We start from the raw sequence: 141,389 nt of genomic DNA, 5'->3' as shown, positions 1-141,389 counted from the left end.
CAAACGCGGGCGTTACCCTCTCTCTCCTCCTCCTCGCGGGCTCCGATTGGGCACGCTGGCTTCGGCACGCGCTGAACTCGCCAGACCGCTCTGTCAGTCAACGTTACGGAGTAATGTCATTGGTTGAGCCTTTCTTTCCTTAGGGTTAGGGTTAACCCTGACCTTAACCCTAACAACCCCAACCCCAACCCGTGGTGTTTGGTATTCCAAATTCCAGCACACGTGCTGGTTTTAATAAGGAATAATGCGGTGTCCATCCCCTGTCTGATTTCCTCTGTTATTGCATATTTGTCTCACTGAATGTTTTCAGGTTTTTTAGACAAAATGTAATGTTAGACAAGGGGAACCTGAGTAAACACAAAACTCATTTTAAAATTATTATTTCATTTATTTAATGAAAAAATATCAGTCACGGTGCTGTAACTTTATTTCAAGAGTGCTTTTCTCACATGGTGCACAAAGTACTTTACAGGATAAAAGTATAGATATAAACGTGCGTAGATATGTTTACAGATATCAAAGGACGGAATAAAGACAGCAGACGTTGAACAAAATGTCAATGCAGTTGAAAACAGCCGCGGAAGGGCCGATTTTTCAAATTTATTTATTTATTTATTTTTTTTTAAAAAGGGGTCTTTAAACTAGATTTTGAAAAAGACAGAAAGTACACCAGAGGCCTTGACAAAAAATCTGGCGGATAATTCCAGAAGATTGGAGCCCTGGCCGCGAATGCCTTGTCCACTCGTTTTTAAGATTTATGGTCCGGGACGATGAGGAGGTCTTTTTCTTACAGGTTCCCGGGGGGGGGGTGGGGGGTGGGGCGCAGCAGGGGCTTTTTAAGAGATTGGCGCTGACCGAAGCTTCGCCTCGAAAAGCGATTAATGTCATTTTAAAATGAATCTCTGAATGCAAGCCTTTTGGGTTTTTTCGAGCGTGGCGGCGAACGCTGTTGATTTCGCTCCGGGTCGGGGGGTTGCTGTTCGAACCTCCCCCGTGGGGCTCGAGAGGCCGTTAGGGGCTGTGTGTCAGAGCTCGGGCCTCTAGCCTGTGATTGGTGGACACGCTCTGCTATGGGAGGGGCCGAAGGCTCGCGGCCAATGGGAGTTTGCCACAGAAAACAAACGCGGTTATACAACTCGTAGGTTTAGCGCTCACCAGAGCTGAAATCAAAGGTGTGTTTGTTTTGGTGCACAACTCAAAAGTGCTGAGCTTCTGAAAGGCACACGCACATTAGGTGCTAAAATGAACAGGAAAACAAGTGAGAGAAGCACTTACCATAGGCTTGGAAAACTACAGTTCCACGGTGTCGTTTAATGTATATAGCACGTACTTGCGCGTCACTTTCTCTTTCATCTTGGTCACAAGTTTCCCGACCTTTTTCCTTCCGCGGCACACTTTTTAAATTTTATTTTTGGTGCAAATCCAAAGCTGCAGGAGTGCGTATCTCTTCCGATTTTAAGAGGACTTTTAAGGGGACTTGTGAGGACGTTTGATATCACATGGGGAGAGCTTGCTCACCGGCTCATCTTCTGAGCACCAGGTGGAACTGTGTGTGAAGCTTTGACCATTGCGTAATTCGGAGAAGGGGGGAGAAGTGGGGGGGGGGGGCAGGGGGGTTGGGGAGGCGTGGGGGGAGTTTGATTGACACAGTCTGAGTCACACAGTTAGAGCCGGTGCCTTGTTAACACGACTTTTATCGGGGGATAACATCTCGGGTTCAGCAGAAAGAAATATGGCCCACCCTGTTAATTTAAAGATTGTGTCCCAACAGAACTCGCATCGCGTAAGTGTCAGTCAGAAACGCACGAACGCGTGCGTTCACGCCTGACTTCAGAGCACTTCGCTACGAACCGACAGCCAGTTAAGCATGCGGAGAGCAGAGGGTTTTCCCGGTAAAAACCCTCGTCAAACGTTTCTGACGTAAATTTGTTTCCAACACGGCTGCCCCGCAAAAAAAAAAACAAAAAACAAAAAAAAACAGATGAGGAGCCGCACGATTGGGCAGAATCCTTTTTTTTCCCGCCCTGCAGTCAGGGTGCCCCCCGCTTCCTGCCACATCTGTGACGGCAGCTGTCGCTAGGAGACCGAGAGGCCGCTTCCTAGAAAGCGAAAAAAGTTGGACTTCCACCGCGCGTGGCGGGCGCTTCCCGCTCGCCGCTGTCGCTCCCTGCCCTCTGCGCGGGCGGCGGGGGACGGACGCAGATTTCGGCGGGGAACCCGAGCGCTCGGAGCCGCTCTCGTTAGGAGACGGGCGCGGACGCTGTCTTCACTCCGCCCGTCGGTACGGATCACCCCGATCGCGCGGCTCTCGTTCGCGGCACGCCTCCTTACCTTCAACCTTCCTCTGGAGAGACTCCCTCTTGGATGGGAACACTTACGGCATTTAGCAGACGCTCTTATCCAGAGCGACTTACACAACTTTTACATAGCATTTACATCGCATTCATTTATACAGCTGGATATATATACTGAAGCAATGCAGGTTAAGTACCTTGCTCAAGGGTACAACGGCAGTGTCCTACCCGGGAATCGAACCTGTGATCTTTAGTGGTCTGTTTCTGTAGAATCATGACCCAAGTTTCAGAGGACATTTTTGGTTTGGGCCTCTCTTTCAAGTCAAAGTCTTTTTTTGCTTTTGCCGTAAAGCGCTTTGGGGCACTAGGGGGCGCACACACACACACACACCCTGCCTCTCCACCCTTAACGGGACGCTTTTATCGAGCCCCAAAAAAACCCCGCGCCGCAAGACGAGGGACTGCGCGGTTTCAACAACGTCCCCAGCCGCCCCCGCACCCCCCCTTGATAAATGCTCATGTTACTGCTGCCGTAACATTAGAGGTGCAGGAAATTAGCCGAGGCTTAAATCGCTAACCGAAGTACCGAGACACAAAACTTGGCATCGCCCCCCAATCCCCCCCCCCCCCCCCAACAGTAAGCTCTATTATTTACTCGTATTTATCAAGGGTGTGAATACTTTTTGAGGGTTTGGAAAGTCTTTTGACAGCACCACGTACAGGTATTCTGATACTCTGAGATACTTGATACGTCTGACACCGGAGCGCTACGACGTGTCCAGTCTGGCGCCGCGGCCCCGGCGATGGAGGAGCGCGGCGATGCGCGTTTCCCGCGCTGCGGTCGCGGGTCCAGCTGCCGAGAGCGAGGGGCGAGGGTGCGGGCTGCCGCCGGCCCCCTCCCTCACCGCTTCCCCCCAGTGGGCCTGTGGGGTTAGCCGAGGGTCACCCAAATTCTATATTTACTTTGGTTTTTTTAGATAAACCCTTTTTAAGTCTGATTTTAAAGAAACGGGTTTTCTGAATACACACGCAGGCGCTGGGAATCCTTCCTCTGAATGGAATGTGTTGACAGCAGATCGTCCAGGCTGGCTCGTTCGTCGCATTTTTTTTCCCGTGAATTTTTCTCACCCCCCCCCCTCCCTACCCCCTTTCTCCTCCTCCTCCTCCCCTCCTCCTCCCCCTCCTCCTCCTCCTCCTCTCAGAGTACACCTGTTCTTCTGGTTTTCGGGGCTTGGAGACGTCGCAGCGTGGCTTCCAGGCTTCTCCGTTGCGTAACCGCCTCACCTTTCGTGACTCCCGCGAACGTGCGGGCGCTCTCCGGTCGCTGGAGGGGCTGGTTGGCACAGGGGTTGTTGGCACAGGGGCTGGTTGGCACAGGGGCTGGTTGGCACAGGGGCTGGTTGGGACAGGGGCTGGTTGGGACAGGGGCTGGTTGGCACAGGGGCTGGTTGGCACAGGGGCTGGTTGGGACAGGGGCTGGTTGGCACAGGGGCTGGTTGGCACAGGGGCTGGTTGGCACAGGGGCTGGTTGGGACAGGGGCTGGTTGACTCAGGGGCTGGTTGGCACAGGGGTTCGTTGGGACAGGGGCTGGTTGGCACAGGGGCTGGTTGGGACAGGGGTTCGTTGGGACAGTGGCTGCTTGGCACAGGGGCTGGTTGGGACAGTGGCTGCTTGGCACAGGGGCTGCTTGGGACAGGGCCTGGTTGGCACAGGGCCTGGTTGGCACAGGGGCTGGTTGGCACAGGGGCTGGTTGGGACAGGGGTTGGTTGGCACAGGGGCTGGTTGGGACAGGGGCTGGTTGGCATGCAGCTATTTTCTTGTCCTTAGTAGGTCACAGACACAAAAATGTAAAATCAAAATGTTTGTTTTCTTGAACTGCAGCCACGTATCCTGTTAAAACATCTGAAAAATGACAAAAGTTTCTGTTTTGTAGTATGAAAAGTAAAAAATGGTCTTACTAGAAACTTCAGGCACACTTGCATTTCAACCCCACTGTTTTTTTTAAACTTAATAACCACAGATATGCCAGCGTAATAAAGGATTTAAAAAATATTTTCTTTCACTCAAGTGTGCCTGAAATTTGTAATAAGTTGTATTTTTCATATCTTTTGGGGCGATTCCTCCTGCGACTCCTGTAAGTACCCTGCCTTCGGTTCAAGACCGCCTTGGTTCGCGCTTCTGTTGAAGGCGCTAACCGCGACATTTATTACGGCCCGCGCGCCGCCGCGAATACCTCAGCCTCGTTTTAAAGCGGTACGGGCGCGTAGGTGCGACCGCGGGGTTTCAGGGGACGCGTGAAACGGGCCGTCCCGCACCGCTGCAGAAGGCCCCGGCGGCGCCCGTCCAGTCCGACACGGTTCTCACGGCCCCGTCCGGCCAACGAAACCAAATCAGAAAGCCCGACCCCGGAGATCAAGATGGCCAACCTCCAAAGCCTTGAGCATTCCTTGATTATTTTTCCCCCTTTTTCCATTACGCTACGTCGCTTTTATTTGGCGGACGCTTTCGTCCGAAGCGACGTGAGGAGGGACACGTTTTTTTGTTTTTTTTCTGAGCTTATCGCCGCGTTATAAATATCTTTTTTTTCTCGCACGGTTCGACATTTCCCAGACCTTGGGTGGGGAGGGGGGGGGGGTGGGATGGGCTGCTGGCACCGAATCGGAGGCGCGCTCCCCAAAGACGCGGGAGAGGCGCTGGACGCAGCCTCGCGCCCTGGGAACGGCCTCGGGCTCCGCTACACCCTGAGACGCGCCGTCTGGTTCTCGCGGGGTTACCGCCAAAATTCTGACCATCACCGGGGCCTGGGTGGTGCAGTAACCCCCCCCCCCCTTCCCCGCTTTGCATAGCAGGGATGTTTGCCATATATAAAATACCAGCTCATTTAGAGATGGTGAGTTGATTCGGGAGCCAGAGTTTGAATTTTAATGGCAGTGAAACGAGATTCACTTGACCTGAATGCAAATGCATTTTCATCTCTCTATTCCGGTGCCATATTTTTGGGATTCGCCTTTTTTCAGATGCCAGATCTGCTTATTTACCTGACTGCCAGGACCGCGGCCTTCTCCAAGTTCGCGTTTAGAAAGCAGATTATGGAAAGCAGGAACCAATCGGCTGGAATCTTTTCGGCGAACATCACAGGTTCCAGAACAGGGGGGTCGGCAATTATCGCTGTCGCGGCTGAAACTAAGATGAGGTAATGAGGGAAATATCACGCGAACGGTTCGAGATTCGAGCATCACGCGTTTGGGCAGCTGGAAAACCTCCGGGGCGCGACCGCTGTGCCCCCCTTGGCGCATTTCGCGGGTCGTCTCTTTCTCCCCCTCGAACCCGAGTCGTGTGAGAGATTCCATTTTTTTGAGATTTTGATTGACGTCCGCCCCCCAACTCTTTGAAATCACGCCCGCTGTATCGATTGAAAAAAACGGTTCGAACAAACCATCGTGTGCTGCCTTTTCTGTAGGAAAAGTTAGAGAACAGAAAAACATTCGGGGAAGCGCCAATAACGCCTCGGGGGGGGTTGCGGGGACACATCCCAGATGGGGCCCTCTGTTTCATCTCTGCGGAAGGCACTCAGCGTGAAGGTCTTCTGTAAAAAAATATCCAGTTGCCTCGTACGTCAGGCCTGTCCAACTCCATTCCTGGAAATCTGGCGTCCTGCAGGTTGGCCATTTCAACCCTGATTTGGCACAGCTGACTCTACTAATTAGCAGCTCAACAAGATCTCTGGCCGTCGAGTGAGGTGTGTGCTTTGTTAGGGGTTGGGAGCTAGGAGAAGCTCCAGGACGGTCAAGATCTCTCAACTGACAACAGGGTTGGGCAGTAGCTCGGCTGTGGCGTAAGTCTATGTTACCCAAAATGGCAGGTCTATTGAGCACCTGCTGCTTGTCAGTGGTAATCAGAGCCACTCCACCAATCCTCATGTGACCCCAATGTGATTCCATTCTGCCATATCGGAAGCAAGGAATAACCACCTGCTCTAGAATTACAGTTTTGTATAATTTCAGTTCCCTAAAAGTAAAATTCTAGCTCAATATTTTTAAAAAAAATTATACTTCACTTTTTCGAAGAGTAGAAATGCATTTTGACACTGAGTTGGAGCTTCGCCAAGTTCCGTCGGCCACACAGTAATACGTCTAGTGTTAATTCAACTCTAACAGTGTAAATTCAACTTTTAACCGGTGACATTTGGTCCTACAATCCAGACTGGGACCAAACGTTATCTGTTACGAGTTCAATAAACACCTTTAGAGTTGAATTAATTAACACCGTTAGAGTTGAATTGAACACTGGACGAGAGAGAGAGACAGGAAGACAGAGAGAGAGAGACAATAAGAGAGAGAGCAAGACAAATCAAATCAAAGTTCTTGTTTTGTTTTCCTGTGCGGTGACTGTTCATTTGTTTCTGGTCTTTAATAGTGTTTTCTTCAATGTCGGTTTTTTTTTCAATACTGTACGCTTTGGCAATACAAAAGTAGTGCTTTGTCATGCCAATAAAACAAATGGAATTGAATTGAAAGAGACAGAGAGGGAGAGAAAGAGAGAGAGAGAGAGTGAGTGAGGGAGAGGGAGAGCGAGAGTGAGGGAGAGAGAGACTGAGGGAGAGAGAGGGAGAGAGAGGAGAGGGAGAGGGAGAGAGAGACTGAGGGAGAGAGAGGGAGAGACTGAGAGAGGGAGAGGAGAGGAGAGAGAGAGAGAGGAGAGGGGAGAGAGAGAGAGAGAGAGGAGAGAGAGAGAGTGAGGGAGAGGGAGAGAGAGACTGAGGAGAGAGAGAGGAGAGACTGAGAGGGGAGAGAGAGATCGACTGAGGGAGAGAGAGAGAGAGAGATTGACTGAGTGAGAGAGAGAGAGAAAGAGGGAGAGAGAGAGCTTTGATGTGGGAGCCCCGGGCCCTTACCTGGTGCTCTTGGCGCTTCTCCAAGCAGACCGAAACGTCCTCGGCTCTCTCCCCACAGGCCCGAAACCGGCGCCTATCCCACCTCCCGTTTCGGTAGGGGCCCCCACCACTGCCACCACCACCACCACCACGTCTGGCCCGGGCACGACGACGATCCCCTTCACAGAAACCGCGCCAGCCCCAACCCCAACCCCACCCCCCCACCCCCCTGCCCGTGAGCAGGTCTTCCCGCAGACGGGCCCTGTGCACGCTCCGGGAGGAGCCCGCACGCTCGGCTGCGCACGTTTGCGCAGGTTCGCGCACCGGACGCCCGTGCTTCGCTAGCGCTGAATACTGATTTCCATCTGCGCCATTTATCTCATTCACCACCGTAGCAGGTTCAGTGCAACACTCCCATTCAGGACCATGGGAAAATAGCTTTAACGAGTGTGAGTGTGTGTGTGTGTGTGTGTGTGTGTGTGTTGCTGTTGAAGTTAGACATGCACGTACAAAGGTGCAAGATTGACACTTGATTGGACTCGAGCCGACGAACAAAGTGTAAATAAACCATGATCATTTGAATATTCTGCCGCTTCAGGAAGTGAAGTGCCTGACGTCTGATCTGTTTATCACACCTCAAAGTCTACGTGATTCTCTCTGTGTCTCCTACAACATAGAACAGAAGCATAAACATGTAATTAAATATTATTAATATAATAAAATTTAAATAAAATAACTTTGTAGAATTCCTTGCATGGTGCCCACAATAGATGTCAGTCTATATCTCTTACCTATGCTTTACGCAATAAAAGTTTTGATAAAGTAACGACAAATAGAATAAACCTGATAAACACTGAATTTAGCATTAATAGTCATGAAGTCCTGATAAAATGTGTGTGTGTGTGTGTATGTATGCCTGCGCACGCTTGCATGTGTGTGCATGTCGGTGTGGATGTCTGTGTGTGTGTGTGTGTGTGTGTGTTTATGTATGTGCATGCTTGTGCACGTGTGTGCGTGTGTGTGTGTACACGTGTGTGTGCGTGTGTTTCTGTGCATGTGTGTGTGGGTGTGTGCATGTGTGTGTGTGTGTGTGTGTGTGTGTGTATGTGTGTGTGTGTGGGTTGTGTCTGTGTGTGCACATGTGTGTGTGTACGTGTCTGTTTGTGTTTCTGTGTGTGTGTGTTTATGCATGTTCATGCTTGTGCACGTGTGTGTGTGTGTGTGTGGGGTTGTATGCGTGTGTGTGTGTGCGTGCGTGTGTGTGTGGGGTTGTGTGTGTGTGTGCATGTGTCTTTGTGTACATGTCTGTTTGTGTTTCTGTGTGTGTCTGGTGGGTAGCTGACCTGTCGCTGGGGATGGTGGAGTGGCACGTCTCCCTGGCTCTGGCTCCAGGGACGCCTGGCTTGTCGACGCACGCCAGTGTCACCTTCCACAGAAAGGATTTGCATACAGGGACCCGTTGTGCTGCCGAGCACGTTCCCGTCGAAACGCACCCCCCGACCAGGCTCCAGACACCCCGGCCGCTCGGCCACGCGCTACGTAACATGTCCCGTTAGTGAGGACCTTAGTGAGGACCCAAAATAAAGGTCTATTTTTTTATTTTTATGTTTTTATTTCGTGGACTAGGCTTTCCCTCTCGGCTCCGCTCGTCGGGTCAGCCCGCGGCCTGGTGGTAGCTAACCCAACTCGAGCGCCTCACGTCGTTACCGGAGCACCTGCGGGCAGCGTAAAAAAAAACGAAATCTGCCAAACAAATTTGAATAGAGACATTCGTTCTCAAGCACCGTCGTAGCTCCAAGGCCTCACACACTGAGATTACTTTAAATTGATAGCTACCCGCTGGGGTTTTTTTTTTTCTCCCCCATCCAAAGAAACCTGGTCTGTCACATACCATTGCTGTATAAGCGTTACAAGCTAAGCGCGACGGTCCTGTAAACAGCTTTGCAGAGGCCGCGCAGTCGCGGATAATGTCACAGACGGTAAACTGCGTTCGGCGAGCTTTCCGCGATGGCAACGTCGCGGGCGACGGAGAAGCAGTTTCATCGCGAAGTCCCGTGAGAAACCTGCAAAAATGAACAGGAACGCATATGAACGGGGGATATTTCGATTATAAAAGTGTCGGGGGTGTGCCGGCCGGGGGGGAGGTTGAGAATTTGGAAATATTCCGCGTGCATTCTTGAGTCCACTTGAAAGGCTGAAAGTGCTATCATCTGGTTGGCCCTGTTTTCGCTGCTGAAGACTCCGAGCGGTGGTGATTCACGCCCCCCCCGAGCCGCTGCCTAGCAACGCCTCCCGACCGGTGGGGTCGCGGGGTCTTTCTCCATCGCACCCCGGCATTCCGGAATCTTCCGCCAACGCTCGACTGCAGCCGAGAGCGTTGCCGTCTTGAGAGAGGTGCCCCTCTCCGCAGGAAGTGCTTTGGCCACGGGGTGAAGTAATCACTCAGCCGTCGCTAAGTAAAGATTAACGCCAACCTTTCCTCCTGAGCGCTGGAGTGCACGCTATGCTAGGAGGCTGTGCCAGGAAAATAGGCCCTGCACAGAAACACCTGAGCCCTTTTTTCCATAGGCATAGCCAGGTGGACTATGCACTATGTTAGGGACTGGATTATGCTGGCTTTATGCTAATGTGCATGCCATATTTTAACATTAACATAACAAAGTAAGGCCGCATGAACCCACTTTCAAGGTGGACCTGTCCTGCTGGGTCTGTTCTAGTAGGAAATCATTACAAAGGACAGGAAACCACGCTCTTTACATCGTTAGCCAACCAGAGTGCACCAGTGATTAATGACCAGTTATGACATCGCCCACACCTAAGGCCTGTCTGGCTACTCTCTACATCATTAGCCAACCAGAGTGGTGCACCACTGATTAACCAATTATGACATCACCAATTATTGACTACTGATTATATTTTAATCACACACCGACAAAGCTTGTTGAATAGCCTCCCTCCCACACCCCACCACGGCGTGCGCACACGCACGCACACGCACGTGAAAGGAGCTGGACGAGGTCAGCGCTGGACCAATCACAGGTCGGGCGTTCTCGCCTTGACCAACGGCGGGGCGGGATTTCACAAGTGGCCCGGCGTAGCCCGTCGAGCGCCTCCATCTTCCCCCCCCCCCGCTCCTGCTGGCGGTTGCTACATCGAAACGGTTTTTGGGCGTTAGTTTGAAGTTCTCTGTCAGCCGGCTGAGGCTCCGGGGATGACAGCCCAGCAATTACACCCTTCTGATTGGATGGGCCTGACGTCTCAGGCACTGATTCTCCAAAAGACATTCTCTGTCAACTGATGTGTGTACTTGAGATTTTATCAGTTATCCAAACCTGTATTTAGCTTGTTTAATCTACTCAGTAAGCCTGGGGGTGAATGATAATAATAATAATAATTATTATTATTATTATCATTATTATCATTATTTTATTTTATTTGTAAAACTCTGTTCTTATGTGGCACTTTAAACACTACACACAATGAAAGCAAAGAAATGATAGAGCAAAAAAGTCAATGAAAACATTTGAATGAAACTGAAATGCGGGTAAAATAATTGCAGAAGGTTAAATAGTTGCACAAAGAGTCAGAGGCCCTGATAATATCTGGAAGAATGTTCCAGAGAACTGGAGCCCCACAGCACACGCCTTCCCCCCCCAAAATTTAGAGATTTGTGGCTGAGTCAGATCCCCCAGCCGACACAAAACGTTCACACAACCTTCTGGCCGCTTAGCGGCCATGTTGTAACATCGACAGAACGTTCCAGTAACATCGAGAGAACGTTTAGCGCTAGCCGGGACGGCATCGGAAGGTAACGCCGTGCGCTCTCCGCTGTGTAGGACCGGAGTGTAGCACAGCGGGTAAGGAACTGGGCTTGTAACCAAAAGGTCGCAGGTTCGATTCCCGGGTAAGGACACTGCCGTTGTACCCTTGAGCAAAGGTACTTAACCTGCACTGCTTCAGTATATATCCAGCTGTATAAATGGATACAATGTAAAATGCTATGTAAAAGTTGTGTAAGTCGCTCTGATAAGAGCGCTGCTAAATGCCCTAGTAATTGATCGCCAATCCAACGTATATGTAACTGGGAGTGTTTTTTTTTCCCCTCCTGCTGCAGAATCCTCAGTGGCCATCGACGCGTCAATCCGGTCAGGCACTGCCGTTCTATTTCGGAAAGAGTAAACGACACTCTATCGAATCTTGGACCGGAATCAAGTTTTTTTTTCTATTTTGTTGTCGAACGTTTTTAAAATACCGTAAAAAAAAAAAAAACGTCCGTGAGTTAACGCCCGCCTCTGCGAGCCGACGGGGACCCCTGGAGGACAGCTGGTGGAAATTCGGGTCGACGGGCCTGGCGACGGTCACGCGATCGCAGTTTCGTCCCGGGTCTTGAGGACGAGGCGAGGGCAACCCTGCGGCCTGTGGCCCTAACCCCGGCGGGGGCAGACACTGATATTTGGGCGTTTTTGTTTTTTGCAGATGCGAGTGGGAAGGGAGGTTGTGATAACAAAGTTTGCCTGTGGTTTTAAAAAAATTAAAAAAAAAGCCAAAAGGGCACTTTTACTGTCTCAGGCCTGGGGGCTGGGGGGTGGGGGTGGGGGGGGGGGGTGGGGAGGGCATATGTTGTGACTGTCTCTACCCATGCATGCTGCCCAGCCAGTTACCCCTCTTCAGTTCTGGGACATTCATTAGATACTGATCTGGGTTGGGTATCATTTAATGGATACACTATTTTGGCTGTGCAGTTATGAAACATAATGGTAAATGAACTTATTTCTTTCCAGTGTTTCCCCCTGTCTGCGATGTTTATCCCTTCAGAATGACTCATTTGGGATAAGATAATTGTTCAGTTAAATGATTTTCAAACAACAAAATTTGATACAATTAAATACTGAGGTTTGAGTTTTATTAAACTCGAAAGTGTGCTTTTTTAAATAGAGTTACATCAACAGAGCAATAAAACCTCGTCAAACAGAAGCATTTGGTGCGAAACAGCGTCGGCAGCATCAGGCAATCGATAAATTAATCAATCAGCCAATCAGTCAATCACATTTAATCCAATCAGGCTTCGCAGCCTTGTTTTAATTAGTTACCCAGAATACAGAAAATACTGTAGGCTGAGTTCTGTCAAATGAGTTCTGAAAGTCAAATGGGAAATACTGATAATATGAAGTTCATTTCTTAATTTTATTTTAGCAGCTCATGTACATTCTCGTGTTAATATCATCTCGTCCGTGGATCTGTGTTTGACAAAGCTGTCATCGCAGTGGAGCACGGAGCGTTTCGGAACCGTTTGAAGGAGTCTAAATACACACAGATGTCCCAACGAAGCGGACGTGGAAAAAGGGCCCTATTAATGTTTTACTGGCTCTGTGAAGCCAGGCAAACACATCGCCGCGCTCCCTCAGATCAGCGGAAGACCTCCTCGCTGTCCCAGCCGCCTGTCTGACGCCCGGGGGGGGGGGGGTACTCACGGACGGGACGCCACCGTACGGGATCGCCCCGCCAGACGTGGTCAGGGACTCTGACTGTTTCCCTGTTTAAATATTACATTTTTAAAGAACACGTTTTTAAACTCACGTGACTGCTTTACCTGCATTCCGATTTCAGTCAGTGCTTGTTGTCTTCAATTCTGTTTCTGTATTTTTTTCTGCACATTTATTCTACACACTGTCTATCCATCCATCCGTTATCTATGCCCGCTTATCCTGGGCAGGGTCGCAGGGGGTGCTGGAGCCTATCCCAGCGTGCACTGAGCAAGAGGCAGGATTCTACACACTATTATTATTGTTGTTGTTGTTGTTGTTCTTCTTCTTCTTCTTTTTGTTAAGCCTAAATTTTGTACTTGTGTGAATGGGTGAAATTGAATTATATTTTTTTAACTTACAATAACATTTAAACTAAATTTTTAAAAATCAAACAAAAATGACATTTTAACTTACAAGCTCCCAGCCTCACTAAACTTATGACATTCTTTGCCGGGCCAGTTATATTGTGTGCGTTGTGAATGCCTTATTATTTGTGAAGCCCAAAACATTTTCACTGTCGGCCACTTGAAGAAAACAGACAGCCTCTTTCTGTGGGTGTCACTGTTATGTGTACCGAATGACAGCGTGTTTAAGGAAATGGTGCTGAAAAGACCACAGTGTCTCATGTTATCTCAGCCTCCCGATATGATAGTGCTTGTTGTCAGGAGAGCACGGAGCGTTTCGGCGATTTACAGCGATGCGTCCGAGCCCCTGTCACCTGACCCTTTACGCGGACGCCAAGCGCGGGAGGCCCGCCGCTTACAGAGGGGTCCGAGCGCGTCCCGCGAGCGTCCCATCCGTCGCAACACGTCGCGATCCTGGCGCGGGAACTCGCCGTAGCCCGCGGCGTTCTCACGCACCCTCGGGAATTCCTCCTGTGTGTTTGCGCATCCATTACTTGTCTCCTCTAAGCCCTGGACAAACCACACGCCCCGAATGCTCACGGAATTCCAGCCGAATGAATCACCGTTTTCTTCATTAACCACTTCTGAGAATCTCGAGCCGTTCCCAGAACCTTCCGCATCCATGCGGATCGGGCCCGACGACTCCCGCCTCCGTCGCCAAGAGCCGAGAGGATCGTCGAACGCGTCCGTCATGCAGATAACACCGAGACACCGTATCCCTTCCAGGAAGTGAGCTCTCCTGACTTCCTGGTCTTCGCCAGCGCTACGCTCTGGGGGGATTTTGAGGAGAGACGGAGGGCAAAAAAGCGAAGGAAAGGGTGGGAGACGGGGCGAGAAAGAGATTGACCGGCAGGGTTGCACAAGGTCAGATGTTATGCGTGCGTGATGGGTTCTCGGCTTCTAAAATGTAGCATTTAGCGTGTTCTACATGACTCGGTGTCATTTGGAACGCACTGTCTATATGCTGTTTTATGAGAGAGAGAGATAGAGAGAGGCGCACAAATGGGCCAAGAGACAAAGGGAGAGGAAGAGAGTGGGGGTGAGAGAGACAAAATCAAAGGGAGAGAAAGGATAAGAGAGAGAGAGAGAGATGGGCAGAGAGACAGGTTGGAGGGAGAGCGATGGGAAGAGAGACAGGACAGAGGGAGAGAGAGATGGGCACAGAGACAGGTTGGAGGGAGAAAGGGAGAGAGAGAGGGAGTGAGAGAGAGAGAGAGAGAGAGAGTGGTCCAAGTGGCTGTGAGGCAAGCATCTGCTCCACATAAGCACTGGAATTTAACGATCGGCAGTAGCCACGGCGAAGCCTGCTGACGCAAGGACACAGCCAACTGAAGAGCCGTCAAAACATCTCCATAAACCTGCCTGCTGAAAAAGCCACCAGCACCTACCTAGCCCGTAGCAGCTTGGCTTTCCCTGAGCGCCTACCTAGCCCATAGCTGCTTAGCTTTCCCTGAGCGCCTACCTAGCCCATAGCTGCTTAGCTTTCCCTGAGCGCCTACCTAGCCGTAGAGCTTGGCTTTCCCTGAGCGCCTACCTAGCCCATAGCTGCTTAGCTTTCCCTGAGCGCCTACTAGCCCTAGCGCTTAGCTTTCCTGAGCGCCTACCTAGCCCGTAGCAGCTTGGCTTTCCCTGAGCCTACCTAGCCCATAGCTGCTTAGCTTTCCCTGAGCGCCTACCTAGCCCATGCGCTTAGCTTTCCCTGAGCGCCTACCTACCCGTACGCTTGGCTTTCCTGAGCGCCTACCTAGCCCATAGCAGCTTAGCTTTCCCTGAGCGCCTACCTAGCCCGTAGCAGCTTGGCTTTCCCTGAGCGCCTACCTAGCCCATAGCTGCTTAGCTTTCCCTGAGCGCCTACCTAGCCCATAGCAGCTTAGCTTTCCCTGAGCGCCTACCTAGCCCGTAGCAGCTTGGCTTTCCCTGAGCGCCTACCTAGCCCATAGCTGCTTAGCTTTCCCTGAGCGCCTACCTAGCCCATAGCTGCTTAGCTTTCCCTGAGCGCCTACCTAGCCCATAGCTGCTCAGCTTTCCCTGAGCGCCTACCTACCCCATAGCTGCTTAGCTTTCCCTGAGTGCCTACCTAGCCCGTAGCAGCTTAGCTTTCCCTGAGTGCCTACCTAGCCCATAGCAGCTTAGCTTTCCCTGAGCGCCTACCTAGCCCATAGCTGCTTAGCTTTCCCTGAGCACCTACCTAGCCCATAGCTGCTTAGCTTTCCCTGAGCACCTACCTAGCCCATAGCTGCTTAGCTTTCCCTGAGCACCTACCTAGCCCATAGCTGCTTAGCTTTCCCTGAGCGCCTACCTAGCCCATAGCTGCTTAGCTTTCCCTGAGCACCTACCTAGCCCATAGCTGCTTAGCTTTCCCTGAGCACCTACCTACCCATAGTGTAGCTTTCCCAGCCTACTACCCATGCTTAGCTTTCCCTGAGCGCTACCTAGCCCATAGCTGCTTAGCTTTCCCTGACGCCTACCTAGCCCATAGCTGCTTAGCTTTCCCTGAGCGCCTACCTAGCCCATAGCAGCTTAGCTTTCCTGAGCGCCTACCTAGCCCATAGCAGCTTAGCTTTCCCTGAGCGCCTACCTAGCCCATAGCTGCTTAGCTTTCCCTGAGCGCCTACCTAGCCCATAGCAGCTTAGCTTTCCCTGAGCGCCTACCTAGCCCATAGCAGCTTAGCTTTCCCTGAGCGCCTACCTAGCCCATAGCAGCTTAGCTTTCCCTGAGCGCCTACCTAGCCCATAGCAGCTTAGCTTTCCCTGAGCGCCTACCTAGCCCATAGCAGCTAGCTTTCCTGAGCGCTACCTAGCCATAAGCTTGCTTCCTGAGCGCCTACCTAGCCATAGCAGCTTAGCTTTCCGAGCGCCTACCTAGCCATAGCGCTTAGCTTCCTGAGCCTACCTAGCCAACTCTTAGCTTTCCCTGAGCGCCTACCTAGCCCGTAGCAGCTCAGCTTCCGCATCAGTCTGACGTGCCCGGCCTGCAGGGGATAGGCCGTCTTCAAAGGTGCCGAGAGAGATTTACACGGCCCCGTTTGTCGTATAAAAAAACGTCGAATAAAAACGAAACACAAGCGGTCAGCTTTACCCAAGTCGCCCTTGTAAGAGCCACCCGTTGCGCACGGCTCAAAGAGACGCAGTCCCCAGGGTGCGTTTTAACACCGCCATATACCGGCCTCGTCAGTCAGTCGCGAACTCGAAAACGTTGCGACCTTCTCACCTCCAAACATCCTCCTTTTTTTTTTTTTTTTGTCGTTGCCGCGTGTAAAAGTTTATTTGGGCTCCGAGGCTAAGGCTACGGAAAGCCCTGCCCTAGTAAAACAGCCTCTTAACCCCGGGGGAGGATGTGGGGGGGCCTTCCCTCCGCGGCTCGCTCGCCGACGCGCTCGGCTGACTTCAAAGCCGAGTCGGGTGCGTGCGCGGAGGTGAGAAACGCTCGCCGGCTAGGCCAGACGTTTACGGCCTTTTTTTTTCGGCTAACGGCCCCCGGGGAGCCGCTTTATGGCGGGACGCCCGGGAGGGACGGAGGATGTGGACCGGGGCGGGGGGGCGGGGGGGTGGGGGGGCGTCCAGACGGTCGGAAGAAACACCCGAGACCGGAGAAAAACACCGATGGGCAGATTGTAGACGTCGTTTGACGAGGGGCTCATTGCGTACGGTTGTTAGCCTCAAAGGGGACGCGCTCTGTCTTTTAGGCCAGCGGCTAATCCTCAGCGTTGTTTTACACCTTAACCCGCCGAAGAGCTCCGCTCAGCATCGCAGGTTGGCGGAATGCCTTTTTTCCCCCAGATCAAAACAGGGAATGTTTTGCGGTGCAGCATCTTGGCTGCCGAGAACACAATCTTTGTGTTGATGATTGAAATGTGGACTGAGACACCCCATCCCGCCCCCCCCCCCCCTTTTTTTAACTGGAACTGGGAAAACAGAAGGCAGGTCTCCCTCGTGACAGCTGAGAAAAACAAGCAACGCGAGACAGACAGACAGACAGACAGACAGACAGACGGAGGCTCGACCGCGAGCAGCGTGGGGAATAACTGTCTTCGGAATGCTTCCTTTGATTTATTCCAAACCGGTTCGACGCGGGTTTCCCCGCCCACGCGATCCTCCGGGGCGGGCGGAGGCCTGTCGCAACAGGACAGCGGGGACCGCCGTCGAGTGTCACCACCGTCTGTCCTGAACTGTGACTCGCGATTCAGTGGAAGCGTTGATTCGTTCGTTCGTTCGTTCGTTCGGCCGTGAGAACTTCCGGCTCTTTCCGTCGGAGGAGAGAGAGCCCGCGCGAGAGGGGGTTAGGGTTCTCTGCGCTGGAGCTGCTGTCTCGTGACGTTCCGCCGGGCGGCCTATGCGTAAAGGTTCAGGCGACAGACGCAAACGATGCCAGGTTCGTTTATTTGTTTGTTTGTTAGCATCCCCATTAGCTGTACGCTAAAGCGCAGCTAGTCTTCCTGGGGTCCACATTTCAAAAACATTACATTAAACATTACAGTCGACGCAAATCGACACATTAATCTGGTGGTCTGTGACACAGCCAGTGGTAGTGCTTTATGGGTATAGCAAGGGCATAAAGTGCCATCGTAGGTGCAGGAGAGAGACTTAGTTAAGACTGGGGGGGGGGGTACGTCGAATGCAGATGTGTTCGCAGGTGAAAGACGGAGACCCGCCCCAACCCTGTTCCTGGAAGTCTCCCGTCCCGCAGCTTTAAAATTTCAACCCCAATTTGGCACGCCTGGTTCTGATAATTAGCGGCTGGACGCACATCTGTAGCTGCTGAATGAGAGGTGTGTGTTTAGTTTAGGGCTGGAGTGAAAACCTGCGGGACGGTGCATCTCCAGGAACAGGGATGGGGCCGACCCCGGTGCGTGGCTAAGGAGAATGTGCTTGAAGCTGGTGCATTTTACGAGGCTGTAAAAACGCAGGTGTGTTAACTGGTGCCAAAACGAGGTCTCCACGGAGACTTCAAAAGACGTGGTCTCGCAGCAGACATATAAGTGCTCATTGCTGAATAGCAGAGATATCAGTGCTCATTGCTGAATAGCAGAGATATCAGTGCTCATTGCTGAATAGCAGAGATATCAGTGCTCATTACTGAATAGCAGAGATATCAGTGCTCATTGCTGAATAGCAGAGATATCAGTGCTCGTTGCTGAATAGCAGAGATATCAGTGCTCATTACTGAATAGCAGAGATATCAGTGCTCATTGCTGAATAGCAGTGATATCAGCGCTCGTTGCTGAATAGCAGAGATATCAGTGCTCGTTGCTGAATAGCAGAGATATCAGCGCTCGTTGCTGAATAGCAGAGATATCAGCGCTCGTTGCTGAATAGCAGAGATATCAGCGCTCGTTGCTGAATAGCAGAGATATCAGCGCTCGTTGCTGAATAGCAGAGATATCAGTGCTCATTGCTGAATAGCAGAGATATCAGTGCTCATTGCTGAATAGCAGAGATATCAGTGCTCATTGCTGAATAGCAGAGATATCAGTGCTCATTACTGAATAGCAGAGATATCAGTGCTCATTGCTGAATAGCAGAGATATCAGCGCCTGTCCAGCGGCTCGATCTCAGCGCACGTGTATGATTGGGTCTCCTTCGCGTGCAGGGCCCTGCCTGCGGCTGTGGTGTGAAAAGAAGCAGCTGGCTGACAGGCACGCGTTTTGGAAGATGCGCGTGGTCTCCCCTCTCCCAAGCCGGTAGCACGGGCCGTGCGCGAGCACGCTTCTACACAGTTAGAAAAAAAAGGACATTCCAAATCCAGGTGGGATTGGCGATGCCAAATTACAAAAGATAAAATCAGTAAAAAGTCAATAAGAGATCTGTGCCCAGTTTTGGTAAGTTCAAAGCATTTCACGTGGTTGGAATAACAGGCAAAACAAGGCTCCTGTTAGGAAGCTACAAAAAAAAAAAAAAAGATCTCATTTGCTATTCATGCACAGTGAGCTGAAAGGATTGCAGTGAGGTGTGCCAGTACCACACAGAACTGTTAGTGCTGAGGAGAAACTGCCTGTGGATTCAGTTACATAGATTTGTGGCACAAAATGTCACTGTGCATTCGTCTGTGTGTTTGTGTGTGTGTGTGTATGTATTTATGTGTTGTGTGTGGTGTGTTGTTGTTGTGTGTGTATAGTGTGCGTGTGTTTGATGTATTTGTGTGTATGTGTGTCGTGTGTGTATGTTGTATTTGTGTGTAAGTACTGTGTGTGCTGTGCATGTGTGTGTATTGTTATTTGTGTGTATGTGTGTGCTCACGCGTATGTATTTATGTGTATATGTGTGTGTGTGTGTGCGCGTGTGTATTTGTGTCTTTCTCCCCGTCTGCCGTGCAGTCCTTGCTCGACACCAATAAGCACAATAAGCCTTTCCGTTGAGTAAGCTGCACCCTACTGGCCATTTGTGGTTCTGCGTCTCTCTCCTTTATTTTTATTTCTGATAAACAGAGCCAAGACGCACTAAATACTCATCTGCACTTAAAAGCGCTGTGGAATGAAACGGCTCGAGGGGAAAAGACACAGGAAACACCTCGTAAAAAATATATTAAGAAGGAGAAAGAACACAGACTTCTTACACCAGTTTAATCAAACAGCTGCCTTTTTTATTGACCCAAAGAACTATAGTTACGGAGATAGATCAATAGATGTTTTATTTATTAAGTCCATCCACTTTAATGCAACTACGTGCTCAATGTATACTTTTGTGCGTCTGGGCAGAAATAAGGCAAATAAATTACAGCTGTATTCAATTATTTCTTTCTGGGGTCCAGATTTTTTAAAATTGTAGGCTACTCTCCCACTATTTATGAAATATTAGATTGGATGCATTGTACATGTATGAAAACAAAGTAGGTGCCTTATTAAAATATGCATAGCTGTTATGTATTATTCTGTTGCTATCAGCAAGCCAAGATGTAGACCTTGAAATAATCTGTCTTTATGATGTATCTGAACGTTTTTTTTTTCAGTAAGTTTTGGAATTCACTCACACTGTCACCTTGTGATAAATATAGAGATTCTCGCGCTCTTTCGCGACACAGGGCGCTTGCATTTCCAAGGTGCATATGTCGTGTTCATATTGGGACCTCTGAGTATAAATAAAATAAATCAACTCTTTCTGCCGCTAGGTGGAAGCAATGGCACGTCCTGTTCAAATTCTCCTGAACAGTTGTTCCCGACCCAGTTCCTGGAGATATACCGTTCACTCCAACCCGAACATCTAGAGATCTCAGTGAGCTGCTAGTTCGTAGAACCAGGTGTGCCAAATGGCTGTTGAAATCAAAACCTACAGGACGGCATATTTCCACGAACCACTCAGTAATAGATAAAATTATGGAGTTTTTTTTTCTTGTATTGGAGCACTTTATACAAAGAAACTGTGAAGATCGCATGGTTGTCTCTCAGCCAGCAGAGGTCGCTGTATACTTCAGAGTTGTGCGCAGTGTAATTATCTACATCACAGGTGTCACAATCGAACCCTGGAGGGTCGCACCGTCTGCTGCTTTGCGGTGCCGGGTTCATCACCGGTGATTAATTCAAGTTGTTAATTGGCAAATCCACAGACTTAGTCTTAATCGGATTGAACGGAAACCTCAAAAATCAGTTGTTTGCAATCAGCTGACATTTTGCCGGTAATGTTACCTTAGAAACAATTGCATACACACACAGCAGGTGACACGGCGACGCCCCGAGCGCCGTCCAATTAGCTGCTTCCACGCTGAAGCGGAACCGAGCCGTTCTAACGCCAGGAGATGTTCCTTATACAAAAAACAGACAAGCGCATGCAAATGTGTGCACAGACTAAGACGAGCACACGATGAATGTGAACAATAACACACACACACACACTAGTGCAGTCTATATGTATTCTCACTGAATAAATTTGACCGGGTGCATGTTATTTATACAGTTGCATGTGCTGAATGAAATCGTGTGTGCCATCTTTTCGTGTGGAATGGGTGGGGGCGCTGTACTGGTTTGTGGGGAGGGAGGGGAGATATTTGCATGTGGGTGGGGTGTGACAGGAAGTGGAAGGATGACTCAACTGAACTGTTTTTTTTTCTCTCTCTTCCTTGTAGTCCACACGGCCCTCTTTGCAGCTAGAAAGCCAAGGACCACGTGGCGGTTGCCAGCCTTTCCGTGGCGTCTCTGTTCAAAAGTCAAGGCCCACGGGGCCAGTCAATCTGGCAACCGCTTTATTGGTGGGAAGTCACTGAGAAACCAGCGGATTTGTATAAAGTGTATTAGGGCCAGGCGCATCCTGATCCGTGGGGCCAATCGGGCACTGCGCACACCCGACCGTCGCGGGTCACGCCGACCGGCGGTGAGTTCAGGTGGTGGTCGTCATGGCAACAGCGGTGCCGGTCTCCGCGGAAACGGAGCCCGCGACAACGGCGCACGAGTTGCGGCAACGGGCGAACGCCAGTCCAGCGCGTAAACACCAGGGGTCAGAGCGAGCGTTCCCGGGGTCCGCCCTAATCAGCCAATCAGAGCTGCCGTTCTCCCTAATCAGCCAATCAGAGCCGCCGTTCTCTCCTCTGCCCACCGCGGTTCAGCTTTTTTCAAACGCACGCGTAGTCCTCGAGGTTTCTCACCGTCTCGTCTCCTTTTCGTGTTTCCGCACTGTTTTTTTTTTCACATGTATTATTCTGCGCCCCCTCTGCACCCTTCGGGCGTCCTCTCAAAGGGAGGAGGATGGAGCGGGACGGGAGGGACGCGGAAGTGACCAAACGGAAAAAGGGAGCGATAAAAGATTTAGCGGAGAGAGCGCGCGTGATTGGCCGGCGGTTTCCGAGCGTCGTCCTTTCCCCCGTGGAGCCGACCCCGGGCCTGGGCCCCCGGCGGAGCAGTCACCTGACACCGCCACACCCCCCCACACCCCCACCCACCAGAGGACTTGGGGCGCCCCAAACCGGATGGAGCAGTGGCAACACACAATAATACACGCTACAAAGCCATAGCATTACCGCCACATATACATGAAGCATGCACGCGCAGACACGCAGTAACACACGGGACACACACATGCGTGTGTACAGGCTGACGGCTGCATGGGCGGTGGAGCTGCGACGGTCACAGGACATGCGACGCTGCAGCACACCACCCGGACTGCGCCACGCGCTTCATTTTCTCTGAATGAGCACGGCGGTGAGGTAATACCGCAGGCCCGCGCTCCCATTGGCCGAGGAGGGAGAGGGAGGAGGAGCCTCCCCACCCCTCGGGTCACCGGCAGCCGCCGTTGCCATGACATAATCCGGCCGGAAAACATCCCGTCGGCCGGGAAACGGCCCCCCGCCGCCGCCGCCGCCGCCGCCGCCGCCTCAGGATTACAGCCCATAATCTGCATGGCAACAGTCGCCGCTCTGCAGAGAGAGAGAGAGGGGGAGAGAGAGAGAGAGAGGGAGAGTGAGAGAGAGGAAGAGGGAGAGAGGGAGAGAGAGAGAGAGAGGGAGAGTGAGAGAGAGAGAGCGAGAGAGAGGGGGGAAGAGAGAGAGGGAGAGTGAGTGAGAGAGAGGGAGAGAGAGGGAGAGAGAGAGAGAGAGGGAGAGGGAGAGGGATAGAGGGCTGGGTGATTCATTCATGATTTCCTTCCCCATTCAAGTCCGCGGCTGGCCTGAAGGTGGCCGACGAGCGCTGCGTTTCTCCCTTTCTCCGTTTCTCCGTTTCTCTGTTTGGCGGGTTCGCGGGTTCGGTAACAGAGCGAGCGCCGCCAGCGCTTCTCCGCCCGCGGATCCTCAGCCATCCCGCTAACCCTGAACCGGCCCCGCTGGTCTCACTCCGCGCTGCGGCAGGCTGGCTGTGGTCCTCTCCATGTAGGTCTCCTGACCACGGTGTGTGGTACACACGCTATTAAAAAGTACATGTTTAAACCGGACACGTTTCGTAAGCCAGTTATTTCGCGGCTGTCCTTTCCTTAGCGTTCTGTTTTAGCCAGCATTACCGGACGCTTCCTGTGAATAACCCTGACTCTACACACGCAGTTAATTAAAAAAACGCAATTTCAGAAACAATTTGTGTCACTGACCTAATTAGAAGAAAATGTTTTTTTTAAGTGCCTGAATAAAAAAAAGCATAATGGATTGCAATTGAATTGAAGTATGCAGATATGTTAATAATTTCCCAGAGTTCCTCCCACAGTCCAAAGGCATGCAGGTCAGGCTATTTGGAGACTCCAAAATTGCCCGTAGGTATGAGTGTGTGAGTGAATAGTGTGTGCGCTTAGTGATGGATTGGCAGCCTATCCAGTGTGTATTCCTGCCTCTTGCCCAATGCATGCTGGGATAGGCTCCAGCCCCCAGCACCACCAACCCTGACCAGGAATAAGCGGGTTAGGTAATAGACGGATGGATAGATGGATATTTTAATAACTAGCGAGGGTAAATGCGGGATTACCCGTCCCATTTTTGTAATTACGGATGTTATTCTGCACATGGGAGGAGATGAATGTATCTGAACCGTTTATAAATAACAGGCTTTAACTGCACTCCGTGTTCTGATTGGCTTTAGTAATTTACAGATACGCTGCAGCCGCTTTCCCGACGCCGCAGATTTCGGCCAATGAGAAACGGCCCCCGTCACGGCCCCCTTACCTACCCCGGGACCGTCTGACCGACAGCCGTCGTCAGCGCCCCTGGAAGAACACCCCCCCCACCTCCCCCCCCCCGCCCCCTCAAAGCGGAAAACCGGAGGAAGCCTGGGGAAGAAACGAAACGAAGCAGGAATCACGACGCGTTACATAACGGGCCTGGCGGTCGGCGCGGGAAAGAGGAGGCGTTTCGTAACCCCCCCGCTCTTTCCGATTGGACGGATCCCTTTTCGCGAGTGTGCTGGGAAAGCACTGGGGGAGGTATCACCGGGTCACGCGTGTAGAGGCCACGCGTCCGTCCGTCCGTCCATTGCCACCTACAATCCACCGCATGGGTAAATTTGGTGTGCCTGTTTGCACACGCTTGCTTGCTTGCATAGTGCACACGAAACACGTTCACACGCCTTACAGCACGCAGGGACTGTAATGCGAGTTAAAGAAAGTGATTTTAGGCAGCGGCGTGGCACAGAATGAGGTATAGGTGCCCCATTGGTTAACTGGTACTCATGTGCACACTTCTAAGCCTGTGTAGTATGTACTGTACGGCCTCCCCATTCACTTTCTAGCCATTTTGCGTGTTTTTAACGCTATGCTAGCTTCCGGGCATTTGAAAGCCAGTCGCCACCTACGCAGCTAATGTGAGAGCGAGACAGGGCCCAGTGAAGAGACAGCGGCTCGGGTTTTATGGCTTTTTTGACGCCGCTCCGCCCACTCAGTGCAAAGCGAACGGCTAAGGTAGACTCGCGGGTCAGCCGCCGGCAACCGGTACGTCACGGTGTCGCCGTCATCGGTTGAAGGGAGAACCCCCCGGCGCGTTTTCCCAGAGGATATGATTACCGCGCGTCTCCCCGCACGGCGCCGTCCTATTAATACGCGCACGGGCGGAACCCATGGCCTAGTTCCGCGTCCGCCCCCCCCTCCCCCGGTGCAGCAAGCTCCAGCTCTCCAAACCGGGTTTTTTGCCGTTCGGGCGGACCAAAATAAATCGGCCCGTGGGACCGGATGAATCAGACCGGGGTCCACTCCCCCGCCTCGCTGACGTAGCGCTTCGTCCCGTCCCGCCCGCCCTCTCCGTTCCTCGTTTTTTTTAAAACAGAGGGCGTTTCCGCGCCTGCCCACACGCGCGCTCGTTTTTTTCTTTCCGGATCTTTCTCGTGCCCCCGAGTCTTTTCAGGCCGATCCCGCGTTCCCTTCGCTTGGCAGGGAGCCGCTTCCCCTTTTTCTAAAAATACGTTCATCATCCTTTAACAGGACCGGATGTGCCATTCAGGTTTGAGTTTACACCTCATTACTTAAACCACGTTTGACCTTCCGTAGTGGTGACTCACTTCAAGGTGTACATCTCCAAGAGTTGAGCAGCCCTGCCTTACTGTGATTGGACAGTAGATAAGCTTCAGCTGGGGAAGTAGGTAGGTGTTTGCCGTGTGACCCCCGCCCGGCCAATGGGAGCGCAGGCAGCTCCCTTTATGACATCGCTTCACTCCACCGCTGACCCCTCTTCTGCTAAAGGTCACCGGCGGGTAAATTTTGGCCTCAGAAGCCCTCCTTCCTGTTAAAGCTCTGTTTGTGGTTGGACGGGCCGCGGAGTCCCAGGTTTACAGGAAGTAAAGTCAATCAGCTGTCAATCTCGCGCAGCGCGAAGGGGGCGACGCGAGAAGCCCGCTAGCCAAACATCGCGGGTAGGCGTCGGCGCAAAAAAAAAAAACCACCCGCTCCGTCTCCGAGGCGACGGTGTTTACCGCGGACAGGAAGCGGGGGGGGGGGAAACGGGCGCCGCGTCTCCGATCTGCGTTTTCGCACACGCTCGTGTGAGGAAGGTGAGACATTTCTCTCTCTCTCTCTCTCTCTGTTCTTCACCCCACCTTTTCCGCATTTCTCCTTTTGACCAAACGAGTGGTCCTCCGATCTGTTATGATGGCCCAGTTGTGCTTTATTAGGACCCGTGTTGAAGTTCGTCGTGCCGCAGATGCAAACTGAGAATGAATTTCTCAGCCGATTACTTGATCCGGACTTGACGACATCCTTCAGGACACGGATAGCTGCGCTGCAAAAATTGTATTTTTATCATAAAATGCTTTCACAGTTTCACAGTGTTTTAAAAACACTGCAGAACATAGAATAATGCTCATAACTCATCTCTTCACAGCCATCCCATAAAATAACAGGGTTTATACAGATACCCCCTTCAATTAAATGAGTTTTCACTGGCAGCATTGCTACTGTTACTGTTGTTAAGGGTTTTTATTTTATTTTATGATGTGCGTTTGCCCAAAAATAATTTAGTAGCCGTGTTGCATTACGTCCGTAAAGGATACGTCATAAAAACCATTGCGCTGCACAGCTCCAAAACATTTGAAGATATACGACCGGGCTGAACCCCCCCCCCGTGGGGAACTTCACACACCCCCAGCCTCGAGGTTTCCGAAAAGCCGTCGGAGCTCTCGCTCGGGGGGAAAAGCGAAACGCGGGCGGCGAGGGCGGCCTTTCACGCGCGCCCACAGACGGGAGCGCACATGTTAGGACTGGCTTGTAACCGAAGGCGCAGGTCGTTCGGTAGGACACTGCGTTGTACCCTTGAGCAGTACTTACTGCATGCTTCAGTATGTACAGCCCTTTTATGGATACAATGTAAATGCTGTGTAAATTGGTATGTCTGGATAAAGCGCGCTAAGCCTGATGTAGACGCGCTAAGAAGCAGCGCATGTTTTTCACGGCTCGATAAGCCGCGCTCCCAGGAAGTCTAACAACGCGCGGAAGGATCTGGAAGCGCGCCGACCGGCTGACGGTGACGGGAACGTGCGGAGCGTTTCTCCCGCCCGGCCCGCTCCACCGGCGCCCCTGGAGGCTGGCTGGTGGCGGAAAGCTGTGGCGCCCAGCGTCGAGCGTGCGTGTGACGACGCGATCGCCTCGCGGCTTGCGGCCGAGCGCTCCCCCCCGCATCCTTTTCCTCTTTTCACACCTTCTCCGTCGCCTCTAAATTTCGCAGATGCTCTGTAGAAAATGTGTCACCCATCGCAGACAAAAAAGAATGAAGTCAGCGACGCTGAAACGGTTTATTTGACCACGTCGGATCGTGGAAGGGCCATTTGCTCTTTAAACCTTTTAAGTCGCAAATTTCAGTTGTAAAAACAACCTTACAATAACTTGCAACCTGACAGCCCTGTAGAGCCACTGCTCCTATTTGATTAATGACTATTTGAAATTAATAATTGCTTCTTGATTTAAAAAAGACAACTAGAGTTAATGTTTGTGGCAAGTAGTGTAGTACATGTCCGTGGTGACTAGTGTAGTACATGTCCCTGGTGACTAGTGTAGTACATGTCCGTGGTGACTAGTGTAGTACATGTCCGTGGTGACTAGTGTAGTACATGTTCCTGGTGGCTAGTGTAGTACATGTTCCTGGTGGCTAGTGTAGTACATGTTCCTGGTGACTAGTGTAGTACATGTCCCTGGTGACTAGTGTAGTACATGTCCGTGGTGACTAGTGTAGTACATGTCCGTGGTGACTAGTGTAGTACATGTTCCTTGTGGCTAGTGTAGTACATGTTCCTGGTGGCTAGTGTAGTACATGTTCCTGGTGGCTAGTGTAGTACATGTTCGTGGTGAGTATTGTAGTACATGTCCGTAGTGACTAGTGTAGTACATGTTCCTGGTGGCTAGTGTAGTACATGTCTGTGGTGACTAGTGTAGTACATGTTCCTGGTGGCTAGTGTAGTACATGTTCGTGGTGAGTATTGTAGTACATGTCCGTAGTGACTAGTGTAGTACACGTCCGCGGTGACTAGTGTAGTACATGTTCCTGGTGGCTAGTGTAGTGCATGCTTTGTGGAGGTGTGAGGCCAACTGGCTGCCGTGTCCCCTCTGCTGGACAGAGCTCCCGCCACCGGGCTCCCGCGCTCCTCGTCCCCGCGCCCGCTGAGCTCAGACTGTTTAAGGAGCGCCCCGCTCTCCTCGTGACTCCCCCCCGCCCTTCCGTGACTCTCCGAAACGGGCGGGGGGGGGGTGGGGGCGCCCGGGAGACGGGTGCTGAAGTATTCATGAGGACCCGTGGCTTCACATCTAAATATTGATGTGCGCCCGCGTGAGGGACTCGGCAGTGGAAGTGACCAGGGATCAGTCATTATTTACCATGTTCCCTCTGCGGCTGACGTCAGCCAGAAAATGAAGTCATTATATATTTTCTACGGTTATTTTTTGCTTTGCCCGTCATTTGCAAGTTGTTTTAGGAAACTGCCACTAACTGAATCATCCTTTCCTGATTTACAGGAAATTATAGTGATGCCTTAATAATTTAATAGTGATCTTAACAGGACACTTGTCTTTCTTCCTTTTTCTATTATTATCATTAATACCCTTTCACAAAGAATGTATGACTGGGTCATAAAGCCACATATTTTTAATCAGCTTTTGCTATTTTAGTAGCGAAATGAGATGGCACCGTGCAGTTGGCACTGTATAACGTGGACTATAATACTGTACAAAATTGGATTCTACACCTGTGAGAAAATAAAAGCTAGGTTATTGTTGTCTGTGGAGGCACTGGCGGTAGGTTTGAGAAGGGACAGCGGAGCTCGCCGGACCCTCTTCCTGTGAGCTGCTCGTTTCCCTAAATGACAGCGTCCCGGAGACGAGTAACGGTATTCCTTTTAAAAAACCTCCTCCTCAGCCTGGCTGGCCATCATTAAAAATGAATGTGTTTAAATGCGGCCGGTTACGGAGTGAAAGCGCGCACCGTTCACCCAGGGAGGGGGCGCCATTAATAATGGATCCTCCATGTGACATCACTAAAAACATCCGCAGCGCGAGGCTGTGCAGGGGTCGTACCCCGCGTCAGGGTTAAGTGTTTCCTGTACTGCCGGGAGCTTTTTTTCCCCCTCCCTGTGGAAATAGTTAAAAACGTGTTGTTGTTTTTTATCGCGCGCGCCGGATCGGGAAGCGGATGTGCGCTTAGTTTTTCTCCTTTCACTGCTTCGCTGGCCTTGTGGTTATTTTCCCAACGCGGTCCCGCGAGCTCGTCGCGTCAGTCCCCAAACAATGTTCATGAGAACATAAAGTCTTCGTGGCACTGACAGCTATTTTAGGGCGTTGCTTCCTGTTTTACACTACGCGTAAAAGTGACTTTTGGGAACATTATGTCACCTGCTATTGTTCTACTCGAGGGAAAAAGCACACGCAAGTAGGATGCTTTTAAATAAATGAGTATGACAAAGTTGCAGAAAAAAATTATGCAAGACTGTATGCATATTTTAAATACTAACTTGTTTTTTATGGAAAGGTTTCGTAACCGTACTAAAATATATTCTTAGGTAATGCAACGCACTCCCCACAGTAAAGTGAGGATTTTTTTTTCCTTTGCCTGTCAACCAAATTGGCTGTTTTCCACAGTCCTACCGTTTTTATTCTTGCTTTTTTTTCTTTCCTTTTTTACATTTCCAGTCTCTTAAAAAGCGCTCTACACACCCTGCCGTGCTCCCTCAGATCCTCAACGAAGGACCTCCACCCTGTCCCAGCCACAAATTCGACAACGAAAGAGGGCTTTGCAGCTGAGGCTCCAAATTTATGGAATTCAGCACCGGGGCTTCAGACTCATGTCGTCTTTTCCGACTTCTTTAAAGATTCGTTTTTTTAAAAAAACTTGCTTTCAAAACGATATAACTATTTTTATTCGCCTTTTTTGCATTTGTTCTGTTTTATTTCCCTGTTTGATGTATACTCTTGCGGTGTAAATGATTTTACGCACCACGCAAGAAAGGCGCTCTGCAAATTGACATTATTATTCAATATTACAGTTTGTACTGCCAGGCCGGTTGCAGAGGGATGTGTGTGCAAGATCAGCGTATAGTTTATTATTTTACTATTTAAAGAGATTCATGAAATTCACTTCCCCCCCTGGATTTGTGAGTAATGAACCTGTACTACTGGAAAAAAGACAATTACTTACTTGCAGATTTAAAGTGCAGTTATCTGAACGTTTACATTTTTTTACAACCACCTGCTGTAAGGTGAGCTCCTAAGAGCGTTGTTAAGAGTCAGAGGCAAGGCCTCACCAATCTTGTACCTGTCCAGCTCCGTGGACCGTCTTTCTGAAACCTTAAGCTTGCAACTTAGAGGTTGCGGGTTTGATTCCCATGTGAGTCACTGTCATTATACCTTCTAATGCGCTCGCCGCAGATTAATCTGCAGTGATTATACGGGACTTTCGATTCGCTTTATTGCTTCGGAAGGAAAACTCGCGCTGCTACGTCTCCGATTTTCCGACATAGACATTTTGGAATGAAGCCACTCCGAGGTTGAAACGCTTGAGAAACGAGCGAGCCTCCAGGGGTTAGACGCTCTGTGATGTTACGGCGATTCATCACCCAGATGTTTCAGTGACACTCAGCGCCAGCGCTTCTCTCGCTGTTTATTATAACAGCCGTTGTAACTGTCAAACGGTGAATGGGTTGCTGAAATTAGGACGCACTCAGCTAGTTAACCAGAGCCGCAGCCAGATATGTATCTGCGTCTGACGCGCTGGTTTTTTTTTTTTTTTTAAGGTAGTTAATCTTTGTGGCGCCCGGTGTAACAGCCGGACTCGGCCGGTCCCCCTCTGACCTTTGACAGAACAGGAAGTAGCAGATATTTAAGACTGTCATATGAAATACTTTCCCCCCCCCCTCCCACTCCCCCGAAGCGGTCGGGTTACCGAGGGAATTGAGATTTTTGAAGCCACCTGTTTGCGTCGCCGCGTCGTCCTTCGTCAACGTGTGTGGCCCCGGGGCATTCAGCCGACTATTCATTTAAAAGGTTTTGGAGTGCAGAGCACAGCCTGGAGTTTATCAGGTTTGCCCCCCCCTCCCCCCACCTCCCGTGACCCTGGAACGGAATCTGAGGCTAATTAGCCCGCTGGATTCTCCAGGCTGCTGTGGAATTTTTATGACATCCCTAATCACCGGAATTCCTTACAAGCGCAATCTGAACGGCGGATGCCGTTGCCTTCTGACCCCATCAATGTTAAACCAGCGTTGGCAGGGCACTTTCGGCTATAATAGAGTCCTTATTGTTCCTATTGGGCTTAATTTAACACTAGTAATTTGCGGTGCATGGTTTCAATAACTAATATAAAACGGCTTTTTTGTTTACTCAACATCCAAAGTATATCTGAGACTTAACTGAGAATGTAACAAGAATCCATCTTGATTTAAGTATTTCATTTATGGCTCTGCACCATTTTGTGTTTTAAATAAGGGGGATTGGGGGGAGGTATTGTGCTGGAACAGTGCTGAGCTGTACTTTCACCCTCATAACATAAATGCTTGTGATTTTTCAAAGAATTTTTACCTTCGCCATGCAGTGATGTCCAGTTTGTCTGTCCATACATGACAGACATATCTGGAAAAGTAATGTATGGATCGCCATGGCATTTGCTGGGCACGCTGACATTCCCAAGAGGAAGAAACCTATTGATTTTGATGAGCCTATGACCTTTTGTCTAGCGCCACCATCAGGCCAAACTTTCCATTCGCAATCGACGTATCTCAAAAAGCAATGTCCGGATTACCTTGAAATTTACTCTGCACATTCACGTACCCTAGAGAAATAAACCTTGAAATTTTGGTGACCCCATGACCTTTTCTTCTAGCACCACCACCAGCATCACCACCACCCCCCCCTCCCCCCCAAATTAATCACGCAGTCCCCAGCCCAGTCCTGCCCTGCCTCAGATCACTCGACAGAACGTGTAAAATGCTCGTCGCGATTGGCTGAAATCCACACGCCCGTCGCGATTGGCTGAAATCTACTCGCCCGTCGCAGGTTCTGAGCCCGGCGCTCCGCCCCCATTGGTCCGCGGAGTCTCCCGCGGAACGTGTCACTCACCTGGCTGTGGAGGTCATTCAGAGTATCCCCTTCCCACTGCGAGTGCTGTTATTCTGACACCGGATACTCGGGTGTCTCGCGTTCCATCACATTCCTTCACGGCTTAAACAAACTGCTCTTTCCACTTTTTCTTCATGTATTTTTTTTGGGGGAGGGGGGTGGTGGGAAGCGGGCGTACTCTTAAGGCTGCTGGGTTATCAGGTTGCCTTACCTCCAGGGTGCGAGTTAGGGGGTGCGTGTATCGGAGGATTAGGCCGTGCCCCTGTGTGAGGTCGCCAAACCCGTGTGGAAGTGTTCACCTCGGCCACCGGGACCACCAGCCCTGCTTTTCAGGGTTTCAACACAAACATAAAAAACCCCAAAAGCCTTCTGACTCTTCAAAAGTTTGGTGCACACTGCTCCTCATTATGTATTCTTATGTTATTATGGTCTAGATGGGCTGAATGGCCTGTTCTCCTCAGTATGTATTCTTACGTTATTATGTTCTAGATGGGCTGAATGGCCTGTTCTCCTCATTATGTATTCTTATGTTCTTATGTTCTAGATGGGCTGAATGGCCTGTTCTCCTCATTATGTATTCTTATGTTCTTATGTTCTAGATGTGCTGAATGGCCTGTTCTCCTCAGTATGTATTCTTATGCTCTAGATGGGCCGAATGGCCTGTTCTCCTCAGTATGTATTCTTATGCTCTAGATGGGCCGAATGGCCTGTTCTCCTCATTATGTATTCTTATGTTCTTATGTTCTAGATAGACTGAATGGCCTGTTCTCCTCATTATGTATTCTTATGTTATTATGTTCTAGATGGGCTGAATGGCCTGTTCTCCTCAGTATGTATTCTTATGCTCTTATGTGCATTAGCCGTTTAATGTCATAACTGAAGAACTGGAGAACTCGGGCGGGTCCATATACTTTGGCATCAGAATATAGAAACATGAGGACAGCATCATCCTGCAACTGATGTGATGTCTTTTGTGACAGGTTTCACCGTTACAGCTGGCAAATTATAAACCAATAAGGGCTGGTCAAAAATTTTAAAAACACTTGCTCAGATTGTGGATTCTCTGTATTGTCTAATTTGTCCTTTACAAGCTGTTCTCAGACTTTTTTTGCGAGTTATAATTTGCTTTACTGGGTCCTCGGTGTTTGGAACAGATGCTTCTCCGCCCCGTTAACCGGATTTGCTACCTCCCCTGAGAGTGTGTTTTCCAGAGGGGGGAGAGAAAAAGACCTTTGTGGGAGATTGCCTGCAAACACAGCGTGTTATCGTGTGCGCTCTTTGCAGCCCTTCGATCGCGCACTGCTGCGCGGACAATGTCCTTCCTCTGGTTAATTAACACCAATCACCCAACCTGGAGGGAAAGGGGGGGGGGTAGGGGGGCAGGGGGGAAGGGGGGGGGGGGGGGAACAGATGCGCGCTTCCCGCCTCCCTCCTCCTCTCCCCGGACCCCAATTGGCTGTCGGCTTGGTGGGCGGGGCTACCTAACAGGAAGCGTTTTACGAACGCGGCGCCCGCCGCTCGTTTCCCCCTCTCGGTTTTTATTTTCCTTTGTAGGGGGGGCCGGGGAGGCAATAAACGGCAGTTTGGCCCCCAGCGCCACCGCCGCCGCCGCTTCCTCTTAAACCACCCCGGTCAAACTCGTAAAAGGAAGTCGCCTGAGGCCAGGGGGCGGGCCAAAACCCATGCTCCTCACTCGTTCATCAACTGCCCCCACCCCCCAAAATTTCAGAGCAGTACCTCTATTCACCACCAGATTCTGAAAACCCCAAAATCGCAGTCCTAGCCCCTCAACTTGGTTCTGTCTTGGTTTTCTCGTTTCTTGCTCTTTGTAACCCCGGAAGGAAGTGGGGAAGCAAGCAGGCGACGAGCATGGAAAGGGAGTCTGTTGCGGGGTGCTGCTTCGTAGCTCCACGCCAGTGAATATGAAAACAACCAATATTGCTGCCGGAAGCCATCTTGGGAGTTCTCCAGAACAGGGAGCCTCAGATCTGGCCCTCCAGGCCAGTAGTGCTTCTGGTTTTAGTTATTGCCCTCCAACCAGGAACTTACTTGCACCTGGAACACATTAATCAATCAGTTAACTATGAGGTAGAAAACAAATCTGACATTACTCATGTGTGTGTGTGTACCATGTGCTTGTTTATTTGTGTGCTTGTGTTTTTGTGCTTGTTTTGTGTGTGTGCGTGTTTGTGCGTGTGTGTGTGTGTGTGTTTGTGTGTGTGTGTGTGTGCGTGTTCGTGTGTGCATGTGCTTGTTTGTGTGTTTGTGTGTGTGTGTGTGCGTGTTTGTCTGTACATGTGCTTGTTTGTGTGTGTGCGTGTTTGTGTGTGCATGTGCTTGTTTTGTGTGTGTGTGTGTTTGTGTGTGTGCGTGTTTGTGTGTGCATGTGCTTGTTTTGTGTGTGTGTGTTTGTGTGTGTGCGTGTTTGTGTGTGCATGTGCTTGTTTTGTGTGTGTGTGTTTGTGGTGTGCGTGTGTGTCTCAGGAACGGGAGGAGAGGGGAAATATTGTCTGCTGCAGAGAGAGCTCTGGCCACAGAATGCATTTTGTAAGTAGCAGAAGAAAAATGTACGACCATAAATCCGCTCTGAAGCGTGAGAGGCGGACGTGGTGTCTTTAAAGTGACTGCCTCTTGCAGAGCTGCACCACGCACACGCCGTCCTGGAGTTTAAAGAGGGGCGAACCAATCGCCCCCCTTAAACCCCGGGAGCCGTCCCGGGATGGGGGGGGGGGGGGGGCGACAGCTGGCGTCTGAGCTACAATATCCGCCCTGGGGGTGTCCTCCCTTTGAATGGGCCGGGACCCTGGTGTGGAGCCAGGACGTCCATTCAGCGGCGAGCAGGCGCGCAGATGGTGCGCCCCCCCCCCTCACTCCCCCCCCGCCCCCCCTCCCGCCCCCCCCCCCCTCGCCGCATGAAAAGGAGCGCAGCGCCGGGCGTGTCCCCACAGCGTGTCGGGACAGAGTTTCTCAGGGCCGAGGCTCCGGGAGCGGCGGGGGGTTCAGAAGGGGGCACCGGGAGCGTGTTGAAAAGGGTGGTGGGGCGAGGGGAGGGGGGGGGCAAGGGGGGTTGGGGTTAAGGGTGTGTGTTTCTGGGGGGTGTGTGTGTGTGTTTGTGTGTGAGAGAGAGTTTGCACTTGCAAACGCATGTTTATGTGCAAGGATGTGTTTGTGTGTGTGTGTGTATTTGTGTGTAAGTTGGTAGGCGTGTGTTTATGTTTCTGAAAGGGATTACGTGTGTGTGTGTGCGTGTGCATGCTTGTGCGTGTGTGTGTGTCTGTGCATGTGTCTGCGCAGCGTGTGTGTGTGTGTCTGTGTTTGTGTGTGTGTGTGTCTGTACTGCATGTGTGTGTGTCTGTGTCTTTGTGTGTCTTTGTATGTGTGTGTGTGTGTCAGGGGTGTGAGGGAAGGGAAAATAATAGAGTCTCTGCAGAAAAAGCTCCAACGACAAAGAAGGCAGAGAGTGTGTTCTTCAGGGCTCAGAGACACAATGGGGCCTGACAGGGCCTTCCAGGTCCCTCTGTCCTCAAGCGCTCACAGGGCTAATATACCCCAGCCCCCAAACACACCACCACACACACACCCAGAGCAGCACCCCACTGCCTCTGCAATGCAGCAGCACCGACACTTTCATTTTAAAGAGGAACGGAATCAAAAGGCAAAAATATAAAATGTATGAATTAATGAGCTAAGATTTGGGTTGGCGGTTGTGCAAAAAATGTTTTCCCAAATAGCCTCCAAATCTACGCTCACATTAAATGCTGGGAGCAGCATGTCCCCAGAAAAGTCTACAGAAAGGAGTTTGTGAGCATTTATGAGTTTGTTATAGAGAGGAGGGCTGGAGGAGACTGTGGCGTGGGGGCATCCCCGTAGGTTGGGAGAGTGGGAAATGTGTGGCAGGGAGGGGCGTACGCCTCTCAAACCTGAGCTGGGATGCCCGTGCGCGCTGTTGACCCAGGCAAGGTCGACATAGCTCAGGAGGTAAGACCGATTGTCCGACAGTCGGAGGGTTGCCGGTTCAAACCCCGCCCTGGGCGTGTCGAAGTGTCCTTGAGCAAGACACCTAATCCCTAACTGCTCTGGCGAATGAGAGGCATCAATTGTAAAGCGCTTTGGATAAAAGCGCTATATAAATGCAGTCCATGTATCCATCCATTTACCACAAGGTGCTTGGAAGGAAGCCTTGCTTTGGGTGTGTTTGGTTAAAGATACGCTAGTTCAATCGGTTCATCGGTTGCTGTTTAACTTCAGCAGTTACGTTCCAAATGTTCCACTATGTTGTGGACTTACGAGGGTGTCGCCCATTTGCCAGAAATCGGGGACTAGCGAAGCATCTGAGACGCGTCCTTGGAAGTGAGTTACAGAACAGGGGGCCCTGTGGTGCCGGCCAGGGCGGGGGAGGGGGGTGGGGGGGTGCACTGTCTCCTTCCTCGCCCCCCCACCGCCGCCCCCGTCCTCCGTGTGAACCTGGGATCTGTCAGATACGGGCTCCGGCAGCTGCCATACCTTTCAGCGGCACATTTACCGCCTGTCCTCCCCGCGCCGACCGGCATTCCTCCTCCACCTCCTCCTCCTCCTCTTCCTCTTCCGAGCCCCTCTGCTGGCTGACCTCTCTTTGCCCCGTGCCGGTCAAATTTTTGCGTCCGCCATGCCAGACAGCGCGGTACCACAATAAATAAGTACAGCACACGGTCTCGTCTCATCAGAGATATTCCCTCAGGATTTGAGGGGACATTCTGATTGGCTGAACCATGGAGAGTCTCTCGCTGTAGCTCCGCCCCACTGTGCAGTGTCATAACCTGGTGAAAACCAGGCTGTTTGTGGCATAGTTTGGAAAGGGTGGCTCTCTGCCTAGCAGGAAATGCATTTTAAAATGTACGCTTTCCCACAAATTAAACCCTGTCTTAACATTATATCTACAGCACTGTAAACTATTTTATTTCATGATAAATACTAATTTGACGAGGCAATTTTTTCACTTTGACCTGGATATTACAGATGCACAGATTATTATTAATGCATAAATCCTTATATCATAAATAGGTGATTTAGAATGTTCTTACCTGAACATTCTAATGCTGATGTCACAGTTGCTACAGGTAACAGAAAGCAGTGGAGTTCTAGAACACCGGCTTAGAATTTTGAAGAAAAAAAAACATTCCGATAACCTGCTCTTCAAAGAGCTTGATTGTTGCTGGGGAGCGTGAGCTGGGCTAGCGTGAGCTGGGCTAGCGTGTGCTGGGCTAGCGTGCACTGGGCTAGCGTGCGCTGGGCTAGCGTGAGCTGGGCTAGCGTGAGCTGGGCTAGCGTGCGCTGGGCTAGCGTGTGCTGGGCTAGCGTGAGCTGGGCTAGCGTGTGCTGGGCTAGCGTGCGCTGGGCTAGCGTGAGCTGGGCTAGCGTGCGCTGGGCTAGCGTGTGCTGGGCTAGCGTGAGCTGGGCTAGCGTGTGCTGGGCTAGCGTGCGCTGGGCTAGCGTGAGCTGGGCTAGCGTGTGCTGGGCTAGCGTGTGCTGGGCTAGCGTGAGCTGGGCTAGCGTGAGCTGGGCTAGCGTGTGCTGGGCTAGCGTGTACTGGGCTAGGGTGTGCTGGGCTAGCGTGAGCTGGGCTAGCGTGTGTGAGCGCGGTCTGCGCAGTGCCGGAGAGGCCCGGGGAGGGCGGCGGTGGCGTCTCTGCAGGTCAGGGGCCCTGCTCTGTGTCAGCCAGGGGGGCCCCGATAAGGATCGCAGGAGCCCCCCCCCCCCCCGGGAGCCGCGGCAGGTATGCGCGGAATGCGTGTGTGCTATAAACGTTTGGCCCGCCCGCACCCCGCGGGCTCCACCGGTCCAGTCGGCTCCGCTAACTTCCGACCTCCTCCCCCCCCCCCTCGCCCCCCCTTAACTTCTCGGGTCCTCGTAAACAAAGCCCTGTTAAGACGAGCCTTCGTGACCAAGCGCTGTTTTTTTATTTTATTTTATTCAAGGCGCCGGCGGCTACGTTTGTTTTCTCCTTTTTTTCTTTCTTCTTTTTTAAAAAGGGCTTTCTTTTTTCTTTACCGCCCTCTTCCCCCACCAGCCCCCCCCCCCCCCCCCCTGCTCCATTTGTTTGACGCCGACCCCCTTCGACCCGTCCGTGACCGGGAGCCGCCCCCCACACACACCCCCCCACACCTACCCCACCCCAGCGGGGCGCGGAAGACGAGGAGGAGGAAGAGCGGCAGCCTCGCTCGTCCCTCAGGAAGCAGCAGGCCTTCCTCTCTCTCTTTCCGCCACCTCCACGGGGGTCGGGTTTCTCAAAGACCCCCCCCTCCACCCCCCCCCCTCTGTACCAGCACAGAGGCAGAGGGGCCAAGCAAGGGGGACCCCCGGAAGGGTGGAGGAGTGAGAAGAGGGGGGGGGAAGAGGATTATGGCCCCCTACCGCCCCTCCCCCCCCATTGTACCCCTAATCCCCATCTCGCCCCCCCACCATCATTTTACACCTTTCAATGTCCGGGCTGCTCTGGGCCAACTCCCCCCCTCCCCCACGCTCACTGTGCCTCATGCAGCCTCTTCAGCCAATCTGACGCTCCCTCGCCCTCCAGACAGCATGAAATCCACCAATCACACGGGGGGGGGGGGGGAGAAGGGCTTTTGTGTGGAGCGGGGATCTAGCCTTCACGCCCTAGGATGGCCCCCCCACCCCCAATCCCCCCCCTCCCCCAAAATAAAAACCTTTGTTTGGGAGTTTGCCTCCCCCCGCCGAACGTCTAGTTTTAAACGGCCGCCGAGCGTGATCGGGCCGTGCTGACGGAGTCGCGCTCACCTGCACCCCCACCCTCCCCCCGCAGCCCTCCGGCCCGATCGCCTCGCTCCGCCCCGAGCTTCGGCTTCCTCCCAAAACACGAAGCCGGAGGAGCGTCCAAAAAAAAAAAAGGTTTGTCGTCGCAAAGTTGGTGGCGGCGACAGGTGACGCTCGTCCCCGTGGTGACGGGACAGCAGGACAGGGGTCCTTGGGTGCGAGTGCCGGCCCTCACACCGGGGGTGGGAGTTAAAGTGCAGCTGTTGTTCAGTGAGGGCTGATGGGGGCGGTGGGGGGTGGGGGGTATGGGGGGGGGGGGTGTGCGAGCGGGCGATGGAGAGGGGATTAGGTGGAGCCCGGGTTCCGGGGGTAACAGATGCGGCTGTCAGCGCCCTCTGGGGACGAGCGGGGGGGGGTCACCCTTCCTGCACCCTCAGACACGGGCCGGGCCGAGGTGCTGCTCCTCACAGCTGTTTCAGCTCCACTGCAGGAAAACACTCTTCCATCAAAACCCAAAATGGCTGCACGATATAATCCTCACAATATTATCCCCACTATTAAAAAAAAGAAGGAATAACCCTGCTGGTGTAATTCTAACCATGACCTGCTGTATTTGACGATGGTAAAATTGCTCAGGGAACAGATTTGAGGAATGAACGGCCAAAATGAGCATATCTAAAACATGACTGCGCTCAGAACATTCATGAACATAAAGTGCATTTGGCTTAACATAATGATCAGAGCTGAATTCATGCACCGGTCTTTCTCAGGGAGAGTAAAGTCCAGTGAGGGTGAAAACCATTCTTCCCTTTTATGCGAGAGGGGTAATGTAGGGCTAGCATTAGCAGAACACAGTGCTACACAGCCTGGACTCTGCCCTTAAACCACTAACCTCCCCCCCCCCCTCATCACTGGTGGGGGTTGAAGTTAGGGTCAAGGCAACTTTACACCCCTCCTTTGTGAGAACAACAGTAGGACGGGGGGGGGGGCAGCGGGTGGTCGATTCGGCCGAGCGGTCGTCTGCATTCCGCAGAGAACAAGGAGCAGGAAGTCAAGCGTGGCGCTCGCAGATATCCTGGTGGAGGTCCCCCCCTCCCCCCTCCCCCCCCCCGCTGAGCAGACAGGTCTGGCTGGTCTGTCGCCTCCACCCCGCCCTCCCCTCCCCTCCCCTCCCTTCCTTGCCCAAGGGGGCGGGGTTTCCGTACAGCCCAAAGCAGGCCAAAGTTGACCCCGCCTGTCGATGGGACCTTGTTCAGGTCAGGAGGAGTCCGTGACACCCTTTCTTACCCAGGCTGGCTTAACACTCAAGCCTGTTTGTCTACTGAGCAGTGGACCTGGATAAGGTTCAGTCAGGCCAAATCAGCTTTTACATAGTTCCCTGTGCAGGGATTCACCTCCAGAACCAGCACAATGACAGGCATAGTCTTTAGCTCCTGGAGGTTCTCCTCTGTCCGCTCTACTTTGATCACAAACCAAATGGTTGCGCATCAACCATTTATTGAAGCACTTATTCTACAATTCTTTTGATAAAAGCATCAGCTAAATGAATGCAATGTAGCTTCACTTGCAAAGTATGGCACTGTAGTATTTGGTTTCGATGCCACTAACCAAGTCGCCTCTCCTCGTTCTAACGGGAAGCGTGCAATCAGCTGCGCCGAGCGGCTCCCCCGCATTTGGGCGGCTGGATGTTTGAGGATCTAAACCGCGCGCGGACAGCCTCTGCTTCCAGGCCTTTGCTCCGAACACGCCGCGCTTTGCAAACGCGGAACGGCCAACCGTAACTCCGTGTGACTTTTGACCGGTTGAATGCGGATCGGTCTGACGGCCCTGTCAATCAGAGACGTTAGCCGAACCGCCGATAGCCCCCGCAGCTCTAGGGATGTGGAGCGGCGACTGTGCCTCGCACAGACACGGACGGGGGCGGGGCTTAACGCGTGATGTAACCCCCCCCCCCCCCCCGAGGGAGGGAAAAGGAAAAGCCTCGCTGTGCTTGCGGGGGGCCGGTGGAGCGAACGCGCGTTAGAGACGCTGAAATATTAAAAAGCTCCGGAGCGCCCCCCCCCCGCCCGCCCCCCCCCCGCCGGCCCTTAATGAGCTTTTAGCGCTGTGTACCCAGAAGCGCCGCTCGCGGGCTAATGGACCCGCCTTAACGTCTCCGCCTCCCCCGGCAGGAAGCAGAGGCAGCGCGTCGCGCCTCCGAGCGTGTTTTACTCCCACCCCATCCCCCACCCCCACCCCCCCACACGCGTGTGTGCGTCCAGAGACGGCGGGAGCAGGCGCCGGGACACGTGAGCGGCTTTCGAAACTAATTGACTAATGAAACTAATTCTCCTTCTGTTGTGGAAAACGACTTTCATTTCCTCGTTTTTGTGTTTGCATTCTCCTCATTGGTCTATGGAGAGGAACAGCCAATGAAATCACAGAGTGTATACCTGTCTTGGGGAATGTATGCAGGCTGGGTACACTTTAAAAGACGCCTCATAAAAGCCTGGTTTAAATCCCCAAATTTGTCCTGCGTTTGGCAGCCTGGATCCTCGGCGGCTGTTCCCCTTCCCGCCACCCTCCCCCAGGAGCCTCCGTGTGAGCGTGCTCACTGCGCCGGAGCCGGTAGTGTTCATTCACAGGGCTCGCCGCTCATTCATAAGCCGCTGAGCGCTCTCTCTCTCTCTCTCTCTCTCTCTCTCTCTCCCGCTCGCTCCATTCATAGCGAAGCCCGGCCGCGTGCTAGCTCTCGCGCTAACGCCGACCGCCGCCGTCGCCCCGCGCGATGTATATTTCATTCTTTATCTCTCCGCGCCGGCGTTCGCTCGGCAGCTGCGCAGTGCCGGGAGCCGGCGGCGGCGGCTGTGACTCAAACCAGAAGCGCTGCGAGGGGGGGGTGGGGGGTGGGGGGGGGCGCAGAGATATGCTTCTCGTTCCGCAGCTACCCCGGAGTGAAGACAGAGGCACGGGAGGAGGAAGGGAATAACGACGGCGTTAATAAAAAGTGATTAGAATGAAACTGGGCGCTGGGTGGGGGGCGGAGGGGGGGGGGAGCCTCGTTCCCTAACCACCTTTCCTGGCGGCCGCGAGCTGCGTGGCTGAAGTGGATCATTTTCAGTTCGTCTGCACTCTGTAATTTAGAGCATTTCCGCTTCGGTTTTAGTGATTTTTGTCTTTTGATTCATTCTGAACGATCCGAACCAGACGTTTTAATGTAGTACTCTTTACCCCATTACACCGCTGCCCACACAAACAGCTCCCCAAGCAGTCACAGCCCACAAAAGATGTGCAAGTTATTAAGCAATTTCCTTTTAATAGGTTTAAATCTGTGCTTTTTTAAAACCATTTTTAAATGTACAAAGGCTGAAAATGCCTCTTTCTTTTCTTTAAACTGTTTTCATATTTATTTTAGTGTTAGTGTTTTATTTTGGTACATTTGGAGTAACTGTTTCTCCAGAAAGGTATCGCTCAAATGTTCTAGAAAGTTCCGTTGCTTTTGTGATGTGGGTTCTGTCTTGGCGGAGGCCGGGCGTGGGAGGACGTCGAGACCAATCGGCGCTCTGCGTCCGTGAAGAGGAGAGCGGGGGGGGGCGACTAAACTGGGACGCGGAGAGCGGCGGCGGCGGCGGCCCGCTCAAGGCCTCTCTCTCTCCCCGCCGATTATTTTTAACCGCTTACAAAGAATAACGGCTATTTTTAAAAAAAACCCTTTTCACCGAGACCCCGTGGGCAGAGATACAGAATGAATCATCTTCACTTATGAATTTTCATCTCTCCTTTTTGTGAGCAGCTGATTTCTCTCTCTCTCTCTCTCCCCCTCTCTCTCTCTCTCTTCTCTCCCCCCCCTCTCCCTCTCTCTCTCTCTCTCCCTCTTCTCTCTCTCTCTCCCTCTTCTCTCTCTCCCTCCTTCTCCCTCTCTTTCTCTCTCTCCCGCGCTCCCTCTCCCTCCCTCTCTCTATCTCTCTCTCTCTCTCTCTCTCTCTCTCTCTCTCTCTCTCTGTGGTTGCAGTGTAGCACAAAAGCAGCCGTTCTCAAGGCTGAAGGCTAAACGCAGGCGAACAGAACTTCTCTGTTTTGCGGTAGAGACAGAACTGAAAGCGGAGCCTTCCTTGTTATTTGCCCTCCTCGCTCGTGACGGGGTCAGCTTCGCCGTTGTTGTTCCTCCCGAACAGCAATTTTGCTTGTTAACGAAGCCTCCGCTGGCGGGGCGTTTCCGGGGCGCAGTGGCGGTCGCCGACGGGCCCCCGGCTCGTTACCGGCCCCTGCTCGTTAGCAGCCGCGGAGCCGGTGAAGCCGAGAGCACCGCGGGGTGACAGATTGGCCCGCCCCTCCCCCCCCTCGGCTCTTTCCCCATTGGCCGGCTGGTGGAGGACCTTCACCCGCCCCTGTGCAAACCCCCAATTAAAAATCTACCCTCTCTCCCGCTCAGCTGCATCCAAACGGCTGCTGCTTCAAGCACGGTAATGAGAATCAGATGGGGGGGAGGGGGGGGCAGGGCTGAGGGGGGGGGGCACAAGCAGGCCGAAATAATGTTCGCACCGCGTCCCCGCTGTGATTCGCCGAAGCGCCACGCCCACTCCCAGCCCGCCCTGCCGAGGAGAGGGTCTAATTAGCGGCGGGTCGGTCTGAGGCTCAATTAAAGCAGGTTTACCCCCCACAGCGGCCCAGCGAGGCTCTGCACTGCTGCTACACACCACTCTGCCCCGGCATGTCATTAGTGTTAGAGGAGGGACTGATACACACTCACACACACTCACACACACATACACACATACACACACACTCACACACACACACACACACACTCACACACACATACACACTCTCACACACACACACGCACATATACACATTCACACACACACACGCACACACACACACACACTCACACACACACACACCACACCACACACACACACACACACACCACCACCACACCACACACACACACACACCACACACACACACACACCACACACGCACACCACACACACACACACACACACACACACACACACACACACACCACACACACACACACATCACACACACACACACCACAACACACACACACACAACACACACACACAACACACACACACATCACACACACATCCACACACCACCCCACACACACACACAGACACACACACACACACACACACACACATAGTCAAAGGGTGGAGGCAGTGGTTTAGTCCACATGCGAAGAGAAAAGTGTCCCTTTTAAAGTTTTAACAGGAGCCGCCCGCTGCTTTGCTTCTCACATTCTCACCTTCCGGAATCCACCGTAAGGCCAGGTGTGCCGGAGATTTTATGGGGTCAACGGAAGTGGGAAAAATAGAACTGAAGAGACGGCTTGTGCTAAAACCAGCTAAGGCATGTTGTGAATGCCTGTGGAGTGGGGGGGGTGGGGGGGGATTTGGGGGGGGTAGGGGGGGTAGGAACTCGAGCCGCGACCGGACAGGAAATTGCCGGAGGCCCGGGTGCAAATCTCCTCCCGCGAGGCGGCCGCCGGCGAGGAGGACGGGGACAGAAACCATTAGCGACCGGATTAGCGCCGCCTCCGCCGCCAAGTTTAGCCGCTACCGCGTCGGCTCGCTCTCGCCGCGCGGGGGTCACCTGACGGGGGACCGTGACCTCTCTGCTGCATGCTGGGACATGCCACGTCCAAACCAATCACCACTTCTGTATTCATTTGGAATCGCTTATTAGAGATATTTCAGTCTCTGGGTCTGATAATATTCTGCATTATTATTGCAAGGTAGGGATCATTTAGTGGTTAACTCATATGAGGCCCTCTGCAGTTTAACTCCAGTCTGGAGGGCCGCAGGTCTGCAGGTTTAACTCCAGTCTGGAGGGCCACAGTGCTGCAGGTTTAACTCCAGTCCTGGAGGGCCGCAGCGTCTGCAGGTTTAACTCCAGTACTGGAGGGCCGCAGTGTCTGCAGGTTTAACTCCAGTCCTGGAGGGCAGCAGTGTCTGCAGGTTTAACTCCAGTCCCGGAGGGCCGCAGTGTCTGCAGGTTTAACTCCAGTCCTGGAGGGCTGCAGTGTCTGCAGGTTTAACTCCAGTCCCGGAGGGCCACAGTGTCTGCAGGTTTAACTCCAGTCCTGGAGGGCCACAGTGTCTGCAGGTTTAACCTCGGGGGCCAGTGCTGCGTTACTCAGTCTGAGGGCCCAGTGTCTGCAGGTTTAACTCCAGTCCTGGAGGGCCGCAGTGCCTGCAGGTTTAACTCCAGTCCTGGAGGGCCGCAGTGTCTGCAGGTTTAACTCCAGTCCTGGAGGGCCGCTTTGCCTGCAGACATTAGTGGCCCCATTTCAACCGACAGCCAGTCGGGGCCTCGGAAACAAGGTTTGCGGACTCTTCAGCTGAACAATGGCTTCAGTAAATCACTTAAGTGCTGGAGCTCGGCGAGAGCCAGCAGACGCCGCTCCACTCTTCAGATCTGGAGCCCGGAGGTGCCAGCTGTATGCTAATCTGCAGATGGTTTACGTGGGGGGAGGGGAGAGACCCCCCCTCCCCCCCCCATCCTCGTTTCGTGTTGCCGTTCGGAATCCCCAAACACGCGACGCCCTTGCATCGCCACTGCGCCACCTGCTCCCGGCGGAACAGCCGACGAGCGGTTCACCCAAACCCGTCGCCCCACGCGAGCCGGCGGCTCTGCTCCACCACCACAGGCCGCACGTCTATGCGCGGGAGAGCCAGCGCCAGTCGCGGAAGAGGTCCCCCCCCCCTCACCGGCGGCAAACTGCGAGAGTGGGCCGGAGGCGAGTAGCCTGGGTGTTTTACACAGCCGCGACCTGAGGAGGCCAACTCGCACCGTAACCCAGAGCGACCGAGACCCTCCCGCAGTCACGGTCGGCCAACGACACGAACCGGCGAAGCGTTCCGTGGCTGAGACCCGGCGGCTCCGAGATCTCCACAGATAGGCCGTGTCTTCATATCTGGGTCCTCCGAAACAAAATGGCTGCTTGATCCGAACGGTTGAGAGCGCCTACCGGTAATACCCTTATAAAATGTGCCCTGAGGCACGGGTCTTAAGATTTAAAAAGCGGCGTGTTCTAAAAGGCTCTGCCTGCAGCAAAGCTGAACGTCCCGGGTTGGAGCCTGGCGTGGGTTGCTGTGCTGCCACTCGGGGGGGGGGGGAGGGGGTCCTGGTGCCAGCCCGGCTTGGAGCGCGGGCAGGGTCGTTCCAGGCCCGCACCGGCGGAGACCACCTTGGCAGGCCCCCCCCCTGGGCTTGTGCGCTTTCTCAGGCTCTATGTCCTCATAAGGAATGAAAAACCCACACACACACACACACATTTATCAGTGTCACAGAAGGACCTTCTCCGTCTCCAGTAACTGGAATTTTCTGCATACCAAAAAAAAAATGGTGCTTTCCTCTCTTTTTTGTCAACAAGCATCACAGTTTAGTCACGCGAGGTTGTGAACCAGCTTTTCGAGTTGTCGAGTGGTGAGACGTTGACAGCACACAGATAAGAGAAGCTGAAAATGACAAGAGATGGTCATTCAAGATTTTTACACAGCACCAATGTATAATTTGATTCACAAAGGCCGTTTTAACGCGTATGTTGAGTTTTTTTTTCTGGAAACGGTGTTGGAACCCCCGGGTAAATGTTCAGCAGATATGCCAACCAGGCTAACTTATGCTTGGTAAGCCCAACCAAACGCGGACACTGGGTTTTCTGTTCTCGTGGAAGAATCTCCAGTGTATCTGGCTTTCAGGATGAAAGAGAATGCAGTCATATCCACGGCTGTGCGAACGTGTACAATTTAGGATATTCTGTCAGGATGTATTTTGCTTCTTGGCAGAACTGGTTTGACCTGGCTTAAAAATCCACACGCTGTTTCAGCGGTAAAATGCTTCTCCGTGACACGTCACAGCTAGCTTTGTGAAACGAGAAAACCTTCGGACGGAGGTCGGATGCAAGACATTACCGGTCGTGAGCGACCGTGAGAATCGCTCCTCTAGCATTGTTTCTTTAGTTTCGCTTCCCCTGTGTGTGAATGTGTGGGATTAATAGGGCTCACACTTACAATTCATTTCTAGGACGGAGTGTAGCACAGTGGGTAAGGAACTAGACTTGTAACCGAAAGGTCGCAGGTTCGATTCCCGGGTAAGGACACTGCCGTTGTACCCTTGAGCAAGGTACTTAACCTGCATTGCTTCAGTATATATCCAGCTGTATAAAATGGATACAATGTAAAGTGCTATGTAAAACAGTTGTGTAAGTCGCTCTGGATAAGAGCGTCTGCTAAATGCCTGTAATGTAATTTAAAGCGCAAAGAACTTAGCACGCGAACTGTGCGGAGGAGTTTCCAGATAAGGTGGGCTGCTAGGTGTGAATTGCCCATTCATTTGATGAATCAGGAGACGGGATCTCAGTGAAACTGCTAAACGACGTTAATTGCAGGAAGGACAATGGCGTTTCGAAACAACACTCACTTGATGACGTTACGGTTTTATCTGATTATTTCAGTCTACTTTTACGTGGTAACCTAGTTAGTTCATTGCGAGACCTAGTGAACTGCCATTTTAAAGAGTTTTCTATTCCACACCCATGACTCAGTGGTCATGTGACCCCAGGGCCCTGTGCAGGGTGAAATTCTACTTTTTATTCCCCCCCCCCCCACTCCCCCCATAGTCCGGAAGGTTATTCCCATCCGCTGGGTCAGCCAGGCAGCGCCCCCGCTTTAGGTCACTGCTGAGAAACCGAAGGTAGCGAAAATGTTAGCCAGCGCGCAGTTTTCAACTGACACTACGAGAAGCGACAGGGAAGCATTTCCGGCAGGCCGTTGCCCCGGGAAACTGTTACATCATCCAAGACCGGGCTTGTTTCGAAGAAGAAACAAAAATTCACGGTTATATATACTCAGTGCCGTACCTGTTTTTTTCGCTTTAGAACCCCATAACTCATAGACATCGCGGAGGGAATAAAGACCGAGGTACAGAGGAATAGACAAAATATCAATTTATTAATAACTTAATTTTGCATTACATTCGTGATATGGGTACCATGCCCCCCCCCCCCCCACACACACATATACCAGTGAGCTGCCATCGCAGTTGCACCAACAGCACCCCCCACCCCCCCCCCCCCCCACCCCGACGTCTCCGACACGAAAGTGTAATTTCCTACAGTTATCCCTGAAGAGAGAGAGGCCGTTCCTCTCCGTCTCACAACAGCTCCCACAGTTCTGTGCAAGCGAAGGCGTTTCGCTCGAACCTTCCTCGACACGCTGTACACGTGGGAGTAAATTAGGCAGCGCTGCAAAACTCCCCCCCCCGAAAACCCCCCCTCCTCCTCGGATCCCACGCTACTGAGCGGATCGCGTTACTCAACATGGCGCCCCCTGTGAAACATCTGATAGGACTGCATGCACTCTGTAACCCCAACCCTACGCACCACATTACAGAGGAGGCCATCACTGTCAATTAAAATCAAACTCAATTGAAATACATACATGTACATATGAATACGTACATACATACGTATGTGTATATTTTATTTATGTTTTTTATTTGATTCTTTCCATGACGGCTTCCGAAATAGCAGTGCTTTGGGGATGGTTTTGCAGGTGGAAAAAACTGTGACAGACTGGAAAGGAGGGGGGGGTTGAGAGTGGCAATAATGCTATGTACAAAACAGGCGATAAACGAACAAGGTGACAGAGATTCACCTTTGCGTGTGTCTGTGTGTGTGTGTGTGTACGTGCGTGTGAAGGGGGTGATCGAAAGCAAAGGCGTATCAATTCAACCCAGACATCAAGAAAACATCAGAATATATTACAACGTATGCACATTTTAAAATCTTAAAAACCTATAGATTTTTTGGCTTTATTAAACAACGATATATCAATATTCGGTACGTAGGTTTACATAAAAATTTAAGAGAGGCGGAAACAAAACTAGCTACTCATTTGCAAAAAAGGGCGTGGTCTTAGTGAGGTCCTCTTAGGTCTCACGCAGGATATATACACAAGTATAAATGTTTCCACCGACTCCACTTACATGACGTGGCATGCCTCTGTACCCTCTGAACCTGGGGTGCTTCACCCCAAAAACTCGGCGTCTTCCCAGAAGACAACGGATTTACACCCAAGCTAAACAGACAACCGTGGGCATAAGTGCTCGCAAGTAGTCGTAATAATAACAATGACAATAATAGTAATAATAATAATAGTAGCAATTATGATGATCGTAGTAGTAATAATAATAATGTCCAATTTGACCAACAGCGTTTCTTTGGCATCCCCAGTCTTCTCGTCAGCATGCATCTGTCCATCTTCCCCGCGAGCTTTGGGAGGGGGGCGGACTCTGCGAGTCCCAGTCAGAGAGGGGGATAGAGGCTCTGCCCCCCTGCCCCCCCACCCCACCCCAGCACACCCGCAGCTCTGCTTCAGCTTCGCGTCTCCGGGCGGCTCGGCTCCACCCGCCGGTGACTCGGCCCTCCCGACCGCCGCAAAAACCGCGTCGAGAAACCCTCTCGACGGGTCGAGAGTGAGGGGGGAAAAAAACCAGAAGAGAGGACGTCTCCTCAGCCGCGGCGGCGGGGGCGCCTCACGTGGACTCCAGGGCGTCCAGCTGGAAGACGTTGTGGTTGGTGGGGGTGGTGAAGTAGAGGGGGGGCTGGGCGGAGGAGACGGAGGCGGCGGCGGCGGCGGCGGAGGCAGAAACGCGGTTGTCGCAGGGACTCGCCAGGCTCAGGGTCCTCTCGAAGTCCAGCAGCTGGCCCATGAAGTTGAAGTTGGGCGAGATGTTGGACTTCTTGGTCTTGACGATGTCGTAGGCGTCGTTCATGGACAGGTTGAGCTTCTGCATGAGGTAGGCCACCGTCACCGTGACCGAGCGGCTGATTCCCGCCAGGCAGTGCACCAGGACGCCGCACTCCTGGCTGCGGGCCTCGTCTGCAAAAGACGGGAGATGGAGAGCAACGGTTAGGGAGCTGGCCAGGTTACCGGAACACTGCTGGTTCATTTCCCAGATACGAGTTTGCAGTCAAACCCTTGAGAGAAGTTCTTAACCTGAATTGCTTCAGTATATATCCAGCTCTATACTATATAAACCTGCAAATAGTTATGAAAGTTGCTCTGGTTAAGAGTGTCTACTGAAAACCTGTAATGCATCGCACACAATTATGAATTCTGTATAGTGAGGGTGTTGCGTGTTAAAAGGTTTGTACCTGCAGTAACACAGCATAATCACTGGTGATAAATCAACTCAAACAGTGTTAAATCAGCTGTCCAAAGTGGACACTCATAGAGTTAAAAGTACACTATCAGAGTTTATTTTTCACTAGGTTCTGCTGTGCTGCGGACGCAAAAAGCCGGAAGGGCTCGGATGATATCCTTCCGTCAGCGCGGGTTAACAACTGTGACTGGGGGGAACGGGGGGGGAGCGCGCCGCATATTTTGGCAAGTGAAGCACACAAGTCTGGCACACTTCCTTTGCTTAACCTTAGTTGTGGTTTATCCTAGACGGGCTGTGGGAGCGCGCGCGCCCGCCGTATTAGCAGGTCTTTTGCGAGACTCTGCCTGGCACAAAAAAAAAAGAATGTTTCATTCAACGCGTTCTACTGCGACCGAGCACGAATAAAGGCGAAATTCTTCAAGGCGACCTTGAGTATCTGACGTGGGGGATTGACCATTAAGGGCTATTAAATGATTCGCCCGACTGTTGTGGCTGCAACAATGGTGCCATTCACGGATTAAAAGAAAGAGGAAGTCATGGGGGCAGCCCATTAAGGCTAACAGGATGTTAACATTACCCCCGCAAATGGCCCCCTTTGTGTGAGGAAACATTACCGTGCCCCAGATTAGTTCCTATGCCCCTTCGAGACAAGCTTCCTTCCTGCCAGGATCAAATTGCTACCACGCTATTCATGCATCACAAGCGCTCATTTTACGCTCGCGTTGGCCTGAAACGCCAATGGCAGAATAAAATCTAGGACGACAATAAAACAACAACAACTAAACTCTGCAACATTATTACAATGCAAAGTCTTGCGTATTTTAGATCCTTCAGAACGTGTCCCCTATTTTTTGTGTTTGCCGCAGTTAACAGCCCGTGCCCTGTCTGCGCCCGAGGGCACCTTAGTTAATGTAAAATGTGCATCCAAGTCCTAAAGCGCTTCCACACACATGATGAGTTGTCATTTTAGTGAGATTTACAGACCATGGCGGAGCACTTAACCGTTATTACGCAGTTATTATGTGCGAAATACACGCTTGAGTATTCACAACAGCCTATTTATTTGGGCACTCTTTCTGGCTTTTCAGGTAGGAGTTTAACAATTAATTTTACGCATTTGGCTTAAAGCCACTAGACATGTATATTCTGAAAGTAAAGCATTTTAGCGTTGCGTAACGGTTGTCCGCGCTTACCAATGAACCCGATAGCCTCTGGGAAGAACTGGGAGAGATTCTGGCTCCAGTGATCCGAGATGGGGATCTGTTTGTACTTGAACTCCCCAGCGTTCTCAAACAAATTGGGGAGGTTGGGCGTCACGTTCAGGATGTACTTGATCCCATATTCCTCCAAAATGTCCAGATTCGTGGAATCCTTGGCGCAGCCCAGGTAGAGATGGGGCAGGATCTCCACGGGGAAAGAAGGCTGCGGGTTCGACAGGGGGCTTCCGTCCGAGTCGGTGGCACTGTTGGGGTCGCGGTCAATGTCGGACTCGATGTCGGAGGAGTCGGAGCTGATCCGCAGGCCGCCTAACCCCAGAACGTGGGAACTCGGGGAGCTGCTGCCGGACGAGCTATCCAAATTGGTGTCGCACAAGGCGGGGAACTCGGCTTGAAATTTGTTGAAGCCGCCTGCGAGAAAATAAAGACACATCCAGTCACCTCAGTGAACTCCAAACGCTGCACAACATGCACGTGTTCCCACTGTTTCATTCGCAGATTTTCTTAAATGTTCCTAATTTAAACTGGAGCCGGATTGGCAAATTCACAACGTGCTTGGAGCGCTCAGTATTTCATTATTGAAAAATAAAAACCGCATGTACAACCACAAACATGTCGTGTGTCAAAATAAACAACGCATCGAATCGGAATATATACAAACAATGCATTGTCAAAGCATCCGGACGGCAAAACATTTGTACATACCTTCTAAGTAAAAAGCCTTGTATCCCTCGTCTTTCATTCTCCGAAGCAGCAGTCCCAACACCGAGCCGCCGTCGACATTTTCGTTCCATTCTCTGCTGTATTCGTCGTAGAGCACGATCGTGTCCGTCTTGCACCTCCGCGCGAATCTCTCCCGGTCCTCTCCGTTCGCCAGGAGGGACTTTATGGGCAAGTTGCCCTTCTTCAGCCGCCGGAGCATGAGGCTGGGGATGGCAACGTTTATCGCCGTCTCGACGTGCGACGACTCGTACAGCTCCTGGGCTCGGCAGTCCATCACCAGCAGGCAGTCGCTGCGCGTTTCTAGCTGCTCTCTCAGCCATTCCACGGTCTTGCTGATTGCCATTACCGAATCGAAATGAACGGGTTTGAATTTATCGAGCATTAGTGGGCCAAAAACCCGGACTTGAGGCTTAGGGAAGAATGTGTCTTTCGTTCGCAATCCAGCGCGTGTCCGAAGGGAAGCGGTACACCTTACAGTGAGGACTCGGGCATTGAGGTAATCGCGGCGTCACCAGCCATAAAAAAAAATCAGTTTCGAATAATGTTATGTCTTACTAAGCTGAACGAATTCTGTGGTCCACGGCTCGGTCCTTGCTGCAATCTACAATGGACACAATACGAATCCTTGTGCGAATATTATTCAAAGACGGTCTGTACTGTTATTCATTCATACGACTGAACGGAATGCCAGTTTATTTGTCAATGACTCACTGAATGCAACGTGTTCCGAGGTTGTCCTCTTGTTATATAATTTCAGCTCTTGAATATATTTCTATATATAAATCCGGAGCGGTCGTTTTGAATTTTTTTTCAGTTGTATCTGCTGTACATGCACATCTATTTGCCTTTTCGGTCGTATTCGTTTTAAAACGGACTTGTAAGGTCCTTCCTTGGTTTCGGTTTGTCCTTTCTTGTGAGCTCTCGGCCGTGGCAAGCGCGTGAATGGATACTAACATGGAGCCTTTCAATGGGTACATTATGTCGGCCAGCCAATGAGAGAGCAACGAGAGATGGTTTCCTTGGAAACGGGGCCGGATGGAACAGACTGTGTTGATGAATTGTTAATAAGTTTGTCATTCACAAAAACGGAAAGGAATTTCCGCTCCGGATAAACCTAGTGCAAACTGAGTGCAAACAAACAGCAACAGCAGTTCAACTGCGGGGGGAGGGGGGTGGGTTTTTTTTCTTTTTTTCTTTTTTTGGTGGGGGATCCTATATTGCGCTCATGTTTCCCGTTGGTTAAATATACAGTCAAAGAGCAACTCCAGCTTGGACACATTTGTCTGTCTGCTTTGCGCTCGCGCTGAATAGTATAGCCTAGGCTACAGACGCCATGCGCACAGTTGCAATAAACCAGGTAAAACTGTTAACAAAAAAAGGTTTGAACCGTAGCCGCGATTCCTGCCCTTTATTTTACGACGATTTGAAAAAAATTAATAACTAACTAAATAAATAAATAAGAAGACCAAAAATTTTATTCACTGAGTTGTCTACTTAGTTTTGTGCCAGCGAACGGCTTCGTTCAATGAAATGCAAAATAACGTAGTATTTTCAACATTTAATTCGAATTATAAAATAATAAATTTACCCAAATGGATCATCTAATGAAGATAAGAACGACATCCAGGCTTGTACCAGAGTTATGTCCGTAACACATAATTTCTGCGTTAGTAACTGAATAGTTTATTTTCGAGGACTTGTTTTACCGAACTGCAATCAAGTGTTCTTATTGCTTAATCGTAATGTTAAATTGTTTCATCGTGTAATCGCCGCGAGTGGAGACCAACCACGTGGAATTATCAGGCTATTAGGGGAAGAATGGAACTAATGGGAGTGAAATAAGAGAAATGCATGCCGTCGTAGTGTAACCTATTTCTGTCAATGCAATTAATATAATATTAGGCATGCGTATTACGGCGCCAATTAAAAAAGGAAAATAACTTTACCCGATGTCCGCGTGCGTCAAAACGGTTAAGCGGCACACTCCTCCAGAAAATGCACACGGTACATGGGAATGACAAACATGGCACGTTGACATTATTTATGTATATTATTAGGTAGGAACATTGAAACAGCTGCAGAATAGGAGTCCACAGAATTTATTTCTAGAAACATTTTGTAATTTGCATCCCAAAACATTGTCGTCCAGACGACGTACCTGTCATATATCTACAGAGTGAATACAGGGCGATTTGATATTTTAAAAAATAATTTACGTGGACATCAAAGAGATGGAAAGGTAAGATAATGCTCTCACGTTTAAGTAATGCTATATGTCATATATTGTGACATGCCCAGCCACACAGGCGGAAATGGTTCACGTGGCCAAGCACCCGCCTAAGTGCGCCACTCACCCCTAAATAGACCACTTCCCTTAATGAATGACAGTTTGAAAGCGACCGGAACAGAACCTAATCCGAGCCTGGGTAGGCCTCTACTGTCCGGCTCGTAGCCAGCACCGCTGGGTTAATATGATCGTTTGGTGCTTTACCTTTTGTGCCCATTCATGTTTAAATCTGGAAATCGTCCAAAACAAACTTGAAATCACCTGTTTGTTGTTCATCTTTCATTCATCTCCTTCTCTGCCCGTTCCCTTCCTCCATTCTAAAATTTAGCATGGGCGTATTCCGCGACACACCCAGGGGACAGTGAGGCTGCCATTGTACTGAGCGAGGTACTTATTCTAAACTGCTTCAGTAAATATCCTGCTGTATAAATGCACAGGTTGCGATGAAAAGGCGTGGAGTGGATCCCATACATTTCAATGAGCGCTATTTATGCAAAAATAACGCTAAATTGTAGCACGCCTACGATGTATTGCTGCACAGCACGTAAACTGAGATTACAGGCACTGCATTTTACGCTTGGTAATAATTTCCTAAAATTGAATTTTTGTTTGGCACCACGCATTTTGTAGCCTACGGTATGAATAATTTCACTCATGCGCGTTATTAGATGGTTGTGTGCGCATTGGACAAGTTAGATGGCTGTGTTCTTTGAGACGTAAATGCTCATTGGCTTTGATATCCCTGTTGACATAAGGCAGCAGTTCACTGCGTGCGGAGTAGAAAAGGCAGATGTATTTCCGAGAAGAACGTTTCCTGTCTCAGTTGGGCTCTCTTGGTAAGGTCGTCGTCTGGTGGATAGGGTAAAGGCACTGTCCAATAAGAATCCAAATTTTCAATAGTCATCTTATAAGTGAACAAATTAAAAATACTACGATATCAAGCCTAATAATTCACGTGAGATTTTAAACAATTTTTCCCACCCTACAGGAAGATGTGGTATGGCTCATTTGGAGACTATGTTTGTTTCGCAAGTACATTAGTCACACTGACCAGAAGTGAGTTTGAAATGAGTATCAGCTAAAGAGTCGACGGTGTCAGATGTGTAATCCAAGTGCTTAGAATTGGCATATTTTACGCATAATTTACTTGTTTATAAAATTTGAAAAAATAAAAATAAAAATCATATTCTCATTTATCTAGTTGATTGCTAAACACCTTTGGTGCGAGAACATAGTGATTTCACAGGGTCATTAAGACTGCCTGCCTTGTGTGTTGTGTCAAATGTATTATTTTACCGGGGACGTTAAGACCGAGACTGAGCTTCAGTACTGGGACAGTTAGAGACTCAGACCTAGCTTGTGAATCAGGCTGCTGAGCAGTTTCCCTTTACAGGCCCAGGCATGTTTTTTGGAAGTCAGATGTGAACAACAATCCCACAAACACATGACCGGATCCGAACTGCGGCCGAGGATCTTTCACATTCCGGAGCCGTGACTGAACCTTGCCATTACGCATTTTATGACAATTTACTCGAAATTCAAAACCCCCCACTGTGACTGGCCAAGTCTGCAATGAAAAAAAAAAACAAAAACATGCACCAACTCATTGAGTTTTCCACAGCTGCTAGGCATTCCAGGTAAGTTTTAGTCACTGGTAGACTACTGAATTGTTTGCATTGATTGTATTAAATAAAACGATTACATTAGTGCCACGACTAGTGCTCAGCGCCTATACGTTTTTCCCCTTCATGTGGGACTTTCGCACTTTCCCGTCGAGACCAACGCGAAAATGTATGGGGACAGAGTGGTGTAGGTTCTTTCTGCTGAGATCGGCCCCTAGTCCGTGTCTAGGCAACCTCCCACAAAGAATTAGCGCACACCTGTTTGACTTTAAACCGCAACCCTCTCGGCACGCGAGGAAAAAGCGGAGGCAATCAAACGGCGTAATTGCGATTACCCAGCCGCCCAGCGGGTACTTCCCGAGAGCAGACCGGCAGAGCCGGGCCTCCACATCAAAGTACGGCCTCGGCTTTCTTCTTTTAGTGTTTATCGAACGGGAGCGAGCTGTCGGGAGGAAGTCGGTGCAGGAAATGCTACTGAACAGACACGCTCCTTCCCCCGGTGATAATAAACGCACTTTCCCCCATCAACCTTCGCATGTGAAGGAGTATCCAGTCTCAGAAAAGTAAGCACACGTGACAACGGTGTGTTGACCAACATAAGGCATTTTGGCCACTTCCGGCTAATGGGGCAGAATATATTGTGACATACCCTTTGTTGCCATTTTCCTCCGTAACCTAAGATGTCTCTTTTTTTATGTCCTAATGACACAATTTGCTTAGGCCCTTTTCCCTGTCTGCTACCCAAATGATATGCCTCTTAATCCCAGTTTGTGCGTAACTGCAAAGCACGTGTGTGTGGTGGGGCGGGGTGTTGTGGTTTGCGCTTAAGGGCAGGGCGTGGAGGGGGGGGGTGTGTCTGTTTGCTGTTTTTCGCGTGAAGACCGCACAGAGGTGAACAAACAAATACATTCATGTAAATCCATGGACATTTCCCACCATTCAAAATTTCACCTGAAGACAGAATTTAGTTTATCATGCAAAGTGTGTATGTAGGGCAGCCGAGTGGCTCATTGTCCTTATCTAAACCTCAGAGGTAGTGTGACGTGACTGAAAGCGATAATCAGTCTGTGTGTTATAACAGCGCAACACAGAGACACGGAATCCCCTGGTAGCCTAGCAGGTAGGCTATAAAACCAGGATAAGCAGCATAAGCAATTGATCCCAATCAATATCAAGCTCCTCGCTACCGCCGATGCAAAAATATGAGTGTGAAACAGTAACGAGTGGCATTTTCCGTTGAAAAACCCGCATTTTTCAAGTTATGTTTTGACGCTCGTGCTGGAGAATACGATTTTCGAAAGTCGACAGTGTTTGATATGAAGAGAGAACTACACGTGCATGTGCACGTACGCGTACGCAGCGCCAATGCAAATTTGTCATCATCTCGTGCTTGTAGAGCAAATTTAAATGGAAAACAGGACGCCGCGTCCTCCAGCCCCATCATTCGGTGACAGGCATACTCAAATCTGGCCCTCGAAGGCCAGCAGTACTGCTGGTTTTCTCTATAGAAAAACGGTTCCGTGTACGTGCACGCACGCCGCGCCAATGCAAAGTTGTCATCATCTCGTGCGTGCACAGCAAATTTAAATGGGAAATTTTACCGAGAGACGGAGAGAGAGAGTTGGAGAGGCATCAGTGCATTTTGCATGGGAGGGGGGTGTATGGAGGCGTCCGCAGGTTCCGATAGAAGGTACACTTAAAGGACACTTCTGAAGATCCAAACAGGTAATGAGACGGGAGCATTTCAATTGGCAAAGCAAAGAGCAGGCCGTTCGTGTTTTCTTGTAATTGTCAGTTCTGATAATTGCAGCGGAGAGTAGTTTTATCTCTGTTGTGTGTAGTCTCATCAGGTAACAGATATCAGATTTCAGGGACTCTGGAGTATAGTGAATCTTTTTTTGGGGGGGAAAAAGTGTAAGGAACATTCCAGTACAAATTTCTTTGCCAATTGAAATGCTTCTGTCTCATTACCTGTTTGGATCTTGAGAAGCACCCTTTACCCTCTATCAGAACCTGCAGACACCACCATACACCCCCCCCTCTCCCTCCCCCGCCAACCTGTGTAAGTCTCTCAGTAGAATTTCCCATTTAAATTTGCTCTACAAGCGCGAGACGATGACTAATTTGCATTGCCGCTGCGTACATGCACGTATGCGGGACCGTTCCTCTACAGAGAAAGCCAGATTTGAGTATCCCTGTCGCAGAATGGACGGACTCCGCCAACTTTTCAAAAAACATGCGGTTAAACAAATTGCCCCACGTTCCTTCAGAGCATTTTCTGAATCCAGAAAGCAGTGCACAACATCCTTAAACGGCGCATTATGTTATTTTGTCCGACCTGTGACTTTTTTCTTCTGAATTCGGTTGCTCTAACCCTTCGCTATCTGAGTGACGACTGAGTGCACGGAACTGCGTAGCTGTTGGCAAAGGGGTTGTGGTCACGCTTTGGCGAGGTTTGCTGGCAAAGATATATTTGAAGAAGCAAGCGGCGGTAGAACGCGTCGGACGGGTTTCGACGTCTCCCGGGCGCCTGACGTTTGCCGCGGTTCGTTCTGAGAGGTGGTTGGCGGGCTGGGGGACCTCAGACGACCGAGTCGGAGAAATCTCACCGTCAACGCAGGAAGGACAGTTCGCGAAAAAGCCCCCAGCGTTTGAGGCTATTAAAGCAAAGCCTGTCAGTTAAAGTGGATTTGCTGTTGCTTTTGAGCGTCCTGTGAGAGATCTGTGGCCTTCCTGGGGCTACATAGCCTGTTTCAGTGCGTAGTGTTGGTAGTGTACGGTTAGGTGGGGTCCTGAAGGAAGGCGGCCGTGGCTCTGCCTGTCTCAGGAGGCCTTTCCTTTGGACGCCGATGTGGGCGAGGGTGGTGTTGTGTTTTCATTGGCTCTTCTCAGAATGCCGTTAGCCAGCGGAGGGCTGTCACGGTAGCCTTGGCAGGTTTTTTTTGTGGTTTCCTTTCAGACCGCAGCCAACTTAAGCCTTGGACTCAAGGTGTGTGTGTGTGTGTGTGTGTGTAGGCTCTTGAGCCAGCTGGTGACTTCATTAAAGCATTTAAGCAGTGAAACCCAGGCTTAAAGGTACAACTCCCTAAGAAGCAGCCTGAGTCCACATCCGAGGACCGGCCGCGCCCCCTTTAAAACTCGCAGTGATGCGAGCGACGGCCGGCTCTTTCACCCCCCGCTATCCGGAGGTCTCGTGAGCGCAGCCACCTTAAGGCTCTCTGAGCTCTTAATGCCAATTAGCGCAAAGCACTTTACACCAAATGACCGCTGATCCACCTTAAATAAATTTGCGGGTTCCCGCAAACCACCTGGAGTCCCTTGTATTTGAGAAGGCTTAGCCCAGATTCAAATTTAATTTGCGAAATATTATTTTGAAAATTATTATATTTATCATTTATCAATTATTATATTTGTCATGATCTATGTTTTACATGCAGTCTCCTTTCCCATTCGTCAACGGAAGAGGCATTTTTTTTTTTCCATGACCGAGGTGTAGTCGAGTCATCTCCGTCTGTCTCAGCAAACAACTGCTCCTGCTTTCTCTGAAGGAAACGTCGCTGCCAAACATTATCGGCGGCAGTTGGTGTCTGCGTATCGCACGCGGGGGGTGAGGGGGGGGGGGGACAGACGAACGATGAACCTTGCGAATCAGGATCTGTGTCCTGATGAGTCCTTTGATGTTTTCGGTTCTGTGCAAACAGGCCCGCTTCCCAAAGTCAGAATAGAAGTCCCCGCGCGGACGTCCGTGTCAAAATAAGAGCCTCTGATCTTGGGGGTCATGTCGGGATAACGCAAAGGGTACATTCCGGGGGAATAAGAGCGCTCTATTGCCAGTGCATACGCGATAAAATCAAGCCCTGTCAAAAGTAGCGGAAGGGTGGAGGTAAAACGTGCGACTGAACGCGGGCAGTGGCTTTTGTGAGCCCCGCACGTTTTTGGCGGAAACGGTTTCGCTGCACAGGACGGTCGAAAGACGAGCGCCAGCGTCCGGGCGCACGCGTTTCGTCACGAGGTCAGAGGAACGACGGCGGATAACCTTGGCGATGGCTTTGGCCTTTCCAGCGAAAGCGTAGGACGAGAGCTCCCCGGGCGGCAGCTTTAGCGTAGCCACTAGCTCTCCCCCAGCTGCATGTCGTTTGGGCTAGCGTCTGAGGGAGCGGCTTCACAACAACAACCGCACCTCACCTACAGCTCTGGGGCTAATGCACCATTTACTGTACATTACAGTGCATTATACTGTATAATGTACTGCTCCCATTCCACAACATAGCTAAACTATTCCTCTGCTTTCTCTCTCTCTTTTCTATCTCCGTCTCTCTCCGTCTATCTCCTTTCTCTCTTTTTCTCTCCTTTCTCTTTCTCTCACTCTGTCTGTTTTCTTTGCCTTTCTCTTTTCTCTCTTTCTCCATCTCCCTCCCTCTCTTTCTCTTTCTCTTCTGTCTTTGCTCTTTATCCGTCGTCTCGCTCCCTCTCCTCTGCCTCTCCCTCGCTCTCTCTGTTTGATCTCTCTCTCGCTCTGAGAAAGGACGACGGGCTTTGTGCGTGACAGAGAGATTAAAGGGGCGAGAGAAGGGGGGGGGGGCTTATCTAAAATCGCCGCAGTTCACAGGTACAAAGTGAACCTCCATACGAGCCTCTCTGAGTGGGGGGGGGGGGGCATGCGATGAGAAGGCACATTTTTGGGGCTGAGCCGCAGCACCTGCAGAGGATTAGGCCGGGACGGGGCGGAGGGGGGCGGGGGAGCGGAGGAGCGGGGGCGGGTGGAGAGAGGCGCCCCCTCTCGCCTCCCCGGCGACTCTTTGTCGGCAATTTTTCGGATTATCTCCGGGCCCTGCCTGCACACCCGGGCCTCCCCCTTGCACACCTGGAGGGCCGCGAGCGTCGAAGCCCCGTCTACCTGTTTGAGACCGCCAGGCCCAATGTAGCCCCGGGCCCTGCAGCACCTGTCCCCATTAACACGTCCCAATTCAGCACCAACACTGTGTTTGTGCTGCATGTTATTAATGTGTCCCAATTCAGCACCAACACTGCGTCTGTGCTGCGTGTTATTAATGTGTCCCAATTCAGCACCAACACTGCGTCTGTGCTGCGTGTTATTAATGTGTCCCAATTCAGCACCAACACTGTGTTTGTGCTGCATGTTATTAATGTGTCCCAATTCAGCACCAACACTGCGTCTGTGCTGCGTGTTATTAATGTGTCCCAATTCAGCACCAGCACTGCGTCTGTGCTGCATGTTATTAATGTGTCCCAATTCAGCACCAACACTGCGTCTGTGCTGCATGCTATTAATGTAGGCAAATTCAGCACCTGCGCTGTCTGTGTTGCATGTTATTAGTGTGTCCCAATTCAGCACCAACACTGCGTCTGTGCTGCATGCTATTAATGTGTCCCGATTCAGCACCAACACTGCGTCTGTGCTGCATGTTATTAATGTGTCCCAATTCAGCACCAGCACTGCGTCTGTGCTGCATGTTATTAATGTGTCCCAATTCAGCACCAACACTGCGTCTGTGCTGCATGTTATTAATGTAGGCAAATTCTGCACCTGCGCTGTCTGTGCTGCATGCTATTAATGTATCCCAATTCAGCACCAACACTGCTATTTTTTATGATTTTTCTTTTTCGTAAACTATTTTGAAATTTGAAGCCAAAATGATCTCCTTCATAATTTTCCATGTAAATATATCTTTCAGCCCGCATGTTCTCTGCCGAAATAGGTTTTAGAAAAAAATGACTGTTGGAGAGGTAGCAGTAGAAGGGAACGGCTGAGAGCCTGTCTCAGAGTTTTCAGACAGAGAGGAGGAGGAAGCAGGCGACTCCCTCTCTAAAAGCTTAGTTACGGTGAAAGAATGCGGGGCTCCCTTTGATCCAGAGCGTTCAGGTCACCGCGCACGCAGCCGGGAAATGGGCGGGGGAGGGAGGGGGGGGGGGGGGATGCCGGACAGGAAGCAGCGGAGGCGACTGAGCAAGGGCTAATAGAGGAGCCTGCGCTGCATTAATTTGGGGAGGCTAATGACAGGAGAAGGCCTTAGAGGCTCCAGGCCTTGTACCTCCACCCCCCATACACACGCACACAACACACACACACACACACACACACACACACACACACACACACACACAACACAGACATACACAGACATACACACGCACACACACACACACACACACACACACAAAGACTCACAAAAACATGCACACACACACACAGACACACACACACACACAACACAGACTCACAAACACACGCACACACGCGCCCACACACACACACGTGGGGGGGGGGAGTAATCAGGAGGCAGATGGAGGCGTGAAAGGTCCGGGACCCGTGTAAGTCCATCAGCTCGGGGGGGGGGGGGGGGGGAGGCTCACGGGCGCACGAGGGAAGATTATCGCGTGGTGAGTTCCGGGCCGTCCCAGCCTGAAACCTCGGGAGGAACGGCGCGGAGGCCCAGAGAGAGGGGCTCAGGGCTAACGCTAACCCCATTAGCGCCGGGACGCCGGGAGGGGAGCGCGCACACGACCCGGGAGACACATGGCGAGTGGACCCCCTCCCCACCGCCCCCCCGCCCCCCCTCAGGCCGCTCAGAGTCACGGGAGCCGCTGTGGATTTACCTCTCGCTCTGCCGCAGCTGAAAAGGCCCGTCTTAGGCTTCAGAATCCTGGGATTACACACACACACACACACACACACACACACACACACACACACGTACACACATACTCACACACACACACACGTACACACACACGTACACACATACTCACACACACACACACACACACGTACACACGTACACACATACTCACACACACTCACACACACGTACACACGTACACACATACTCACACACACTCACACACATACACATACTCACACACGCGCACACACACACACACACACACATACACATACTCACACACATACTCACACACACGCACACACACACATACTCACACACACACACACACACACGTACGGCACAATGACCTCTTTGCGCGGGGAATGTTCCACGCTACCCCGCCCAGGACGCCGCCGCCGCCGCCGCCAACAGCAGGAAGTGGAGCCAAAATGGCCGCCCCCGCGACCCGCCATTCGGGCCCGGCCTTTCTGTGGGATGCTTCCACGGCACATAATGAGAGACACAGAGCGTCAGTGATGGGCATTAGCCTGCCGCCCCCCCTCCCCCCCACCCCCCACTACGACTCCCCAAAGAGGTTTAGAGTCGCTTTGAGGCTTTCCACATCGGAGGCAGGCCTTTTTTTCCCCCTAATTTTTTTCTTTTTGCCAGAGGGAAGCTCTCAGCCTACAGAACTCCTCTGAAAGAACGCTTCGGGTGCCAAGAGCGCCTCGTCCAGGCCGCCCCCCCCCCCCCCCCCAGGTGTCATCACAGACAGGAAATCCGCCGGCCCACGGGTCCCCCCGTCGGCCAAGCTGGGGAGCGGCCAGTGCCGAAACTCGATAGGGCAGGGGTGGGGGGGACCCCTCTCCCGCCCCCTTCGCTTTTTTGTTCTGTGAGGTTCTGTGGGGGGCGGGGGGGTGAGGTTGGGGGATTTCCCTGGAGATTAGCTCTGGCGTTATGGTTACCTCGGCAACCAGTGGCCAACCCCGGGACGGAAAGCACCGGGTGGGTGGGGATCCGGGGGTGGTGTTTACCTTTCCTGGCTCGGGCCGGAACCCGGGAGGGAATGACTTTTCCACACGCGTCCCGTCGGAGCCACTCCCCCCCCCGCCGACGGGCTCCCCCTGTTCTCTCGTTTAACCCCACACCTACTCCAGAGGTCGCCCCCGTGGGCGGGGTCGTAACGGTTACCTCTCCGGGGGGGGGGGGGGATTTGGCAGAAAAGAGAGAGTCTTCGCTGGGATTCTGTGGGCCCTAAACTAAAATGAAATAGGGCTAACTGATTTCCGCCTGAGGGTGCGGGGGCTGTTGGGGGGGGATGTTGTGGGCGATCGAGGAGACTTGGATCCAGCGCAAAAAACAGCGACATCGAAAAAAAAAGCTGTTCGCACCATGTGAATACTGTCCAATTAAAATGTCTTTCAAAAAAATAATAATAAAAGAAAAACACATTTAAAACCTGAAGTGTGGCCCGCGGACGGTTGAGGACCCTAAACGGCCGCGCAGAGTTCAGCTCGCCCCCCCATGAGGGCCAGGAAAAACCCCGAAACACGACAGAGCCTCGCGGGAAGATTAGAGCGCGTGCTTTCGGCCAATGAGCATCCGCCTCAGTCCCGATCGAGGGAAACAGCGGATCTGAAGAGTTCTCTCTGTGAACAATGGGAGGGTTCATAGTGAGGGACTGGACTGGAGTGGGGACTGTAGTTAAAGTAGTGGGCGGAGCTTTCCAAAGGAGTGGGCGGAGCTCTCCAAAGGAGTGGGCGGAGCTTTCCAAAGGAGTGGGCGGAGCTCTCCAAAGGAGTGGGCGGAGCTTTCCAAAGGAGTGGGCGGAGCTTTCCAAAGTAGTGGGCGGGGCTTTCCAAAGGAGTGGGCGGAGCTTTCCAAAGGAGTGGGCGGAGCTCTCCAGAGTCCCGCCAGTGAGACCACCTGAGGTCATCATTTGCAAGCGGTACTAGCACTGATGTACATGCAGTACATATTACATTTTATGTCTGTAGCACTGGTTAAAGTCTTTCGGGAGTATTATATTTAGAGTAGAGCAGTAATTCATATTCATCAGCTCCTGGCCTCCATTTTTTTTTTTTATCAAGCAATCTTTAATTTAATAGGTTGAGTAGGTATGCATGGAAACATTATGCATGTTAAATTCAGCTGTAATGCGTCTGTAATAACTGTTTCAGATCAAAGGTGGTTGCTAACCTGAGGTGGCAGCTCTCTGTTTTTCGGACCGGAGACTGCTGCGTCCAAATTGACCGGCTTCACGGTGGCCATGTTTTTTCCATAGAGCAACTATATACATATTCTTCCGAAAACACAGCATATCGAACTTTGGAGATGCCTTTCTTTTTTTTAGCACTTTCTTTAAAAAGTCTAAAAGCAACCAAGTACTCGAACCAAAATGTCTGAAGCCGTTTCAGAGGTTGTAGATCCCGTTTTTTTTAAGGCCAGTTGGGGAAGCTGTTTTCAGTTTTCGGCCTTGTTTTTCTACCCCCTCCCTCCCCCCCTCCCCCAGTCAGCTCGGGAGGTCTGAAAGGAGAACTGAAACTGGCTTCCGGGGCGTCGCAGGAGGGATGTGGAGCCAGAGGTCGTGACTTATTTTGCGACGTTTCTGCGCCGCTTCCGTTTTTTACCGTCTCCGAGACGGGAAGCGCCGCGCTTCTCTGCGGTTACAGAACTGCAGACTGGGCGGCTCTCCGAGCGCAAACGTCCCTTCCAGGACGACGGGGACGCTGAAGCGGCGCGCCGAGATCTGAGCGACTTGGCCAAAAAGGCAGACGGAGTTCACCCCGGTGCAGCCGTAGCCGCCACCGTTATGGGGACGAGGTAGAATCCGGGGACCCCGGAACTCGCCGACGCGCGATTGGTCCTTAGTGACGCCCGCCGCCCGCCCCCGCCTCCGTCCATTTCCATAGCTGCGGTTGTCTTCCAGGGGACGCTGATGATTTTTTTTTGGGGGCTGGGAGGGATCTCTTTCCCCCCCCCTCCCCTTCTCTTCCCTGTCCCATTTCTGCATGCTGCTCCAGAGGAGCAGCTTTTAACCATTTGAGGTGTGAGGTCACAATGATGTGATTAGAATGTTCTTAACTGAACATTCTAATGCTGATGTCACAATCGCTACTGGTAACTGAAAGTAATGGAGTTCTAGAACACTGAATTATAACATAAAAAAAAAACATTCCAGTAAGCTAAGAGGAGTCATCGGCCCGGATTTCTGCTATTGCACATCATAACACGAGGCTCCCGCCTGGTCTGTAAGTGTCTTCCTGTGCACCTGCTCGCTCGTATTGGCTCCGTTCCCACTTCCTCACCGGGCAAGCCGCTAAAACCCAGCTTCCCCCCGCTCACAGAAGGATTATTCATTTTGTCCGAGGCATCAGCAAGATGCCTGCATGTGGCTCTCTCTTCGGTCAAGGCCCGCTTGCGCGGAGCTTCCTCTTTTTTAGTTCCTCTCCGAGGGCTACAGAAGGTCAGGGCACGCGGTGGAGAATGCAGGGCTGCGATGGGCATCTTTTTCTTTTTTTTTCTTTTCTTTACATGCCAGATGCTGGCCTGCCGTTGTGACCAAAGAGGGGCTCAGGGGCCGGTTTGTAGTCGGAGGATTTAACCCCTTGATGTGTAAGATCACACACAGAAATCTGCAGCACACAGACGCACAGAGAAATCTGCAGCATACAAATGCACAGAGAAATCTGCAGCACACAGAGATGCACACACAGGAATCTGCAGCACACAGATACACACACAGGAATCTGCAGCACTCAGATACACATACAGGAATCTGCAGCACACAGATACACATACAGGAATCTGCAGCACACACAGATACACACATAGGAATCTGCAGCACACAGATACACACACAGGAGTCTGCAGCACACACACATGCACAGAGAGAAATCTGCAGCATACAGATACACACACAGGAATCTGCAGCACACAGATACACACACAGGAATCTGCAGCACACACAGATGCACATACAGGAATCTGCAGCACACACAGATGCACACACAGGAATCTGCAGCACACACAGATACACATACAGGAATCTGCAGAACACACAGATACACACACAGGAATCTGCAGCACACACAGATGCACACACAGGAATCTGCAGCACACACAGATACACACACAGGAATCTGCAGCACACACAGATACACATACAGGAATCTGCAGGGCAGCGCTCTAAGCACTGGGAGAGCGTTGAAAGGGATGGAACGCGCGGACGGAACAGACAGAGGAGTACAAGCCGCGCATTCCGGGCTAATGCGCCCGAAATCGATTCCGCCACGGCTTCCCGCGCACCGTCCCGTCTTCAAAGCATTCCGGGGTGCGCACCGTGGCCGGGGGGGTCTGGCGGGGGGCGGGGCGGGGTCCCCAGCTGAGATGAACAAAGCTGTCAGTGTACGAACAGGACCCTCTCTCTCTTCAGACAGAGCCCACATCTGGAAAACATCTGCTCTAAACAGTGGATCCAAACTATTTATTTATCCCCCCCCTTCTAAAAGGGAAGTTCAAATGCAATCACACACACAGGCCCGGGATTCCGGTTTGCCCGTACCTCACTCAGGGGACAGTTTAATTACACCCCCTTCGTGATGTCACGCCAGACGGCTCGAAGGTAGTCCTCAAACCGGCCCGGACTCCATTTTTTAATCCTCCCGGCCCGGACATTTCTCGACGGCCAGCACCGACAGTCGTTCCTGTCAAAGCGTCGCCCGTTAAAACAAAAAACCGCCTCGCCCGTGCCGGCGCGTTCGCTCGGCGGCGACGAAGCGCGGCACGAACACTAGGCGGAGGAGGACCGGGCGAACGAGAACGCGCTTCAAACGGTTACCTGAAAGCTCTGGGGTTTTCAAAAACATCAGAACAAGCGCCCGGATAAGATCACGCACGCGGCTGCCTGTCGTAGCGCTTCGGCCTGCGGCTTCGTCTCGGCGACGGAGCGGTCGCTTTTGTTCCGAAGCGGTCGCAGGTGCCCCGTTGAAGCTGAGCAAACGTGTGGGCCCGCGCCCCGTTATTTATTTCGACGGGCCCCCCTCTCGCGAGCGCCGGACGAGGCGGCCTCCCGTTTGAACGTTTTCGAATATTTACGAGGAGCTTCGACCGCGCCGAGGTGAATTTTTAAAAAGGCCGCTATCTTTGAACTTTTTTCCGCTCGTTAAACGCGAAAGGAAATAAGACTATGACTGATGATGATGATGATGATGATGAAGGTGGTGGCGGTCAGAAGAAATCCAAACAAAGCCTTCACGGTGTCTAGAGCAGGGGCCTCGAGCTCCAGTCCTGAAGGGGCGTGGTTGCTGCTGGTTTGAGTGATTTCCTTTCAATAGGAAACCCATTAAGGTTTTTGTAAACAAGGTGTGCAGACTCTTTAGGGACTTAGATTAAGCACTAGAGTGCAGGAGCACGTCAAAAAACTTAGCAGACCCCGTTTGAGTTTCGGATCCCTGACAGTAGCACTGTCTTCTCCAGGTCTGGTGCGTTGGTTTGAAGTACTTGAGTCCTTGGAAGAACATTCCAGAAAGGAAAGTTGGAAACCATTTCATGCACTGAATTCGGTGCTGTACGGAATATACGGTTGCAGATCCGTTGCTATGGCTACTGACGGGGAAAATGCGCACGGCGTGGCATTGATTCTGAAGCACGCCAGTCACTGCCGCCGCTTACCGTACGCCCACGGTGCCGCCTCGGCGTCCCCAGCGCTCCCAGCCAACCAATCAGAGCGGCCGTAGCCTTAAAGGCCGACCGTAGCAACCGTAGACGGTCCCTAGGCTTCCGGGAGGCCAAACACCAAACAGGTTTCTCGGTGCGCTAACTCTGTCCTTGGCCCTTTTCCCAAAACTTCAGCGAGAGTCACGCTCCCGCCCCGTATTGTGAAAGAGGATTACCTCTTGGCAACAGGACGTGATGTCACTAAGCAAGTTTCCCACTTCTTGGAAATCGCTGTTTTAGAATCAAGTCGAGGCCTTCGAACTCCGCTTCTGAAATGTCTAATTCGTTCCGAGGTCGGTATGAAGCTGTGAGACGATATTTTGCAGCTGCAGATGGGTTTCTGCGCATAAAATGTATTAGATGTAAAGACTTTGTTATTGTGCATTATTCCCGAGCTGTAGTCCATTGTTAGTTTACCCGTTAAGTTTAATCTCTGCGGTCCACAATGCTGAAAATTCTGTCAAAACAATGACATGTACTAATTGTATTGTATGAAGCATACAACTTCCTGTTTTCCTAATGGTAAACAGGAAGTTATTATTACCTGTTGGGGCTGAGTGAGAACGAGTGACGTAACTGGTTATAAGGCAGTCCTTTGACAAGGCCTGGGTCCGGCTCGGAACAAGGCACGTTTAATCCGCAGGTACAGTTCCGTGAGACAGCCGGCCGAGCGCCGCGAGGGAAAGGAGCCGGGCGTCTCGGCGACTGCGCGTCGCCGCACCGGAAGCTGTCTAAAAAAATGGGCTGGGCCGTGCGGCTACGTCACACACACGGTCATATCAGGGTGCAGCAGGCGAACGAGATCAGCAAACAGCCGGCGACAGACAGAGATGTGAGCGCCCTCGTTCTGAAGGTCACCGATAGACTTCCCCACTCTTGAGGCCATGATCTTTGTCACACAGGCCATTTCCTGACTTTGGCCTTGAAGCCTTGGGCAGGAGAAACCTCAAAATGAATTTAAGGAGAAAAAAAAAAACCTTAACCAGGCAGGTTAACTGAGAACTCCTTTATCTTTTTTTACACTGACAGCCTAATGGAGTCGATGTGGTTGGGGAACGCAATCAGATGTCTGGGATGGTCAGGTGACCCGATTGTTTAAAAAATTGGCCACAGTGAATAGCATATATGTGCTTACATATCGTATGTTATTATAATGATGTATTTTGGGGTTAAATGTATCGCGGTTAGAGCATCGCAGTTCTCCGGCTCTCTGAGTCAGACAGTGAAGAAAAGGAAGTGGAGGCGAAGAAGGGGGGAAGCGTCTCGGAGTGTGAAATCCGGAGGGAGGGAATCCCGGATCGGGGAAAAAGGGGCGGACGCGAGGTCGCCACGGCCAACACGCTCTGACCTACTTCTGGGAAAAAGGCGGCCGCCGCGTTCGCCCCCCCAGAGCGCACCGATGAGTCACCGCGCCCCCCTGGCAAAAAAAGGGCCGCATGTTACCCACAATGCACCTCCTTTCCGGGGGGCCTTTTCGGGGGGCCCTTGTCGAGCGACTTCTCGCCGAGATCAAATCGCGGTGGCCCGTAAATCTCGAAAGCAAAAACCCTGAACCTTCGCCCTCAAGACCGGAGAAAAACTAAAAACTAGACTGAAAGTTTATTTCACACTGTACTAGCCCCCAAACAGCTATAAACTCGTGCGTATGAATACAATGAAGGGGAAAGCCCTTTTGTTAACAGGCAGTTCTTGTGTTTGTGCAGAGAACAGATTCTTTCAATTACGTTGAGCAGAAAAGAAAGGCCAAGAAAGAAGGGAATGATTTTTTTTTCTTCATGAAAGCTTTCGCTGCACGAACGCTCCACGATTACTTCCAGCGGTCTCGTTGGCCGGGATTCAACCGGCATTTGTCCTTTGACTTTGACTCTAGCGATTAAAAGCGATCCTTTCTCCCCCCACCCCCCCACCCCCTCCTCAAACACAGTTTGGCACGTTTGCCGAACGCTAAAACTGGCTCGCCGAGCCGAGCTCGGGGAATTTCGAGGTCCGCTGGTGAATCGAAATTAAGGACACGTGTCAGTTGAACACAGGCCATCGTCTCAGCGTTTTGTATCGGAAAAAAAAGAACCTTCTTATCTCGATCTCTTCGGCGAATTGGCACGCTCGGTACGGAAAGTTCAGGCCGGGGCCGTTCGCTATCTGCGTTGTTTTTTTTCTTTCTTTCTTTCTCTCTCTCGGGACCATGAGCGTCATTTACGAACGTTTGCTTTGGCCGCCCTTCCCTTTCTGGGGGGGGGGGGGGTGGCGGAACCGTGACCCGTTCGATAAGGACGACGCCAGCGAGTCACGGCGACAGCCCGCGACGGATTCCTCCCGACCTTTACATTACATTACATTACATTACATTACGTTACATTACATTACGTTACATTACATTACATTACATTACAGGCATTTAGCAGATGCTCTTATCCAGAGCGACTTACACAACTTTTTTTTTTAACATGGCATTTTGGGGGAGGGGTAGGAGCACCTTGGGGGGGAAGGCGTGGGGTTGTCCTGGTTTAGTGTCATCAGGACACGGGTATAGTTAGTTAGTTAATTAGGTGTTGAGTCTTGTTGGGTAACTTTGTGTTTCATGTCAGGTCCCCCTTTCAAAAGAGATTTCAATCTCAATGGGGTTTTTCTGGTTAAATAATGGTTAAATGAAAATAGTTTATAACATTTACCGTAGTATGGAGGGAAAACTTCACATAAGAAACAGAATGGAGGAGACTAGTGGCACTGTGCATGCTTTTCATAACCTCGCGGACTGATGGTAGCGGAGACTTCAAACCCGTCACAGCTGAGGGTCCAGGACCCCCCCGCCCCCCCCCCCCGCGCCCCAGAATAAGCTCGCACCAGATGTTCGGTGAGGTCAGAATGCGAGGTGGAGGTGAAATCTGAGAGCGCGGAATGTTCCGGAAGCCGGAGAGCATTAAACAGGCGGCTGACAGCTCGGCGGCCCTTCCTGACCGCGCGGCCCGCGCACCTTCTTTAGCCGTACGGACATTCCTGTAGGGACAGGAAGCCACAGCATCACCAGCCTTTGCAGCAGCGTGCTACGTTTATGCTAATGCTAATGCTACATTTAAGCAATGCTGAACTGTGCTAATGCTACGTTTATGCTAATGCTGAACTATGCTAATGCTACGTTTATGCTAATGCTACGTTTAAGCAATGCTGAACTGTGCTAATGCTAATGCTACATTTAAGCAATGCTGAACTGTGCTAATGGTAACGCTACATTTAAGCAATGCTGAACTGTGCTAATGCTATGTTCAAAAGCAATGCTGAACTGTGCTAATGCTAATGCTACGTTTAAGCAATGCTGAACTGTGCTAATGCTAATGCTACGTTTAAGCAATGCTGAACTGTGCTAATGCTACATTTAAAAGCAATGCTAATGCTACGTTTAAGCAATGCTGAACTGTGCTAATGCTACATTTAAAAGCAATGCTAATGCTACGTTTAAGCAATGCTGAACTGTGCTAATGCTAATGCTACGTTTAAGCTATGCTGAACTGTGCTAATGCGAATGCGCAAGCAGGCTGAGCCGGATGCCCGTTTGTTAAATGTGTTATCAGCGACTGGGCTCTGCTAACAGATAATGATAGCGCTACTCGGGTAAGGGTCAGCAGTCAGCTGAGCTGCATTAAAGAGAGAGCGTCGGTTATCTTCAGCTCTGGTTAATATTCAAACGCCCTCTGGCAGGAGGTAAGGCCCGTTTCTGGCGTTCTCTCCCCCTCCCCCCCCCCCCACTTCCCTGCCGCTGAGCCCGTGGCGGTAAAGCGCACGTCCGCCCGAAGGAGCCCCCGTGCCGGATGGGGGCCGCTTATCGGCCGATAAGAGCCGGCGGCGGCGCGGAGGTCCGGCCGATTAGGGGGCGGCACGCGGCGTCCCTGCCAAAACCCCCCGCGCCGTGGTCTGTTTGCCGGAAAAATTCCCCCAGCCCGGGGGAAAGGCTCTTAAAAATGGGCAAATCACTCTACCAGACTGCAGCCTCTGCTCAGTGAGGTTCAAGGCAAAGCAAGAAACCTGCGCACTGTTTGCAAAAATCAGAGACAGGGCCTTGTCTAAAAACGCTCTGCTCAAGCTTTTAGGCTACGCAGTTAAACCCTGAAGTGCCGGTGCACACAAAATGGCTGAAATTCCGAACGCTGACACGAACATCATCGGCATCTGTTTACAGGCTTAAGTACAGATACAATGAGGCGTAATAGTTACGGTATGTGACGTTAATTAACTTTTTCTGGCTTAGCCTCCCAAGTACAGCCAGTTCGCTGTTGCAAATAACAGATCACCCTGAAAATCCAAGCAGCCTTTCTAGTTTGCTTTTTCAAGATCGTTCACGTTTAATTTTAGCCGGTTCTGTTGACGTACGAATTGCAGGAATTCGCTATTGAGAAGCGCTGCTGACTGGAAGCATCTATGCAGCGTGTGGGAGAACTCGGCGCTGTTCCACAGTGGATTGTTGTACGTGAACACAAACCGCTTTGGCTAAATCGTCAATGCAGTGGCGTAAGCAAATCGCATTTCCTGTTTACGCTACTGTAGCAAGCTGGTGCGGGGGGGAGGGGGCGCGCGGGGGAGGCCAGGACAAGCAGGTCCCCCCGCGGCTTAAAAGGAGCGTGGATTTCGGGGACCACCCCCTGAGGGTCGTGACCCCCCGGTTTTGAAAACCGCCAGTTTTTACAGGCCCTGTTTTTTTTCTGTGATTGACAGGTCTCCCTTGTTTCCATGCCCTTATTTGGTCGTTTAGTTTTCTTCCCTATTTGGCTCTGTGCTTCTGAACCTGCTCCAGCTCTGCGCTGTGTAGCCGGCCTTCAGTTTTTATATTTAGCCGTCCTCAGGTTCTTTTACTGGCTAACACCCACCCCCCCCCCACCCCCCACCCCCCATTTGTGTTTTAATTCTGTAACTTTCTGTTCTCTCTTCTCTTCCAGTCTTCCGTTAATTGTGCGGTTCCACTTCCTATTTTTCACTCTCCTCCTCCTGTTCCCCTCTCTCTGTCTCTCTCTCTCTGTCTCTCTCCTGCCGTTCTATTCTTCCTTCCCGTATTCAGTTCTGCTTTCCTCTCTTCTCTCTCTCTGGTTCAGTTATTTACGTGCAAGGGGACTGAAAGTCCACGCAGATTACTGGCGTTTGCGTCTCTCGGTGTTAACATCATTACGATTTTCGCGGCGCTCCAACCTGGAGCGAGCCACAGGCGAAACCTCCGGCCACCTCGCACATTGTAATTTTGCGCATAATTGCGAGACGTGAGCTATTCAGCCGTGCGAATTGCCCCTCGGGTGCGAGGGACGTAGCTGGGCTTTTAGGCGCGTTAAGTATAAGCGGCAACGGGGTGCGTTCATCAAGGCAAGAACGCTGATTAATTGCCAGGACACTTGCTGTGCGTTATGGGTTTTTTTTGTTTTTTTAAAAATGCACAGTTGTGGCGAAGCCTCCCACTACGGAGAAACGATTCGGGTTTTTCAACAGATTAAAGTCGTCTTGCGAGCCAGACCGTCTTTATCTTTTTACGGGATTCGACTTTCTCGCCCGCATCCCCCATTTTGTTTGTAGGAGTGTGTAAAAAAAAAAAAACCCAGCGGCACTGGGGAGGGAGAGGTCTGCGTACTGTAGAGGAACGCCGATCGGGCGCCGGGTTTTGGGCTCCAACCATTTACTCCCGCTTCGTTTTCTTACGAAGGTTCAGCGCCGCTTTCTTTCCTGGGGTCGGGGCCGTTCCGAAATGCTGTCGCCGTCGCTGCCTGTGGTCTGTAGCCGTCAGTCACGACCGTGCGACTTTTAGTAATGACGTCAGAGCGAACGAATGCTCCGGCTCGTTTGAATTAGCGAATGCAGGCGTTGGCGGGAGGGCCGGATGGAGGTCAGCCCTTGCCGTTCGCCACCGCAGTGCGTTTGCCTGCTCATTTGCGTAGTGCGTAGTGCGGCCACTTGCTTAATGGCCAATGTGGGGAGAGGAGGGGAGGGGAGGGGAGAGGAGGGGGGGGCAGGAAATGCCAGCGGAGTCAGGCAAGCCACCAGTACTCCCAGGAGCCCGGCGGTCTTCAGAAAGGCCAGCGTGTAGGTGTCCTCCGTTTTCGCCCGTCCAAAAATAGCCGCGGCACAGCGTGGCACAGAAGTGTAAATGAGCAGCTCTTTCTCTCGCTCTGCCTCCTGGAGTAGGCGATATTTCTTTGATCTGGGCCAGGGGTGCACAACAAGGGCCAATCCGTCCCTGGATTTCGTGCCAGCTTCTGTTTGTAATGATTTAATTAGCTCAATCGTATCTCGATCTGACATTTCTACTAGCACCAGCTGCAGCTGCAAACCGCAAGTGTATCCTAAAGATTTTACTGAGCTCAAGCACAGAAATGATCCAGGGTAGTTTATATATGTCAGAAAACTAGAAATGAGGTAACTGGTTGGAACCAAAACCAGCGTGCAGACCAGCTCTCCTGGACTGGAGTTGCACGCGCCTCATCTAGGCGCTTCATGCGATTATGACTCAACGTTTGCCCTTAAATGTTAAAAAGGGCTCAAAATTGCTTACAAAAAGAATAGTCTCTCCAGCCTTTACCTCTCACTCACAGCCTCAGTGGTGCCCCTCGGTGGCTGAACCCCGTAACTGCGGAGCTACACTGCGGCGATGCAAAAGGGCCGAGCGAAGGATCATCGGGTTTTTTTTTGACCCCGCGCTCCCGCAGGGGGGCGAGCCGGACCCCCCCCCCCCCCCTCGTCCCCAATTCCGCCCCCGGAACCTTCCGGGCTGGGTTCCGGCCACCGCCGGAGCGCTAAATCAGGCCAGCATCAAGCGGCTAGGATGCGGGGCCTCCGGCGGCGCGTTCCCCTGACCGGGCGGGCTCCCGGGAATTGGCGGAATTCGGGAGGAACCCCGCCACCCCCTTCCCCCCCCCCCCAATCCCCCACCCCCACTGAATTACGTTGCATCGATTTAGCAGACGCTCGTCTCCAGATCCGATTACGACACGAGAGAACGTAAATCTCCTCGGCGCTAAGGGTAAGTTAGCATATGGCGGCCCAGGACCGTAACGCAAATCCAGAGCCATCGTCCAAACGCGATGCAGATCCATAACATGCAGATCAAATACGTAACAGCAGCTCATAAATCGCACAGCCGACGGCCATGCCAAGCCATTCAGCGTGCTATAACTGCCCTAATGTCCTTCCATGGATAAAGTGTGTACGGTTATATAGCTCGGGTCTATAGGAATGGGAGGGGAGATGAGGTGCGGTCTGAGGAGACGGCTGTTCTGTCTGCGTCCGGGAAACGGCCAGTGGATCGGAAAGTGTCGCGTGGCGCTTTGCAGGTTGCCATGGCAATGTCTGAAAGTTATGAAATCCGGTATATTGAAACAGGTGATTCATGCAAAGGGCAGTGTATTAGCCATATGTCCGAAAGTACCGTATATTAGCCATATATCCTAAAGCACAGTGTATTAGCCATATATCCTAAAGTACAGTGTATTAGCCATATATCCTAAAGTACAGTATATTAGCCATATATCCTAAAGACGTATAAGCTACCTAAGAGTTATTAGCCATATATCCTAAACGGGATTACCAAAAGTAGTATTAGCCATATATCCTAAAGTACAGTTTATTAGCCATATATCCTAAAGTACAGTTGAAAGCATAGCAAGTGAACACCCTGAAGTGATTTTGCGTTCATGTTTCTCTAAGGGGCAGATAGAGAAAGAGTGCCCGATGCCATGAATGTTTTGGGAACCCCGCTCTGTTCCGGCAGGCCTCGGCACACAACCCCCCCACCCCAGCCCCCCCCCCCCTCCCCCCGTGGCTAATAATAGCCCCCGTGGGAGGCCGGTAAATAAGGCGCTCGGCGAGCCACCGACAGGAAGAGGCTCAGAGTGACAGTGTGGCATCCCAGCGATGTGATAAAATATCAGCACAAAGTCCGACACACAACCCCTCTCCTGAGACACGGAATATGCCCCCCCCACAGGAAGGGGGGGTTGGGGGGTGGGGGTGCTTGGCTCCCTTATCTCCTCCTCCCCCTCCTTCCAAAACGAAACGCAAAAAAAAAAAAAAACAGCACTTTGTTGTTCGCCACGGTTCCTGCGTCGAGACTAGCTGGGTCGGGTTCGAGAGGGGGAACGGCGGGTCACTCGGTCCTGAAAGCTTCCGTCCCCGTTTTTTTAGAATGGAGGCTCGAACGAGGCCCGTGACCCCCAACTATTAGTGAGCTGGCAATTATCTATAAATGGCTTTTAACGAGATGTATTTTGCAGAAACCGTGTCTTCTTCCGCGGAAGTGAAATAAAGAGAAACGCGGCTGAGTTCTGGAAATAAGACAGAAAAACAGCCCGGCCTGACGGTGTATGAACGGTGAAACGTCTTTCTGATGAGAAAACCGTGCTCCAGGGGCAGGGACAGGGGTCAGGGGTCAGGGGTCAGGGAAGCTAGGCCTGGACGTTCTCTTTGAAGCACGCTTCCCAACAGAGCTGCCCACGCTGCAGAAACCAACAAAAATAAGTCAATCTCAAGTCTTTTTTGTCTTATATTTAGACTTAATTCCTTGCTAAATGAGACAAAAAAAAGTTTGCCAATGAGGTGAGGCTGTTTGACTCGTTTCCAGGTTTGCCAATGGGTTTAGACAATTTCACTTGTTCCTTCTCATTACGAGACAGGAACACACATTGAGGCAGGCTTTCTTTGCGGCGCGGAGAACCTTAGAAACGTGGCGTGTAACGAGGTCTGGTCCGCTCGTCAGCTCCTAATCGTTTAACGATCATTATTTCTTTCATCATCAGCTACAGCCTGCAGGTCCGCTGCTCGTCGGGGGGGGGGGGGTCGGGTGGCTTTGCCCGCGCGAGACGTGAGATCGCAGCTCCCGGTGCCAAACGCCCCCCCGGGCTTTACCCAGAGCGACGCTGGCCGCCGGGTTCGAGAGGAGAACCTCGAGAGTGAACCGGGGATGCCCTAACCTTCCCCCCGAAAAAGCAGGAAAGGGTTAACGCGAACGCCGTTTTTTCTCCCGGAAATTTCTCGCGGCTCCCTGGGCTAATGAAGCGCTTCGGAGAGGAAGCGGAGATCCGTTATTGATTCCCCGGATAACCGCTCTCTCCGGCCAGAGCCCCTCCCTCCTTCCTCCCCTGGGTGAGTATCTCTAAACAGCCATCCCCCCCATCCCCCACCCCTGCCTCCCCCCCGCCCCCCCCGCCCCCACAGAGCGCTGTTAGGGCCCAAAGCGGTCTGGATTCATTAGGATTTAATTATGCTTTCCTTCAGGTCAATGAGGTCCTGCATTTAATTCCACCTGAGCCCTTACTTACTTAATTGAATCGATTAGTTGACTAATTGGACGATTCGTCCGTCTCGGGAACGCGGCGGACAGACTGTGTATGGATCGTGGCTGGGCAGAACAGCAGTTTTATAAAAAAAATAAATAAATGAAAGAGCAGTTACCGTGTATCAGAAGCATATTGACAGCCACACGCTTGTGAGGAAAGGGGATCTGTTTTTTAGCGTTTTTACCGTTCGATTCCAGGTTTGAAACTTTTGACACGGTCCCTAAGGCCACACAGAACTCAGCCCGGAAACTGCCAGTGGTTGACTGTTCTCAGGGACAGGAGAGACCCCACCCCACCCCACCCCGTTTTTTATGTTTTTTTGGGGGGGCATTTTCTCCCTGGGGAGCTCAGTGTAATGCGATTAGCGGATAAGCGGGAGAGCACCTCTGCGGCCTTCCTCTCTCTCCTCTGTTTTTTCTCACGACACTGGGGCACGTACCGCGGGATCGCTAATTGCCTCGTTAGCTAATTAGCCTGGGAAGCGCGGGGAAGAGGCTTCCTGGAGGAAAGTACGGGTGGTCAGTCAATCAATTATCTATCTGGGACGGGCACTGTGTACAGCAGAGGGGGAAAGGTCAGCGCTCAGAGAGTGAAAGTCCTGCCGCGTGTTTCCTCCACCCATGAACTCAGCCGGCTGATTTCACTGATTAGTTCTACAACCTGGCTAAAGAATTGTGCTAATTAGCAAATACAGGTGGTTGGAACAAAATACTGGGGAGGACTTTTACTTTCTGAACCTGAGTTAGAGCGCCCACATATTGCTGGGAGGAGGACTGGTTAAATGAATCCCAAGGCTGTTAGATGTTAGGTGTTGTCTTATCATGGCCAAATGGTGTTTCTAACACTGCATGTGTACATTATCAGACTGACAGATATCACATTTTTACATGCAGTCATAGAGCTGGATCGTTTACCGCAGCAATGCAAGTCAATGGTGCTCAGGACCTTTGAGTAATGAGCCCGGCTCCCTGAGCATTATGCTACAGTGCACCGGGCTTAGGTAGAGGATAATGCAAAGAGTCCTTCCCCTTCATTTTCATTCCCGCAAAGGGATCGCTCGGAGGCAGCGAGAGCGAAGAGCGAAGTCCGCCGTGTCGGATTTGCAATAAGCCGAGCTCCGCTGCAACGCAAACTCTCCCCCGTAATCGGCTTTTCGGCCTCCCCGTTAATGCCGCGCCGGCTCTAAAGCCGCCGTGGGAACGAGGAAACGCCGGCGGACAACAGGAAGTCCGGCACGTCGCCTCCGTCACCCGGCTGCCAGCGTTCGCTCGAAGTTCCTCCTCTCGTCTTTTCTGCGCTCCCTGCATTATCAGACATCACAGCGCTCTGAGGTGTTTTCGTCCTCCGGTGAAAGCAAAGAGGGAGAAAGGAGGTCACGCAGCGTGTTTTGTAGTTTTTAAGCGCCAACGTTATTGTAGTTTTTAAGCGCCGGCGTGCTTTGTAGTTTTTAAGCGCTGGTGTGTTTCGTAGTTTTTAGGCGCCGGCGTGCTTTGTAGTTTTTAAGCGCTGGTGTGTTTCGTAGTTTTTAAGCACCGGGGTGCTTTGTAGTTTTTAAGCGCCGGCGTGTTTTGTAGTTTTTAGGCGCCGGCGTGCTTTGTAGTTTTTAAGCGCTGGTGTGTTTCGTAGTTTTTAAGCGCCGGCGTGTTTTGTAGTTTTTAAGCGCCGGCGTGGTTTGTAGTTTTTAAGCGCCGGCGTGGTTTGTAGTTTTTAAGCGCCGGCGTGGTTTGTAGTTTTTAAGCGCCGGCGTGTTTATTCGTCCGCCTGAAAGCCGTGCGGTCGGTCGGTCGGTTGGTCGCGACCGGCTCCTTCCGTTCCGAGGTCGACCGCCCGGCGTTCGGCGCGAGGCCCTCGGGTTTTGATTGACAGGTCCGAGGCTCCCTCTCCGGCTCTGCTGCACCTGAGCTTCTTTATGAATGGAGACGGGGGAGGGAGAAAAACAGCTTTTCATTTATGTGGCTGGCAGGAAGCAGGGCTAGCCGGGAGCAGGGTTTAGTTACGTTGTCCTGGTAACGGACAGGACAACACAGAGAAAAGGACAGCGGGACGCGGTTCGAATATAATATAATAATAATAATAAACATTATTTATACGCTGCTACACGCCGCTACAGTCATTCTGAGTGCTTTGCGCAGGAGACAGAAGCGGAAATATGTGTGTCATGGTGATTCCAGATTGGCTATGAAAGCGTGGGGCTAAAATGATCATGGCTGATCAAATAAGTCAAACACCTCAAAGGCACGGGTGGGCCGGGCTGTGGGGTGGGTAGGGGGGATGTGACATAACTCTGAGGATGATTGTGGTGTGATTTATAAGGACAGGGTTAAGTTGGGGGTGGCTCCTGTTTGGCAGTAGCCGGAAGGTTGATTTGCAGAGGGTGAGGGGGTGGGGTGAGGTGAGGGGGTGCGGGGTGTGGGGTGGAGTGTCGCTGTGGCAGGATGAAGAGGATTAGCTGTCACAGCCTCACGCTGACAGGAAGCGGGCGGCGGCCTGAAAGGGCCGGGTTCGACCTTGGGGGCCAGGAAGGAAGCAGCTGTCAGGTGGCGGAGGGGCACGAGGGGACGAGGAGGTCCACCACGAACCCCACCCCCCACCCCCCCTACCCCCCACGTGCTGCAGGCTCGGGAAGCGTTCGGAAAACCTGCGGGAACAGCCAGGAATTCCAGGAACTGCGGCCCTCCGGCGAAGGAGCGGAGAGAGAGAGAGAGGGAGAGAGAGAGAGAGAGAGAGAGAGAGAGAGAGCCTCGACCGCGAACAGCGATGATGTCACGACTGGCGGGCCAGCGCCGAAGGGAGACTGGAGCGTCTTCTGAGAATAGAAAATGACGACTTCCTAACAGGTGGGATGGCCGCCGCTTCGCCGATACCGCTTTGACCTTCGACCTTCAGGCCTCGCGTTTCTGCGAAGGCCTTCGCCTCCGCCCGCCTCGCGCCGAAAAAAGAGGCGGGTTCGTTCTTCCCCCCGCATTTTTGGAGTAATCCACACCCTGACCCCGATTTCACCGAGCTTAAAGCGGCTTTAAAGATTTCTGCATTCCGCTTCCTGTTTGGGTGAAAAAAAAACACAGATTTGCCGTTCCGGTAATCGTGGACCGGGAACCGAGATCATTTCCCGAGCCCTCGACCCTTTTCTGATGTCACACTTTTGAGTCGGCTGACTGAAATGGAACTCCGTTTCCCACAGAGAAGCGATTTTCTTTTTTTTGCGTGCTTTGCCTGCTCAAAGTGCGCCCGGGACTTTTTTTTCCGGTGTGTTCTCGGTTGAAAATTGAGAGTGCGCTGCGCGTTGATACGAACTTCTGAAATGAGGGCTGCTTGGCTGGCTGAATGTCTCTGAGATACGAAAATGTTACACATATGACGTCAGACGTCGAGATCAGATATATGAGGTGTTCGAAATACAAATATCTGGTCGAATTCTTGAGCAATCTGTTCACGTGTGAATGTGTAATACGTAAAATGCCAGAAAACATGCAGAGTCCTAAAAACCTCCTTCAGCTGACCTTTAAAAGCCCTTACAACAGGTCTTCCATTGTAGTGTTATTACAGGCCCCAGTTCACTGTTACAACAGGTCATAAGTCATTATAACTGCTCGTACTGTGTATACTATTAAATACATAGTTTATTATCACAACAGGCCTCGTTATAACAGGCATAATTCATAACTGGTGTTATAACAGACCTCACAGTGTACTGTTATAAGTTGTCGCTGTTCATCTCTTCCAGATCGATTTCCTGTTGAATGAAAGAGGCAGGTTTCATTCACAGTGCGTAGCCTGCTGCCCAGGCTATGTCTCCTTTTAAAGCTTGTTTAAAGCTTGTGTGCCTGGTTCCCCCTGGGCTGCCACACTGCTAGCCTCTTCTAGGGCTAGGATCCCTGCAGTCTCTCTCTCTCTCACCGATAACAAAGTCCTTCTCCAGGCTTCAGTGTCACATGGCAAAAAAAAGCACCAGTGTTATCCCTCTGTGGAGTATGTTTTTTCAGAATTTTTATAAGTCAGTGTTCTAGAACTTTCTATTACCGGCAGCGATTGTGACATCAGCATTAGAATGTTCGGTTCAGAGCATTCCAATCGCACGTTTGTGACCTCACACCTTAAAGGGTTAATAGCCGCATTCGCTGCCTGCTCAGCGTCTCGGTTCTACCCCCGGCCCGGATGTGGGGAGAGGGAGAGGGAGAGAACGCGTGAGAAGAAAGGGAGGAGGCGAAAGAGAGGGGGCAGAGGATGAACGAGAGCCCGCGTTTCTGTTGCCTTTGAGGTGTTCCCGGCACCTGCGACGGAGCGCCGCGCTATTCTCGGACCCGTCCGATCGGCCCGGCGGCCTATTTTTGGCCGCGTCCAAAAGCCGCCCTTGAAAGAAGATCAAACGCGTGGGAAGGGGAAGGGGGGGGGGGGGGGGGGGATATTGGCTCATGGCAAACAGAGCGCGGTTAGCCGATAAGAGCGTGTTCATAACCTCTTATCTGCGTGGCTTTTTTATCTCCAGCGCGGGAAGGGATTGGCCGGTACCGTACGCGTCAAAGGGACCGTGGGATAGAGCCGCGGCATTGGCAGATATCCCCTCGCGCCCCGATTGTGTCCGGGGACTCGGAGCAAGGACTGCTGGGACAGCCGAGGGCAGCGTCAATGAGCGTGCCCTTAAGTAGCGGGAAGATTACTCTCTGGGTACCGTAACATCGACATAACACGTCTAACAATTGAGATAACCCCCCTACCGCCCTCGACCCGTTAATCATCTCTTGAGAAGCGCCGAACCACCAGGTTCGCGTTCGCCCTCCAGGGGGCGCCGGGCGTGCGAGCGGCGAGAGGCCAAGGGGGGACGACGGGGCGCGGCCGCTCGGCCCCGCAAAAACGCCCGCGCCGAGTCACGAACTCCGTCCCCCAGCAGCCCCGGCAAGGCCCGCGGAGCCCGACCTCCGACCTCGGGCCGTAGTTCTTTTTAAAGCCACCGCCGGTCCGGTGGCTGTTAGCGCTAGCGGCCGGGCCTCTCCGGCCGTCGATTGTTTCCGCGGCGCGGCCCCCTTGTAAGGCGATACCTCGCGCGCGGGGGGCGAGAGCCGGACGTCCCCGGGGGCCGCTATCTTTAGGCTCCTCCGTCGGAGGCTGTCACCCGAGCCTTTCGGAGGCCCCCCGAAGCCACCGTATCGCGGGGGTGGGGGTGTGGGGTGTGTGGGGGGGAGGGGCATTCGATATCGCGCTCTCCGCCGCGCTTCCTGCGGGCGAGCCTCTGGCGTAAACGCCGCCCGTTTTTTTCCCCCAGGCCGGACGCGGGAGCTGAGCCCAGGCTTGCCAGCGACGGTCACTCCCACTACGGGGGCGAGGGGGGGGGGTCATGAAACCCCAGTTTCCTGCTACACCCTCTGGGATTAGTGGGACACGGAGGGACAGCCCAGAGGTTTTACGGCTGAAACTGTCTAAAAAGCAATAAGGCGTTTAATAGGCCTCATTTACCTGGTGTTGCATCACATTAAAATCACGGCGATCCGTTACCACACCTAACTGTCATCGGTAGGCCTGTGTCGCACTGCAGCTAATCGAGCCGTATCCCTAAGTAGCGCTCTTAGCCTACTGTATTCCCACGTTCGGTCCGTCTTCCTTCATCTTGCCATCACGCCCGCCATTTTGTTTCTTTAAACGTCGCGTCGCCTCGAAGACGCGAATCGGCTCACGAACGCTACCCCCTTCTTTTGATTTTTACAAGTCATAAGCGAACGAAAAAACGAACGAACGGTGCTTTCGAACGTCCGGTTGATATCCGAGCGGGCGACGGTAGCCCGCTAGCACGGCGGGCGGCGCCGCTATCGCTTAGCGTCAGAAAGTAGCGGAGATAATCTCAACGCGCCGCCCCGGACGCGCTGCTAAATTTGGCAGCCGCGTCTCCCGATCGGAAAGGGAACTTTTTTCTGCTGCCCGCCCCCCCGCCCCCCCCCAGAAGTGTGAAAATGCCTGGCGTCTAGTCACAGAAAGGGCTGGCTCTGTTCTATTTCGGTTTATGCGCATTGAAGTTGAGTCCGGCATGCGTTGCATGTTCCATTCACAATGAATGGCTCCTACTACTAACGTGTAAGCGCAGTGTGTCAACAGCAGGCCACTAGAAATCTCAGGCATGTGCAGACTCACGGTATATGAACGCCAGTCACATTATATATGGGTACACTGCAGGAATTTACTCTGGTTGCATTGTATGTGTTCCTGAATGCAGGATATGCAACATTGCAGGTCAGCGTGTATAAAGATAGGACCCTAGCCTAAGCACGTACAAGTGCACTGTACAATTGCATGCACTTCCTATACAGTCTGGCTGCTGTGCAGTCTTCCTGAAGATGTGCGTTGGTGGAGAGCTGTCACATGCCATGCAGCAATCCCCCACAATGCACTGCTCAGCTGCCCGTAGTGGAAAGGCCTGGGGTAGTGAGAGAGAGAGAGAGAGAGAGAGAGAACACAGTGAGAACACAGTGTGAAACACACCTCTCAAAGCCAGAAACACTCACACATACTGTACACACACACTCACACACACACACACACACAGACGCACACACACTCTTTTAAGAGCGGAGGCCCTCAGGACGTCTGGTACACAGTGTGCACGTTTTCAGAGTGCGGCCCCTTTGATGAGCAGCGACAGGTCAGCTGCTCAGCTGCTCGTCCAGGCCAGGAGCAGCCACCTGGCTTGTCGGAGCAATAGCTGCTGCATGCCGTTCAGATGTAGCCTGGCGCCACCTTCCTGCGCCGGGGCAGCCACCGAACGCTCGGGGCGCTGTGAGACGACAAATACGACGCTGGGGGGGGGAAGAAAAAAAAAAAAAAAAACATTTCTTAATGCGAGCTGCGATTTGGGACCAACTGCTCTAAGGCTTCCTTAACGTCTATTTTTATGCCGCCCTGGCTATATTTGGACAGATTTCGAATTTGTTTTGAGCTATTTTTTGCCGTCAGCGTCCTTTTTTACTATTTCCAGGCTGTGACAATGTTCAGATGTTGTTTTCTATGTGCGTGTGAACTGGTGGTTTTCCCCGGAGGAAAATCCAACCTGGACAAATGATTAAACTGTTGAAAAAATGAACAGAAGGATTGGACCAAAAGCCAGCGTCTACCCACCATTAGTTTGTTCCATTGTTTTACAGTAACTACAGGGCTTATTTTATCTATGGGACGCAGTGGTGAAGACCAGTAGTACCTCATTCTCTGAGTTTAGAGCCCTTCCAGATGGATTATGGATATTGTAATTCACCAGGGTTGCTGCTGTTTCTCCTTTTTCAGAACATTTTCCATGTATTATTTTAAAAAAACACCATATGTATAAGTGTGCCTGTGTGTGCGTACGTGTGTGTGCGTCTATCTGTGTGTGTGTGTGTGTGTGTGTGTGTTAAAAAAAGTAGTTTCTTGTTATTATGCAAGAGAGAGAGCTATGCGGGTAAAGACTGGGACTTTTATTTTGTGAAGAATCAGAAAAATGCTTTTTCTTCCCAAAGACCATAGAGCTGAGGATATGCTTATTCTGGGTCCTTTTAACCCCTGGCATGCTTGTTAAATAAGGCTTTAGCCAGGGGTGCTATGAGGGTGGGGGGGGGGGGGGTGGCTGTTTAGGGCCCTGTCTGACTGGGGCCCTCAAAAAATATTAGATTTTCTGTGGTGGTGGTGGGTCCCAATGTGAGATCTTTTCATGGGGCCCACAATCCCTGGAGGCGGTTCTGCCTGTAGCAGCCTTAATCCTTACTGGCAGGATCATGCCTGTGGCATGCCATAGTATGTTACTGTGCATTATGGGTCATACCATTGATCACTGAAATGCTAAAATGGACCAGTTTAGTTAAAAAGCAACAGCACTCAAGCCAAATGCTTCTGTAGGTTATTTGCATTTATATGCCGGTTTACTGGAAAAGAGTTGTCGTAAAGACAACACACAGATTTGTAATCCTTTTATGTTTTCTCATTTGTGGCTGCCACCTGACGTTCACACGTCTTATCTTGCTCAACAGTATGAACAGAACTCAATTCATCAGATCTCTGACTTGTAATCAAGCATGTTAATACTGTACAAAAAAAGAGTTTATTGAGCATTGCGGTGGGTTTACCCGTCTAAGGGCCAATCACGGAAAACATTAGTCCACAGCGTCCTCTGGTGGACACGATCTGGTGTCAACAATTCCATTTGAAATTCTCAAGTCCTGTTTAGATCTTATTAGGTAGCCTTTAAGCATAATTAGGTGTATGCTGCCCTCTCCTGACTAAAGCACGTAACACTTCAGTGGAAATTAATATGTCATAAACAAATAATAAATAAATAATGTCATCAAGAACATCAATAATAAAGATAATGCAAAAATTGACGTGTCCCAGATCTAAAGCAACAAGTTGTCGGACTTTTCATCGCCCCAGTGAAAGTATGGATGGGCAGCGGATCAATACTGAAGTATCAATACTTCTGATCCTGAAGTTTCCATTTTGATACCAAATGTTTTCTTTAACCTGTAATTTAAATATGCATTTTTAAAATGAAAATTTGAAATCACTAAGATTTCCCCTTTTTTATGTACACAAGAATACTTGTAAAAGAATTAGAATAGGTATTGGTATCGGGTGTCACTTAGTACCACATCAACAAGAAAATCAGTGGTATTGCCCATCCCGAAGTGAAATAGATCCTGAATCAGCCTCCTTCTTGTGCAAAAAAGCCCGCTCTCGTGCGTTGCTAGGTAGTTGTTAACAATCCCCGGCCCTGGTTGCCATGCTCGTCTTGCACGCACGAAACAGGACCTCCTAAAGAGAGCTGACGCGATTGGCTGGCCGTATGCTTCTAGTCAATCGGAGAGAAGTTTCTTCAGTTTGGTAGTTGAGAATTGATCACATTCCATTTGAAAAGATGTCGACAAAAAGAGCGATCGGTAATGCAGAGGTAAGCAACGACATTTAATTTTTTTTACAAATCGTTTTATATCAGAAAGGATTTAGCGTTAAATTAACTGCTACTGGAAACCGGCAGTCCCATTTACGGCAGTGTCATGTTTCTTGGTTGTTTTTTTGTGCTTACTTAGCCAGCTAACGTATGTTTTCCAGACGGCGTCCGTAGTCTCATGTACATCGATAGCTACAGTTTTGATAAGGTCAGTTCGTGGCAGTCAATATTGAACAACTTCGGTGTGGCGAGAAATGACAGAAACATACAACAGTTCCTCGATATATAGCTAGCGACAGATGCCGGATTGCTACAAGCCAGGTTCTGCAACGTTAGCTAAAGTGGTAGCAAACGTTTAGGTGTATTATTAACTAATTTTGCTTCCCCGTTCTGTTTTTGTGTGCAAAAGCGCTCGCCATGTTCGAGTATAATAACAATGCAGGCAATTCAAAGCGTAGCGGACCAGATGTGTAGTTAACTGTACATGCATTAACGTTGTAGATAACGTTACTGGAATTTGATCCGAACGGGAATTTAACTACCAATGTAGCAAATTATCTCACCAGGATAATATTTTTACTCACTTAAGATTAGAGATGCGGTGTTGAATGTGAACATCCATGCGAATCTCATTTTATTCGTTTGTTTGTGTGTGTGTGTGTGTGTGTGTGTGTGTGTGTGTGTTTTCTTTCAGTATTTAAAAAAACGCGTACCCCAGAATCCGAAATACCAGCATGTTAAATCGAGGCTCGACACAGGTACAGTAACTGCTCTAGTTTCACGCAAAGCGCTGTTATCAGATTTGGGTTTTTCCCACACATCCTGCAATAAGATACGCTTGAAATGGCGTCTCTCTTTAACCATGAAGCATCCGTGTCTTTTAAAATCCATAATAAACAATCACGTTCTTTCTCTTATAGGCTGCAGCCTGTCAAAGTACATGGAGAGATTGGAGGACATTAAAAAGAGTAAGTGTCATTTTCTGGGTGGTGAATGAGACATTTCATTTGAGATGGTGCTGTTATTGTACCCTTTGGGTACCCAAGGGGTTGGGTCCCATCATATATCCACGTTTAAATGCGTAATGTGTTTATGTTAAAAAAAAATTAAAAAAAACTTGAAGCTGTGGAAGTTGCTTAATTAAGGGCCAGGAGAAAGCATTTCAGTGGCGCTGCAGGTTCCTGAGAGTAACGCGTTAATTAAAACCAGGTGTGGGTAATAATCAAATTATCGATCTTAGGTTCTCGCTTTTTTACTGACCGTGTGTTTCTACGCCTGTTTAGTGTGTATGTCATCTAATATGAATGCGAGTGTTCCATTTCTCTTGCAGTTAATCGCGTTTTTACCTCATCCGTTTAATTATTTAGCTTTTGAGGTGCAGAGCCGGGTGCTCGTTTCATTTGGGACCTGCTCCAGCGTATTTATCTGTTTTTTTTTGTTGTTGTTACAATGCACCTTTAGAGTGTATAGGAGCCAGCTCTGTGCTGCTCTGCGCTGATAATTTAGGGCCCGATTACCGAGGCGCTCGAGAGAATAACGACTTTGTCCGCTATCGCGGTCCTGTAACAGGTTGTCCCACTTTCTCAGGGCTAAGACAGACTGTCTCCTTCATGAAGTAGGGGAGTGTTGTTTTGTCCACAACAACCAACGCTCTGTCACCCTCGGAACAGGAAGCGTTCTGGGCCACCCGAACCTGTACACAGATGCCAATCGGGGGTTTACATGCGGGGGGGGGGGGTTAAACTTTAAAAGGGAGTCCGGCTCGGTCGCGGGAAAGCAGTCTCGGTCGAGCGCGTACTTCTAGCTCCGTACCCCGCACATCATGGAGAGCGAGGCGGTTTGGCTAAATTTTAGCGGCACGGACGATGACAGCGATTCCCAGAGCGTTGAGTGTCAGGACCCAGGTGAGACTGAATGAGGGAACGGGGCGGTGGGTATTAAGGTTTTGGAACTTTTTGTTATCTTTGGGGTGTCTCAAGGTGTGTGGGGTGTCGCAAAAAAAAAATTAACTGCAAAAACAATTTCAGATTACAGGTATAAGAAGGGCGAGCTCTTCAAACGGCTGAAAGTGACGACATTTGCACAGTTGGTGAGTTTTTTTCCGTTCATACTCAAATTGAGGCATTTTGATAATGTGTATGGTGTCCTTTGACATTTCTTTGCATGTACTGCCACTCTTCTCGTTTCCGTGACTCTCCTTTAGGTTATCCAGGTTGCGTCGGTGTCGGACCTGCACGACATCATGTCAGACGGGGAGACGTCCCGGCTGGAGGGTAAATGTGACTTTCCTTTTTCAGCCGAAGTGCCCGTTTTCCTCAGTTAAAAATGTTGGTCCGCCCTGACGTGTGCTCAGTTGTGTTTCTGCATGTTTAATCCCACGGGCCGAGCGTTTGGACGTTCTGTCGGTGACGCTGTTTTGATGGACAGCTGTGGGAAGGTGGGAGTGGCGGTGTAATGTGTGTGTGTGTGTGCACCGGTCTCCTCCGCGCAGGCAGCGTCTCTGTGCTGTCCGAGGGGGACGCGGATCGCCTGTCCGAACCGGCCAACGGGTCGCCCCGGGCCCACCCCGACCAGCTGGCTGGCGCTAACGGGGACGCGGGGGACGCGGGCTGGTCCCCGAGGTCTACGCTGCAGAGGTAGTGCAGGCGCGCGAGACCGCGTGTGACCACACCCACACACGTACAGACATGACTGCATCCGACACCCCCCCGCCGAACCATGATCGTGACTATACCACACACACACACACACACTCACTCACTGCACTCACTCACACACACACCACCACGCACTCACTCACACACACACCACACACACACCACACACCACTACACACACACACACTCACCACACCACACCACTCACTCATCACTCACACACACACACTCTCACTCACTACCACCACTCACTCACTCACCACCACTCACTCACTCACTCACTCACTCACACACACACACACACACACACACACACACACACACTCTCTGACACACACACACACACACACACACACACTCCCTCTCTCCCCCCTGCACAGTAACATTATCCCGCCCCCCCCGTCCTCAGCAGTCAGGCATCCGTCCCCACTCTGTGCTCCCGCCCTACTAAGGGGTGCATACGGTTCTCACGGCAACGGCCCGTCACTGCGGGACCTGCACAAACAGCGAAACTCTAGACCCCTGCGTGGGGGGCTGGGGGGCTGGCAGGCTGGGGGGGGGGGTATCGTGGGGCCGTTACCTGCAGCAGCCGAAAGCCAGAACGGGGGTGCCTTACGCGCCTCTGCTTTTGACGTTGTCCCGTCCCGCAACTACCACATGAGAAATATGTCTGAGTTGAGGCCTTTCTGGTCTGTAGTTGTAGAAGTTCATGCTTCCTTTTATCTTACTGTCAGCTTCGATTATGTCGCTTTCAGTCAGTTGAAAGTGCCGCTGTCAGTATTCTCACCAAGACCAAACCTCACATTACACCCCTCCTGGCCTCTTTGCCCTGGCTTCTGATTTCTGAAAGGCTTGGTCTTGTCCCAGAATGCATTGCTGATCTCTTTAAAAGCACACGCTCCACCAGACCCACCTTAGATTTTCAAAAGAAGGCCCTCCACACTGTCCCAGCCACAAATTTTTATAACAAACACGCTCGTGGATGGGGGCTTCAGTGTTATGGAGTCCTCTGCCAAGTTTTATTAGAGCGTTTGGGCTCTGTGTCTTATTTTATACGTCGCTTAAAAACTCGTTTTTGTGAGAAGCTTATTTTCAAAGCTTAAGTGACTGTTTTACGCGTTCCTGTTTTGTTCAGTGTTTATTGTCTTTATTGACTCATTTCTTTGTTTTATCTTTGCTTTTACTGTGTAAAGTGCTTTTGTGCGCTTAGCAGGCTCCCTCACTCAGAATGACTTACAGTGTGAGCTCATTACTGGTGTCGCTGGAAAGGTAAAAGCGGTCGTGGTCGTGGTTTTTGTTTTTGTGACCGCGGCTCGACCGCGCAGCGTCATCAGCGGCGTCGGGGAGCTGGACCTGGAGAAGAACGGTCAGAGGGGCGGGAGCGGGACCGGGACCGCCACCCCGGACTCCGGCCCCGGGGCCCAGGAGCTGCCCTACCCCGACTGCCCCTACCTGCTGCTGGACGTCCGGGACAGGGACCAGTACGAGCAGTGCCACGTCATCAGCGGTACAGCGGACACAGCAGATCTCTGTTCTCTGTTATTAGCTTATTACATTACATTACATTACAGGCATTTAGCAGACGCTCTTATCCAGAGCGACTTACACAACTTTTTACATAGCACTTTACATTGTATCCATTTATCCAGCTGGATATATACTGAAGCAATGCAGGTTAAGTACCCTTGCTCAAGGGTACAACGGCAGTGTCCTACCCGGGAATCGAACCTGCGACCTTTCGGTTACAAGCCCAGTTCCTTACCCGCTGTGCTACACTCCATTCCTTATGTTTATGAAAGTGTGTATTCCATAGTTCTCGATATGCAGAATGTTCTGGTAATAAGCTATTTATTGCTGCTGTTTATTGAATTGCTGCTGCTGTTTCTTTTGTCTCTTTTGCAGCGTACAGCTACCCAGTCACTACTCTCTCCCGCACAATGAACCCTTACACTAAGGAAGTGCTGGACTATGTATCCTTACCTTTCCTGTTACAGTTGCAGGTGCAGCTATTCGTTGAATTGTAATGATGTACCTTCATAAAATACCACACAAAGTAGCGATATCGCATTGCGCAACAGTACATTGTGCGCTTGTCATGTTAGCAGTTGGTCCGTAAGTTTGAAGTTACCATCGTTGAAACTTTATCTTGAATTGCGTTGAACGTACACTCCGCCACTGTATGTCAAGTGCTGATTGAATTGGTTTCTCCAAACAAATTTGTGTACTCCTAATTGTTTGGGAGTCATTTTGTGAAAAATGTATCGTGCGGAACCGCGTAGGATCGCACAAAATGGCGTCTTTGTGAAATCGGTCGAGTCGTTGCCGGTTGATCAGTGCGGCGTCGCCTTGTGAGATCCTTTGCCTAGTCGTGGCAGAGAAAATGAATTCGTAGCCCTCGTACCGGTTTACCAGATTAAGTCGTGAAGACGACAGGCCAGCGAGAGCGGGTTGAGGTTTGGCCCCGCCCGCCGGGTGAGGGATCTTTGGCACGCGGGAGAGAGAGAGAAAAAAAATGGAGGCGACCTTGACCCAACGCCGCCGCAGAAAAACGCCCCGGGCAGGATCATCGTCGTGTACGACGAAGACGAGAGGACGGCCAGCCAGGCCGCCACCACCATGTGCGAGCGCGGGTTCGAGAACCTGTTCATGCTCTCGGGAGGTGAGTCCACTGTATGTCGTCCTCTGCATGCGCGAATATCGACCGGTCGACAGGGTCATTTTCCCCTGGATGGTTTCTCTGTTACCGTAGAAATGCCACATTGGCTGTCGTATACGAGTAATATATGAGAATATAATGGTCTGGAATGGTAATGGCAATACGGTGTTGTCAATTTAGTACAATGAACAAGAGAAATTTGCTAACGGGCTAGCATTTAGTACTAGCATGCAGGACCCACAGTACAGCACACACCAGCGGTGCAACAAACCCAATCCTTACTTTCTTAAAACGGGACAAACCAAATGTTTCCAGGGTGACCTCTCAGAGAAGGAATGAGTTTGGTTCAGTGGCAGATAACACTTCAGCCCACCGCTAAGCCGTCAGAACCCCCCCCTCCCCCAAACTTGAAATGGACCGTTCCCTCTGTACGGTCTCCGTTTCTGTTCAGGGCTGAAGGTGATCGCTCAGAAGTTTCCGGAAGGCTTGACGACGGGCTCCTTCCCGGCGCACTGCCTGCCGTCTCCCTCGGCGACCGGGGGCCGGCGGCGGCCCGCGCCCCCCCAGGCGCCCCTCCCCGCGGAGAGGAAGTGGCGCTTCACCCCGGAGGACCTCAACAAGATCCAGCAGCAGATGGAGGAGGTGCTCGTCCCCAGCACCACCAGCAGTGAGTGGAGACGACGCCATCCCACTACTTATTACTCTTAGGTGTAGGCAACGTGAGGATGTTCTAATGAACATCTGATGCAGTCACATCATGCTGGAGTCTAGAACACGGACTTTTTTTAAAACGTTCCAAAAAAATCTACTCAAAAGGGTTCAACAACACCAGCAGTTTTGACACAAATGTCTGCCATATTAATAAATAAGGTCTATTTTAACATATATGGTGTGTGTGTGTGTGTGTGCGTGCGTTTGTGCGTGTGCCTGTGTGTGTGTGTGTGTGTGTGTGTGCGCGCGCGTTCCATGTTTGTGTGTGCGTGCGTGCGTGCGTGCGTGCGTGCGCCTGTGTGTGTGTGTGTCCAGGTCGGCTGAGCCGGATGTCGGTGAGCAGTGCCCAGTCCACGGTGTCCAGCGCCAGGAGCCGCCAGTCCCTCTCCTCGGCCGGCTCGGACAGCGCCCGGTCCCAGAGCAGCCGGCCCTGGAAATAGGCCCCGCCCCTCCGGCCTCCGCACCGCACCCCCACGCCACGCCCAACCGGGTTTCCCAGAGCCCCGCCCCCCCCCTTCTCCCTAACCCCGACAGTCCGTAGCCTCTCAGACACACGCGTCCAAACCTGCTGCTTTTAGTACGGTAGGAGTCCCGCCCCCCCCCCACGCGAGGTGAAGCCCTCTGTTTGCCCACGGGGGCCGGGAGCCGTTCTCTGCACAGGTTCACCTTTCACTTCCTGTCTCCATGCAGCAGACAAGAGCAAAAGGTGCGAATACAGGAACTTGAGCGTCCTTTTTTTTAAAATGATGTACTTTTATATGCGTGCTTTGCTGTTCGTCGGGGGGGGGGCTGGAATGTTTGAGTGCGAATAAACGGTCTCCCTCTGCTGCTCTTATTTCTGTGACCTTGCGGTTTGCCGAACGTGTTCCCTGTGATGAGTACGTGGGCTAATGAAGGATCACCAGCGACCCGTTTCGCTGTTTGGATGTTAGTCGGAAAACGACAGAGCGCTCGCGTGACTAAATCTCTCCGTTTGCCGTTTAGTTGACGGTAAGCTTTATTTGTTTTTGTTTTTTTATATTCCAGTCGACTGAACCGAGTTCGGCTTTTTTCGCTTTTAGCCGAAATGCGTGAATTCAAATACAATCGCCTGTCTGGCTGAAGACGATGTCTGTCTCTGATGCTGTTTACAGGAAGCACAGAAGCGGGAAACCGTCCGGAAGACCCAAACACGCTCTGATCCAAACACGTTTTACGCGGCTACGGCTACGTACCTGTAACCGCAGAAACGATGCACTTGAGTTCTCCAAAACGAACAAAGAACGGGTTTCGAACGCGAAGGTCAACGGAAAAAGCACCGTTACCGCAAAGCCCTACTTTTAAAATCACTGTTTTCGCCTCCGCGCTTTCCCTGAAAGATTAGAAATTTAACTCTGTGAGCAGATTGGCTTAGTCACGCGTTAATTTAAAAATAATAATATATAAAATAAGGTATTTTTAAATCGAGGGAGAGCTTTTTTTGGAGCGGTTCGTTGCACGCCCTTAATTCTGTAAAGGGTTGCGGATTCCCCCAGTTTACCGAAGATGGCCTTTTACCAGACAGTTGTTCACCGACCGGCTCAAAGAACCGTTTGGGTGATTTTAGTGGACCAGCAACGTGAGTTTAGGACGCTAGGCTGGGGCAGCGACCGTCTGCAGCGCATGCAATGCATGTGTCAATCTTTTGAAAGAAAATGACACTCGTGGCCTGGGACAATTATTTTCACTGCATCTGGGCAATCAGAAGTAAGTTTGGGGGCGGGGTTTAGTAGGATATTGGGGGGGATTGTGCAACAGTATTGGTGCATTTCTGAGCGCGATGGCGAGATTTACAGAAGGCGACTCCTAGCGACGGACGTTTTTTCTGCCAGTGCCTCGGACCTGGGCACTGGTACCCTCGTTCCGTCGCCGTTCCACGTCCTGTCTCACGCGTGTTCACACACACGCTTCATTGTGCGTTCGCTATCTCCGAGTGTGTGGTTTTTTTTTTTTATCGTGCCGACGGGTCCAAAACCATCCTTTTAAAGAATTCCGCCAGGAGACTGGAACGAGGAAGGAAGAACCCGAACTCCCGGAGCTCGTAGTCGGAACGCGGTCTCCCTCTCCCCGGCCTGTCCCGTTTTGTATATTTGACGTGTAATAAAGCATACGTGTTTTAAACCCTGCTGAGTGTTGGTTGGTGTGGATGATTCCCGTGTTCAGTACTTAAGCCACGTTCCTAATGATGGTGCAGTTCGCTTCCTTACATTTCTGGTCATTACGCATATATGTAGGAAAGTATGCCTAATTGCACGCAGAAGCTGTCGGCCAGTCGAGAACACAGGCTCAAACTGAAACCACATCAGAGATATCCCAGAACGTGAACTGACCCTTTGAGGTCATTTTCAGTACCCTGAAGTGCTCCCGTTCCAAATGACAGGAGTAAAGAAGACTGAGAACACAGAATGCCAGTAGAAAGTAGATTTTTTTATTTGTTTTTTTCACATTTTTCTTTGAGAGAAGGTGTACCTAGTCTAAAGTGAACAGCCATGTTTTGGGGCTGTCCTTGCCCTCTGCTTGACCTCTCAGTACATGTTGTCCTTGGCGTGCTCCATGATGACCATCAGGGCCAGCCAGGTCTCCTGGGCGGTGGGGATGATCTGATCGGCCGGCAGGACGAAGCCGTAGCGACCGGTGTCCCTCAGCTCGAAGGTGTAGGAGTACTTGATGCCTTGGTTGTAGGTCCAGTCGATGGTGCCGCCGCTCGCTTGGTCTGCGGGAAAGAGGGGCACACGGATTCAGCCAGCGAACCTGTGCTGAGCACTGGAGCTTATGGTGTGTGTGTGTCTGTGTGTGTGTTGTGTATGTTCGTGCGCATGTGTGTGTGGGTGCGTCTTGTGTATATGCGAGTGTGTGCATCCATCTGTGTGTGTGTCTGTGCGTGTGTCTTGTGTATGTACGTGTGCGTGTTTGTGTGTGTGTGTGTCTGTGCGTGTGTCTTGTGTATGTACGTGTGCGTGTGTGTGTGTGCGCGGGTCACTCACAGATGGTTTTTATAATGCTGCCGTAGGTGTATCTGGTTTTGTACAGAGAGGCCAGCTTAGTGATGGCCTTCTTGGCTAGTGCATGCTGGGAACAGAGGAGAAACCGTTCAATCCAAATGTTCACACAAAAGCAAGCTAAATAAATACTTCTAAATGTTCTGGGCTCAAGGATAAAATGTCCATGCATGTTTTTAGTATTCATTAAAACGGTTACAAGCACCAGTTATTTCCATGGAAATATAAAAAATGAGACCTGTGCTTGTTGCTGCTTAGTGTCAAAGGTTAAGAGTTATAAGGAATGTGATCATACGTGGTATGTCTTGGTACAAATATAAACTTTCCCTCACATCCATACAGTCCTTGATTCCCTTTAATCTCTTTAAGCAGTTTAGCAGTGAAGTATGGCAAGATAAGCCGTTGTTACCGGACGGCCAGCTTGCTGTATCTCACAGATTAAATTCAGGCCGCCCTGTAGGCGGTCCCAGGGGTGGGCTGGGCTTGGCGTAGCCGTGGCGATTGGCTCACCAGCTCGGGCTGCTCGGGAACGGGCTGGCGGGTGTAGCCGTAGGGGTACAGCAGCATCTGCGAGTAGCTGTGGATGGAGACGAAGGCCTTGATGTTGCCGTGGGAACGCACAAAGTCCACGATGGAGCTGACCTCCGACTCGGAGTGAGCCCGGGGCCCGCGGTAGGTCTCGCTGCAGGCGTAGCCACTGGCGCCGGCACCTGCCAATCACAGCGCCAAGACCCGCCTTCAGACCAATCACAGCGCCAAGACCCGCCTCCAGACCAATCACAGCGCAAAGACCCGCCTTCAGACCAATCACATCGCGAAGACCCGCCTTCAGGGAGGGCTTTGGAAGGTCGGCGTTCAGGTGGGTCTGTACAGCCAGCACATTAAGACTTCTTTCGGGCACACGGGTGGTCTCTCAAACAAAGGTGTACCTTTGAGTGCCTGTACTTGATCTGATGGGCCTCCATTTCTCTGATAGATTTAAAACATTTGTGGGGCACAGTTGGTGATGCATTAAACTGGTGGTGTCTCAATTTTTCTTGAGAGAGTGCTGAGAGAAAACTTAATCTAAAGAGTTGGAGATGAACATTAATTTCTTTGTTTTTTGTTTTGTTTTTCTTGCCTCACTTGATTTTTATTTATTTTTTTGTAGGTACTGCAGGGGGGTGGTTTAAAAGAAGCGGATCGGACGCGTTTACCTCCGAAACCAGCGTCCCAGTTCCTGTTGGGGTCGACGCCCACGCAGGATGTTCCGGGGTTTGGCTTCCTGGTCTTACGCCACATGCGGTTCTGTAAAAAATAAATTAAAAAATGCGTCAAAGCGAGCCCCTACTGAGCATGCTCAGTCTGAGAATGACCTCTGTCAAATAAGGTAATGACACTCGGGCAGATAATATTCATATTTTTCGTTGGTATAAAAAGCACAACACAAGAAAAGTATAGATAAATAAAACAGAATGAAGACTGTAGACATTTTGGGAAACAGTAGTGCGGTGAAAAATTGTTACTGAAGGTTGGACAGAAGTTTTTAAAATGTGTTTAAGTTTTGAGAGACCCGGATTCAGAGGTCCTAATAAAATTGGACATGTTGTTCTGTTGATGGTTTGGTTGTGGAACCAGGCCAGCGGCCCTGCTGGTAAACCGGCACGCTGGGCGGGACTCACCTGGGTGTGGGTGTACGCGTAGCCGTCGGGGTTGGTCACGATCTCCAGGAAGATGTCCATCCTGTTGAGGATGTCGGTGAGGGCGGGGTCGCGGCCGTAGTCCGTCACGATCTGTTCGTCGGATGAGAAACGTTAAGTTAAGATTTTCTTTGTTCTTCTAAAGGCCGTTGTGTTTGTTTAGCTTGATGTAAATTAGGGAAGAAGTGAACATCGTTCAGGGTGGTGGTGGAGTGCTTCCGGTACCTTCTTGGCGAACCAGGTGCCGCTGGCCTGGGTGACCCACTCCCTGGAGTGGATCCCGGTGTCGAGCCACACTGCGGGACGGTTGGGTCCGGTGCTGAACTGCAGGTTTGGAAGGGTGCGGTAAAGATCAAAGCCAAAGCCAGGGATGTTTTAACACTGTATTGTGTGTACGTCCACTTGGAGCTCATTGTAATTTGAGTTTCTCTGAAATTTCATTAGAAAATGAAGTCTGGAGAAATAGTTTGGGTGCTTTAGTCTTAAGTCCATATCCATTAAGAGGCCCCCTTACAGCTGTGCTGGCATGTCCACCTAAAACACTTTTTTTCCTGGATTGTGTACGTTTCCAAAGAATGACCGGAGCAGCCTTTCCAGGCTTTATGATATTGGTAGCCTGGGTGCTTTGTCCCATGAACCATCTATAAGCGTGCACTGTAAAGATATTGTCCCGCATTTGAACAGGAAGCAATCGTAAAGATGTCTGTTGCGCCGCGTCCAGTGTGAGGTCACTGTAACGGGTGTCTGTGTGTAAACGCTAGCGCGGCGCTACGGACGCGTTCGGGGCTCACCTTGAGCACGTTCAGGGGGCGCTTCTCGTAGCTGGCGCCGATCTGGATCTTGCTCACCAGGGTCGGGTTCTCCGCCGCCAGCATGTCCATGAAGCTGTAGATCTGGACCCGGTGCGGAGAGAGCGGGGCGTGAGTCGGGAGGCGTGGCCTTCTCGCATCTCAGAGTGCCAATGCCGGGCATGTACAGCAGGGGGCAGTAGCCCTGAAACCCCCCTCTCTCTGTGAGGTAGTTATTCTCATAGTAACACCAAATCCAGGCCCTGATTGGCTGGTGTTGGCAGTTTTTTTCTCCAGCCTTTGTGGCTTAATTATAGTAATTTCAGGTTAATTTCAGGTTGCCATTTGAACAGCTTGAGGGCGCTCAGGAAATCTGTACCCACTGTGGGCGCTAGTAAATGGGGCTTGTGGCAGATTTGTTCATCAGAGTAATTAAACCGGAGGGCTTAATTAGGAGGGTTGTAATTACAGGGACTGCCCCACACATGGGGAGAGGCGCGGGAGCGCTTAGCGCCCCCTGCGTAGCGCCGTGCCACCCCCCCCGCCCGGGTTCGGGGGCACTGACCTCGCTCAGGGTGTGGTAGTTGGCGTAGTCGTAGGCGTCGGTGTTCCTCGGCGGGGCCGAACGGGCGCTCTGCATTTCGTGCTGCTCCTGGTCCAGAAGGGCCTGCGGCGGGAAAGGAGCGGGTCACCGCTGCTCTTTAAGTAGCGCTGCTCTCTAAATACTGCTGCTCTTTAAGTAGCGCTGCTCTCTAAATACTGCTGCTCTTTAAGTAGCGCTGCTCTCTAAATACTGCTGCTCTTTAAGTAGCGCTTGCTCTTAATAATTAGACCATTTAAGGTAGGGTTTAATTACAGGCTGCCACATGCAGTGCCGGGCCCTTTAACTGCTCGCTCTTTAAGTAGCGAGGCGTCGCTTTTAAGCTTGATCTCGCTGCTCTTCAAACGGCCTGCGCGAAGTGAGGGTACTGCTGCTCTTTAAGTAGCGCTGCTCTGTAAATACTGCTGCTCTTTAAGTAGCGCTGCTCTGTAAATACTGCTGCTCTTTAAGTAGCGCTGCTCTGTAAATACTGCTGCTCTTTAAGTAGCGCTGCTCTGTAAATACTGCTGCTCTTTAAGTACTGCTGCTCTCTAAATACTGCTGCTCTTTACGTACTGCTGCTCTCTAAATACTGCTGCTCTTTAAGTAGCACTGCTCTGTAAATACTGCTGCTCTTTAAGTAGCACTGCTCTGTAAATACTGCTGCTCTTTAAGTAGCGCTGCTCTGTAAATACTGCTGCTCTTTAAGTAGCGCTGCTCTGTAAATACTGCTGCTCTTTAAGTAGCACTGCTCTGTAAATACTGCTGCTCTTTAAGTAGCGCTGCTCTCTAAATACTGCTGCTCTTTAAGTACTGCTTCTCTTTAAATACTGCTCTTTAAGTATGACTGCTATTTAATACTGCTGCTCTTTATAAGTAGCCCCCTACTTATAAGTCCACCCTAGTGCTGCGTGCTTTGAGTCCAGTGCAGTTAATTGTTAAGTCATGCAGTTAATCGTTGCAAACTGTGTTGGCCCTCTTTTCACTGTTTATCCTTGTGAAGCTAATGCTGCTCTTGAATATGTATGTGCAGGTTAGGATACTCGTGTTGTGTGTCTGGTTGTTACTCTAATTCTCCCTGAATTCTGACTAATACCAAAAAAGGTATTTTTTTCTTTGTTTTTAATAGCCTATTAGACTCTTTCAGAAGTATTGCCGTCCCACCTGCAGGTCCTCGATCATGATGGTGTACGGGATCTCGTTGAAAAGCAGGTAGGCCTTGACGTCCTGAAGGTTGTGGAAGGGGACATGGATGTCCACAGGGAGGGAAGGGTGAGTGGGCTCCTTCCAGAGGTCCAGCTGTTTGGGAAAAAAGATCTCCTTTAAGAGCAGAGAAACACCCTGTGATGATGTAAGAGGCACTGGCCATGCTGAACCTTTCTAACCTTAACAGTGCAAGATCAAAAAAATACAGGTTAATTTTCAGCTGGATATAGAATGCCTTAAAAACAAATACATGAACCTTGAAAGTGTAATATGTATTAGAAGATACTTTGTTTGGAAATACTGCTGTTCTCTGGGTTTCCACACTTGAATGTGCCTCTCATTACCTTAGCAATAAGTCTCTGCTCGTTATTGGTTTGGATGACTTGATGTGTGCGTTGTTTTGATTTCAGGTTTAAGTGGCCGCCCGGGGTCAGACTCACCTGTAGCCAGTCCATCTCGCTCAGGTCCTGGAGCAGAGCGAGCTGAGCCTCGTCCTCCGCCCTTATTCTCAGAACCTGGTCTCTGGAGATCACAGGGAGTTCACAGCCAATCACCACCCCTGCTTCAACACTGCCACCACCTCTCCTTCTTGCTGTTTGTCAAAGGATCCAGCAGAGGGAGCTCTAGAGCAGTGGCGCTCGGCAGTCTTTGCTCACCAAACTCCAAGTTGTAGGGCTGCCTTCACATACGCATACACAGATTAAGATTAATCCTGAACTGGATTGAGCTTTGTGTGGAGAATCGCCATTCAAAATATACTTCAGTCTAGGACTAGGATTAATGTGTGTGTGAAATTGGCCTTATTGTTTTAAGGCAGAAAAAATGGTAAACCAAACCTTTTTCTTGACATTATCGTTATCACTGTGTTAAACATAGTAATAAGTGAAAATGCTTAATTTTTTTCTGCGAAGATGATTATGATAAATGTATCTGTTTTTTTAGCAGATGCTTGAAAAAAACGTAGGCTTAAGGGCGAGGGAAGTATCAGCGTTCGTCTGTTATTGTTCCCCTGTTAAAGCCGTTAACTATGATTGCAAAAGCGGGTTCCCCATGTTTCGCCATTGCCATGTTGGCAGCTAACGTTTAAGCCACAGAGGGTGCAGGAAGTCACACTCAGACACATGTCCATATTTATTATTTCCATATTTCTGCGCCTTTTCATGCAGGGTATAATAGAAAATTAAATAGATCTGTAAACATTCAGGTAGCTAACGGCCCAGCTGTTTGCTTGACCACATTTGACTAATAGCAATCTAGTTGAAAAGCTGTGTGGAACAGTTAACCCTTTGGAGAGAAGATTTTTTGGAATGTTTTCTCAGAATTCTCAGAAGTCAGTGTTCTAGAACTCCGCTGCTTTCAATTACCAGCAGTGATTGTGACATCAGCATTAGAATGTTCAGGTAAGGACATTCTAATTGTATTTTTATTGATCCTATACCTTAAAGGGTTAAAGTGAGGCAGATTGATTTAATGCATTTAAGACCGCTGCAGTGAGCTCTTTAGTAAAAACTGCAGATGATTTGAATAGATTTTAGAGACCTAGGTGAAACCCCTGACCCCCGTGCATGGGACGCCTCTGGCGTTGCCCCCCTTTCAAAAACCCCCGAAGGGAAAGGTTCGGTGAAAAGCTCACCCCTCGAAAGTGTCGCGGCCGAAAACGGCCCCCAGAAGCGCAGCCAGCAGAAAGAGTCCCTTCATGGCGCCGTCCCGATCGTGAGGGGCGCGGGCGGCCCCCCTGTCCTTATATGCCGCGGGCCGCGTCACCGCCCCCCTTGCCGCCGAAATCCGACGTGTCACTGTTTCCACCCCGGCCCGGCGCCTGCTGTCCCCGTTCCCACGCCGACACGGGCTCCGGGTGCTGATTGGGCGTCGCGTCGCGGAACATCGGCGAGAACTTAGCGCTCGTTTCTGTTTTTTTTTTTAACTGTTCTTTAGTTCGGTTTTGAGACAGGAGTGTTTGTTTTGTGAGGGTCGCGGTCTTGTGCTGTGGGAAGTCTGACGGTCTGTGGTCTTGAACGGTCTGTCTGTGCACAGCTCTTGTGTCAGCGAAGGGTCTTTGAGGAAGGAAGAGAAGAAAAACTGTGCAACTCGGAAAGGACCTGAAACGGTTGAATGAGGAGCACATAAGAGAGTGCAAACGTTGGGGTTCCGTCAGATGTTACTGAATTGTTTCAAGATTTTCCCTGAAAAATCCCAATATCCTACCCCTGAAATGGGCAATGGACTTCTGAGAGGCCCTAACCTTGACCCTTTGGTCCACATTAAACACATCACCTAACAGACATTTTGATTGAGCCAGACAGAAGGCCTCAGCGTATTCAAAGATGTGTAGAATCGACACAAAATCACACACTAGCCTAGTTTCTCTGCAATATTTCACGAGAGTTGAGATCAACACGCTTTGTGGAGGGGGTGTCTGGATCATTTTGCATATGGAGGCCTCCAGGTGTCCCCCTTTACTATTAAACAGATATTTACCATTTCATACACAAACTGATGCTATGAATTGCACAGTTGCAACCGTACATTTGCACCTGCTGATGCGGAAGTCACTGGTAGGACAGGCGAATGAGGTAGGTCCGTTGGAGAGACGATGTGACAGGTCGACCAGTAACACCCGCTTCCCTGGAGAGGTCAGCGCTGGCAATGGTAAGTGTTTGTGCAAAGAGATGCCTATTTTAAAGGAAAGATACAGTATCAATGCTATCAATTTTTGATGCTAAAGGATGTTACTCTGGTGATAAATTTTGTACTGTAATAATTACACAAAATTATCACAATACACATATCCTGCTGCTCTTGGGAGGTCAGCTGGAGGACATGGTATGTATAATCCTGATGAACACAAATTAAATTATTTCAGTAGGAGTAGTACAGCAGGAATGAACATTCAGCACAGGCAGGGTCAATCATTAACCACTGAGTGATATGATAAAGTGCACAGACGGTAAGGAAAAGACTACAGGACATGTATATAAGCTCAGTACTTAGCAAAACCAGAACAGACATCTAATTTAATACGGAGGAGGCAAAAGGAGTGTGTTGTAGTGTAACTGGAGGATCCAAGTGTAAGTGTAGTGTATAGGTTACGATGAGCCATGTGGGACAATGAGGCTCATCATACCTGGTATACCTTCTTATGTCAGTGTGGTAGGTTATTAGCTTTGCTGAGGATGTGTCAGGGCTGCGGTTGATTATCTTTGCTGGGATATGTCAGTATGGAGTTGATTATCTTGATGATGCATCTTAACTGAGGTTATATCAATGTGACAGTTGATTGTCCTTGCTGTGATTGCATCAGGATTGGAGCTGATTATTGTTGGTGACCTGTCTAAATGTGGAGTTGATTATCTTAACTGAGCGTGGGATTTGACTATCTTGCATGTGGGTGTGGGATCATCATCTCAGAACAAGGACAGTGTAGGAGTTGTCATCTTTGTGCTGTATTAGCATGTTGATTATCTTAACTGAGGACGTTTTTGTGTGAGAGTTGACTATCTTCACTGGGTGTGTTTGTGTATAATGTATTACCTTAGCAGAGGATGTTTCCGTGTGGATGTTCTTATCTTCCCTGGGCTATATAAATGTTGATTTTATTGCTATATTGGAGGATATGTTGGAGTGAGAGTTGATTATTTTCACTGGGCGTATTTGAGTGGAGTTGATTAGCTGAGGAAGTTTCAGTGTGGTAGTTAATTATCTTCCTATAGCTGTGTTAAAATGGATTTTATTATCTATGCTGAGGATGTGTCAGAATGGGAGTTGATTATCTCCGTATAAATGAAAGTTCACTTAACTGCGGACCTATTGGTGTGGGAGTTCATTATCTTCACTATAATATTGCTGAGGAAATATCAATATGGGAGTTATTCTGCCTGGGCTGTGTGAATGGGGAGTTGGCTATCTTACCTGAGGACATATTGGTGAGAGAGTTCATTATCTTTACTAGACAGTTTTAGTGTTTCGCTGAATATCTTACCTGAATAAATTTCCGTGTTGGAGTCAGTTGTCTTCCTGGAACTGTGTTAATATGGAGTCCGTAATCCCCATTATAGCCTGGAAAGACTGCTCTCTTTTACAATCTGATCCAAAGAATTAATATTAACATGTGCTTGCTGGAAATCACCTGTCTGTTAAACATTAAATAGTTTCCAGGTCTCCAGGGTATGAAAATACAAACTGCCATGCTTGCAAAACATTTGCGATTAAACCAATACAACGCTTTTCAAAATCTACTTAAGGGCTTACCATTGTAACATTTAGAATGGGAGTGCATCAGCGCAGATTCTTTTGTCAAAATGACCAAATGTTGTAATTATTTATTAATTATTAAGTACAGTGTTGTATGACATTTCATTAATTATTTTATTAACGATGGCTGGATTTAACTGTATAGGTAAGATGGCTCCCTCTTGTGGACATAAAACGCACCTGCAACAGGCGGCTGTCTGCGCACCTGTCATCAATCACCATTAAAGCACAGGAAAACACAGCTCTTGGCTACGTTTAGGCACAATTCGGTTTTAATAAGACTGAGGCAATAATCCGGCTATGGAAGGTTTGATGTAAACGCCTGTTTGTTACCTTAATCGGGTATGGTAAGAATCTGAGAAAACATTACATTAACTCCGATATGTTTGCGTAAATTTTCGATTTGTGTGTGCACATGAACGTAGGAAAGTCGGCTTTAAATTTTGACATTTTAAAACTGCATATGCGGAAGTTCACCAGACGCAGTGACCTGGATGTTGTTTGTATATCTTTATGCAGGGGGAAAGGATCAAGTACAGTTAAACCAGCATGATTAAGTCTGAGGCACTGTGGTTTTAATCGATGTTTAAAGATGGTAGGGAAACACTCAGGTGGGTATGAGCGTGTGGCATGCCTGCGACGATTCAACATGTTATTATAATGTAAAATACAGGAAAGTAAGATGGTATTCAACTTTATTTCAGAATTAGGAGTTTCTTTTGAAACGTTTCTTGGTTCAGATAAGAATAAGCGGTAACTATTTGAAAGGAAAGCTTTGGATTTGTTTGTATGCAACCAGACTTGCACGGATGCATCTGAGGATCAGTTGAGGTTTTTTTTAACGACCAGCAGAGGGCAGTAATGCGTGTGGAAGTTTAACAAACCAGTATCAAACAAAGCGAAGAAGAAGCGGAAGCAAAACGCAGAGCGATGTGAAGTAATTATTTTTGGACACAACTAATTGGCCTTACATGATTATTAAAAGACTCCATGTAAAACCCAGGTATTAGAGAAATCGTGTTGTTGTGAACCATGCAGATACTTAATCGGATTATTGCTAAAAACAGATTGTTCCCAATTTTCGTGGTGTTTGCATGCACATTGCTGTAAATCACATGCATGTTAAGGATTAAGTTTACGGTCTTCACTTCTCCATGGTAGTAAAAACACACACATTCTACTGGTTTACCTCTGTTTAGTGTGTGACTAAAAACAAAACTATACATAGCCTAATACATAGATTGTACCAAAATACAGTATACATGCATCTCACTTTACATATATTGGTTTGATTATCAATTTAAATGCTTTTAACTGGTCCCTTCTGTTTTTAAAGGAGCTGAGGGGAGTGCTTCGGAGGAATCGGTGCTGGGCGCTTCACATGTCCCGTTTCAGAATGCTGCTCCCCGACTCGCCTTCAACCTTCCCAAGTTATCCCATGTCACTCCTCTGCTGAGTTCACTCCACTGGCTACCGGTCACTGCCAGGACCAGGTTCAAAGTCTGACCCTCGTCTACCCTGCAGCCAACAGGACAGCCCCCGGCTACTTACAGGACATGATTCAATCCTACACGCCAGCTCAACCACTTCGCTCTGTGGCAACAGGGCCACTTGCACCCCTGCCATTCGGATGAATCTGGGATCATTTTTATCACTTAAATCCCCCTCTTTCATGCTACACATGTACCTCCTGTGCCAATTTCATGTTACATGTACCTCCATCCAGCACGTATACTGTACTTTGTATCATTATCTTTATGTTGTAGCTTGTCATGCCTCCTAGTTTTACTTAGCATAGGTTAGGTTAGAGTAATGTTTAATGTGTGTACTGAACTTAATGTGTTCATGGCTATGAATAACTGTTACAAAATGAGTACTGTACCTTATTGGACCTGTGTTTTGTAGTTGTTCCAATGACCTTTGGTATGCACTTATTGTACATCACTGGATAAAAATGTCTGCTGAATATATGTAATACAATGTAATGTCAGGAGTTTGCCTCCCTCTGCTGGACAGAAAACGGCATTACAGCATAGGAAGTCCAATTTAAAAAATGTTGCAATGTACAAGTCTATTTTTTGTATGGTTATCAAAATGTATGTGGATTTTAATGCTGCACACAAGTTGCCCTCTGGGGATAATAAAGATCTACTGAAACCGAAACTCACTGTTCTTATTGTGCATTATTTTTATTCAGCAATGGCAGCACAACTTTCAAGAATGAAACGTAATTGCAGAATAAAATTACAAAACACAATTAATTTTATTTCATTATTAAAAAGAAAATAAAATGCATTTACAAGCCCTGTCCCCCAATACATATCCACTGCACTTTATAAAAACAGAATGACTGTTCTCCATAGTACATTACTGGCTAGATTACATTTTTCATCCTTGTAAAAGAAAACATTCAAAGGCATAAAAAATGTAACCAACTAATCACTTTCAGGCACACCTATAAGATGCAACACCATTACACATTTAATTAGGTCATCTGTTTGAATGGGACTTGTCAGTCACCTGTTCTAATCATAAATCGCAAATTCAAGGGAAGTCCAATGAATCAAAAGCTTTATTTAAATAAGCCAAAATATATTAGGGTGTCAGTTTATATTTTTCCACAGTTTCGTAGAGTTCATTTTAGGAGAGCACCTAATCTGGATCTCTGCTATTCAAAGCTGAGCTCTTCCTGTTTAATTCTTATCGGTCTGCGAATAAGTTCACTAATGAACACCCAGGAATTCTTGAAGGGCTTCGTGGTGCAAGACAGAGTACCCTGTTCCACGAATCCCAAGATAGTAAGTTCAGTCCCCCTCTGCTGTGGCTCTAAGAACCAGCTGTAAGACATAGGTAACAAGGTTCATCACCTTCAGGTCCGAAGTTAGTAGATGAAGGCAAAATTTCTGAGATTTTTTTGTAAATATTTCTGTTGTGTCATCTTCTTCTACCCACAGAAAAGCCGGCCGATTCACAGAAGAGAAGGTGGCGCAGCGGTATTGTCTTTGCCTACGGACGCAGAGGTTGGGGGTTCGAACCCCCCTTCGTCTTTGTTTCGCTTATACTTGGGTTGTCTCATCATCAGGCCATTTCTGCAGCCGCGCAACCGCTAACATGACGGTGGCGTAAAGGTATTGTCCAAAGCTTGGAACGCTGAGCTTCAGGGTTCGAATCCCCGTTCGTCCCTTCAGTTTGCGCAGCTTTTGTCCGTAGTGCTGTGTAAGTGCACAAAAAAATGAGCGATAAATGCGAAGGAGTATGTGGCGTAGGGGGCTGAACCGATCCTCAGGAGGTAGAGGTTGATGGTTCGAGTCCCCGAGACCGCACCTGAGCAACGTCGGTGGTCCCCAAGGGTGGGGGAGGTGTGTGTGTGGTGTGAGTGGACGGGCAGGCAATCTGGCCCCCCGGAATTTCCCAGAATACAACATGGGGGTTATAATATTTTTTTGCAAATTCAAAATTTTCGGAAGGTAAAAAAAAAAAAATTTTTGACAGGGGTCCCCCTCTCCGTTAGTGCATTACTACTGACAGTCCCACATACTACTACGCAATCAAATGAACTCATTTGATTGCAGAAAGGTAGCAGTATGTAAGACTGGCAGTAGTAATGCACTAATATACACCAAAAGTGGTGCATAGAAACAAAAACAAACAAAACCAAACTCATACATACACAGCGCCTCCATCTGGGGACTTCCTGCTTCTGCAGACAAGCTGGAGAGAAAAAAAGAGGGGGGAATGTTTAAAATAAACAAAATATAATCAAAATATGTTACCTATGAACATACATTATGCAAATGAAAACAGAGGCATTAACAATCTTTGTTAAAAGAGGGTTGACAGGACTGCATTAGTACAGGGTGCTACAGGTGAAGAATATGTCTCCCTCTGCTGGACAAGAAATTGAATTACAGCAGAGGAAGTATAACACTAAAGTCTATTTTTGAAAGGCTGACGAATACATGCAGATTTTTCCCATTACCCACAATTGAAGCTAAACTCAGTTTACTGTATAAAGGCAGAAGTATATAAGACTGGCAGAGACATTAACTATAGCCACTGTATGTGGTGAATACGTGGGAAAGTGTATGAAATGTGCATGTAGTTAAAGATGAGGACAGGTAATTTATGTATGTTGGAATCTGAGTGTGAATTACTAAAATGACAGTTAGCAGGCCCATCACCTTAGACCGGCGCAGGAGAACAGATACAGCCATGCGGGTGTGTCAGTTTCTTCAAATATCTCACATGTACATATTCTCCTCCGCACATCTAAGGTGGTGAGCCTTCCAACTGAGTTCAATAACTCACATCCAGACACCAACATACATAAAGGCCCTGTCCTCATCTTCCGCAACATGCACACGTCATACTCTTTCACCTGCAGTCACCTGGCTATAGAACGTGTATACAACCCTTCCACAGTGTTCCCTCTTACTGCATTACAGCCTTAAATAAAAAGCACATCAAATCTGATTTTTCGCATGTATTGGCACATGGTATTCCACAATATCCAAGTGAAAACAATTCTCAAAATACCTGAGAACTCATTTTTAAAAATCTATGACAGCTGGGTTGCATAAAACAGACACACCCTAATGATTGTAATGGTGCATTAGCTCACGCATAACCAAACTCCTACATCACACACCAAACTGACTGGCCCCTACCTGTGTCCAGTTATAGTAATTCTGATTAGCACACAATGAAACAATCTGTTTCTGTAGGCTTCCTCTGCAGGGTAGTGCATTACACAGCAAAGAACAAACCATGAACAACAAAGAGCATTCTAACGGACTCAGAGGTAAAACTGCAGACAGACAGACACAAATCAGGAGATGAGCATAACGAGATATCAAAGGACTCCAATAACACAGTGAATCACCACTGAGATCTTGCCTAGATCAGGCCGTCCCTGCAAACAGGATGAACGAGCACAGAGGAGACTAATCAGAGAGGTCACCAAGAGGCCAATGGCATCTTTTAATGAGCTGCAGCTGCAGTCCGTTATGGCAAAGACTGGTCAATGTGTGCATGTGACAACAATATCCCAAGCTCTCCACAATACTGGCCTATATGACAGGGTGGCAAGAAGAAAGGCCCTACTCAAAAAAGCCTTTTGCATATGTCTCCTTTGACATATGCAAAAACACACTGAACTCTGAAGCAATGTCGTGAAATGTTTTGCGATCTAATGAAACCAAAATAGAAATTCTGTCCAAAACACAACACGCTATGTTTGGCGAAAACCCACTACAGCATATCAACACAGAACACCAGCCCTACAGCAAAGCATCCTGTTATGGGGGCGTTTCTCATTGAGACGCACTAGGGCTCTCGTCGGGACAGAGGGGAAAATGGATGGAGAAAAATGTCCACACTTACACAACTCAGTTATTATAGAATTTCATTTTTAATTAATTCTCAGAAATGTGGGATATTACGGAATACCATGTGCAAATGAAGGTGGGATAAATCATATTTAATATAGTTTCATTTAAGGCTGTAATGCAAGAAAGGTTCTTACGCTGCGTACAGTTTCTGTAAACACCGGTAGTATTTACAAACAGCATGATCACATGTAGTTGTAATGACAGTTATGAATTCGCTCAACAGGCTGCAGGAAGGCTTGATATGACCAGCAAACAGAAAACTATAGAAATGTCAAACCAACCAATTCATCAAATGCAGCTAACATAACTCGCTAACGTTAACAGGTTTGTTGATTCTTTGATGGCTGTCCAGCTAGTGTTATCTACATAGCTAGCTAGCGACATTAGCTAGGCAGCTAGCTAGTTTGGTTGTTTGTTTATCGATGCAAACCGTATTTTGCAAGGTTGGTTAAATGTACGGATATTATCGCGTATCACACAGGAAGCACACGAAGTAATATTTTCAAAACATAGTTAAAGTGAGCATTCAGACATTGCATAGTAAACATTGGCTTGTAGCAAAACATGTAATTACCTTTCTGCAGCACTGCAGGCGGAAGTATATTTACGAGTTGCAGATGGCCACCGCATGTCCTTCGACGATGGTTTACTCGGGAAATGAAGTCCACCGTCTCGCCGGCTTCACCAATCGCGACGCGTTATTGACTACATATCCCACAAAACTTAAAAAAAACACAAACATTGCGTCACGGTTGGTCAAACCGTATGTACTGAAGTAAAGGGGGAGGCGTTAATTTTTTCCTCCCTTTACTCACTGGCGTTATATAGCGCACGTCGCATAATTATAAGGACGATTTTAAATTTAAGATAATAAAAAAAGGTGCGCAATCAACTGTTTTATTTAATAATTATCGCGCGTTCTCGTTTGTTTTTCGTTTCAGTCACCATAAATGAACTCTCTCAGCCCAACATCATAGTTAAGCCTACAATCACAGAAGTCAAAATGAGACAAAAGTTTATCCATGACAGACAGGTCATTGAGCACAGAGTTCTGGAGCACCTCAGCGAGTACATGCACTAGCATTCCCCCCAATCCACTAACCGTGGATGTCATTGGTGCTCAAGTTGGGTGATTATTGCCTGTCTCTCACTCAATCCAGCCCGGCCATCAGTACGTTTGAGAGACAGAGATTAATCACACTCCTTGAGTGGGAATTGAACCCACACTTTCAGGCTGGGAAATACCAGCGCATTTACCCTCTGAGCCACTCCAGAACTCTGAAAGCACTATCTCATGCATCATAGTTAAGTCTACAATCAGTAATGTCAAAGTGAGACAACAGTGTAAGGCCTGCAGGGGGACTGAACCAAGATCTTTGCTGAGGATGAAACCCTTGTACTGGTCCCATTGTTGGAAGAGGAAGAGCTTACAACTAAGGGCTACTTCACCAGTTAGAATGCACCTCAACCATCATAGACTAGCTCACCCAAGGCTGGTAAATCACATTGAACTCAATGATCTGACATTGTAGAAGGAGGATAAACAATGATAAAATTAAAGGCCATTGGTCTAAAAATTAGATAGATATCGTAGCACAGTGGTCTCAAACTTAGTGTCATGGAGGGCCGTGTGTATGCTGGTTTTTATTCCAGCCTCAGGTCTTGATTATATAATTAGTTCAATTATTTGCTGAATTAGGGATGCAGGTTTGCACATAATGGTAACCACATCTAGGGTGACCCGCATTGTCTAAATAAATAATTAATAATAAACAAACCATTTAACATAAAGTGGTTAAAAAGGGTAAATAATCCTTCAAAACATAAAAAGTGTCTAATTAATAAAAGTGAACATCTTGTTAATTCTGGGATTGCAATTGTGGCTGGAAAAAAAACCCAGCATACAGTTTCCTAAGAAGAGCCTTTGTTTTTTTGTTTTTTGGTCATTTATGGTCTTATACTGCCATCTTGTGGTGTAAAAATAGAAGTTCATAGAAATATCAGAGTTAAATGTTGAAAAAGAAGGTTCGTTCCTTTTTTGCATTTTTTTTTTCAAACAGACTGTTGATGCATTTCTGCGCAAAACCCAGAACATAAATATTTATGAATAATAATTTGTTCACAAATGTTTAATGTGGAATATTAATAAACTGCAGTGGAGTTCCTGAATCTGGAAAGGACACAGTTATGATGTGTTAAACAAAGGTATTTAGAGTGTAAGAAATTAAGGATAACACGCACAGATCTGAATATTTATTATGGACAAGTGAGTGTCTTCACATGGGGACAAGTTGGCCCTGTGCTGGGGTACCTACCCCAGTTTAAGACTCGCTGGTGATGTATCAAGCTATTACTGTTTAATTCCTTCTACCATTTCAGATCATTGACTGAACCAAGATCTTTGTTGAGGAAGAAACCCTTGCACTATGTGATGTGTCTCCACTACGTCTGTTAAGGTGAAGATTTTGGTTCAGTCCCCCTGCTGGCCTTACACTGTTGTCTCACTTTGACATTACTGATTGTAGACTTAACTATGATGCATGAGAGAGTGCTTTCAGAGTTCTGGGGTGGCTCAGAGGGTAAATGCGCTGGTATTTCCCAGCCTGAAAATGTGGGTTCAATTCCCACTCAAGGAGTGTGATTAATCTCTGTCTCTCAAATGTACTGATGGCCGAGCTGGATTGAGTGAGAGACAGGCACTAATCACCCAACTTGAGCACCAATGGTATCCACGGTTAGTGGATTGGGGGGAATGCTAGTGCATGTACTCACTGAGGTGCTCCAGAACTCTATGCTCAATGACCTGTTTGTCATGGATGAACGGAAAGCAATCGGAAATGTTTTCAAGCACCTAGGCACATTTTGGTCCTCCAACCACCGATACTGTTAATCAGTATGCAAATTCTTTGTCATCACTAAGCTGTGATTATTATTATACAAGACTTTTTTTTAACCAGCTGTGGCATTTGGAACCTAAGACCAGTGATCCAGACTTCTAAGTTAAGTCTACAGTCTTAAATGTCAACGAGGAAAAACACTCCAGTACAGCAAAGTTATCAACCCAGGTATCTCTGTTGAAAGCGTAATTATCTTAATAGAGGTACTTAGCGAAGGCACATCACACAGTGTACAAGGGTTTCATCCTCAACAAAGATCTTGGTTCAGTCCCCCTGCTGGCCTCACACTGTTGTCTCACTTTGACTTTTCTGATTGTAGACTAAATGCTACTTTCAGAGTTCTGGGGTGGCTCAGAGGGTAAATGCGCTGGTATTTCCCAGCCTGAAAGTGTGGGTTCAATTCCCACTCAAGGAGTGTGATTAATCTCTGTCTCTCAAACGTACTGATGGCCGAGCTGGATTGAGTGAGAGACAGGCAATAATCACCCAACTTGAGCACCAATCGTATCCACGGTTAGTGGATTGGGGGGAATGCTAGTGCATGTGCTCTCTGAGGTGCTCCAGAACTCTATGCCTAATGACCTGTTTGTCAAAGATAAACATTTACCTCAGGATAGCAATTTGAAATGTTTTCAAATTCATGGGTACATGTTGGACCTCTCCTACTCTGCTGCATGTGAACTGTTTCAAATCACTATTTTATTATTACACATTGTCGCCAACTGTGACGTTTGGCAGCAAAAACCAATACTTCAGGCGTCAAAGTTAAGTCAACAGTCTGAGAAATTTAAAGGGCAAAACACTTCAGTACAGCAATGCTCAGAACCCTGGACTCTCTCTTGAGAAGGTAATTATGCTCACAGACATACTTAGCGAAGGCACATCACACAGTGTACAAGGGTTTCATCCTCAACAAAGATCTTGGTTCAGTCCCCCTGCTGGCCTCACACTGTTGTCTCACTTTGACTTTTCTGATTGTAGACTAAATGCTACTTTCAGAGTTCTGGGGTGGCTCAGAGGGTAAATGCGCTGGTATTTCCCAGCCTGGAAGTGTGGGTTCAATTCCCACTCAAGGAGTGTGATTAATCTCTGTCTCTCAAACGTACTGATGGCCGGGCTGGATTGAGTGAGAGACAGGCAATAATCACCCAACTTGAGCACCAATCGTATCCATGGTTAGTGGATTGGGGGGAATGCTAGTGCATGTACTCGCTGAGGTGCTCCAGAACTCTATGCTCAATGACCTGTCAATTGCAGATAAACAAGTGGTAGAAGTTTTGAAGTTCATAAGCATTCGTCTGTAAACAAACTGTTTTAAATCACGAAGCTGTGATTATTGTTCAACAACATTTTTACCATGTGATGTGACAGAGCAACCAGGGTTCAGAACGTTGCTGTACCGGAGTGTTTCTCCCCGTTAACGTTTAAGACCGTAAAATAAGAGGAGAAAAAAAAAGGAGTCACCGTGCTTTTTAGCTTTAAACACAATAATTTAGTCGAAAAACTCAAATACGTTTACATTTTATTTTAGAACGTTAAAAAACGTGAGACGGTTAAAAACTCTGCTCCTAAAATGACCGCAAAGAAGAGAATGTGGAAAAATATAAAAATATAAACCCGCCACCTAACATGCAGATATTTGCGAAAGCTTTTGGTTCATTTTTGGAATGCTCGAGCCTGTGTGATTTGTGATTCAAACAACAGGTGGTTCCAATCAGACGACCTAATTAATGGGGGTTAAAGCTGTAACAGCTTACAGGTGTGCCTGAAGGCGAGTAGTTGGTTAGAATCTTGTGTTTGAATGATAAGTGTTTTTCCCCCCCACAGTCACCGAACATGAGCTATACACTCTAGCCCAGAGGTGGGCAATGAGGGCTGCCTCTGTTTCTGGTCTTCCCGCCAACTTCCGCCCTTAATTATTTAATTAGCCCCTAACATTCACGCCGTCTGACACGTCAACTACACTTCTTGATAAGCGAATGAATGAGAGCCAAAGACTGTTCTTGTGTCACTGTGATCCAATCTACGAGTGAACCAGTGTTGGTGTGTGCAGCCAATCAGCTCATTCAGCCAGGAGTAATTGGTTGGAAACAAAAACCTGCACACACACCGGCCCTCTAGGACTGGGATTTCCCACACCCTGCTCTAGCCAGTAATGCACTTCTGAGAACACTTATGTCCTCTGCTTTCTTTAAGTGCGGTAGGTGTGTGCTGGGGGGAGGGGGCATGATTCGTAAACGCGCACTATTTTTATTTAAATAATGAAATGTAATCGATCGATTATCGCCTCAGTCGGTACGTCAGTACGCCTCAGTCAGTACGTGCATTTTAATTACCTGTCACCTTTGTAGCAGCTTTCTGCGCAACAAAATGTTGCGGGTTCAAACCCCGGCTTTTCCTCCCTCGGGTGGGGTTTTTTGAGAGTTTGCTCCCCGCTCTTCCTTCGTGTCTATGTGGTCTCGTCATCGTCCGTACCCTCCGGCGAGCTTCAAAGCGCCGGAGACGGTTGGGGAGGGCGAATTCGGCGTCTTCGTCTCTAAAAAAAAACATCTGCTCACATTTATTCATACCGCACAGCCGACTGTCAGGCTTCCCCGCGAACGCGTGCTGCGAGGTCCCATCGCTGTCTGGACGGCGGAAGCAGGGGAGTGTTCTTCCCCCGGTCTATGCCGCGATGCCCAGGAGAAGTGATGCTGTGAGGTGAACTCTATGGTATTTATGGTGGTATCTATGGCGGTGTCTGTGGTATCCACTGAAATGCATGCTGTCTCTGAGGGAGGGAGGGAGGGAGGGGGGGGGTGATGGCTGGGACCACTGTTGCAGGTTTAAGATGGAAAAGGGCACCTGGGTTCGACGCGAGCGGAGGGGGGGGGGGGGAGTGCGAGGAACGCCCTCACGCGGACTCCACTCGGGCGAGAACGACGGTGCCCGTTTCAGCGTCAGCGGGGGTGGAGGGGGGGGCCCAAATCGATCGGTTCCATAGCTGCGAGGAAGCGCGCCTGTGATGAAGCCCCTTCTCTCATTCTTCCCCCCCCGAAGCGTCACTGGTGAACACAGTCCGCAGTGTCAACAGAACAAACCAGCCTATAAGGAAACAGATTTGATACGGTTACACCCCCCCCCCCCCAACTCCCCCACTTTATAATTGTGGCTATACTTAGCTTCGCAGTTCTTTGAATTCAGCTTTGAACTCAGGACAAAAGGGGTCTCTGTGCGTGAGTTATGTAATGAGATGGGGCTCTCTGATATATTCGTGGTTTACATGCCAAGTCTGCTTTTTAAAGTTTTATTGTCAGCTTGCTTTTTTTGATTTACTGGGTATAACTGGGCTGAACAGTCTTAATTCCAGGTGCTTTTACTCTTTTCCACGTAAGAGGCAGAGCATGGTAAAGTGGGGCGGGGTTTTCATATCTATGGGGAGGGGCAAAGTGGAGTGTCATCCTCTTCCTTCCCCCTCCTCACCTTCTTCCTTTCAAATGCACCATTTTGCGTTATGTGTGCATTTTGTGTGGACATCCCAGTGGACATTTTAGTGGCGAAAAGTCGGTGGAATGATGCTTAGGCGTTCGGGTGAAATCCTGGCTACGTTTGGTTGAACAGTGAAAGTTTTCCAGCCAGCTAGGAGGTTGCCAGGCTACCACTGAATGTGTGTAATTCAGGGAGAAAATGAATCCTCAAGTCAAACCTCAAGTCCAGCGCTTGTTAGCGCACGCAAAAACCAGTAACATGACCAGCGATTGGTCACAGTATTTGTTTTGCGCCAATCGTTGGCCGTGTCATTAGTTTTGCGTCTCCTGAAAAGTTTTGCACATTCTAAGTCTTAGTAAAACCAGACCCTCGCGTGGCCTTACCGCCGACCTCCATCTTGGCTCTTCTGGGACTCCGTCCCGGCAGACCTCGGGGCTCTCCGCGCGCGTGCCTCCCTGCTCCGCTATGGGCCCCCGGCTGAGGATCTGAGCGGGGCCCGATCTGAGAGAGAACGAGACGATTAGCGGCATCAAAAGCGGGAAGCCTTCGGCCTCGCCGGCGCCGTCGGCTGTTCTCCGAAACGGACGACACTGGACCCCCTTCAGAAAGAACACCACGCGGATCCACTCCTCGCCCCCCCCCCATCCCCGCCCCCCCATCGCCTCCCCCAGCGCCGAACCCAGACAACGCCGCGCACTGTTCCGCACAAACAGGTCACAATAAACCTAGAACATTCCTTTCCCCACATTCCTTAACCCTTTAATGTGTATGATCGCAAATATGTGTTTAGAAGGTTCCCAACTGAACATTCTAATGCTGATGTCACAATCCAGAAAAACCGACTCCCCAAAGGGTTAATTGTACTAAGAGGGACTGCACGCTGGATTTTAAAAAGGGACACAGAAGTGTGAAAATGTTTTTGTGTGTGTGTGTATTTAACGAGAAATTAAATGGTCTTGCTTTATTTTACTTCAGTTGCTGGATATTGGTTTCGCATTGTGTGAAAAATTCTAATTTCTTCTTTGCTTAGGGGCGGTGTGCTCACACAGCGATAAAAACGCAGTGTTCTGACCTCACAATGCGAACACATCACATACAGGTACAGAGAGACAGAAAGGGAGCAACAGATAGAGGAACCGTTTCCAATGTGACCCAACAGCAACGGAGAATCTTCAACTGCCAGCCATGAACCCTTCTAGCCCTCACAGGCAACGGCAGCACGAGCGGTTTGAGTTAGCGCTAGCGACTAGCCAGCTAAGCTAAAGAACAGGGCCTCCAGCCAATGGGAATTAGTTCATTAGACATTTTTCCTTTTTTTTTTTACAGTTGACAGTTGGATGGTTGCCAGATACACACCCCGGGGCTACTACAGTACAGGAGCTCTATTAAGACCTTGCGTTTGAACAGACTGTGCAGGTCACAGGATGAACCGCTGACTGACAGTCAGCTGTGCAGACGTGAGGAGGGAAGGGGGGGCGAGGCGAGGGAACCTGCAGAGGGCGCCGTTGAGCTTGTGCACGCTGCCAGCAAAGCTCAATTGTGAAGAAAAGTCCTCTTCATTTATACTTTTTTTCGGGGTCAGTATTCTTGGTGTGCATGGGACAGGTTAGTACTTTCATTATTATTATTTTTTCCACATAATGCTAATGTCTTTGTGACAAAAGCATGTTGCAGTGAGAATATTTTATTTAAAACATTATTAATTATTAATGATATTTTTATTGAATGCAAAATAGAACATATAGTTCTTACAATTAAGACCAGGGACTCATGTCCCCCACAGGGGACAACATTGAATTACTAGGTCTCAGGAGGTTAATCGATCATTCAGTCACACCGCTGCTTCAATATCCATACCACTTCAGCGACTTATCGACAAATTGGATTGTGGGTTTTGTAGTTCTCATACCACGGGGCTCAGTCACGCAGGAGATGCGCACATAAACACGTGTAGTTGTGAAACCCGGAGCGCCTTCCCTTTGGGCCCCCTGGTTTTTCTAATTGCGCCCGGCAACAAGTTTCTGCAAGGTGCCCCCTTACCCCCCCCCGCCCCCCGCTACTTTAAAAATGCTTTTTCGAAGGAGCTTCAGATCGAATTACAGCGCTTCTCAACTTGAACTTTAAATTGTTCGCTTGTCATAACAACATGCGGTTTAAAAAAAAAAAAAAAAAGTACGAACCCAGAACAGGGAGTTCCAGGGTGGGAGGGTCCCCAGGACCTCGCCCCGCCCGGTGAGTGGCGTGGGTTTCCTCCAATCGGCTCGCGCGCTGACCGAACGTCCGTCTGCTCCTGCACGGGGCGCAAATGTCGCTTGTTGGTGATGGCGTCATACGAGCATTTGCTTGTTTGAGAGCGTGCGTAACGATAGGGAGGGCAGGGTTATTGTGCTCGCGGCTGGCGTCCATTTTGAGAGAGAAGGGGAGTTATTGTGCCTGTTGTGGGTGTTCATTATGAGAGAGATAGAGAGAGAGAGGGCGGAGTTACTGTGCTCGCTGTTGATGTCAATTATGAGAGTGGGCGGGGTTATTACTCCTTCACGAGAGAAGAGGGGTGGTTATATTGCCTGTTGTGGGTGTTCATAATGAGGGGCAATTGCTGGAAACTGTGACTCAGCGTGTTAGTTGGCCATCCTGTCCCTACAGTACAGAGTCTCATTACTGTACCAGCGAGCACTGAATGACTCACCCGGAAGCTGAAACATGCCACAGGTCGGTTAACGAAGGTCAATAAAGGCTGCTGCGTATCTGCATTTTCCTGCGGCAGAGAGAACGAGAGAACCCGACGGAGCGTATACGAATTATGTGCGAGGCGGGGGGGTCGGCCTCTAAAGTGCGCAGGTCACCGCGGCGACCTTTAGCCAGCCGAAGGCGCTGCTAGTGGCGATAGCGCACCGCTAACAGCACTACCGATACGCTTCGGCGTCTGGCGGTCTCGTTCCATGAGCTCGTGCGGCCTACCGTTTCGCGGCTGAGCCGTTGTTGTTGTTGCTCCGATACGTTGGACCGGGGCAGCCCTAGCGAGGCAGAAATTCGACAAACACGACATCCTATCGCAGCGCCACGTTAAAAGTCACTGAGCTCTTAAGTGTGACCCATTTTTTTTGCCAACGTGTGTCCATGGAGATCACACGGCCGCACGCTTGATTTTGTGCGCCTGTTAGCAAACGGCTGTGGCTGAAGTAGCCGAACTAGCCGCTAACTGGAAAGGGGGCTGTCCGCGCACGTTTGGAAACGCGGCGTGCGTCGGACGCCCTCGTCTGCGGAGAGCAAACGACGGAGCGCGTTATACGCAAATACAGGGCCCGGCGCCGGGACCCCCCCACCGCTCGCCGGGGCCGCTCCCACAATGCACCGCGCGACCCCGGCCCGCGGGACGAATAGGATGCGCCGGATGCCCGGATCCGGTCCGAGCCGCCCGTGAGAGCGAAATATTTACGCAAGATCCAGACGCTTCTCTTTGCTTAGGCTGGGGGGCAAAACGGAACCGCGCGCTACGCCGGAGGGCTGGGAGGGCGGCTCTGGGACAAATAAATCCATGCGTGGAGGGTGTGTGTGTGTGTGTGTGTGTGTGTGTGCGTGTGTGTGTGTGTGTGTGTGTGAATGAGAGAGAGGAGGGGGGGGTATAACAGAAAAGGGCTTTTCATACGCACGCACGCACACACTCATGCACGCACGCACATCTAATACAGCCAGCAATATTCCAACATTGATTTGGTGTGTCTGATATCAAGCGTTCGGGGCCAAACAAAACCGCAACTAGCAGACAAACGTACAGACAAACGCAATATTCAATTATTTACGTATTTATGTTAGGTCTTTAACGTTCTATTTATCTCTTTAAAAGTTTTCACTACTGTTCCTCAATGCCGTTTAAATTCATTTATTAAACTAACTCAATGAAATAGCTGGCAGGTACGTGAGCCCTAAACGGAATGCAGAGCTCATTATCAGGCCTACTCCTTCCATCAATCATCAGGCAATTCAGACAAGTCAAAACTCCCCGAGCTAACCAGCATCCAGAGTCTCTCACAGAATGGAAACGACAGGGGCTTCCCAGACGCAGGCGTCCATGCTAACGCGCTAGCTGCTAACACGACCGCACTTCCAGCTAGTATCGCAACTAACGATGATTATCATTTGAAACAAAACAAATAAATGCTTACAGTGGCGAAAGTCAGGAATTGCAGCCTTTTACGTGCACAGCCCCGCCATTTTGGGGGAGCAAAAATAATTGGGCAATTACCTGTTCCGCTGTTTCTTGGCTGGCTTTGTGTGTCTTTGCATCATGGGTTCATGCGCAAGAAAGCTAACTAAATGCACAGAGTTGATTCTAGGTGTGGCATTGGCATTCAGAGTATATTGCTGAAATAAAATCACCATATTTAGCACTTGGTTGCGAATCCTTTGCATTCGATGACTGCCTGAAGCCTGGAAGCCTCGGACCTCACCAGACACCGGATATCTTCCCCGGCGGTGCTCTAGCTGGTCTGTGCTGCAGCCATCTTAAGTTCCTGTTTGCTTTGGAGGATGTTTGCCTTCAGTCTTGTCTTCAGCAAGTGAAAAGGCACGTTCAATTGGATTCACGACAGGCGATTGACTAGGGCCAGTCAAGAACGTTCCACTTTTTGGCCGCGAAATGCTCCATGTTCGCTTTAGCAGTACGTTCGGGGTCACTGTCTCCGTACAAGGTGGAGCTTTGAGGCATTTGGTTGGATCTGAGCAGATGAGACGTTTCTGTACACTTCAGAATTCGCCCTGCTGCTGCTGTTAGCTGTCACATCATCAATTAAGACAAGTCCCCTGGCAACCACATATGCCCAAGCCATAACACTCTCCCTCCACCGTGGTTCACAGGTAAGGGGGTGCTTTCTCTTTCAATTACTTTGGCACAGGTTAACTCTAACCTGGTCCTTCCATTCTTGAGGCTTACTAGTGGTTTGGATTTCGTGGTGAACCCTCTGAGGTTGTGCTGGTCTAGCCTTTGACACATCTACGCCTACATCCTGGAGAACGTACTTGATCTGTTCCATAGTTGAAATTGGGGTTTTTTCTTCACAATTGAAAGTATTCTTTGGTCATCCACTACAGTGGTCTTTCGTGGTCTACAAAGTAGTTTGCTATTGCTGAGCTCACCAGTGTGTTCTTGGTTCTTAACAATATGCCAAACAGTCGATTTTGGCTATGCCTCTGACCGATATATTCTAAATTTTCAGCTTCATGATGGCCGGCTTTAACCAGCTTTACTGGCATTGGAACTTATTTGGTCTTGAGAGACAAACGCAATGGACTCCATATGCAAATACCACACCTAGAATCAACTGCACACCTTTCGTTAGCTTTCTTGTGCATGAACTAATAATCCAAAGCCAAAAAGCCGGCCATGAAACTGTTGAACAAGCAACTGTCCAATTTTCTTTGCTCGGCTAAAATGGGGAACTGTGTACAAAAAGGGCTGCATTTCCTACCCAGATTACCAGACAGGATTGTAAATGCCCTCAAATTACAGCTGACTGCCTGCACTTTAACCGTCATCGTTTGATTTCAAATAAAACGAAGTGGAGTACAAAGCAAAAAATACAAAAAAATAAAAAAATGTGTCACTGTCCAAATACTTACGGACTGCCCTGTATTATTATTATTCCGGTATGTACCGCCCACGGCGTGAAGAACAAGCACACAGTGAGCCATCTGACTCCTCTGGATGGGTAAAGAACAGCAGATTATGTCTGCAGGAGAGAGAGAGAGAGAGAGAGCGAGAGAGAGAGACTCCGTTCAGTAAACGCTCCCAGGACTTTTGCAGCGCATGCGAGGTGGTCGACACAGAAGTTTCTTAAGAAACCTTCGCTAAAAAAATAAATAAAAATACTACCTTAATGTCGGAACTGCTGGATCCGTGCACACCGATGATATGGTTACCTTTATTACGGTAGGGTATCTTCCAGTATATTTGCATATAGTGATTTTCTGCGCAATGCGTATGTGTTTGTGGGAATCTGAAGCGTATAACTTGTGAATGACAGGAGCCATCGTAGTTATTCCTTCCTTATTTTAAATTGCACATTGACATTTAATAGGCGCCACTGAACTAGCATGGATAGCACCACTTCTGGATTAACTGCTGTTTTCCCAAAATGGAATTTGTGGTAGACGGGCTATATTTGAGAGGTAGGTGTGATACTTTTAAGAAAACTATTTTTGACGTCAACTTGGCTGATCTGCGTTCCAGCCCTGTAATTCTCTTTTTACGCCGCGCGCCGTACGAGACGCGTCGGTGTAAATCTAGATGGAATGCAAAGCTCTGCGCGGCGCGAGCTGCCCCGGGGTGAAGTTAAAACCAGTACAGACGCCGTTCCCCCCTTTAACCGAGAATGCTCACCCACAGGTGGGAAAAGTCTACCGCCAGACCTAGTTCCTCAAACCTCCCAACAGTTTTTTTGAGAGGATTTAATATAATTTCATTACGGATATTGTGTGCCAAAATGTTTTTTTTTTTTTTGTTTTTTTGCGACGTCCCTTCAGTTAAGGTTCTGGGGGTTATCAGAACACGGACTTTGTGCAATAAATAGAACTGTTCTCAGGGAAGACTATGCGGCATTATTAAAACATAAAAGTATTCATATGGCAAAGTAAAGTTGATTGCACGGAATTTATTGCTTTTTTTTTAAAGCTATAAAAGCTACTTCATTTTCTCTAATTGAACAGACAATAAAGTTTAATGTGCGTATTTAACTCATTTCCCATACAAAGTAAAATGAATAGAAAATATTTATTGACCATTTAAGAAGCTGGCTGCGTTTCCATCCGAAGAAATGTAGCTACGTTACAAACGCACAGGATACAGCAGGCGGTCTGATGCGCCTGTGAGATCTTTTTTACGATGAATGTACATCGGCGCGGCATGACGCTTTTCCTAAAGATTTAATGCACCTGCACTTAAATGATCTGCACCTGTTTGTTCTTCTGCAACTGTTCATTTTTTTCCAACCCATTTCTCAAAACGTCCCGTCCCTTGGCAAGGGCTGGGGAGTTTTGTGCTGACTTACTTTTCAGTGAAAGACACGTGAAATAGTGTATTCGATAGGTTCTGCAGGTCAGGGAATACAAATTTTGATCAGCGTTTACCAAGCCTCAACCAGTTTTTTGAAAATATGGTATTTGTGCGAAGTGTATTTACGCACGCATGCAAGTACTACGTTTGTAACTGTAATGAAAACGTAGGGGGATACAGATGCGTAGTTAATTTCTGAAATCACACTCAATTTTTCGTTCCAACATCAAAGCCAGCTGGGCAAACTACGTTTGGAATTACTCAGAACTAGGCTATTGTTTTTTTCAAAACAAATACAAAACAAATATCAAAAGTCCGACGCAAATGATAATCACATTTAGACCAATAGCATTCCGTAAAACAACCTGTCTCACTATCTTCCACGTGAAGCTGGAAGAAGCAGCAGGGCTTTTAACTGCCCCTAAAGTCCAGAGGAGGGAGTCGTCAAAGTCAGTTAGAGCACGCGCGCACTTCGTGACCCTTTATTCACTTTAATATTTCCCATTAAAACCAAGATGAATATATTGCGTATGGTGGGCTCCTGAAACAGATTATAATCCCTTCCAGTTTATCAGTGCGAGAGTGTCGGTAATTTACAGGGTTATTATTTCTAGGAGGGTATGCATGTTTATATTTCTTCGGATATCACATCACCATATGTGCATTGCATTGACATCAATAAATCCTTGTTTTTGTATGGTGAAATTTAAAGACGAACTGCCACGCGGTGCTTTACGGTCAGCCTGTGACCATGGTAGTTCTAAGGCAGTAGTTCAAGAACACAGAGTGCAGACTCAAACCGGGTCCTGGGGACCTCTATGTATACAACCAAACTCTTGTTCAGTTAAGGTTGTTGAACACACGTGCTTAAGATCTTTCATTATTTTTTTCTTATATGTATTAACACAATGCAGGTTTGCCTCGTTAACATTTGCTTTGTGTTTGAGCTCTTAGTTCTCTTCAAAATGGTCAGTTTTAGAGACCAGCTGTCCATACTCTTAACAAGTAGGAGGCTATTAATTCACCTTAGTCTTCAATTTGATCAGTTAAAAATAATTTTTAAAAACTCTATGTAATAATTTTGCAATATAGCACAGTAAGCACAGTGTGAATATGGGACCCTGATGATGACAAAGTGTTGCGATTTACGTAAAGTGGCTTAAAAGGGTAAATAAGCCTCGAAAACCTGTAATTATGAAAAATAAAAAATGAACGGCTTGTTAAATTTCTAAAGTTTGGCAGTGCTGAAGCTAAAAGCTCTGCCACTGCTTTTAAGTTTAATTCTGGTCACCAGCAGAAATCTCCATCAGCCATGGTTACATAACAGACTGCAAAATGGTGCTTTGGCTTATTTATTTTAAAAATCAAAAGTTACCGTCACAATTAAGACTGATTATTTGATAACGCCAAAGTGAAGACGGTCTTGTGTTTCTGATTTGTGCAATGAAGTTTGAACCAGAAAGTCCAGGGCTTGTGTCCATAAAGCCATAGAAGTGCATAGAAGCGATCCTAAGATCAGGGGCCATACTCATAATAAACTGATGATCTGAGATCAGTTTTCCCTGGTCCACAGCCTAACCTTGTCCATTACGATCTCAAAGGCAGAGCTGATCCCAGAATTCTCTTTTAGTGCTTTATGTATGTGGGCCCAGGTGTCCTCTGTTCACATCCTAAACGTATTCATTACGAGCTAAAATGAGAAGCTGATCCTAGGTCAGCACTCCGCCCACGAGACCTCGCGTGAACGATGGCCTGGGTTTTTTTTTTTTGGCTGGACCGCAACAGCGAGGCCAGCCCTACGAACGCGAATGCCTGTGACTGACTGACTGAGTGACTGACTGAGTGAGCGATGAAGTCACACCATTGGTCGGCCGAGTTATGAAGTCACACCGCTGGTCAGCCAGATCGCGTGTGTTAGGTCCAGCCACACGCTAGGTGTGACTTCTAGGTGTAACCTGGTCTTGTTCACCTGTCCTGTGACGTGTGCGAGAGTGCAGCGCTATTCTCCCCACTCGTGCGGTACCCTTATTTGTGTCTGACCCTGGCATTCCTTAAAAAAAACACAGAAATAGGCCCATGGGAAGGTCCTGAGGGCGGTTTGCCGGTTTTACTGACGTGGACGCGGACATTCGACCGGGTTTTGGGGGCGAGCCGCGTCTCGGAGTCCGACCGCAGCGGTCGCCCCTTCTGCGCGTTCGAGAGGGGGCGACCCCCCCCCCTCCCCGACCGTGAACGCGAGCGGTTTGGAGCGCGGGCCGTGGCGGGAGACCGGCGGGACCGGGGTTCACATGGCTTGGTTTTTGGCAGCGGCGGACATTTTACACAGGGGCACGTTATTTATCGTACCCCTGAGAGGGGGGCAGAGACCGGACAGTGTAAACACGGTCTATGGGACCCGCGCACGTTATGGACTGGGAAACTTTTTAGTAGGTCGGTCTATTTTTAAAGTTACCACTTATATAATACTTCATAAAAAAAAAAATATATATATATATATATAGTGACAAAACTCACTGTAAAATTGTGTCCTTAAGTTCAAGACTGATTGCACTTCTTCGCGATGGTAATGCTACAATGATCGTAAGCGGTTTTGCTTTGCGTGTGACTGAGCGCCAGAAACATTTATAGAGGGACAAGCTGAAAGAGAGGGACAGAGAGATAGTTATAACAGAAAAAGAAAAAGACAGGAGCTACTGTAACTAGAACTGGCCAAAGTTAGTTGGTAATTAGTCTTAAGTACAATTGTCTTTATCTGTTATTTAAAAAATAAAAGGACACTATCATGAATCGGTTATAAAAAAACCAGTTTGTGTTAATGTGCCGCAGTGTTAATTTTTCAGTACTAAAAACCCCTTGGGACTGTGTGGGGAGAATGAATATATCCACGCTACTAAAATGGCAATTTCCCTGCGACAGACTGGAACCTGTTGACTTTCCTGTGTTGATTTTCCTCTGTTGACAGTCAAAGCCAGACTAGCTGTACCTCATGAATATTGAAACATAACCGGGAAAACGTTCAGAAAGCAACCCCGCGTTAAAAACGTTTCTTCACTACAGAGTGGGGTGCCTTTCAAGGTGACACTGTCTTCGTCTACGGAGTAGTCGTCCAATGGTTCGAAGGAGCGCGATACGTATTATCCATGCATCAGGGCCTTCTCGGTCAACAGATCTGAACCCTAACCCAACTGAGCGTTTACAGAAGGGCTGCCCAACCCTGCTGCTGGAGATCTACCATCCTGTAGGCTTTCATTCCAACCCTGATTTGGCACACCTGACTCTACTAATCAGCAGCTTGGCGAGATCTCTAGCTGTTGAGTGAGGTGTGTGCTTTGTTAGGGTTGGAGTGAAGACCTACAGGACGGTAGATCTCCAGGAACAGGGTTGGGCAGCCCTGCTCTAGCTGTCGAATGAGGTGTGTGTGCTCTGTTACGGTTGGAGTGAAAACCTAGGGGACGGTAGACCTCCAGGAACAGGGCGCCGGGCAGCCCTGGTTCACGGCGCATTTTGGAACGAGGCCCGAGGCGGCGCTTTCCGCTTTCCGTCGGCCGGGCGCGAGCTGAACGACTAAACGCCTGAGGAGAGAGCGCGACACCGCGTTCCTCCCGCAGAGTAACACGTGTCGGTGTTGTGCGCGCCTCAGAACACGCGCGCGCCGCCGCGAAGCCTAGCGCGCTCGAACTAGCGAGCGCTGAACCCCGCCGCGGTCAGCTAGCATTGAACGACAGCGCCGTAGCGCCGCGTTCACCACGTTGCTTTTTTTTAACCAACTGCCAGACCGTGACTTTACAACCGCGGCGTAAATAATTCCCGATGAGACTCGGACGCTTTTCAACGGGGAAGGTTTTTTTTTTTTTTTTAAAGACCCTCACAAACTTCGCTTCGAGACCCGTCGAACGGTCCCGGGTAACAGATTTTTTTTTCGCGACGTAAAAATAAAACCGCAAAACTGTGCCCCTGCGACGCGCCTCCCGTGGGACAGCCCTAGTGAAAGTTTTTTTTCCGGCTCGAAGTACAGACGGAACTCAGAGTTATTAGAGGCTGTTCCATGAGAAAACAAAGTGCGGGGGGATGTGGGGGGGGGGGTTAGATTTTTGTTTGGAAACTGCCGTTGAGACTGACTAAATAAATCAGCCCGGTAAACCTGAATTTGAAAGTCGACTGCGGCGAAGAAACCGGCACTTTCCAGAGGAACCGCGGTAACGCCGACGTTCCCAGGTGAAACGACGCAGCCTGACAAACGGAAACGCTTTTTTCGTTTCCGCTTCGCGGCAGGTGGACCCGCCGTCGCGCGAGCGCCGTTTCTGGCGGGGATTACACGGTCGGGGTAGGCGGGATTTAAAGCCCTTGTGGCACGCAACCTCGACTGCGGCGCGGAGTTGACCGACTTCGTCCGCCTCTCGCCCCGAATGCCGTTCACCTCGCCACGTTAAACGCACCTTTTTTAAGTCCCTGCTAAATTGTAATTAAACTGTAAACTGGGGGCAAGGTTGCAGAGCGATCCTTCACTGGATTACCGCAGAGTCAGTGAGGCCCCTTTGGTTGCTTGTAGCGGGATTTATATCCGGGGCTCTGCCAAGACAGGCAGAGTCCCAGGCTGGGATTTCCGCTTGTTTACACACCCGGTGATGTGCTTATCGCACGCCGAAGCGCGGCTCGCTTCGGCCGCCGTGGCCCAGGACGGGACGGCTCGGCCCCGCCCGTGTCGAGCGCAGTACCGCCGCAGCGCGGACACGCGGGCCCCGGGGCGGAATCCCAGGAATGCGCCGCTCGAGGAAAAAGGGGGGAGGAGCCGGTTTAGTGAGAGCGTGGGAGCGCACGGTGCCGGTGCGCCGGTGTTTCAGTGGGCGGAGTCGAGCGGGAGGAGTCTAGCAGGGGAGTGGAGTGGGCGGAGTTCAGCCAGGAAGTGGGCGGAGTCGAGCACGGAAGCGGGCGGAGTTGAGTGGGGGGGAGGGGGGAGTGGGCGGATGGACACAAGAGGAGCGCGTGGGTTTTGTCAGGAGCGGGACCGGCACGTCGGTCCCACTTAATCTTCAGGCTACGCAAACAGCTGAGTTCACTAGCGCTTGCGCCGATTGGAGGAGAGGCACGTCTCTCACGTATGACAGCTGATAACCTGCTGGCTTCTGCTGTCTCATTGGGAGGAACTAAAGAGGCGGTAACCCCGGCGACTCAGAGCCCTTCCCGTTTTTAAGGCCGTCAGCTGGTAATCGATTTTGAAGCCCGATCTGATCCAGACGCGAGCGGTATTTCACCCCCCCCCCCTCGCATCTCGCGGCTCCGAAACCGAATGCGGCCGCCCCGCGCGGAACCCCGCAGCCCTCCAGCTGTTTCCCCCCCCCTTTTCACAGCTGGATCGACCGAGGCGCTGAAATTCTCCCTCGCAGATGGTAACACTAGCCCCCTCTCCCCAGCGTTTAGCTAGCAGCTGTGACATCAAACCCATGTGTCCTCTTGGACGCGGTGGGCGAAGTGGTGCTCCGCACATATTTTATGGGTGACAGGCCTCTCCTCTGCAGGCCTCTTGCAGAACAGGCTGCGGATCTCCGTTTGCTGTCCTGCGTGTTCCATGTGGAGCTGGCTAAATTTCTCTCGTGTTCCTAAATGTTGCACCCTAAATTTCTCTCTTGCGTTCCTAAATGTTGCACCCTAAATTTCTCTCTTGTATTTCTGTGTGTGACGGACTAAATTTCTCTTGTGTTCCGATGTGTTGCACCTTAAATTTCTCCCTTGCGCTCTTGTGTTTGGCAGAATAAATTTCTCTTTTGTATTTCTATGTGTGGCAGACTAATTTTCTCTCATGTATTTCTATACTATATATATATATTATATATATATGTATTCTATAAATACTAAGTAGTATGTACTAAATAGTATATACTAAATTGTATGTACGTATTAGTATGTGCTAAATAGAATATACTAACTAGTACTAGCCCTGTCCATTTAACAGTAGTGCTACTTGGAGCTGGAGATACACTTGACTTGCATGCGGATAAAGTATTCAGTGTCACTGCGCCGCAGGGAAATATGCTCTACCACAGAGGCTTCGATAAAATGTCCGCAGACCGGGCCTCGCGTGTCTCTCCGCTAGCCGACCGCGGCGCGGCGCTAAATCCGCCGCCGCCGCCCCCGAGGCTCGACACCGAACACACAAAGCGCCCCCACTGTGAAGAAAATAAAACCGAACGCCTGCGGGAGCGGCTGAGAGAGGGGCGGCCCGGGGAGGAGGCCCGCTAACGTCACAAGACCCGCTTGCGTAAAAAAAAACAAACAAACAGAAGCGCCTCTCCGGCTAGTTAGCCGCGACGAACATCGCCGCGTTTGTCGAGAAAATGCTCACGGCGTGAAAAAAAATAGCCCCTCGACGTTGCTCTTTCGTAGATATATTTTTTTAATCGCCCTCTGGGGTTACGGGGTGAAGCGAGGAGCGTTCGGAAAAGTCGCGCCCTTGTCGCTTTGAAGAAGGCGGGCCGTTCGATTAGGAGCCGCTGAGTCCTCCGGGCACTGCCCACCCCGGCGGAGGGGTGTGGTGAGGACGGGGGGAAAGCGGGTCCCGGAGCGTTCGGGGGGGGGGGAACAGTCGCGCTCTGACGCCGGGGGTCGAAGCGGCCACACCCCCCTCGCCCATGTGACGGCGTAAGCTAGTTCTGCATGGCGGGAATGAGGCGCGGGGGGCGGGTGGCACCTCCGTACGGAACCGAGCGGGCCCCTGCTGCGCTAACCCGGTGGCGGAGTGGGGGCAAAGGGGCGCGATCGGGCCACCGGGCGAAGCCTTCGTGCCCCCCTGGCGTCCTGTCCTGAAGTTCGCGGCTGCTCCTTCCGCTAATGTGACGGGGCGACGGGGGCGAAGCGTCAGGGGCCGCCCGGGGATAGATACGCGGGAGCCGGTCGGCCGCGGGTCAGCTGACCGAGGTAATCGCCCAGCCTGCGGTTTCTCCCGTTTTAAGTCCTTAAAACCCGTCTGTGGCCTCCTGGAGACCTGTGCGTGAGAATTCACCGATCGAGCGACAGTGTGTGTGTGTGCGTGTGCGTGTGTGTGTGTGTGTGACCCCGTCCTCCGGCTCGGCCGAGCAGATGGCGGGTCGTCTCCCTGTGACATCGTTTAAAAACTTCATCCCTGACGACGGGACCCCCGGCATATGTTCTGTTTAAATCACCATTACACAATTACAGTGCCTAAGCCCCCTCCCCCCCCCCCACCAGTGAAGCCCCCCCACGGTCGCACAGTCCACAGCTGCCACCTATGAGAGTAAAGCATGTCGCGGTAATTATGAAATGCCCCATTACAGCTACACCCGTAGATCCTAAGATTAATCTAAATAACTGTTTGCAGACAATTCATCACCTCTTCAGACTTCAGGTGCGCAGAAAGTATGCAGAAGTGTTACCCCCTGAAAGTGGCGCCTCCTCTCTCTGTCTCTCTCTCCTGTTTTACTCCTCTCCCTTTCTCTTATCTCTCTCCCTTTACACGCTCCCTTTCTCTCTCCCGTTATATTCTCTCTCCCTTTCTCTTGTACATCTCTCCTTTTACACTCTCCCTTTCTCTCTCTCCATTTAATCTCTCTCCCCTTTTCCTCTTTCTCCCTCTCTCTTAACCTCACCAGCTATATTAAACAGATTGCATGTTTGCCGGCTCCAGTCTTTGTCTAAAAAAAGCTGAACCAAACGTTTGTTTGCTCTTTTGCTGTTTTTTTGTATCCTTAATAAGCTTTGCACATGTATTATAAATCTACTTCATTTAGTAGTCTGTAGAGTGGTCTGTCAAGAGTGGGTCTGTAGAGTAGTCTGTAGAGAGTGGGTCTGTAGGGAGTGAGTCTGTACAGATGAGTCTGTAGAGAGTGGGTCTGTAGAGTAGTCTGTAGAGAGCAGGTCTGTAGAGCATGAGTCTGTACAGTGGTATGTGAAGAGCAGGTCTGTAGAGAGTGGGTCTGTCAGGTGTGTCTGCAGTACAGTGTCTGTAGTGGTGGCAGTGAGTCTGAAACACTGGCTCTGTGCTGTTAACTGGGCCCGTTGACGCTGCATAATGTCTCACCAGCAGTGTTGTTATTACCGCAGTGTTAGCATCACTTAATAAATCGTTCCTTTGCTACTCTGAAAGTCTATAAACGTCGCAGCTCCCTGACTAAATGGTGTTTTATTGGCCGGGCTTCAGCAACAACAGCACTTAATCTGAACGCAGCGTCCAGCTCTCATGAGGTCATACAGCTGCTCTGTTGCCATTTCTCCCTGTTTCGCCGATGAGTTATTAGCTTCTGCAAGCTTACGCTTTTGTACTTAAGTGTTTATTTCATTTGATCCGAAACCTCTTAACGGGCTTGTCCGTGCAAGCACGAGCGAATGAGCAAATATCGGTCGATTCTAAAAACGTTAGCGTCGTTAGCCTCTAACGGTGCTCACTTCCTGTTTGTAAAACGTGACCGCGGCTCGGGCCTGAACCTGGTCTGTGTCTCTGCTCAGGTGCTACAGGTGAACCTTGTGATGTCCGCGCTGCTGTACCTGATGTTCCTGGCGTACCTGCTGGGGTTCCAGGCCCGGCCCTCGGACCGGCGCCCGCCCGCCCAGGACCCCGTCGGCGCCCTCATCATCCAGCTCCTGCAGGAGGGCCTCTCCCGCGAGCGGCAGCGCGGCGGCGGGGGGGCGGCGGAGCCTCCCGACGGGGAGACGGGGCCGTCCGAGAGGGAGGCGCCCGGCCCGCACGAGCACGAGGCGTGGGAGGACTACCCGGAGGCCGCCGCCGCTGATGCCCCCCTCCTCCTCCGGCGGGCCGCCCCGGACGTGGGCGCCGACCTGCTGCGGCAGAGCAAGCGCTACAGCTCGCCGCGGGTGCTGCTGAGCGACCGGCCGCCGCTGGAGCCGCCGCCGCTCTACCTGAGGGACGAGCACGCCGGCGGGGGCGGGGCCAACGGGACGCGGCGCCGCCGCCACGCCCAGCACCGCAGCTACCGCGGCGAGTACTCGGTCTGCGACAGCGAGAGCAAGTGGGTGACGGACAGGACGGCGGCGGTGGACATCCGCGGGCGGCCCGTGACCGTGCTGGGCTCCGTCAGGGCCGGCGGCCTGGAGGTCAAGCAGTACTTCTACGAGACCAACTGCCGCAGCGCCCGGCCCGCCCGCAGCGGCTGCCGCGGCATCGACGACAAGCACTGGAGCTCGCAGTGCAAGACGGCGCAGACGTACGTGCGGGCGCTCACCGCCGAGCGCAGCTCGGTGGGCTGGCGCTGGATCCGCATCGACACCTCCTGCGTCTGCGCGCTGTCGCGCAAGAAGCGCCGGACGTGAGCGGCGCTCCCGCTTTAAAAAAAGAGAGAGAGAGAGAGAGCGTGTTTTTTTTTTTTTTTTTATCAGTCAGGGAGGGTCCCCCGGCTAAGTGTGTGTATCTGAGGGAGAGGTCCCTTTTTGAGTCTGGATGTATGTAATGGAGGGTCCCTCCTAGTGTGTATGTTGAAGGGAGGGTCCTCACTAAGTGTGTGTATGTGTGAGAGAGAGGTCCCTCTTTGAGTCTGGATGTATGTAATGGAGGGTCCCTCCTAGTGTGTATGTTGAAGGAGGGTCCTCACTAAGCGTGTGTATCTGAGGGAGAGGGCCCTCTTTGAGTCTGGATGTATGTAATGGAGGGTCCCTCCTAGTGTGTATGTTGAAGGGAGGGTCCCCGCTAAGTGTGTGTATGTGTGAGAGAGAGACCCGCTACGTGTGTGTGTGTGTGTGTGTGTGTGAGAAAGAAGGTCCCTCTAAGTTTGTGTGTGAGAGAGGGACGTTCTTTTAAGTGTGCGGATGAGAGAGGGACCCGCTAAGCACGTGTGTGAGGACAGGGTCCCTCTGAGCCTGTATATGAAGGAGAGTACCTCCGTCTGAGTACATGTGAGGAACTCGACAGTGTGTATTCAACAGGGTTCTCAAAGGGATGTTTCACTTTGGTACGTCGCTAGTAAGTTTGTGGAGCTTAGCCCACCGTATGTGCGTAGCGTAAAATGCTAGCAACATCAGCTGTCCCAACCATTAATGCCATCGCTGTTCCTCCTGGTTTGTCAGGCTCCAAATTCACGCCCATTCATTTACGGGGACTGGCCTTAAAACGAATGGTTTTACAGCGCAAACGAACTATGGAGGATAATACATCGATGAATAGAGAGTACCGATGTCAAAGGGTCTCTTTTTTTTGAGCTGATAAGCTGTTTCCAGGTATAGGCTAGCTATAAATAGAGGAGCTGTTTTCATTGGCCGCTGCGTAGAAATGCAGCAAGCCGTAGTCTGATCACTGTAAAGACCCGCTCGGTAATGTTGGCGGATTACGATTAAGGTCGTGTGCTTCTCACGGAAAAGTCGCAGAGAAGTCATGGCAAAGTTGTATTGACAAAGGTTTTCTTAAAACTGCGATTACAAAATCTCAGAGTTTCAAGAAAACTTTTCAGTAAATTAATCCTGCGCATGCTGTTTAGCCATTAATTTAAGAGAACGTTGTTAGACATAGCATGCTCAAATTGCATTATGCAAATAAAACATGATTACTGTGGGTCTGTTTGAATTTTTTTCAAGTTAGTTTTGGTACAACGTGCTGCACATTGCTAGGTTTGGTCTTTGATTTTTGACCAGACATCATTTGCAAAAAACTTTTTGTTTGTGCTTTAAAAGTATTCGTTTCGGCAAGGCCCTGAAAATGAACGGGAGTGAATTGGGAGTTGGAGAGAGAGGAGGAATGGCAATGCCGTAAAGAGCCAATAGGGACAGCTGATGTTGCTAGCATTCACGCTACGCAAATATAATGGGGTAAGCTCCACAAACTTACTTGAGTTATACCAAAGTGAAATATCCCTTTACATGTGCATGTAACGGTGAGACCTAAGTGGGTATGTGAGAGGGTCCATAAGTGTGTGCGTGTGTGTGTGTGTGTGTGAGGGAGAGACTCTCTACTGTAAGCATGTATGTAAGGAAGAGAACCTCTAAGTGTGTATGTGTGGAAGGTTCCTATAAGTGTGTGTGTGTGTGTGTGTATGTGACAGGGTTCTTACATTCTTACAAGTGTATGTGCATGCATGGGAGGGTCCCTATAAGTGTGTATGTGACAGGGTTCTTCAGTGTGTGTGTGTGAGGGAGAGCCACAAATATAAATTATTTAAATTATATGAACAGCATGTAGTGCATAACTTTATATAAATATATAATGTGTAAATGTGTGTGTTATTTATTCAAATCGAAAAAAAACCTGAAAGTGCATAATCTTGTGGAAGACGTCGGAGCGGTCGCGGTGGGGACAATGTGCCTTTTGCCGGAGTCTTGGGATGGCATTCAGCAAGCTTTGCGTCCCTCACGCCCAGGCTCTGGACCACTGGCCCTACGGCGGAGAGAGAGAGGGAGAGAGAGAGAGAGAGAGAGTTCAGCCGGACTCGCCCGCCCCCTCGCTCGCCCCCTCTCGTCTCCATTCACGCTAATGACATTAATGCAGCGCTACTGTAGCTTTCCGTATACAGAAAGAGAGAGGGAAAGAGAGAGAGAGAGAGAGAGAATGTGAGTGACGGTCTTTGAATGTGTTTAAGGAGGGAAGGGGGGGATTGATGAAAGGCGTCGTGAGAGAGAGCTCCTGCCCATGTTCCTGATCGCAACTTTTCTCCGTCAGTGAGGAAAGCTTGTCGGGAACGTTGTCTGATCCAAACTGGAGTGCAGGAGGCTAGACGTGGCTGCCCTTAGCAACACAGGCTAGTCAAACATGCTAAACCGGACATATGGACAGCTTGGTGCGAATGACCACCCGCGTTTCATCAAGCGAAATCAGCCGACACTACTGAACCCGACATCTCCCGTCTGCTAATTTCACACATGAAAAAATACGTTTTTTTCACGTATGAACCAGAAACGAGCGCATCGCACTGCAGTCTAAAAGTAGAAAAATAACAACCAAAATAACTCGAGGACCATTATATGCAAATATACACGTTCAGCGAGCGTGAGCAGGCAAGTTTCAGGTTGAAGGCAGGTAAAGCGATTGGATTTCGGAATGGGGAAAAGGGGTGGAGGCTTGGAGGGAATTTCTGGAATGTTCCATTGAACCTTTTCATGCTTTAAAAAAAGCCAGCACTCCGAAGGACCAGCTGAGGTTCAGTGCCAGGTCAGCTGCCGGCAAACCAGCGTGGATTACAAGCCTTACTTATTTTTTATGAAACCATAATCTGTGTTTGTTATTGCAACATTCGCATATATATAGATTGGGCACAGACCAATGAAAAGGTGCAGCCCATTCACCTGTGATGGTTAATGTGGTCATCTGCCGGGTTGCTATGGGAACCGTGCACTGTGCCTTCAGACTGTGAGTGGTATATCGGCATTACCAACTGCACTGTGCTCGTGAGAGAGTAGGCGGCGTAACACCATTATGTAATGGGCCCTGAGCTCTTAGCATGAGGGCTAACGGCAGTACAAAACGTGCACTGCGCTCTTAAGAGAGCAGGTGGTATAACGGCATTGCTAAACGTGCAGTGTGCTCTTAGCATGAGGGCTAACGGCATTGCTAAACGTGCAGCGTGCTCTTAGCATGAGGGCTAACGGCATTGCTAAATGTGCAGTGTGCTCTTAGCATGAGGGCTAACGGCATTGCTAAACGTGCAGCGTGCTCTTAGCATGGGGGCTAACGGCATTGCTAAACGTGCAGCGTGCTCTTAGCATGAGGGCTAACGGCATTGCTAAATGTGCAGTGTGCTCTTAGCATGAGGGCTAACGGCATCGCTAAACGTGCAGCGTACTCTTAGCATGATGGCTATCGGCAGTGCTAAACGTGCAGCGCGCTCTTAGCATGAGGGCTAACGACATCGCTAAACGTGCAGCGCGCTCTTAGCATGAGGGCTAGCGGCATCGCTAAATGTGCAGCGTGCTCTCACACAGCGGTAGGCGTAAGGCGTGCAGCTAGCTCGCTGTAAAGCGGCTTGCATGGGCGTAATCTCTTCGGTAAGCGGGCTTTGCGGGCTACCCATGCAGCGGTGGATATATAAACGGTGGGGGGCTACGGCGTGCTGGAGCGAGGTTTAAATAGCCGCGCCGTCCGCCCGCGCCGCGCTCAGGTTGGGGCGAAACGCAGAAAGCGAGATTCGGGGCGCTGTTCCGCACGGGAAAGTGGGTTTTCCGGAAGCTCTCAGTAAATAGCCGCGCCGTGCGCGGTCGGACGCGAGGTTTGAACCAACGGTCTTTCTCCAGCGGTCACCCGACAAACCTGCGGTCTGACCCGGGTCGGTCTGCGGTACTTTCTCAAGCCCTCTTAAAGCTTGACCACAGATGGCGCACGCTCAGCCTGCTTAGGCCTCAGATGCACACTTGTACACTGCAGACGTACATCTACAGCGATTCCCTTAATTTGGAGTATCTAACAAAACATTCATTTAAAAGCTCCGTTGTAGAAAATTAGCGTAAATTTGGGATACAACTCTGGCAACCACAGAGAGGCTGGATTAAAAAGTGATTCTGGCTTCCCACAGGGATTCCTGTAATTGCCAATAAAGCCGTGCGATACAGCCAACCAATCAGATGCATTATATAACCAACCAATCATATACACGATACAACCTGCCAGTCAGATGCGCGATACCGCTGATCAAAAAGATGCACGACGCAACCAACCAATAGCATGCGACGATACAACCAACCAATCAGGAGGCAGGATAAAACCAACCAATCAGACGCACGATGCAACCAACCAATCAGATTCTGGCCTCGCTCATCACTCAGCAGCTCTGTCCTCCAGAGAAACGTATCCTCGCTCTGACGGGGCTCCGCCTTCTGGGACTCTGGACGTGCAAACACGGCATCGCGGGCAGAGGCGCTCTCTCAGTTACCGCCGCGCGAGCGTCAACATCCTGGGCGCCCCGGGTTGCCGGGTTACCCCCTCTCTCTCTCTCTCTCTCTCGCCCGCGGCTCGGTCGTTCGCCCCCGAGGACCTGTGCGGCCGTGTGTCCCGGCGCGCGTGATTCCGGTTTTCAAAAAAAAAGAACAGACTGTGCCAAAAAAAAAAGTAAATAAAGAGTTGAGTAAAGGCGGCGATCGGATCAGCGGAAGCAGTGTACTTTAGCAGGAAGATGGAAATGTGAAAGTGACTGTGAAGGGGGGTTTTTGCACTGAATGGATAATGGAGAGGAAACAGAACTGCTGTGTGTGTGTAGGGGTTGTGTGCTGTATACCACACGCAAGAGTGACTCCCTCCTTCCCCTGCCGGGGCGGGGCGTGCGGTCTGTGTGTGAAACGTGCAAATAAAAAATATTATGTTTTCTAGACCCGCTGACTGTTTTTTCTTCCTGTCGGCCCATTTTGGGTTTGTTTGAATTCAGGGGGAAAATAAGCGATGCCTGAGAATCAATAGCGCAGAGTTGTTTTTACCCAGCTATCTGAACGAGCCAGGTTAAAACGCGAATGTCACTGTGGGCCAGGAAGCGTGTCGAAAGCTTGGAGGAGGGGGAAGGAAGGCGGACGAAAGGGGGGCGCTTCAGTCGAAGGAGGACTGCGTTTCGGAGGTTTGCGTGGACACCCGGGTGCTTTTTTTTGCGGGGCGTGGGGGGGTGGGGGGTGGGGCGGGGGGGGGTGGCTCTTTCCGCGACCCGGAAACAGCTGCGGGCCGACGGCACATTAGGGGCGTAAGCCTCTTCCAGGACGGTCCCAGTTAAGCTCCAAATCCCATTTGCCCCCTCCCCCCCATCCCCCCCATCCCCCACCCCTCACCAATGGAAAGGTCTACTGCCCACAGAGCCGGTCAAAGTCGCTACGAACCTGAAGCCTGCGGTACGGACTGCACGGGGCTCGCCTCTTCCTGTACACGCGGTGAATAAGTTAGCATGCCCAGCGGTCTTCACCTTATTGGACCAGACCCTCATCTGCGCTGGCGATTAGACCCGCGGGCCCACACGCGTCGATTAAAGCTGTTGTTTTTTTAAACTGTTCCCCCCGTCGGCAGGTCAGACTTAAAGACGCTAACGGGCCGTCCCCGTCAGACGCAGCTCGGCCATCCCTTTCTCTAATAAACATTTCCTCCGACTCTGGGAGCGAACGGCCATTTTGGCAGCGGGCGCGATAAGCGGTTCACGAGTGAGAGCTGACGTGTGTCTGAATTTCACAGTTCGGTTTTTTCCTTTTCTTCTTTCTCTTTTCATCACCCCTTAAATTTCAGTTTAAGGCAGATAAAAACGGCTGCGTTTGGAGAAAATGAGCTGCTGAACGCGACAGAGCTGAAAGCTGGGCCGGTAATGCGAGAGAGTCGACCCTTCTTGTTTTCTCCGTGTTAAAAACAAAAAAAAAAAACTGACAGTTCCTGCACTGCCCCCTCTCTCTCCCTCCTGGCACTCTCTCTAATCCTCTCCCCTCCTTCCCCTTCCGCTCTTCCTCTCTCCCACAGTTGAGGCGGGGAAATCATATTCGGCACTAGGAAATAAACACATTTTTTATTAAAAATTTTTTTTGTTTGTTGTTGCCAGAACTCGAAGTCTCTAATCTAAAAGCACACGCGAACTTTGCTTTGAACATAAAAAGCGTCGGTTTGTTATTTCTGTAATGGAGAGCAAGAGGGTCGCTATAAATCTGGAGAGAAGGAGCCAAATGCCGTGGTCTGAACAGCGTGAGCTTAGCTCACAACTCCTGCCCTTGAGGGAGGCGCAGTCCTTCTGCGGACGTGTCGCTGAGGCGTCCTGCCCGCCTGTGCCGTTTCCCTGTGCTCTGCTCTCTGTGCTCAGGGCCCCTGCGTTGAGCGAGGCCACACGGTGCGCGCTCGTTGGCGTGCCTCGACTTGGCCTGCGCTCGAACGCGGCGAGCAAAAAAAAAAAAAAAAGAAGAAAAGCTTTCTCCGGGGGGCTCATTTTAAAGTATTCACTGCCTTTTTCCAGGAAACCTGACGTGAATTTCAGGTTCTGATGCGATGCCTGGCTCGTGTCTGAAATCAGTGAGAAAGCGCTGAGCAGCAGCCATAGCTGTTCTTCCTGTGTCTCTCAGGTGTGTCTGTGCCTCCCTCATACTGTCCTCACAGGGTCTGAGCAATGATATCACACACACACACACACACACCCACACACATGCACACACACAGTCTCTCACACACACACACAAACACACACTCTCTCTCACTCACACACACACACACACACACACACAGACACACACACGCACACACACAGTCTCTCACACACACACACACAGACACACACACTCACACACACACATACACGCACACACACGCTCTCACACACACACAAACACACAGTCTCTCTCTCACACACACACGCACACACACACACACGCGCTTCAATGCAAGTACATATTCTTCCAGAAGGAGTACACTGCTATGGTGATACTGGTAAGGTTTTTTTGTTTTTTTTACGAGCCTGGGGGTGCGGCTTCGGCGGAAGCGAGTTTAAACGGCTAGTCACGTGACCGCCTAGCCTCCGGCTTTCGGAAACGCCGGCGGATCAGCAGCGGAGAGCGCACAGAGCTGGAATGGCGCAGACCACCGCTGTATCTCCTTCCGCCCCCGTCCGCCGGACCCCCCCCCCCTACACAGACCCCCCCACAGACTCCCCCCGCATGTGTGCAGTCTGGCCTGAGACCGCGTGTGCGGTTCGTCTACGAGCCCACCACGGACAGGTACGGTTTTACAGCGTTATTCGGTTTAGATTTATTTGAATTCCTCGATGCGCGAACAGGCTTTTCATCTTTTTCGAGCTTCGGCACGGCCGCGCGTCCATTTTCTGACGCGCTACGCGTTTATCTTTCGTGAAAACCATGCGTTGCTCAGGCCCACTAAAAATGTCTCCCAACGCAACTCACGAGAGGCCTTCATGGAACCGTGAGAAATGACTGCAGTGAAACCGCAGCTCTGACACTCTGGATGGAAGCCCGGCACAAATCATCAGATCTAGACGGGAGCGTTATGATCGATGCCCGGCGTGAATCATCGCCAGATACGAGCGGTACGACTCCCTTTTGGAGGAGAGACAATACAATTATTATTCTGGTTGATATCGCGCCGAGACGGGCTCTGATCCTCTCGCCAGAGCGCTCTGGACGTGTCACTTCCTGTCGGTTGATGAATCGGTCCAGTTTAGTCCAGTAGTTCGGCCGTGATCCGTATTAACTTATCCAGAGCGACTTACACAACTTTTTACGTAGCAATAAGCGGTCCGTGCCTCAGCACTGACAAGCTGCAGAGATACTGACGCGGGAGGACGACTGACAGACAGCAGCGACGGAGCGACCGCGGCTCTGTACTCTGCCACCCCGCGCCACAGACGGGACGACGGGTCAGAATCGGGGTACCAGACGCCTCGCGGCTGGGCTCCAGGGGTTCGCGGAGTTCGGAAGACGGGACGTTCCCGCAGCAAAAAAGCTGGAAAAGCACGGGACGGGTGAGGTTTCGCCCTCCGGACGGCTGGGTCCCCGCGGGGGGGGAAGGCCTCCCGTTAATCCGTATCGCGTTTCAAACGCTTCGCGTGTTCTTTTTTTTTTTTTTTTTTTTTTAAATAGCGCCGCGGTGTCGGGCCGGTCGCTCGGGGCGACCGCACGCGCTCCGTTGCAGCGCGGCCCCGCGGGCCCGAGCTTCCCCCAGCCGAGCGGCTTCATGAAAAACGCTCATTCTTCGGCAAGCCGCTGCCTGTCCCTCCCCTCCTCCCCTCCTCCTCCTCCTCCTCCTCCTCCTCCTCCTCCTCTGTGTGGGCGCATAGTTAAGGGGCATTCAAAGGGAAGTTAAGTGGCAGATACTGTAGCAGGCATTCAGGAGAGACTGTCAGAGAGGGGCTGAGGTTAGAGAGAGAGACGAGGGCTGGGGGTTCGAGAGGTAAGATTTAACCCGTTCGAGGCCTGTTTCTCCCCTAATCCCCATAGACCAGCTTTCTGTCCACGCAGCGCTTTGTTCTAAGGCATCTTCCTTTCATAATCCACCCCTCACGTATCCTTTACCCGTCACACACAGGGCAGGGACACCCAAATCTGCCCCCCCTGGGGCCAGTAGCACTGCAGGCTTTCATTCCTCCCCGCCAATCGGGACTGATTTACATTACACCATGTGACTCAAATCTGGCCAATCAGAGCCATTAATCCGTCAATTAACTACCATTTCGAAAAGAAAAGCAGCAGCACTACTGGGCCACATTTGATTATCCCTGACTGAGAGAAAACCCTCATGCAGGTCCCAGAGAGCTCATATGACACTACCCACTCCTACAGCTCGTTTACTCCTATACAAATTATTTAAGCAGTATGCAAATTATTAGATATTAACAAAACAGTTACGCACTGCCCATATATATATATATATATATATATTATTATTATTATTATTTTTATTTTTTTTTTTTTTAATTGTTGTAAAATTATTAAGTATCCAGACAATGCAACTGGTGACAGGTATTCTATGATGGAACAATGTTTATTTCACATATTAAAAATGTAATGACGTGATGCTTTTGGTCGAAGAGAGAGAGAGAGAGAGAGAGAGATAAAAGCACAAACTGTTCAGACCCTGTCAGGAGAATGTGGTGAACTAAGCCCAACATTGATTGGTTAGATTTTAAAATGGTTAGTACGGTCGTGGGTAAACAACGCATTGCGATTGGTAAAGAGACTGGCGTATAAAGTATAAAGAGGTGAAAATGCAGTCTCTGTGGAGAGAGCGTGGCACGGCAGGAGCTACACAGTGCATGTGTTTGGCTGCTAATGAAAATAAAACATCCAGTGGTTTATTCTTATTATTCCATATTCTAGCCGTTTGTCTGTCCTCACTTTCTTTTATTTGAAGACAAGTAAAACATATTTACATACTTTATATTATGTCCTAAGCGGGGACATAACAGAGAACAATGCTAACAAGGACCGATTTCCCCTGATACATCTGTCCCGACATATCTGACACCGTATAAACGTATAGTGGGTAAATACGGCCTCTGTGATTGGGTGCTTGGAAACACATGGCAGCGTACACAAGTCCTTCCCTCGTACGAAACCCACCCGGCTCCTAAAAAAAATAATTATGCGGCATTACATCACAATCGCTCTGCAGACACTCTTCTCCGGAGGGACGTACTTAGCGGAGCGATGACGGAGGACGCCGCTGATAGCTCTTGCAGCCGACTTCCAAAATGGCGGTAACGTCGACAGACACGGAGCTCCGTCAGCATTGCTCAGCGGCGGAGAGCGCAGACAGAAGAATGCAGAGGCTTTGGGAGAACGACTCTGAGAGGCGTCACTCGACGCT

General features: G+C 50.1%; 4 protein-coding genes and 2 long non-coding RNA genes across 10 annotated transcripts; 3 read left to right on the top strand and 3 right to left on the bottom strand.

Moving 5' to 3' along the window:
• Positions 1 to 47,212: 47,212 nt before the first annotated feature.
• On the bottom strand, positions 47,213 to 52,352 carry LOC135245546 (dual specificity protein phosphatase 6-like). The gene is made up of 3 exons (XM_064318647.1): positions 51,369 to 52,352; positions 50,640 to 51,074; positions 47,213 to 49,163 (listed from the first exon to the last, which is right to left on the bottom strand). Exons 1-3 carry the CDS (start codon positions 51,766 to 51,768, stop codon positions 48,817 to 48,819), a joined length of 1,182 nt encoding a protein of 393 aa, XP_064174717.1. The 5' UTR covers positions 51,769 to 52,352; the 3' UTR covers positions 47,213 to 48,816.
• Positions 52,353 to 55,633: 3,281 nt separating this feature from the next.
• Positions 55,634 to 94,007, top strand: LOC135245547 (centrosomal protein of 41 kDa-like). 4 transcript variants are annotated; one of them, XM_064318651.1, is made up of 11 exons: positions 55,634 to 55,794; positions 86,532 to 86,595; positions 86,758 to 86,805; positions 87,865 to 87,926; positions 88,041 to 88,110; positions 88,329 to 88,473; positions 89,820 to 90,001; positions 90,397 to 90,464; positions 91,039 to 91,153; positions 91,602 to 91,817; positions 92,177 to 94,007. In XM_064318651.1, exons 3-11 carry the CDS (start codon positions 86,778 to 86,780, stop codon positions 92,299 to 92,301), a joined length of 1,011 nt encoding a protein of 336 aa, XP_064174721.1. In that variant the 5' UTR covers positions 55,634 to 55,794; positions 86,532 to 86,595; positions 86,758 to 86,777; the 3' UTR covers positions 92,302 to 94,007. The 4 variants fall into 4 exon arrangements, with proteins under 4 accessions (XP_064174721.1, XP_064174718.1, XP_064174719.1 ...); XM_064318648.1 differs by lacking the exon at positions 55,634 to 55,794 and adding an exon at positions 85,592 to 85,837; XM_064318649.1 differs by lacking the exon at positions 55,634 to 55,794 and adding an exon at positions 85,930 to 86,045.
• A 278-nt stretch (positions 94,008 to 94,285) lies between these two features.
• LOC135245521 (carboxypeptidase A1-like) lies at positions 94,286 to 101,112 on the bottom strand. The gene is made up of 11 exons (XM_064318615.1): positions 100,765 to 101,112; positions 99,572 to 99,653; positions 99,090 to 99,224; positions 97,911 to 98,012; positions 97,349 to 97,450; positions 96,783 to 96,881; positions 96,540 to 96,650; positions 96,075 to 96,165; positions 95,389 to 95,588; positions 94,864 to 94,948; positions 94,286 to 94,592 (listed from the first exon to the last, which is right to left on the bottom strand). The coding sequence occupies exons 1-11, from the start codon at positions 100,827 to 100,829 to the stop codon at positions 94,405 to 94,407; spliced, it is 1,260 nt and encodes a 419-aa protein (XP_064174685.1). The 5' UTR covers positions 100,830 to 101,112; the 3' UTR covers positions 94,286 to 94,404.
• Positions 101,113 to 101,265: 153 nt separating this feature from the next.
• On the top strand, positions 101,266 to 105,545 carry LOC135245540 (uncharacterized). 2 transcript variants are annotated; one of them, XR_010327284.1, is made up of 3 exons: positions 101,266 to 102,067; positions 102,551 to 104,385; positions 104,719 to 105,545. It is a non-coding gene; the product is annotated as an uncharacterized LOC135245540 (long non-coding RNA). The 2 variants fall into 2 exon arrangements; XR_010327285.1 differs by lacking the exon at positions 101,266 to 102,067 and having other exon boundaries at positions 103,703 to 104,319.
• A 1-nt stretch (position 105,546) lies between these two features.
• Positions 105,547 to 114,476, bottom strand: LOC135245537 (uncharacterized). Its single transcript, XR_010327281.1, has 4 exons — positions 114,006 to 114,476; positions 109,347 to 109,494; positions 107,053 to 107,093; positions 105,547 to 106,594 (listed from the first exon to the last, which is right to left on the bottom strand). It is a non-coding gene; the product is annotated as an uncharacterized LOC135245537 (long non-coding RNA).
• Positions 114,477 to 120,846: 6,370 nt separating this feature from the next.
• Positions 120,847 to 134,067, top strand: LOC135245868 (neurotrophin-3-like). The gene is made up of 2 exons (XM_064319221.1): positions 120,847 to 121,063; positions 130,643 to 134,067. The coding sequence occupies exons 1-2, from the start codon at positions 121,046 to 121,048 to the stop codon at positions 131,462 to 131,464; spliced, it is 840 nt and encodes a 279-aa protein (XP_064175291.1). The 5' UTR covers positions 120,847 to 121,045; the 3' UTR covers positions 131,465 to 134,067.
• Positions 134,068 to 141,389: the final 7,322 nt, after the last annotated feature.

The sequence above is a fragment of the Anguilla rostrata genome, chromosome 19 (genome assembly GCF_018555375.3).
Source record: "Anguilla rostrata isolate EN2019 chromosome 19, ASM1855537v3, whole genome shotgun sequence".
In the NCBI taxonomy this organism is placed as follows: Eukaryota; Metazoa; Chordata; class Actinopteri; order Anguilliformes; family Anguillidae; genus Anguilla; species Anguilla rostrata.
The sequence above is the reverse complement of the archived record's forward strand: the minus strand, read 5'-3'. Positions and strand labels throughout refer to the sequence as shown.

Excerpts from the sequence above, each read along its gene's own strand:
- LOC135245546 (XM_064318647.1), bottom strand. The coding sequence starts at position 51,768 with ATGCTCGATAAATTCAAACCCGTTCATTTCGATTCGGTAATGGCAATC. Across the intron at positions 51,075-51,368 it reads CAAGGCTTTTTACTTAGAAG|GCGGCTTCAACAAATTTCAA; the intron begins GTATGTACAAAT and ends ATTTTCTCGCAG. Across the intron at positions 49,164-50,639 it reads AGAGGCTATCGGGTTCATTG|ACGAGGCCCGCAGCCAGGAG; the intron begins GTAAGCGCGGAC and ends CGTCTTTTGCAG.
- LOC135245521 (XM_064318615.1), bottom strand. The coding sequence starts at position 100,829 with ATGAAGGGACTCTTTCTGCTGGCTGCGCTTCTGGGGGCCGTTTTCGGC. Across the intron at positions 99,225-99,571 it reads GCGAGATGGACTGGCTACAG|CTGGACCTCTGGAAGGAGCC; the intron begins GTGAGTCTGACC and ends TTTCCCAAACAG. Across the intron at positions 94,593-94,863 it reads CAGCATTATAAAAACCATCT|ACCAAGCGAGCGGCGGCACC; the intron begins GTGAGTGACCCG and ends TCTTTCCCGCAG.
- LOC135245547 (XM_064318648.1), top strand. The coding sequence starts at position 85,805 with ATGTCGACAAAAAGAGCGATCGGTAATGCAGAG. Across the intron at positions 87,927-88,040 it reads TGACGACATTTGCACAGTTG|GTTATCCAGGTTGCGTCGGT; the intron begins GTGAGTTTTTTT and ends ACTCTCCTTTAG. Across the intron at positions 91,154-91,601 it reads CCTGTTCATGCTCTCGGGAG|GGCTGAAGGTGATCGCTCAG; the intron begins GTGAGTCCACTG and ends GTTTCTGTTCAG.